At 44.9% G+C, this 122,861-nt stretch overlaps 1 protein-coding gene across 2 annotated transcripts; it reads right to left on the bottom strand.

The window, feature by feature from the left end:
- Window positions 1-11,660: 11,660 nt before the first annotated feature.
- LOC138824357 (lysine-specific demethylase 2A) lies at window positions 11,661-122,377 on the bottom strand. 2 transcript variants are annotated; one of them, XM_070018200.1, is made up of 22 exons: window positions 121,552-122,377; window positions 120,302-120,426; window positions 106,852-106,975; window positions 71,198-71,336; window positions 68,517-68,595; window positions 67,041-67,087; window positions 60,119-60,297; window positions 55,950-56,056; window positions 55,335-55,428; window positions 53,683-53,836; window positions 50,743-50,858; window positions 44,840-44,966; window positions 39,833-40,227; window positions 29,230-29,313; window positions 27,413-27,682; window positions 26,323-26,454; window positions 23,398-23,487; window positions 19,707-20,419; window positions 17,683-17,846; window positions 16,996-17,154; window positions 15,187-15,402; window positions 11,661-14,736 (listed from the first exon to the last, which is right to left on the bottom strand). In XM_070018200.1, exons 4-22 carry the CDS (start codon window positions 71,325-71,327, stop codon window positions 14,555-14,557), a joined length of 3,438 nt encoding a protein of 1,145 aa, XP_069874301.1. In that variant the 5' UTR covers window positions 71,328-71,336; window positions 106,852-106,975; window positions 120,302-120,426; window positions 121,552-122,377; the 3' UTR covers window positions 11,661-14,554. The 2 variants fall into 2 exon arrangements, with proteins under 2 accessions (XP_069874301.1, XP_069874300.1); XM_070018199.1 differs by lacking the exon at window positions 106,852-106,975.
- Window positions 122,378-122,861: the final 484 nt, after the last annotated feature.

The raw sequence follows: 122,861 nt of genomic DNA, 5'->3' as shown, positions 1-122,861 counted from the left end.
ACGCAGCCGCGCCCCCCGGCCCCGGCCCGGTCCCCCGCACTCGCCGCGGGCCCCCGGCTCAGGCTGTGACCGCGCCGGCACCCCGGCTCAGCACGCCGACCCCGACATCGCTCCCAGGCCTGGGTTACAATCCTGACCCACATCTCCGGACTCCGCATCTCCATGGACCCAAAGCTCCGGACTCGGCTTTCACCCATTCATTCCATAGTGATTCAAATCCCAGGCCCAGACCCCTGTTGGGACCCTGAACCCTGAACTTGGGATCAGGGATCCTAGACCCAGCACCCGGAATTTTGCATCCCCAACTCCAAACACAGAATGTTAACAGGTTACTAAAAAAAACCCTCATTCTGGCCACACTCAGGGGTACCCCAGCCCCAGCCCCAGCCCTCCTGTTCCTGCCCTTATCTTGGTCCCAGATCTGCAGGAACTCTTGTGAAGAGCCAGCCTAACTACTCAGGAGGCTGAGATCTGAGGATCACGGTTCAAAGCCAGCCTGGGCAAGAAAGTCCATGAGACTCTCCAATTAATTACCAGAAAACCAGAAGTGGGGCTGTGGCTCAAAGTGATAGAGCGCTCGCCTAGAGCAATGAAAGAGCTTAGGAACAGCACCCAGGCCCTGAGTTCAAGCCTCATGACCAACAAAAAACAACCTTGTAAAGCTGAGTAACTGGCTGGCACACCACCCACCATCCTTCCACAGCTCCACCAATCCAGCAGTGATCGTGAGGATTTCACAAAGCAGAGGTCAAACCCCTCCCGACCTCTGGCAGGAGGACATAGGGAACTCCATCTCGCCAGGCAAGGGGAACTCACCCTGCTGAGAGCCTACTCACACTGTGTATTTCCAGGCAGCTCCCCCATCTCACCAGATCCTTTCCAGTAACCAGGACCCTTTTTTTGTTGTTGTTGCTGTTATTGTTGGTTGTGGGGCTTGAACTCTGGGCCTGGGTGCTGTCCCTCAGCTCTTCAGATCAAGGTGAGCGCTCTACCACTTGAGCCACAGCGCCACATCCGGTTTTCTGGTGGTATTGGAGATAAAAGTTTCACAAACTTTCCTGCCCAGGCTGGCTTTGACCCAAGATCCTCAGATCTCAGCTTCCTGAGTAGCTAAGATGACAGGCATGAGCCACTGGCACTGGGCTAACCAGGACCCTTTTTCAAAGCAGGGATCCTAGAGCACCTCAGATAAGTAGAGACATGAAGACACTCCAGAAATGGCCAGGACTCTTCTCCGTGGATAATGCCCCTGACCAGATGCCCAGGCCACAACTTGACTTTCTTTCCTTTTTTCTGATGCCTCCCTACCTTATCACTACGAACGCCCCACAGCGCTTTGTTTTGTAGTACTGGTGTTTGTTTTGTAGTACTGGTGTTTGTTTTGTAGTACTGGTGTTTGACTCACGGCCTCTACTTGTCAAGCAAGTGCTGTCCCACTTGAGCCATACCTCCAACCCTAACTTTAGTTTTTGTTTTTTTTCAGATAAGGTCTCACTTTTTTGTCCCAGGATACACTCAGACCAAATTCTTTTACCTGTGCTTCAAGAATAGCTGATTACAGACTTAAACCACCATACCCCACTTGTTAGTTGAGATGGGGAATTTCATTTTTTTTTTTTTTTTTGTCGGTCGTGGGGCTTGAACTCCAGGCCTGGGCGCTGTCCCTCAGCTCTTCAGCTCAAGGCGAGCGCTCTACCACTTGAGCTACAGCGCCACTTCCGGTTTTCTGGTGGTTTATTGGAGATAGGAGTCTCACGGTCTCTCCTGCCCGGGCTGGCTTTGAACCGCGATCCTCAGATCTCAGCCTCCTGAGTAGCTAGGATTACAGGCGTGAGCCACCAGCGCCCGGCTGGGAATTTCATTTTTTGCCTCAGTTGATCTAAAAACACAATCTTTCTGATTTCTGCCTTCTGAGTAGCTGGGATTATAGATATGAGCCACCATTCCTTGCTAAGAAACTTCTTTCCTCTACCACCTTCTCTTCCTCCTCCTCCTCTTCTTCCTCCTTCCTGCTGCTGTTGCTGCTGCTTCTGCTTCTTCTTTTTCTTCTTCTTCTTCTTCTGCTTCTTCTTTTTCTTCTTCTTCTTCTTCTTCTTCTTCTTCTTCTTCTTCTTCTTCTTCTTCTTCTTCTTCTTCTTCTTCTTCTTCTTCTTCCTCTTCTCCTCTTCCTCCTCCTCCTTCTTCTTCCTCTCTCTCTGTCTCTCTGTCTGTCTGTCTGTCTGTCTGTCTGTCTCTCTGTGCCAATCCTGTGGCTTGAACTGGTTGCTTTCCCTGAGCTTTTCTGCTCAAGGCTAGTGTGTTACCACTTTGAGCCACAGGCTCCTCTTCTGGGTTTCTGGTGGGTAATTGGAGATATAAGTCTCATGAAAACTGCCTGGGCTGGCTTCAAACTGTGATCCTCAGGTCTCAGCCTCCTGAGTAGCTAGGATCACAGATGTGAGCCATCTGATCCTAGCCCAAGAAACTCTTTGACCTATCTACATTTCAGAACCCCCAGGGTTGCTGCCGTGATGCATGTTCTGGCCCAGAGATACTGTTCTCAAATCTAGATCTGATGGAGTTACTTAGCCCTTAGTAGAAGCTCCTTAGGCCTCCTGGGGCTTGTGAGAGTGGGGGATGCTGAGGGGGTTCCAGGCCCTCAGACCCTGCTGCTGAAGGCAGATTAGGAAAAGTCTCCTTAAACTGCAAGTCAGGATTTGAGCCCTGCTCCTCTCTCTAGCTTGCCTTGCTATCCTCCCCTGCCTCTGAAATCCCTTCACCTCTGCTAATCCCTGAGCCTGGAAGTTCTTCTCTGTGCCCTCTTTCCTGGCCAACTCCTGTTCATCCTTTCAGACCCATCTCCTCCCTGACCACACCTATGTATGCTCCCATTCTGTACCTACCACCAATGATTGCCCTGATTTGCAAACATCAATTGCAGGCTGGGAAGGTGGCTTAGTGGTAGAGTGCTTGCCTAGCATGCATGAAGCCCTGGGTTTGATTCCTCAGTACCACATACACAGAAAAAGCCAGAAGTGGTGCTGTGGCTCAAGTGGTAGAGTGCTAGCCTTGAGTAAAAGAAGCTCGGGGCTTGGTGCCTGTAATCCTAGCTACTTAGGAAGCTGATAGCTGAGGATTACAGTTCAAAGCCAGCTCAGACAGGAAAGACTGTGAAGACTCTTATCTCCAATAAACCACCAGAAAACCGGGAAGTGGTGCTGTGGCTTAGTGGTAGAGTACTAGCCTTGCTCAAAAGAGGCTCAGCGCCCAGACCCTGAGTTCAAGCCCCAGGACTGGCCAAAAAAACCCAACAACCACCATCAATTGCAACATGAATTGTTGTAAGTTGGTTTTTGTTTTTGAGACAAGGTCTTGTTATATATTCTAGGATGGCCTTGAACTCACATCCTCCTGACTCCCCCACCATGCCCAGACTCACACCCTCAGTGTCAGTGCCTTACCCCCTCCCCCTCCCCAAGTGACACTCCATTCCAATGCTTCAGCAATTAGAGAATTCATCCAGATGTCAGATGTGCTGATATATCAGAAAAAAAAGATACACCATGTCCTATTGTATCTGATGTTCCCTGGTTCAACTCCCTTCCTTCCTTCTTTCCTTCGTTCGTTCCTTCGTTCGTTCCTTCCTTCCTTCTTTCTTTTCATTTTTGGTATCATTTTTGGTTGGTCATGGGGCTTGAACTCTGGGCCAGAGTGTTGTCCCTCAGCTCTTTAGCTCAAGGCTAGCGCTCTATCACTTGAGCCCCAGCGCCACTTCCGGCTTTTTTTTCTTTTTTGCTTATATGGTGCTGAGGAATCAAACCCAGGGCCTCATGCATGCAAGGCAAGGGCTCTACCACTGAGACACCTTCCCAGCCCCTAGAGCATTTTGTATTTTTACTTTTTGCTCAAGGTTAGTGTTCTACCACTTGAACCACAGCTCTACTTCCAGCTTTTTTGTTTTTTGTTTTGTTCTGTGTGTGTGTGTGTGTGTGTGTGTGTGTGTGTGTGTGTGTGTGTGTGTGTGTGTGTGTGTGTGTGTGTGTGTGTGTGGTGTGATTTAAGGCTAATGCTCTACCACTTGAGCCACAGCTCCACTTCTAGCTTTTCAGTGGTTACCTGGAACTAAGAGTCTCGTGGATTTTCCTTCCTAAGCTGATATCAAACCATGATCCTCAGATCTTAGCCTCCTGAGTTGTTAGGATTATAGACATGAGTCACTAGCACCTGTGCTCTCCCCCCCCCCCCCCGTCCCCCCGGACTGTCTGTGTAGCTGGAAGTGTCCTTAAACTTGAGGTCCTTCTGCTTCCAGCACCCCTCTACCGGTGCAGGGAGGACTGGGCAGTGCACAAACTCTTGGCTCACTTGTAGGTTGGGTGGAGTAGGGCCAGATGCCACCGCAGGGCCAGGTACCTCTCACCCCTCATGTCTGCAGACTCTAAGAAACTTCTGAGTACTCCACACTGAGGCTCCACACTGGCCTGGGTTTTCCGAAACAGCCCATATTTTTAAAAAAATCATCTTCATGAAGAACTTGTCAGACCGGAGTCTGCTTGTGGGTTGGAAATGCCAGCCATCCTGTCCTGAGCCAGCGCTGCCATCCCGCTGGGAGCCCAACTCTGCCCCATCCAGGCCTCCTCCTCCCAGGAGCTGGTTTTTAGGTCACCTCCTCATGGATTCCTGGCATCAGGGAAAGCCACAAGGGGTTTAGAGAACTGTGCCTGGCCTTGGCCCCCCCCAACCCCCAGGCCAGTGGGGGGGGGGGAGATAGTGGCTGGTCTTGGGGATTGTGCTGCCCTCTGGTGGTTCTTGGAAGCTCTATTGTAAACTTGACCTTTCAAGCCAGTTTCAGTCATTTCCTTTTCTCAACAAACCTTTTTGTCTGGAGCCCAGACAGTGCTGCACTCTGGCCAGAATGCCACCAATGCAAGGAGCAGAGAGGCCCATCTCTGCCCAGCTGGGGCTCCTGTGCATTGCACTACTTGGCATCCTCACTCGGTGACTAATAGGTGCTGCTACGTCTCAGCACAGCCGGCACTGTGCTCCGGCTCCCACCACCCAGCTTTGGTCCAACCTGCTGCCCTCCCACCTCTCATTCCAGTCAGAGATCCTGCATTTCCTACCCCCCCTTCTTTTCCCCAGGTCATGGGGCCTGAACTCTGGCCCTGGGCGCTGTCCCTCAGCTCTTCAGCTCAAGGCTAGTGCTCTACCACTTGAGCGACAGCGCCATTTCTGGCTTTTTCTGCTTCTGTGGTGCTGAGGAATGGAGCCCAGGGCCTCATGCATGCAAGGCAAGCGCTCTACCACTGAACCACCTTCCTAGTGCCTCTCTTTTTTTCTTTTCTGGACCTGGGGCTTGACCTCAGGGCCTGGGAGCTGTCCTTGAGCTCTTCTGCTGGCGGCTAACAGTCTATCACTTGAGTCACAGCTCCACTTCGGGCTTTTTCGGTGATTAATTAGAGATGAGTCTCAGGACTTTCCTGTTGGGACTGGCTTGGAACCTCAATTCTCAGTTCTCAGTCTCCTGACTAGATAGGATTACAAGCATGAGCCACCAGCGCCCTGTAAAATCCTGGTTTTTTTAAATTATTATTTTTGTTATTATAAAATATTACTGTATTTGTGATTATTTTATTTTTGTTATTATACAGAGGCATTACAGTTCCTTAAGAAATCCTGTCTTTTTTGATTACTCTCTTCTTCCCCCTGTCCCTCCTGGTCTTCACATACCCTACTCCACCTGCTGGGCTTGTTGCAACTGCTGAGTCTAACTTAAATATGTCCTGTTTTGAGCCAGGTGCCGGTGGTTCACACCTATAATCCTAGCTACTCAGGAGGCTGAGATCTGAGGATCACGGTTCAAAGCCAGCCGGGGCAGGAAGTCCTTGAGACTCTTATCTCCAATAAACCACCAGAAAACTGGAAGTGGCTTTTTCTGTGTATGTGGTATTGAAGAAGCAAACCCAGGTCTTCATGTATGTCAGGCAAACACTCTACTACTAAGCCACTGTCCCAGCCCCATTTGAAGATTTTTTTTTTTTTTTTCGGTCTGGTCGTGGGACCTGAACTCTGGACCTGGGCGCTGTCCCTCAGCTCTTCAGCTCAAGGCTAGCGCTCTACCACGTGAACCACAACGCCACTGCTGGCTTTTTTCTTTTTGCTTATGTGGTGCTGAGGAATTGAACCCAGGGCCTCAGGCATGCAAGGCAAGCACTCTACCACTGAGCCACCTTCCCAGCCCCCATTTGAAGATTCTTATCTCCAGTTTGCTGTTAGTTAGCAAAAAGCTGGAAGTTGGGCTGATTCTCATATCTCTGCCTCTTGACTTTATAGTCAAAAGTCAATTTCCTTCCCATACGCAGACTATGGAAAGATCCTTCTGGGAGGGAGACCAGGCCCAGGTGTCTTTTTGTTGTGGTTACTGTTGAGTCTATCACTCCTAGCACAACGGCAGGACTGCATGGAGAAACAGGAGTCAACATCAGCCTGGTGTAGAAGAAAAGAAAAGCATCTTCTACTAACCCAGCAGGAGTTGTAATGAAGGAAGTAGGGCCACTTAGCTCACAGAAAAGGCAGGGAAGTGGAAGGCCAAGTCTTGAACATGATATGTATGGAAGATGGGGGAAGGGATTGGCCCTGGAAATGTACCAGGAGTTCGGGATCAGGAGTTCCCTCCTGATGAACCCTCCCCTCTTTCTTTTTGCCCTCTAGCCTGGGCTTGGAGAGCAGAAGGGTGGCTCAAAGCTTCCATAGATTGTTCTGGAGAAACTCCTACCTAGCATGGCCAGCACTTCTTCAATGTTGGTGTCCGATGGTGACAGGCTGTCAGTTTTTTTCCTTCCTTCATCCATTGAAGATAGTTGTTGAACTCTTGGCACATGCCAGGCACTGGTGCTCGGCCTCGGGGATGGAATGCAGGAAGGGATGAAAGGAGCACACTGCAGAATAATAACCAGTGACACTTAAATCCCGGTGTGTGCAGGGCGCTGTTCCCAGATGCAAGCTGGTCTCACTCAATGCTCCAAACATCCTTGAGGCCCAAGGCAAGCTGTTCCATCTAGGAACCTCCAGCAGGTGAGGTCAGGGGGTCCTGAGGAGGGGCTATTTTCCCCGGAGCCAAGAGGGAGGGGTGGGGGAAGCATTTGTTAGGGATAAAAGAGGTTTTCAGAGGCCCTGAGGAAGGAAAGGGGCTTGGTTCTTATGGACGCCCCAACACCAGACTCAGGGCCTTTCTTCCCCCTTTTTTTTTTCTTTTGGTCAGTGTGGAGCTTGAACTCTGGGCTTGGGCGCTGTCTTTTTTTTTGTCGGTCGTGGGGCTTGAACTCTGGGCCTGGGCGCTGTCCCTCAGCTCTTCAGCTCAAGGCGAGCGCTCTACCACTTGAGCTACAGCACCACTTCCGGTTTTCTAGTGGTTTATTGGAGATAGGAGTCTCACAGTCTCTCCTGCCCGGGCTGGCTTTGAACCACGATCCTCAGATCTCAGCCTCCTGAGTAGCTAGGATTACAGGCGTGAGCCACCAGCGCCCGGCTTTGGGCGCTGTCTTTGTGCTCTTCAGCTCAAGGCAAGCGCTCTACTCCTTGAGTCACGGTGCCACTTCTGGTTTTCTGGTGGTTTATTGGAGATAGGAGTCTCACGGACTTTCCTGCCTGGGCTGGCTTTGAACTGTGATCCTCAGCTCTCAGACTCCTGAGTAGCTAGGATGACAGGCCCAGCTGTTGCTGCTGCTTCTTTTTTCTTCTTCCTTTTTCTTCCTCCTCCTCCTCCTCCTCCTCTCCTCCTTTCCTCCTTCTTTCTTCTTTCTCTCTCTGTGTCTGTGTCCCCCTCTCCCCTTCCCTCTCCGCCCCCCCCACCCCTCATCAGTCCTGGGGCTTGAACTCGGAGATAAGAGTCTCAGGGACTTTTCTGTGCGGGCTTGTCTTTGAACCGCGATCCTCCTAAGTAGCTGGGCGTGAGCCACCAGAGCCAGCTTAGGGCCTTACTTAGAAGTCCGTAGTGGACCGTGCCAGGACCTTTGACTCCTTCCTCCGCGACCCTTCAGAAGGTCACTGTGTCCCGGCTCTGTCCCGGGTGGCTGCCTCTGCGTCACGTCACGAAGTCTTTGGCGAGACCAGAGACTCAAGTCCTTTCCCTTCCGGCCTCCGCTGAACTCCGCCCGCCCCGCCCCGCCCCGCCCCGCCCCGCCCCGCCCACTTCCCCCGCCTCCGCCTCCCCGCCCCGCCCCGGTCCCTCCTCCGCCTCCCCGCCCCGCCTCCTGCCCCTCCCCGAGCGTCTAGTCCCCGCCCCCGCCGAGCGTCAGCACCCTTAGCCCCGCCCACGCCCGGCCGCGCCCTCCGGAGCCTATCGCGCATGCGTCCCGGCCTCGCGCCCGGCCGCCGTGCTTGGGGCTTGGTTTACCCAGCCCGCCTGCGAGTTCGACCGCGAGCCCGTAGTCCTCACGCCGTGGCCGCTGGTATTTGCCGTGTCGGGTGGGGAGTGCGGTGGAAGAGATGGAGAGGACCTGGGGTTGGGTCCCAGCGCCATGTTCTCCTTTTTGTCGTTCCTGGGGCTCGAACCGCTGCTTTTAGAGCGGGTGCTCCCGGGACTGCGTGGGTTAAGGAGGTTGCCGCCGAGCTGGGCCGGCCTGCCGGGGGCCAGGGCCCCGGGGCGTCTTGGCCTTCCGCCCCCCACCTTTGCCTGTCCCTGCCCGGTTCTGGGTCCGGGCGTGGTTCCCACCACCCAGCCCTCGGCCCGCAGCCTCTGCAGGGGAGGAGGCCGGGGCCTGACCGCCGCCCTGGGCAAGCATCGCAGCCGGCCGCTCCCGCCTCTGCTCCTTCCTTCCGAGGGTCTCCCCCGGGCGAGGGGGCTGCACCCCTGTGGCCTGGAGAGAGGGTGGCGGGGGTCCCCGCAGCCAGGCAGCGCCGGGCCTGGGCTTGTTCGCTGGGCCGAGGCGGCCTGGAGGGGGCTGGGAGGCTGTCCCCACCCCAGACCTGCTCCATCATTCTCAGGACCTTCAGAAAATCAGAATGTTCTGTTCAGAAGGCATTAAGACCTTCAGAATAGCAAGAGCAGAGCTTAGGAATAAGCTCCAGGCCTTGGCATACACAGCTGTTTGTCCATGAAACCATGAAGCTGGTCCTGCTAATCCTCTCCCCCCTTTTCCTCACCCCCCATCTTTCCTCTTCTCCTCCCCACTCCTTTCTTCTCCTCCGCTTCCTCCTCGTTCTCCTGTTCTTCTCCTTTGGTTTTGCTCAAGGCTGGCACTCTACCACTCAACCCACACACCTCCACTTCTGGCTTTTTGCTGGTTTATTGGAATTGAGTCTGTTTTGTCTGCCAGATAGGGCTGGGTTCAGATCTCAGCCTTCTGAGTAACTAGGATAACGGGAGCGAGCCTCTGGTGCCCCGCTGTCATCTTTGATTACGTTCGTGATCTGAAAATTTCCTCATTTTCTCACTCCTGGGGCAGACCCAGGAGTAGAGCTGCTAAGGCTAGCACCAGCATCGAGGAATTAGAAGTGTCAGAAAGGCACAGTGTGGGCCAGCAAGCCTGTGGACCAGGATGCTCAGCAGAGTCCGTGAGATTGCAGTGTCCCGAATTTATCACTGGCTCTTAGCCCCAACACTTCGCCTCCTGTGGGTTCGTGCTCTATGGGACTTCTGCAGCCTCAATAGCGCAAATTCCAGAGCCAGTCTCTGGATTTGGTTTTGAGTTAAGTAGCCCATGGCTGTCTTCAAATTTGTGATCCTCTTGCGTCAGCCTCTAGTAGTTGGGATTAGCGGTGTGAACTGCTACACGCGGCTGTCTCTGGTTTGACTAACCAAGTCACTTTGGGAGAACTGTTCAGTGTGCAAAGTTGTTTCTCATCTTTAAACGTGACAGTAGAGCTGCTCGCAGGTGATGCAACTTGGTATGTGTCAGCTACTCAGAACAGTGGCCACCAGTTAGAAAGGCCCAGTGGATGTCAGCTCTTGACACCATGTTGTTGCCTTTGAAGCAGTAGCCCTTCCTGGTTGGAGAGAAACAAGACAGGCTTCTAAAGACATGTTTGAAGGAAGGACAGACTTTTAGTTGTGGTAGAGAGGTGCAGGCTAAACCCAGCAAGCCTGGGGACCACTGAGGCAGCCAGTGGTTTGCAGCCCTTCTTAGCACCTGTGTGTGCACACAAGGCAGGACTAAAGAAGGGGAGGCCAGGGTGCAGTGTGTACTGTGGTGGCGCTACTCAGGAAGCTGAGGCTAGCCTGAACACAAAAGGACCCCTCTCCTCTTCAAAAAAAAGGAAGGCAGGGAAATAAATATGAGGTAGTAGAAAAGCGATATTGGATATTGGAAGGTTGCAAGAGTGTGCAGGTAACCAAGTGAGCTACTTGCAGTACTCAGCAGTGTTTCCTGGGCACTTATGTCCTCAGTTCTGTACCAGCTGACAGGTGAGCAAGACTGATCTCTGTCCCATGAAGTTTACAAGTCAGGTGGGCAGGCTGACTACTTAGAGGTACCCTCAAGACCAGAAGGTTCCAGGAAATAGCTTTTTTTGTTGTTGTTGTTGCATTGGGGTTTGAACTCAGGGCCTCATTCTTGCTTGGCTTGCTTAGCTGGGACTCTACCACTTCAGCCATGCCTCTAGCCTAGCCTTTGGCTATGTTGTTGGAGTTGGAGTCCCCCGCCCCTGCCCAAGGCTAGCATTCTACCACTTGAGCTGCAGCTCCACTTCCATCTTTTTTGGTGTTTAATTGGGGAGAGTCTCATGGACTTTCCTATGCAGGCTAGCTTTCAACTGTGATTCTCAGTTCTCAGCTTCCTGAAGAGCCAGGATTTTAGGCATGTTCTGGTTGTCAACATGGAAATAGGGTTGGACTGCAGGCTGCCAGATTGCTTAGGACTGTGGCTTCCACGTAGGGTTGCAGGGATGAGGATACCAAGAGGCACAAGATACCCAAGAGGCAAAATTGATGCTTTCTGCCTTCTGTTAACCACATCCATCATGGAGATCAACATCCTATCAGGTCATCATGGACTCAATGTCTTGTCAGTTTCTAGGATGCACAGCAGAAGCCGAGAGGAACTCAAACAAGGCAGTGTGACCAATGCTTGCTCAGGCCCTTCCAGGTTTCCAGCTCAACTTTCCTGAGACACACAAAGGGGTGCCGGTGTCTGGTCTTTGTTTAGAGGTTGAAAGCTTGTTCTCCACCTGCCAGACAGGAAATGCCAGCCATAGGGATGAAGTGGAGAAAATGCCAATCACAGCTGCTCTGCTTGGCAACTTCAGGCACTGCCTGGGGGAGGGCTTCCTGCAGCTTCATCCTGTTGCCTGGCAGGGGTGGACATCAGGTACCTAGGCCTCTTCTAAGTACCATCCTTTTACTTCTTTTGCTTTGGGAGAGATTGAACATTTAAAAAAAAGTTCACCTTGATGAAGCAAGTATCTCTAGAAGTGTTGCTTTAAGCTTTTTTTTTGTTGTTGTTGTTGTCACTGAAACAACAAAAAGCTAGTAAGGAGCGAGTCGTAGACGTGGGCACAGCGCTGCCGCCCAGCGGTGGCACCCTGGCCACGGCCACCAGCACCAGCCTCAGCCTGTGCGACCAGACTCATTCTCACAGACACACACGCCAAAGCAGAAAAAGGTTAGTTTTTGTTTTTAAAGTCTTTTTATTTAAAAACAAAAACAAAACAAAAACCCAAATCAAAATATTTCCCATTGGAGGCTATTTCTTTTTTTGTCTTTTAAAAATTTTATTACACAAATATCTCCCATTCCTATGTGTCAGAGGAAAGACATTCTTACTCTTTCTAAATCCCAAAGTGGAGAACTTTTAGAAAACAAAACAAAGTCCAACTAGCTTCCCTCCATCCCCTGGCCCAAAATAACCGTAATGTGTTGAGATAGTAAGATTCATCCCCTTAATGCTTACATTTAATTTAAAAATTTTAGCACAACATTGGAGATTGACTCTAAATCAGCAACAAAAAAATATATATTTACAATATTTTTCCTGAAAAACAAAAAACACAACCAAACCCTTTAAACATAGTGACTTTAGGAGTTTTATTTATGGAGCAGTTTTTTTAATCACCAAGTGATTTTATATTATTTATATATATGTATATATATATATAAATTTTCTTCCTTTCCTTTGTGGTTTTTTGCCCCGGTACATGGAAAGATGGAGGCAGAGGTCAGGCCCTACAGTCTGAGGGCAGGCTCTTCGGCACGGCTGCAGCTAAGAGTAGATGCAGGAATACGACGGAACTCCCCAGCTCCCCTGTTCCCAGAGATGTCCTCTCTTCCCCACGGGCCCACCCTCACCTCTTAAAAGCATTCGTCCCTCACAGTCCCAAAGAAAGGGAAAAGCCAGCAAAGGTGTCGGTCCGTCTGCCACCATCCTGGGCTCCCTTACGGCTGACCAATTTACGTGCACGGTACAAATGCTTGTTTTTTGTTTTTTTCCAAACCAACCAATCAACAAACAAAAACAAAACCCAAAACAAACCATCAGTTTGGAAATTTCTGCGGGTGAAATGTCCCAAAGTCAGAGGCACTGTCCCGGCGCAATCCCTGCTCTGAAGGGGCCTCGCCTGCTCCCCTCCTTTATGAAAAGACAACAAAACTTAGTAATCTTTTTCAGTATTTTCCACAGGAGCAACCAAAAAGGGGAGGGCGAGGGGAGGAAGCGTCCGGTCATATAGGTCATTGACAATACTAAGGTTTCTGCTCAATACCCAGGGTTCTTTACAGAGAAGTTCCCCTAACTGAGGCACTCTGGAATAAGTCACTGGAATTTCCTCAAGGTTTTGGCCCCAGAATGCTAGGGCCTGGAGACCAATGGAAGGGGCGAAGGGTCACGGGAGCAAGCTGCTGCTGTTTTTAAGGTGCAGCCAAGAGAATCAGCAGATTGGAAGAAACAGACACAATGCTACCCCTACCAGACCCAGTTTTCCCTAAAATGGTGGCTTAATGCCAGGATCAAAGCTGGGCTAGGTGACAAAGAGGGAACCTCTCTGCTTCTATTGCTTTGGCAGTGGCAAGGGTGCAGTCGGCATCTCTCCTCAGGTGGCTCACACTTCAGACCCCTGGTGCTGGGGCTCTGTCCCCTCAGAATAGGGTTTGGGAGGAAAGCCCGTGCCTGGGCTACAGGAAAGAGGAGGGGAAGGGGTGGGGCAAGGTTGTGCTATCAATCTCCTACAGATGGGGAGCAGAGTGCAAATTTGCATCTATCATATACACTTGCCACTGGCTGCTGCTACTGAGCATCTCCTCACACATTTAAATATTGACCCAAAACAAATTCCGACCTTTCTTCTCCTTCTCTTTTTAAAGTGCAAAAAGCTCTCTGCTGCCCTAGAGAGAGGATCTTTGGACAGGCCGTTCAATGCAAAGTAAAAGAGGGCAGCTGATGGGGCTTGACGAAGGGTGGTGGAGTGGGAATTCCATGCTCCCCTCTCCTGTACACACACGCGCGCAGCACACTCAGCCACTCACTCACACACACACACACACACACACACAGAGGCACATGCACACCCCCTTTCCACATCTGCGGGCAGAGGGTGGGTGACTGGCTTCCAAGCAAGACCCCTCTCCTCCCCTCAAAAGGCATCAGGTCCGTGAGCCGCGAGGCAATGCACAGACCTGAGCTCAGGGCTACACTAAACCAGAGGCCCAGAAAAGCCTGGTCTAGAGGCAGAGGGAGACTCGGCCACTCGTCTGCTCCCCTCACCCGGGGAACAGGCTGCTCCCTCTGGGGACATGCATCCTGGGAAAACCCAATTCAGGTGGGGACGAGGACACGTGGAAAAGGGCAGTGAGTGGGAGGCAAGAGAGGGGGACGAAGAGATGGTGCCTGTCTCAGAATCTGTCTGGGTAGCAATGAGATGGGGGTGTCCCTCGGGGTACAGTTCCATGCTCCTCTGAAGAGCTTCAACCCCAATAAGTGCAACAAGGACCTCACAGAGACTGGTGGGAAAGCTGGGTGGGGCAGGTGGGTCGCAGGGAGCCACGTGTGAATGAGCACGGGTGCTACTAGTGCTAGACAGCATCAAGCTCAGGGACAGGAAATGAGGACGAGCGTATAGACATTGGTGCGAGGCTTCAGTTATCACAGCACCAGTGGGACCTGCCGGGCCTGGCATCCTGGGGCTGCTGGCCCCTCCTGCAGAAGCCGGGACAGTGAGATGGAGGAGACACGCACTGGACACCGCGAGGAGAACCTGGCCACGAGGACAGGGCACTTTCTTCCCTAGAGTTTGCACAGAACCAGGCACTGCTGGGGACCACAGGTGGGAAAGTGGGTCGTGGGCCTGGTACAAGTGAAAGTCGCACAAACATCCCAAACTGAAAGCCTGGCCTCCTGACGGCACTGCCCGTGCTTTCCTCTTGGATCAACTGCTGTTCCTTTTTCCTTGGGAGGGAGAGGAGCAGGCAGGCAAGCCTGGCATCCACCACTCTCTCTGCCCCGCCTATGCGAGCGAGCAGGGCTCAGGGCAGGAGAGCAGAGAGGGAGTGTGCCGCTGGCCTGGAGCCTATGCAGGATCAGGGAAAGACTCTCCTCAGTGGGAAGGCAGGGGAAGATTGGTTTCCTGATGAGTCCAGGCTGGGTGTGTCTTAGCTGATTTTCTGTATCAGCTTCTCGTCAGACAGGCAGTACAGGCTGTTGATGGACAAGTCTGAGATGAAGTGCTCGCAGGCTTTTCGAGTGATCTGCTTGCATCCTCGAAGGTCAATCAAGGTGACATTGGCTATGCGCCGTAGGTAGATCAGGGTCTGGTCTGTCAATTTATTGCAACCTGTGGGCAAAATGAGCAAGAGAATCAAGTCACAAACACACAGCCCCAGATTCCTTCTTGCCATTCAGTTCCCATATCCCTCTCTAATGTGATGAAGGCTTTGTCAGTCTTGAAAGATCCTCTTTCAAAGAGCAGAAGTGCTGGCAGCAAGCACTGCGGCCTCTGAAGGCCTCCTGCTGCCTTCTTTGCAGTCCCACCAGGGTTGGCAGGCTCGAGGGTGCAGGTTGATGGTGGCCCTGCACAGAGCACCTTACTTAACTCCTCCATACCTCAGTCTCCATCAGTTAAAAAAGAAGGAAAGCCTTTCTTGTGTTGATGTGAAGAAGTGAACTAACATGGTTCAGTCAACTGACTGCAAATCATTCTGTTTACTGGTCAAGTTCCAAGAACACCCAGCTGGGTCTCCAGGAAGCAGGGGCACACTTAGCATGAACAAAGGTAGCAGCCTACCTGCCATATTGAGCTCAGTGAGGGAGTAACGCGTGGAAGACCCGACAGCGGTGAGTAGGTTGGAGGACTGATCTGTAAGGTGGCTGCAATGACTAAGGTCGAGTCGAGACAGGAGGGGCATGTGGCGAATGATGAGCCGAAGTGTGGCATCCGTGATGTCAAGTCCTGCCAGCCGGAAGTCAGTCATGTTCCGAAGCTTGCTGCGATTGTCCTGACCTGCATGGGCAAGCAAAGAACTTACAATAAAATTTCCTTTTTGGTGACAGTTCTGGGACTTGAACTCAGGGCCTAGGCATTGTTCCTGAGCATTTTTGTACAAGGCTGGTGCTCTACCACTTTTGTCACAGCTCCACTTCTGGCTTTTTTGGTGCTTTATTGGAGGTAAGTCTCAAGGACTTTCCTGCCCAGGCTGGCTTCAAGCAGTGATCCTCAATTCTCAGTCTCCTGAGCAGCTAGGATTATAGGTATGAGCCACTGGCACCTGGCTCAAAACTTAAAATTTTTATTTATTGCTTTATTGTGCTAGCACTGGAGCTTGAACTCAAGGCATGGGTACTGTCCTTAGCTTTTCCACTTGAGGCTACTGCTCTACCACTTAAGCCACAGCTCCACTTCCCGGTTTGGGGTAGTTAATTGGAGATATGAGTCTCATGGAGGGGCTGGTAATGTGGCTTAGTGGTAGAGTGCTTGCCTAGCATGCATGATGCCCTGGGTTTGATTCCTTAAGTACCACATAACCAGAAAATTCCAGAAGTGGTAGTAGAGTGCTAGCCTTGAGCAAAAAGAAGCCCCTCAGGGACAGTGCCCAGGCCCTGGCCAAAAAAAAAAAAAAAAAAAAAAAAAAGTCTCATGGACTATCTTGCCCAGGCTGGCTTTGAACCGTGATTTTCAGATCTCAGCCTCTTGAACAGCTAGGATTACTGGGTGCCCAACCTTTTTTTTTTTTTTGCCAGTCCTGGGGCTTGAACTCAGGGCCTGGGCACTGTCCCTGAATTTCTTTTGCTTAAGGCTAGCACTCTACCACTTGAGACACAGCACCACTTCTATTTTTTTCTGTGTATGTGGTACTGAGGAATCAAACCCAGGGCTTCATGCATGCTAGGCAAGCACTCTACCACTAAGCCACCTTCCCAGCCCCCCAACTTTTTCTTTAAAGTGACAAAGCAAAGAAAAAGGAAACAGCAGGTTCCAGCTAGCTAGATGGCTCAAGAGCCAGGTTAAAGTAGAGAAAGAAGAGGAGAGAAACATTTCCAGCTCTCCAAGTAGGAAATGATAACTTTTAAAGATTCCAAAATTCTTCTATAATCCAGCTCCAAAGCCCCAGGCAGCACGTGTTGGCCCGGCCATCTTGATGAGATGAGGCTGAATTGCCCACACCCAACTCTGCTTCCGGGAGTGAGCAATGTCTAGGGACAGTTTCTAGAAAACAAGAGGAGTTTGCTTTCTTTGCAATGCCAGATTATGCCTCATTTACATGGCTATATGCAGAATGCTCCTTTCCTTCCCACACTCCCGATTTTCTAGGCAGTCATTCAGTGTTCCACCTGAACCAGCCTTGTGAGACTTCCTTAGGCTTAGATTCTCTGGGCTTCAAACTCCAGTGACCCACAGAAGGGGCTTCTTCCTTTGTAGCAATTATCTACTTGTAAATAAGTTACAGTTGTGCAAGGCCCTTTACTCTTATCTTCATCTTGCACTCTTCCCTCCTCCCGTAGCTTCATTCTAAGATTACCTTGGAGTCAAGGAGTTCTGTTGAAAGACAAAGGTACCTTTCAAGATAAGCACACAGAAGCCAGGCCCAGAGCATACCTGGTTTATCAGCTGGTGGAGCCAGCAAATCTCGAATTTGAGGGTCCTTAATTCCTACTGCCCACCGAAGATCAAGGGTCCTGAGAAGGGGGCAGCTGGAAGTGCTGAGGGCAGAGACAGCAGACCAAGAGCAGCCAGCTAGGAGGAGGTCTTTCAGTCCTGCAAGCAACAGAAAGAGACATGCAACACACTGCTTAAGAGCACATTGAGAGCCTCAATAACCAGCTGATCTGAGTAAAATGAACAGGTTTCCAGTCTAAGGAGAGATAGATTATGCCCTAGTCAAGTCTAAAGATTTCTATGGTACTCTATTACTTCTGCTCTGGTGGTAGACTGATTGCTTGGCTTTCTCTCTGAGACCTCAAAATGCACAAGGACTTACAAGGGAACACTCCAGGCAACATCTGACTCAAGTTATCTCTCCAGTGGCTATACTGATGATGGAAACCTACGAGAGCTGGCAGCAATACCCAATCCTATTTGTTATCTACTGACTCCTCAGAGATGGATAGTTAAGGTGGCCCTGGGTAAATCTCGTGCCAGGCAAAAGGTAACAATGACACAGGACCATAGCCACAAGCTGTCCTAAAGCAATGCTAAACGGTATTGCCAATGTTATCACCAACAGCAACATTCCCAGCTGGACCTTCTTGGGTTGTAGAAGGACAGGGCTGGCAGCTCACCTACCTGGCAATCTATTGACCAGCCACGTCAGTTGCTTTTTGGAGATGTTGGTCCAACTGAGGTCGAGACTAGCTGGCTGTCTCTTGATGATACCACTGAGAGCCTGGGGTACGATGGCCTTACACCTACTCAAGTCAATTTTCGTCCAAAGTCTCTTGTCGCAGCACCTGTGACAGAGGGAAGAGAACTAGCTCTTAATAACTCAATAGCCCTTGTCAGTGGAGCTCCCATCACAGGCTGCTGGAAGGCTTCTGGAAAAAGCAGTTCATCCGGAAGGTTATTCTAAGTTCCCCTACATGAATAGAAGGATCACACCCTTGCAGAATAGTAAAAAAACTGCCTTTATCAACTATTCTTTATAACAAGCGTACATTTCACAAACCCATATGTTAAATAGTACATAACGACCAATGAACTTGGGACACACAGCAACAATACATATAAACCCTTCATTTGTATTAAAATGGCATGGCTCCTACTGAAGGATGTATGAGAGAACATGTTAAAATTTCTGGACTTTTTTATTGCCTGAAGCTACTTGGCTTGCTCCATTCTCTCCACTGACAGTCACTCATAGCTGAGAGAAATGCAGGGTGCTATTCAGAATCTCCACAACGCACTCTGCCGTAGCCAATTACTGTCTCAGGCCAAAGGAGCCTTCTCTATCAGGCCTAGAAGAGTCCTCTTCCACCCTCAGGTTTCTGCTTCAGCAGTAGCTTCACATTTTCTAGTCAGTCCAGGCCAGAACTGAAAGGAGAGGCCTGCCTTTCCACTGCAGTCTACAAATCCACATGCTACAGACAGCATTGCACCAAGCAAACTTCCACTTAGAATTTTATAGTCCCTGCCCCCAAGCCTGGCTCAGTCTGCTTGGCAGGAGACAGTGAGACATGCACACAATGAAAGTCTTATGGATGGTGGCCTGAAAAACAAGGGGTAGAGGCAGACAGGGCCACAAACTGTATCAAAAAAGAATTGGGGTAATTACATATTAATTCTGATTTGGAACATAAACTCTTACTGACAAAAGAATAGGGTTATTTATTGTTTGAACAAAATTTTACCCATGGCACATCAAACTTCTATGGTAGAAGAGCTTCTCCAACTTGAGCACACAGCAGCATCCCTTAAAAGAGCGCGTGGGAGAGTATGCTCCAGGCCTGCCCCAGAGATGGATTCAGCAGGTCTGGGATGGACTCTGAAAACCTGCATTTCTGTTCTGTTCTGTCTGTGCTGGTCCTGGGGATTAAACTCAGGGCCTGGGCACTGTCCCTGGGCATTTTTTTTCCCTCAAGGCTAGCGCTTTATCACTTGAGCCACAGCACAGCTTCTGTATTTTTGCTGGTAAATTAAATTGGAGGTAAGAGTCTCACAGACTTTCCTGCCCAGGCTGGCTTTGAACCCCGATCCTTACATCCCAGCCTCTTCAGTAGCATTTCTTGTAAGTTACCCAAGAGAACATTCCCCAGGGATTTCCTTAACAAGCATCTGTTCAACTTGAGAAGAAAATGGTTGGATTCATCAAGGACAATTAAGTCCCCAGACGCTTCACAACTGGACCCCGCTGGACAAAGGAATTTGGATTCAGATTTTGGAGGATGAGAATTACAGTTGTGGAGAATTATGAACATCTTCAAATTCATTTGGAAAGCATGCCCACCATCTTGGGTGGGTGTCCTAGGCTCCCAATGAGTTTGTGAGATGTTGAGGTAAGGGGGAAGTTTCAGGCCGGCAAGAGCCTGAAATTTTAGCAGGAATTGCACAAACCCACCCTCCAAATCAGTTGCCCTCCTTCCAGCAGTGCTGGAGAAGCATACAGCAGGGAAAGGAGGCGAAGGCCCCAATTCCCCTAATGGCATCTTCAGCCATGATGGACTACATCTTTAATAAGACCCAGGCTGGGCCCCTTTGCTCCTTACAGGAGGAACCCACAAGCCTTCAGATGCCAAGGTACATGCCACTCTCATATGGAAGCCCTGAAACCTATTCCCATGCCCCTACATCTGACCCCGTGTATCCCTGCTCACCATTTATACCACGTCTTGCACACTCGCATACATTCACAAAGTTCTCTGCGGCTGAGGTAGCGGAAGACAGACATCCAGACCTCCCGCTGCATCCAGCTTTCGTCTCCATCCTGAGCCCAATTGCCCCGGCCATTCAGCCTGGCTGCACCCCCCTCCTCTGCACTGTCATCTTCCTCCTCCTCCTCCTCCTCCTCTTCCTCCTCTCCCCCCAGTCCCTCCTCATCCCCACGCTGGGGCGTTCGGGCTGGGCAGTGCTGCACTAGCACACGGGGGGAATGGCGAAGGTTGGCAGAGGAGGCCGTGATGGCCTGCAGCTTGGGCACAATGGATGTCCCGTGGAGCTCTTTGGTGGGCCTCTGTAGCGTGACAGTGAGGTACGATCCCCGGATCTTGGCCTTTTCAACTTCAGACAGCTCCTTTTTGCCGCTGGGATTGTTCTCCTTTTCCCGTACCATGGTGCGCTCTGTGGCCTGCAGCCGCAGCAACTGCCGCCGTTTGAAGCGCTCATCTCGGCTGGCACTGTGGTGGTCGCTGGGGCCAGCCCCAGGAGATGACCGAGTCACCATACCCCTGGGGGAAACGGGGTCGTGGATAAGCTGCAGCATGGAAGTGGGGGAGTGAGGGGGGGGAGTGAGAGGCTCCTCGCAGCTCCGCAGGGGCCGTAGGACTTTGGCTTGCACAGCTTCTTCGTCGGTTTCTTCCATTTTCCGCTTCTACAAAACACACCCAGAAAAGCTACATCAGTGCTTCCTTTTCCCCAAATGTTCTAAAGGGACAGGGTCAGCCTGAGAGAAGATAGGTTACTGTTGCCAGAAAGGACCATCTTCTCAGAGCTCGTGTCTGTGTCAAGAGAATCCTACTTATGGAGCAAAAATCAGAAATTAGAAACCTACCTGTGACAAAAAAGTTTGTGTCCACGTACAGAAGTGAATCCAAAATATGAGCTACTTGATTCTATACCCTGGAGCCAAGCTAAAAAACTAAACTCTGGTCCTCTCCGGGTGCCTGGGTGGCCTTAGCCAAGTCACCATCTGGAGAACACAGCACTACGTGGGCCCTAAAGGGTTTCATTTCTGAGATTCCCATTCCCAGACTTTAAAGAAGATCAACGCCTGGCTAAGTGCACACCTATAATCCCAGAACCCAAGAAGGCTGAGGCGAGTTCAAGTTGTTTTTTTTTTAAAAAGGGGGTGGGTAGGGGAGGTGGCTCAGTGGTAGAGTGCTTGCCTTGCATGCATGAGGCCCTGGGTTCAATTCCTCAGCACCACATAAACAGAAAAAGCTGGAAGTGCACTGTGGCTCAAGTGGTAGAGCGCTAGCCTTGAGCTGAAGAGCTGAGAGACAGCGCCCAGGCCCAGAGTTCAGCCTGGGCACTGTCCCTGAACTTTATCCTCTCAAGGCTAGCACTTTACCACTTCGGAGCCAGAGCATCACTTCCAGTTTTCTGGTGGTTAATTGGAGAAAGAGTCTCACCACAATCCTCAGATCTAACTCCTGAGTAGCTTAGGATTATGGGCAAGAGCCACCAGCACCTGGCTCTAGTCTCTTAATTTTGTGCCTCCCCCACCCCCATATTTTTGCTGGTCCTGGGGCTTGACCTTAGGACCTGGCACTATCCCTGAGCTCCTTTAGTCAAGGCTAGTGCTCTACCACTTGAGCTGCACTTCCAGCCTTTTGGTAGTTATTCAGAGATAAGAGTCTCACAGACTTTCCTGCCAGGGATGGCTTTGAACTGAGAGCCTCAGATCTCAGTAGCTAGGATTATGAGCTACCAGTGCCCAGCCTAATTTTGCTCTTTCACCCAAATGATATGTCTATGTCTAATGTTAGACGAACTCAGGGCCTAGACACTGTCCCTGAGCTTTTTTGTGCTCAAGGCTAGCATCTTTCATTTGAGCCACAGTTTCACTTCTGGTTTTTGAGTAGTTTATTGAAGATTAGAGTCTTAAAGCCTGCCTCAGCTGGTTTTGAACTGTGATCCTCAGATCTTAGCCTGCTGAGTAGCTAGGATTATAGTCATGAATTACCAGTACCCAACTTTTTTTTTTTTGTTTGGTCTTGGAGCTCTGGGCCTGGGCGCTGTCCCTCAGCTCTTCAGCTTAAGGCAAGCGTTCCACCATTAGAGCCACAGTGCTACTTCCAGTTTTCTGAGTGGTTTATTGGACATAAGAGTCTCACAGACTTTTCCTGCCCGGGCTGGCTTAGCTGGCTTTGAACCTCGATCCTCAGATCTCAGCCTCCTGAGTAGCTAGGGAGACTAAAACTTTTCACTAACTCAGTTCCTAAGTAGAAAAAATAAAATAAGTGCATTCGCAGGGCACCGGTGGCTCGTGCCTGTAATCCTAGCTACTCAGAAAGCTGAGATCTGAGGATTGAGGTTCAAAGCCAGCCTGGGCAGGAAAGTCCGTGAGACTCTTATCTCCAATAAACCACTCAGAAAACGGGAAGTGGTGCTGAGGCTCAAGTGGTAGAATGCTAGCCTAGAGCTGAAGAGCTGAGGGACAGCGCAAAGCCCAGAGTTAGAGAAGATAAGGATATTCTCCTATATCTATTTCCCCACTTGTACAGACACTAGAGTGGCCACCTCTTTTAAATGCTCTCAGCAGATCTTATCTAGCCTTTGTCAGCAACCCGTCATTTTGGCCCACTGTCATTACTGGACTTAGACCAACAAAATTAGTTTACCTTGACCAAGGTCACAGAGCCAGTCCCTACCTCCCCTGGGGGCGGGATTGTCTTTGTGTTGCACATTGGAGCCCATGGAATAGGCAGGTCTTTTGTGAAGCCAAAAAAGGTGAAGATGACAAAAATGTGAACTGGCTTAACTGGAATCTCTAGCACACATTCTGGAAAACACCAGCAGCCTGTTACAGCCTCTCCTCCAGTTACACTCCTCAAGAGAGAACTGCATATTACCTAATTTTCCTTCCCAACAGCCTAAAGGAGGTTCCGTCCTCTCTAGGGCCACAGAACATATAGCAAGGACTTCCAGCATTTGTGGACCCCAAGTTCAACATTTTGTTATATAAAAAGCAAAATCTAGAAACTCCCAGCCAGGTATCAGTGGCTCACGCCTGTAATCCTACTCAGGAGGCTGAGATCTGAGGATCACGGTTCAAAACCAGCCGGGGCAAAAAACTCTGTGAGACTCTTATCTCCAATAAATCACTCAGAAAACTGGAAGTGGCACTGTGGCTCAAGTGGTAGGGGGCTCTCCTTGAGCTGAAGAGCTGAGGGACAGTGCCCAGTCCGAATTCAGACCCACGACCGACAAAAAAATAAAAAACCCCAGGAACTCAGGCTGAGATCTGAGGATTGTGGTTTAAAGCTGGCTCTGGCAGAAAGTACCTATGAAGAGACTCTTATCTCCAATGAACCACTCAAAAACAGGAAGTGGTGCTGTGGCTCTAGTGGTAGAGCACTAGCCTTGAGCACAAAGAGGCTCTCTGAGGCTCTCTCAGGGAGAGAGCCCAGACCCTGAGTTCAAGCCCCACAGCAGACAATAAATATGTAAACAAACAAACATGCTCACAGACAACAAAAACAAAACCTCCCCAAACAACAACAATAAAACCAAGGGGGGAGGGAAATCAAACAAATAAAAAATAATTTGCCTGTATTACAGGCAGCAATTTCCCAGACCTGACATTTACTTTCCTGTCACAAAGGTAGTATGGATATAGTCCTTTACCTGGGATTTCTCTGAGCTGTCTTCCTGGTAACACTTTGGACACTCCCAGCAATTTGGCAATTCCTCGTTAAGCAACCCTTCTCCATCCATCTATAGGAAGACAGGGATTTTTTTTTTTAAACACACACACACACAAAATTCAGTCTCTTCTCTTCTGCCTTTACCACACAGCAACACAAGGTGGAAAAGAATTGGAATAGATACCATTTTGGTTCCCAAAGGAGGACAAAGTGAGAGCTAATTAGCTCCAAACAACCATTAAGACCCATTCCCAGACACTAAGTAACTGACCACTCTCGGCAATCTTCACTCCTGGCTATTTGACTAAAATTAGGCTCCATGGAGAGACTTCCACAGGTCTTTGTCAATCTGTGGTCTTCTCTCCTGACAGATTCTCCTGGGGGGTCTATACCAGTGGCTTCAGATCTGATCTTAATGGCCAGTCATATTTATGACTATTTGACATCAGTGACTAAGGATCCAGTCTCGTAACTCAATGTTCTCAACTGTACAACGGGGATACGTGTAACAATGTACCAGCTCAACTGTTTGGGATATGACACATACCATATTATAAGGTTGTGGTAAGAATCAAATCATGTATTATATAAAGTGTTTAGAAAGGTGGTTGGCATTTACTAAATGCTTTGTAATAAGTAGTCAGCACCTACATTCTCAGAAACCTATCTATCTATACATCTATCCTATGTGATTCTCTGTTTTAAACTACAGAGCCTTCTGCTTGCTACACTGATGCTATATTACTCTGAGCTATGGCTCCAGCCCTGCTTTTTGTTGGTTAAAAATGTTAAAAAAAAAGGGGCTGGGAAGGTGGCTTAGTGGTAGAGCACTTGCCTTGCATGCATGAGGCCCTGGGTTCGATTCCCCAGAACCACATAAGCAAAAAGAAAAAAAAGCCGGAAGTGGCGCTGTGGCTCAAGAGCTGAAGAGCTGAGGGACAGCGCCCAGGCCCAGAGTACAGGCCCCACGACCGGACCAAAAAAAAAAAAAGTAAAAAAAAAAAAAGGAGTCTAGTAAATTCTTCTGTTGGGGCTGGCCTCAAACTGCAGTCTTACAGATCTCAACCTCCTGGGATTTTATTTATGCAGTCCAGCTGAAAATATGTCATTAAAAAAATAAATTTTGAGCTGGGAATGTGGCTTAGTGGTAGAGTACTTGCTTAGCATGCATGAAGCTTTGGGTTTGACTCCTCAGTACACATACTCCACATAATAGAAAAAGCCAGTAGTGGTGTTGTGGCTCCAGCCTTGAACAAAAGAAGCTCAGAGACAGTGCCTACACCCTGAGTTCAAACCCCAGGACTGGCAATAAACAAACAAACAGCTCTACCACTTGAGCCACAGCACCACTTTCGGCTTTTTCTGTTTATGTGATACTGAGGAATTGAACCCAGGGCTTCATGCATGCATGCTAGGTAAGCACTCTACCACTAAGCCATATTCCCAGCCCACATTTTAATCTTTTGAAATTGGGCTGCTTCTCACAAATGACAGTCTAATACCACTGTCAGACAGGTGTTAGTCCTAACAGCTGATAGTTTCTGGCAAAGTAAAATATGTAACTAGTAACTACATACTTTTTTTGAGACTGGGGTCTCACTACATTGCCCAAAATGACCTCAAACTTATAGGCTAAAGTGATATCCCTTAGCCTCCCAAATAACTAGACTACAAAGGCAGATACCACCATGCAAGCCACCTCTATATTGCAGACCAATTTCACAGGATTGTCTTAAAGATTAAGAAGAAAAATGCATGTAAAATGGTTGGTTTTCAGTGGGGTGACAGTGGCTCACACCTGTAATCTTAGCTACCCAGAAGGCTGAGATCTGAGGATAACAGTTGGAAGCCAGCCTGGGTAGTAAAGTCCATGATAATCTTATCTCCAATTAACCAGCACAAAGCTAGAAGTAGAGCTGTGGCTCAAGTGGTAGAGCACTAGCCTTGAGTGAAAAAGCTAAGGGACAGTGCTGGACCCTGAACTCAAGCCCCAGTACCAATATATGTGTGTGTGTGTGTGCATTTACACACACACACACACACACACACACACACACACACACACACACACACACACACACACACACACACACAGCCTAGTGGTATTCTGTTCTGACTATACATCAGGATCATCTGGGAGCTTTAGGAACACAGGACCTATGCTAGATCAGTAGACTCAAGTCTGAAGGTGAGTTCTGTTGGGATTATAGATAGAAAGGTGTGTGCCATCATGCCTGCATCCTTACTTTTTTTTTTTTCTTTTCTTTTTTTTTATTTTTTTTGACAGCCTGGGCTCTGTCTCTGACCTCTTCAGCGCAAGGTGAGTGCTCAACCACTTGAGCCACAGCGCCACTTCCGGTTTTCTGAGTGGTTAATTGGAGATAAGGGTCTCACAAACTTTCCTTCCTAGGGTTTGGCTTTGAATTCAGATCTCAGCCTCCGAGTAGCTGGGATTACAGGCATGAGCTACTGGCACCCAGCTAACTACTTTTTAATAGCTCAGTTGTGTCCTAAGCCTGATATAGACAGTTAAAAATATTATTCTCACTTCCTATGGGAATCAGTGTCCAGAGAAACACTGAGACATATAGCAAAGACATCCTTAAATAAGAACCTGCAGTTTCACAATGGCCTAAGAATTCCAAACACAATATCCAGGGTAGACTATAAGTTCCACGAGGCTAGGAACAGATTTATTTTGTATTTCATATTGTTTTATCAACTTCAAGGTCTAGCACAGAGCCTGACAGTAGATATGTGAATTAAAGGGCTAATGTTAGATCACTCTGCTAAGTGACCTCAGAGACGAGGGCCCAAGTGGGGATGGTGGCAGCCTCTCATGGCAGTGTCCCATCCTCCTGTTACTACCAGCTGAGACTTCAGGAGCTTTTAGGCCTCTCCTCACCTGTAGGCAGCCGGGATGGACGATCTCATTGCAGATACAGCATTCCATAAGTTTTTTCTCAAAGTCCTGTGTCTCTTCATTTTGATCTACCTCTCCGCACAGGGAACATGTGACTGAGTGAGGCAATCTGGGCTATAAAAGGACAAAGAAACAAAAAAATCAGGATAGATCTTTCTTACTTCTGCTTCCCTTTAACTGAAGATGGGAAACTTGGTTGCTCTAACTCTATTACAAACATGTGAGGAGCATGGAGACAGTGTAGAGAGGAGAGGTTTTTTTTTTGTTTTTTTTTTTTGGGTCCGGTCATGGGGCCTGAACTCTGGGCCTGGGCGCTGTCCCTCAGCTCTTCAGCTCAAGGCTAGGGCTCTACCACTTGAGCCACAGCTCCACTTCCGGCTTTTTTCTTTTTGCTTATGTGGTGCTGAGGAATTGAACCCAGGGCCTCTGGCATGCAAGGCAAGCGCTCTACCACTGAGCCACCTTCCCAGCCTGAGAGGAGAGGTTTTGGTAGAAAACTAGGGAATAAGATAGAGGACTCACTAGAGACCAAAAGACCAATCAAATTATTTCACTTGGCTGGGAAGGTGGCTCAGTGGTAGAGTGCTTGCTTCGCATGCATGAGGCCCTGGGTTCAATTCCTCAGCACCACATAAGCAGAAAAAAGCCGGGCGTGGTGCTGTGGCTCAAGTGGTAGAGCGTTAGCCTTAAGCTGAAGAGCTGAGGGACAACGCCCAGGCCCAGGGTTCAGGCCCCATGACCAAGAAAAATAAATAAATAATTTCACTCGTTCTTGGACTATTTATTGGCTTGTCCTTAGTCTCACAAGCCTCTCCTGGTCCACTAGGGTACAGAAGGCAGTGACTTTCTCTTTAAATGCTGGTTTTTGTTTGAAAATTAGGTGAGGAAGCCCAAAATGCTAATTATTTTCACTACATGGTACCTTTCTGAACTCAGAAAGAGGGGGACAAAATGAAGAAAGCCAAAGCATAACTCCTTCTTAACTCTGCAATTGTACTCTCCCAACTGTATTCCAGTCCCCCAGTACCAGGGCACCCCCTCCCCGCAAGTCTTTAGCCAGAATATTACTTACTGCTAAGCACTGTCGAAGGACACAGGACTGCTTCATGCGTCCAGGCCCCCCAAACTTCTTCATGTCCCTGCAGTAGTGGCAAACCCCACATTCCCCCTGCACACAGGCTTTGCATTTCCGACAGCGCACTCTTCTCCGCCTGGCTCCTGACACAATGGGAGAGGCAGCTGCAGGTCTCACAGGTGTTAACCGTGGAGCTGGCTTCATGGTGTGAGGTTTAGTGATGGGGATGGTAGGAACCCGCACCTTTGGCCTAGTGGGGAATTTAAGCTGGAAAAAGAAAGCAGTGAGGTCAACCATATCAGGTTGCTTTAAGACTGGAGAGGACAGAAGATTACATGGTAGTGCACCTAACCCAGGATTCAGCAAACTCTGGCCTGTGAGCAAATCACTACTTGTATTCATAAATAAATTTTATTGGAACATGGCCATGCTTATTTGTTTATGTATTGTCTATGGCTGCTTTCCATGCTATGGTAGATCTGAGAAGTTGTGGCTGTATAGAGTCCAAACCTAGAATATTTACCAAGGCAACCTTCACAGAAAAATATGCCAGCCCTTGTCCTAGCCTATGGGCCTACCTACGTCTGCCATATCCTTTTCATTTTATAGAGTTGTAAGATCTGACCCTCCCTGAAGCTTGCTGGGGGTAATGTCAGATACTGAAGTTAGTCCAGGAGCTGGTGCTCCAATATTTCCTTATACTGACTATTTAGAATCCACTCCTAAAGTACTGGACAGTGAAACTGGTCTCTTCATTTCTTTATCACTCCAAATTGCGGCACAGGACCTGGTTGGTACACAGCAAATATCCAATAACTTTTTAATGTAGAATATACCTCTCAGATATATTTATTATAATGTAGTACTTGTATTTACCTTGCTAGTGACCTTTTCAAGGACAAGGACCATATCTTCTGCTTCTTTAATTTCCCACCATTCCTTAACACTTTCTGACACAAAATACTCAACAGCCAAAAATGACTGACTTGTTTTGAGGCAGTCCCACGTGGCCAAGTGGGACTCCTACACCTGGGAAGGGGGAGGAGGTTCTTTAAAAGACATCATTCAACTCCATTCTGCCTCAACACTCCTGGAATTAGATGGCTTTGCAAATTTCAACTAGGAAACTAAAATTAAGGAGAAGACTAATTTATCTACCAAAAGCATGGTTAAACTCAGAAAAGTACCATTGAGTGCACCAATCAGGACAACATGGAAAAATATGGTAAAATAGTATAGATGACATAAACTAAACAGGCAAGAAAATTCATAACCAACAATTTAGTAGCTGAAAACAGTTCTCAGTTCCACACAGAAAAGTCTCAATTAAGTGGAATCTTAAGAACAAGGTGACAACAATAAACTGGTCTCCTGCCTCCCAGTGTGATAGTCCTGTTAAGAAAGTCACCTCCAAGCCGGGCGCTGGTGGCTCACGCCTGTAATCCTAGTTACTCAGGAGGCTGAGGTCTGAGGATAGCGGTTCAAAGCCAGCCTGGGCAGGAGAGACCGTGAGACTCCTATCTCCAATAAACCACCAGAAAACCGGAAGTGGCGCTGTAGCTCAAGTGGTAGAGCACTCGCCTTGAGCTGAAGAGCTAAGGGACAGCGCCCAGGCCCAGAGTTCAAGCCCCACGACCAACAACAACAAAAAAAGAAAGTCACCTCCAAAGATAGCCAGTTGCTCTGACTTAAGAGTCAGGACGGAACTGAGTAATGATCTTCTGTTAGTATGTACTCTAGTTGTCCTTTTGTTCTGGGAATGGTAATGATAAGCTGGCAAAACAGTCTGGAGATCAAGCAGAAGAATTTCTTACCTTATCCCTTTTTGGCCACTGTACTATAGGAACTCCAGTCAGGGCTAACTTGGGGTCACTGTTGGCAAGCTCCTCCAGCAAAATCTATGGGTAGCACAGAAGAGAAAGAAAAAGCAGGACAGTGAAAGAGTCTATTCCTCCCAACAACATCCAGACTCAACCCCAATCCCCTCAAGTACCAAGGGGAACACCAGGCTGACAACTATCTGCAATTTCCTCCATAGATTCATTACAAAGCAAGTAAATCAAAGATAAAAGAAAAAAATGCAGGCTACTATAGTACAATCAAGACTTCAATTTTTTTTTTTTTTGGCAGTCCTGGGCCTTGAACTCAGGGCCTGGGCACTGTCCCTGAGCTTCTTTTGCTCAAGGCTAGCACTCTACCACTTGAGAGTCACAATGTCACTTCTGGCTTTTTCTGTAGGTGGTACTGAGGAATCGAACCCAGGGCTTCATGCATGCTTGGCAAGCACTCGCTACATTCCCAGCCCAAGATTTCAATTTTTATCCGTTCACCAATCCTGGGTGTTCCTTTTGCTCAAGGATGGCACTGTACCATTTGAGCATCACTTCTGACCTTTTCTGTGATTAACTGGAAATAAGAGTCTCAGGGACTTTCTTGCCTGGGCTGGCTTTGAACCATGATCCTCAGATCTCAGACCCCTGAGTAGCTAGGCCACTGGCACCCGGCTGATGGTGTTTTATTTTTTTGTTTTGTTGGTCACGGGGCTTGAACTCTGGGCCTGGCCGCTGTCCCTGAGCTCTTCAGTTCAAGACTAGCCACTACCACTTGAGCCACAGTGCCATTTCAGTTTTCTGGTTGTTAACTGGACGTAAGAGTCTCATGGACTTTCCTACCTGGGCTGGCTTTGAACCATGATCCTCAGATCTCAGCCTCCTGAGTAGCTAGGATCAGAGGTGTGAGAGCAACCAGTGCCTGGCCTTGTTTTGCTTTTTGTTTTTGTTTTGGTTGCTCATGAGGCTTGAACTCTGGGCCTGGCCACTGTCCCTCAGCTCTTTAGCTCAAGGTGAATGCTCTACCACTTGAGTGAGCCATGGAGCTACTTCCGGCTTTTTCTGCTTCTGTGGTGCTGAGGAATTGAACCTAGGGCCTCATACATACAAGGCAAGCACTCTACCACTAAGCCACCTTTCCAGGCACCTTCCCCCTGATTTTTTAAAAAGCAATATTGAGGAATGAACTCAAAGCCTTGCTACACAGACATTCTATCACTTGAGCCACAGTTCCAGCCCCAAGACTTCAACTCAATTTTGCTTCTAACATTATGTGCTTGTTCCCACTAACATATCAAAGCATCTAGCTATTGTGGCAAGTGTTGTTATGCAGTTCTGTACAGAACAGTAAAACTTTATATTGTTTCCTTGCTTTTCTATGCCAGCTAGTGATGTTGTCAATATTAGCAAAGGGACATCAAGATGACTAGCTTAAGGGTTGGAAGCATCACTTAAGTGGTAGAGTACTTGCCTTGTGATAGTACCACCAAAAATCAAAACAACAAAGCAACCAAACCAAGAAAGATTGGCTGATACTGCACTGTGTTAATAAGACAACAGCAGAACCTTAATATATTGATTCAACACTGATCTAAGGCTGATTACAGAAATAATTATACCCCCCTTTTAGTTAGAAACACATACATACACATTCAGCTATTTGCCTTTTTAATTATGCAGGAACAATCTTAGGCACAAGAGTTCTTAGGACTTTAATTGATCAATTGATGACTTAGAAAATACTACAATATGAAACTGCCATTTTAGTGAATTATATCTTCAACTTGGGACAAATCTTTTTGTTGTTGTTTGAATGCCAATACTGGGGTTTGAACTCAGACACTATCTCTTAGCATTTTTGCTCAAGGCTGGCATTCTACTGCTTGAGCCATAACTCCAATTCTGGCATTTTCGTCATTAATAGGAGATAAGAATCTCACAGACTGGGGCTGGGAAGGTGGCTCAGTGGTAGAGTGCTTGCCTTGCATGCCTGAGGCCCTGGGTTTGATTCCTCAGCACCACATAAGTAAAAAGAAAAAAGCCGGAAGTGGCAGTGTGGCTCAAGTGGTAGAGCACTAGCCTTGAGCTGAAGAGCTCAGGACCACAGTACAGGCCCCACGACTGGACCCAAAAAAAAAAAAAAAAAAAGGATCTCACAGACTTTTTTTGCCTGGGTTGGCTTCAAACCATGATCTTCAGCCATCAGCATCATAGGTAGCAAGAACTACAGGCAAGAATCACTTTTTTTTTTGTCGGTCGTGGGGCTTGAACTCTGGGCTTGGGCGCTGTCCCTCTGCTCTTCAGCTCAAGGCGAGCGCTCTACCATTTGAGCTACAGCGCCACTTCCGGTTTTCTGGTGGTTTATTGGAGATAGGAGTCTCACGGTCTCTCCTGCCCGGGCTGGCTTTGAACCGCGATCCTCAGATCTCAGCCTCCTGAGTAGCTAGGATTACAGGCGTGAGCCACCAGCGCCCGGCAAGAATCACTTCTTAAATGACTATATATTTTTGAAATTTTGTAATTTAAAATGTTAATTTACTTTTATTAAGTAGTTGTACAAAGGATTTTTCAATTCCAGGATTATTTTTATCTTTAACTAAAGAAACTTTAATATCCTGAGAAGTTCCTTAACAAGATCTTCTGCCAAATCTCCAGATATTCCCTTCTTCCCCCAAACCAATCCCATTTCAGCCGTTTTATTTACTTCAAGTTGCTATGGTATCCTACACTGGAGCCTCCGGTTAGCACCACATTGCACCACATTGCACGGGGGTAAAAAGGCAGGGTGTGGTAGCATGTGAGACATTGCTATAGTCTAGGCTCCTAATTTCCTTAAAGTGAAAAATTCAGGTTCATTCAAAATGTGTGCTGAGTGCATAGCTCCCCTCCCCCACTTCGCACTGCGTGGAGTAGGACTCTGCCCATTTCCTCTGCTGGAGAGAACTGAGCTCTGTCCACAAACAGGGACTTTCCACTTTCAGCAAAACAGATTACACAGAAAGATCTGTGATTGTTTGATAGAGCAGAAAAGGAACTTTACTGCTCACCAAAAGCTGTCTAATAATTCTACCTGTAAGGGGGGGGTGTTCAGGGAAGGGTAGGCGGAGAAACTGTTAGCAGCGTGGGGGGGGCAGCTGTTCACACATGCCCGGCTCAGTTACTGGGGTTATGTGTGGGAGTGGAGGGAAATGCAGATTTCCTTCCAAGCCTTATTTTACTGGGGCCATTTAACCAAGCACACACTGCTTTCATCAAAAAAGGCTGACTCTAGGCTGAGGCCCTATGAGAAACCATATAAAGAAGCCACCAACCTTCACCAGGGGAGGTTTGGGATGGGGGAGCAGGGGTGGAGTGTGGAAAAGCTGACGCCTAGTTAGGCTCCAGGCATTTGGGAGAAGATTCAAACACAGGCCCACACCCCATAGAACACAGAAAGGGAAAGAGGACCGAAGGCGTCAGGGCAGAAGGGAGAAGGATTCCCCGAAGCCAAGCGACCCAGTTCCAAAGCACATCCCACCAGCGAGGGAACAAGTGCAACGACAGCAGAGCAGCACAAGTAACACTAAGTCCTGGACTCGCCTAACCGCAGTTCTTCCGCCTCTGTGCAGAGACAAAGTCCCTACAGTTATACACACCCCAAACCAGAAAGGGTTTGCCGACCGCCCGACCGCCTGACCTTGTGTTTCTCGTTGCTCTGGAGCTGCGGAGGCTCTTGGGTGAAGTTTCCCCAGCGTCTTTGTTTTGTTTTCTATGTTGGAAGTTGTACGGAAGGAGTTGGGTTTTCTGCCTCTAGATAAATCCTGATTTACTTCAAAATCTTAGAATCTCCCAGAGCACCTAAGGCAGGGCAGTCCGGTTCTAACCCGTCAGGGTAGTGAGAGCAGCGTGCAGTGCTCTGAGCTCCTTCTCAAGCCCTTCAGCTCAGCCGCGGCTTCCTGTGCCTGTGAACAATGCTGCTGCGTCACCCACATGCAGCTCCCAGAAATGCTTTGCAACGGAAGATGGCAGGAGGGGGAGCTGAGCTTGAGTGAGCCAGCCCGGCAGAGGGCCCAGCCGTTCTGCTGCAGCACCCGGAGGGGGTGTGTCCAGTGGCTGCTCTCCTCACCATTGGAGGATGTGCTGCTGAGGGAGGGAGCTTTGCTACCCCGCCCAGGCTCCTTCCCTCCAACACCGCAATAGGAGAACCCACGGCCAGTCCCCTGAGGGCTCCCAGTAGCAGACTTAGAAGGCGCCAGCGGAAGGGAAGACTTTAACCCATTGTGCCAGCTGAGCTTAGGCACCCTAGCCCATATTTGTCCTTGTCTCAGCCCACACCCTACTCCTCAGGGTCAATTATTGTTTCAGCCCAAGCTCGCCCATTGAACAGCTGCCCCATACTCAGTCAACACAGTTTCTCCGCCTACCCTTCTCTGTACATGAACACTCATGAACTCTCTCTCCCCCCACCTCTCTTTCTCTCTCCTCTCTCTCAGCAAACTGGGATAGCTCCGTTAGATCTCTGAGGAGGAACCAGGCAGTAGGCTGGGCTCTTCTAGAGTTCTCTTCTCTTTTCCTGAATAGCACTGCTTCACCTGCCCATGATCAAGAACTAGCATATACATTTCTGGAAAAACCTTCAGAAACAGCACCATTAGGGCCAATGCTGAGATAATCGACAACAGATGCCTGTTTCAATTCCAGCAGTAAGGACCACCAGTATTCAAGATATGCCTACACAGCAATCTTTTTTCTTTTTGTTTTGTGTGTACCAGTGTTTAAACTCAAAAGCCTCAAACTGGCTCAGATGGTGCTCTGCCACTTAAGCCACACCTCCAAACTGGCTTTTTTTTGGTGGTTATTTTTGGAGATGGAGTCTCAACAGATCTTTCTGTCCATGTTGGCCTCAAACTGAGACCTTCCCCAACTCAGTTCCCTGAGTAACAAGGATTACTGGCATGAGATACTGGTGCTTGGCTATGCAACCAACCTGCACAGTGACCAAGTTAAATAGCAGAGGCACAACTTAAGGCCAAAATGCTTTACCCTAGACAATGGTACCAAGCCGACCTCTAGACAAGGTACAGCAAGCCATGGATTAAAACAAGTTTTCTCCCAACTCCAACAGATTCTGCCCATCAGAATGCTCCTTCTTCCTTTCCCCCTCCCCCCAATACTGTGGCTAGAACCTCCAGAACCTGGTGCATGTAAATATATCTGGCTCTCTTATGTTGTTTTGAGACATGGTCTCTTCTTGTAGCTCAGGCTGGTCTCAAACTAAAAATCCTCCAGCTTCAGTCTCCAAGTGCAGTAAGTACAAACGTGCTTGCCTCATTCTTGATTTTTCACTCCATGAAGCACCCAGCACTGGCTCCTGTCGAACACTTCAATGCCACTTTGATAGCCATTCAACTGGTATGAGTTCCCACCTCTAAGGATGAGTGAAGCTGACAGAATATATGCACTCTTGCTTTCTTTAGGCTTTAGGAGAAAAGGAAGGTGTGCCTACAAGTTGTTGTTCTTCAGAGATCTACAATGTCCTATACATAAACACAGGGCAGGAGTAGAAGCTTAAGCAGCAGCAGTTTCTACCCAAATTTATGTAACTGTTCACACCCTCACAAATGTAACTTGGTTTTTCTTGAAATTACATGCACTGCTTTGACATAAATATCTAGCTTTTATCACTGAAACAGCCCCCGCCCCCTCCCCCCATGCCATAGTTGTTTTAGTGAGTTTCTAGAACAGATTTAGTAGCTTAATACTTTCTGAGATCTGGGGCTTTGCTTCCAGAGACTGCATAAGAAACCTTTTGAGGGGCTGGGAAGGTGGCTCAGTGGTAGAGCGCTTGCCTTGCATGCATGAGGCCCTGGGTTCGATTCCTCAGCACCACATAAGCAAAAAGAAAAAAGCCAGAAGTGGTGCTGTGGCTTAAGTGGTAGAGTGCTAGCCTTGAGCTGAAAAGCTGAGGAACAGGGCCCAGGCCCAGAGTTCAGGCCCCACGACCAGACTCCCATAAAAACAAAAACCTTTTGAGACAAGGTCTCCTTGTCTTCCAGTCTAGTGTCCAATCCCTAGGGTTTAGTGATCTTCCTGCTTCAGCCTCCTAAGCAGTTTCAATTATAGGTGGGTAATATGTGCTACAAATGTTAAGTTTTACAATAGTTTACCTGAGATACTTTTGTGTTCTTGGTTGAGTTCTTCCTGGAAATAAGTATGTAGGCATCCTAATCCTAAATCTCTCCTTTGCACTTTAAGAATGAATGATCTAGGGCAATTTGCTTATTTCGTTTAAAAATCTTTCCTTCTTGGGTACTGGTAGGAGCTCATGCCTATAATCCTAGCTACTCAGGAGGGTGAGATGTAAAGATCATTCAATTAACTAGTAAAAAGCAGAAGTGAATGTATCAGTCAAGTGGTAGAGCACTATCCTTGAACAACAAAAAAAAAAAAACAGGACAGCGCCCAGGTCCTAAGTTCAAGCCACAGGACTAGCTGGTACACATGTACACACGTGCACGCATGAATACACTCACACACACATACACACAACCATTATGCCAGGTGTCAATGGTTCACACCTGCAATCCTAGCTACTCAGCAGTCTTTTTTTCTTTTTGGTCGGTCATAGGACTTGAACTCTGGGCCTGGGCACTGTCCCTGCGCTCTTCAGCTCAAGGCTAGCACTCTACCACTTGAGACACAGCGCCACTTTCGGTTTTCTAGTGGTTTATTGTAGATAAGAGTCTCAGAGTTTCCTGCCCGGGCTGGCTTTGAACTGAGATCCTCAGATCTCAGCCTCCTGAGTAGGTAGGATTACAGGCATGAGCCACTGGCACCCAGACTACTGCTCAGCAGTCTTAAGAACTTAGTATAAATATTCAAAGCCAGCTCAAAGTCTCCAATTAACTATAAAAATGCCTGTCTAAAGGCATGGCTCAAGGTAGCATGCATCCATGAGCAAGGAAGACAAGCAAGAGGACCAAAGCACCAAAATAGCTCCCCAACACTCTTGTTAATAAAAACTACCAAGTTTTATTTCTTTTTTATTTTAGTTTTTGTTGGTTCTAGGGCTTGAACTCAGGGCCCAGATGCTATCGCTGAGCTTTTTGCTCAAGATTAGTTCTACCACCACTAGAGACACAGCTTTTGGGTGGCTAATAGAAGATGAGAGTCTCAAGGACTTTCTTGCCTGGAGCTGGTTTCCAGTCTCCATCCTTAGAACTCAGTCTACTGAATAGCTAGGATACAGGTGTGAACCACCAGTACTTGGCTTAAAAGTTTGGTTTCTTTTATTTTCTTTTTTTTGGGGGGGCCTGAACTCTAGGCCTGGGCACTGCCCCTCAGCTCTTCAGCTCAAGGCTAGCGTTCTACCACTTGAGCCATAGTGTGGGCCACTTCCAGCTTTTTTTTTCTGCTTATGTGGTGCTGAGGAATCGAACCCAGGGCCTCATACATGCAAGGCAAGCGCCCTACCACTGAGCCACCTTCCCAGCCCCTAAAAGTTTGGTTTCTAAAAATTGGCTTAATGGCCAAGAATAGTGGCTAAAATCTATAATCCTAGCTACTTAGGAGGCCAGCCAGGCAGAAAAGTCCAAGAGATAAAATCTCCGAAACAACTACCAAAAAAACAGGGCTGGCATCGGTTAATTGGTAAAGCACCACCCTAGAAAGCTTGAGCCCCAAGTTCAAACCCCAATACCACTATGACAAAAAAAGGCTAAAAAGCAACCATCAGTTCTTCTGTCAGATGAAAATTCTTTATTATTTTTATAGTTACTTGTAACCATAACTCTTTGCTTTAATCCTGTCATACTATAAATATGTATAAATTTAGCATAAATTTTTAGTATTCATAGTATAAATTTTTAGATAATTACAAAAATGCTAGGATCTTAAGTGAGAGTAGCACAATGAACAGCTTTCTAATTTATAAATTGAGAATTATTATTTACATAAAATTATACTTCACAGTTTATCTTATCTACTAGGAAGTGAGAGGACTAATACCATCTCCTTCCCATAGGCTAGGCTCTGCACCCTTTCAAAGTATTTGCCTTGTGCCCTGTGTCATGCATAGCACCTGCAAACTCAGACTCACTCACTTCACAGCCCACTTACACACCTGCTCTACCAGTAGACTGTGAGGTCATGGAGTATCAGACTGATGTTACTAGCATAGTTTTCCCTATAATACTCAGTCTGGTCTCTAGCACAAAGGAGGCGGGCTTTACTCATAGTAGTGGAATAAATTAACTTCATACATTTGTAACTCATTATACTAATACTACTGGTTATTAAGTACTTTACTAATATTACTAGGTTTCTGTTGTTGTGGGCTGGAGGTAGGTGGTTGGCTAGTAAGTATAAGGCCCTGAGTTCAAACCTCAATACAGCCCAAAATTAAGTAAGTAAATGGCGCCTCCCACTTTCTTTTGATGCTGGGAACCCAAAACCTTGTACTTGGCTAAGCATATTTTACTCCATATCATTAATTTCAAGATATTATTATAAAGGAGAAAACAGGCTTTCATATATACAGCAATTTGCCACAATTTATGCTTGACAGACTTATCAGAAAACTTACTTTATAAACATGAATATATTCTAAGAATTCCTTTACTCCCAAATAGATGCAAAGACCAATTGAAGTGTAAGGCGCTAAATTCAAACCCCAACACCAACAAAATAAACACCTCATACTTATTCAAATAAATCCCAGCAAGACACCAGTAATCCTAGCAAGGCACCTGTAATCCTAGCTACTCAGGAGGCTGATATCTGAGCATCAAGGATCAAAGACAGCATGGGCAGGAAAATCCAGGAGACTCATCTCCAATTAACCACCAAAAAACCAGATCCGGAGCTGTGGCTCAACTAGTAGAGCATAGCCTTAAGCAAAAAAAGAAAGCTCAGGGACAGAGCCCAGGCTCTAAATTCAAGACCCAAGACCAGCATATAGGCGAGCACACACAAACACACACAAACTCAGGGACAGTGTATAGTCCTTGAGTTCAAGCCCTAGTACCTGAACAAATAGAAAAAAAAAAAATCCCTGTAGAAGAAGCCTGCTTCCCACCTTCAATACACTGTTTCAGAAGTTGAGGTTACACCTTTTCCAAACAGAATTTCATCTTTACTGATTCATTTTAGCAGTAAGTCAACAACTTTTACTGCATTATTTCTGTTAATCTTCTCCTAATTCTATATATTTTAAATGGTAAAATGTAACATTTTTAGGGGCTGGGAAGGTGGCTCAGTGGTAGAGCACCTTGCATGCCTGAGGTCCTGGGTTCGATTACTCAGCACCACATAAGCAAAAAGAAAAAGCCAGAAGTGGCGCTGTGGCTCAAGTGGCAGAGCCCTAGCCTTGAGCTGAAGAGCTGAGGGACAGCGCCCAGGCCCAGAGTTCAGGTCCCACGACCGGACCCAAAACAACAACAACAACAACAAATAACATTTTTTTTTGGGGGGGGTCCGGTCGTGGGGCCTGAACTCTGGGCCTGGGTGCTGTCCCTCAGCTCTTCAGCTCAAGGCTAGGGCTCTACCACTTGAGCCACAGCGCCACTTCCGGCTTTTTTCTTTTTGCTTATGTGGTGCTGAGGAATCAAACCCAGGGCCTTGAGCATGCAAGGCAAGCGCTCTACCACTGAGCCACCTTCCCAGCCCCCAAAATAACATTTTTAGATCTTCCAATGCTCTGGGGGGGTTCTTTGTACAACTCTTTTTTTTTTTTTTTTTTGGTCAGTCATGGGCCTTGAACTCTGGGCCTGAGTGCTGTCCCTCAGCAATTCGCTCTACCACTTGAGCTACAGCACCACTTCTGGTTTTCTGGTGGTATACTGGAGATAAGAGTTTCACGGACTTTCCTCCCAGGCTGGCTTTGAACTACAGTCCTCAGATCTCAGCCTCTTGAGTAGCTAGGATTACAGGCATGAGCCACTGTAGCCTGGGTAATTTTTATTTTTATTTTTGTCATGGGCTTGAACTCTGAGCCTAGGTGCTGTCCCTGAGCTTTTCAGCTCAAGGTAAACGCTCTACCACTTGAGCACAGGGCCACTTACAGTTTTCTGGTGGTTAATTGGACATAAGAGTCTCACGGACATTCCTGCCGAGGCTGACTTTGAATCGTGATCCTCAAATCTCAGTCTCCTGAGTAGCTAGGGTTACAGGTGTGAGCCACCAGCAGCCTGGCCTTATTTTTTATTTTTCAAAAGAACTTAAGTCCTGGGTTGGGAATGTGGCTTAGCGGTAGAGTGCTTGCCTAGCATGCATGAAGCCCTCAGTACCACATAAACAGAAAAAGCTGGAAGTGGCACTGTGGCTCAAGTGGTAGAGTAATAGTCTTGAGCAAAAGAACCTTAGGGACAGTGCCCAGGCCCTGAGTTCAAGGTCCAGGACTGGCAAAAAACCCCCAAAAAACCAACCAAACAAAAAAACTTAAGCCCTCATTAGAGACACAAATTTTAGTATTTTCATATGTTACTCTAAGAATAAAAATACTGAGCATTAGCAAGCACATACACAAATTAACTTCTCTGTAGTTAAACCGAAGACTATTCTCCCTCCAAATCCAGAAATCGACTACCCTAGCAAATCAATAGTAGCTTACCTTTACATCAGCAATAAGAGCATCTTCATCTTCTATTCCTGTGGGGACACACTTCTTGTGCAATGGAAGAGACTCCAATTTATCTACAAGGCAGCGAAGGCCTTCAAGCTCAAAATGGGTCAGATGCACTTGCCTGTCCTTTCGGGGACTACACTGGTGATCCCACACTTGGCCATTGTGGGAGCCCCGACCTGAGTCAGAGGAAGAGTCTCCAGACAAAGGTTTCTTCAGACTTGGAAGACTTCGGCAGGTTTTGCCTAGTCCATCATAATCCAGGTTGATTCCGTTTGGTACAGGGCTAGTGAGAACAGAGCGCCTACTGTTCAAGCGTCTGGATTCTCGGTCCAGTCCTTCCTCATCCCCATTTCCAGATTCCAATCCATTTAACTCCAAATCTACCAATGTAAGACAAAAGCAGTAAGAGCATGCCAGTTGGCTATGTGATAAGAGAAACAAGGAGTATAATAATAGCCTTGTAGGGCCAGATGTATGGCTCACGCCTGTAATCCTAGCTACTCAGGAGGCTGAGATCTGAGGATCACAGTTCAAAGCCAACCTGGGCAGGAAAGTCCATAAGACTCATCTCCAATTAACTACCAGGAAACCAGAGTAGTGCTGTGGCTCAAGTGGTAGAGCGCTAGCCTTGAACTGAAGAGCTGAGGGACAGCACTTAGGCCCAGAGTTCAAGCCCCACAACCGACAAACAAAACAAAACAAAAAAACAAAAGAATAGCCTTGAGGATATTTATGTCATTTATGACAAGGCTGACATACTAAAACACAGTCTCTTCTGCCAGGTATAGGTAGCTCATACCTATAATCCTAGCTACTCAAGATGCTGAGATCCAGAGGATCACTCTGAAGCCAGTATGGACAGAAAAATCTGACACTGTCTCTAAAATAACCAGCAAAAACTGGGCTGACTGGGCAGTGGGTGGCTCATGTCTATAATCCTAATCAGGAGGTTAAGAGCTCAGGATCATGGTTCAAAGCCAACACCAGCAGAATAGTTCATGAGATTATTGTTGTTGTTGTTGTTGTTGTTGGTCTTGAGCTCTGGGCCTAGGTGCTGTCCCTCAGCTCAAGGCTAGCACTTTACCTTGTGAGCCACAGTGCCACTTCCAGTTTTCTGGTGGTTAACTGGAGATAAGAGTCTCAAGGACATTCCTGCCTGGGCTGGCTTTGAACCATGATCCTCAGATCTTGGCCTCCTGAGTAGCTAGGATTACAGGTATAAGCAACCAGCACCAGCAAAAGGCTGGAAGTGCAGTTATGACTCAAGTGGTACAGTGCTGGCCTTTAACCAAACCAAATCACCCCAAAACTAAGAGCAAGAAGCCCTGAGTTCAAGTCCCAGTATTGGTAGTAGCTGGTGCACACACACGTGCATACACATGCTCATGCACAACCCCTCGACCCCACATACACATGGTATGGCTGAGGTGGTAAACTGCCAGCCAAGAAGGCAAGCCAAGCAAGTGTGAGTCCAGGTTCAAGCTCTAGTACTGGAAAAACAAAACAAAAATTCTCCTTATTTTAATCCATTTATCAATTATAGAAACTCAAGCATGGGGGGCTGGGAAGTTGGCTCAGTGGTAGAGGGCTTGCCTCGCAGGAATGAGGCCCTGGGTTCGAGTCCTCAGCACCACATAAGCAGAAAAAAGTCAGAAGTAGTGCTGTGTCTCAAGTGGTGGGGCACTAGCCTTGAGCTGAAGAGCTGAGGGACAGCGCCCAGGCCCAGCGTTCAGGCCCCACAACTGGCAAAAAAAAAAAAAAAAACAACTCAAGCACTGTTCTTAGTAGAAATATAATAATAAACTGTTTGCTAGTAGCTCATGTCTGTAATTCTAGCTACTCAGGAGGCTGAGATCTAAGGATTATAGTTCAAAGCCAGCCCAGGCAGAAAGTACATGAATCCTGTATCTCCAAATAACTATCAAAAAAGCCAAAAGCAGAGCTGTAACTCAAGTGGTAGCCTTGAGCAAAAATGCTGAGGGACAGTGCTCTGTCCCTGTGTTCAAGCGCCAGGACCAGTGCATACACATACACACAGACACACACAGACACACACACACATAGAAATATGTATGCATAAAATAGAAATAGGATCCTGTTCATTTTCTTTTTTTTTTTTTTTTTGGGGGGGGGGGGGTCCGGTCGTGGGGCCTGAACTCTGGGCCTGGGCGCTGTCCCTCAGCTCTTCAGCTCAAGGCTAGCGCTCTACCACTTGAGCCACAGTGCCACTTCTGGCTTTTTTCTTTTTGTTTATGTGGTACTGGGGAATCGAACCCAGGGCCTCAGGCATGCAAGGCAAGCGCTCTACCACTGAGCCACCTTCCCAGCCCTCACAGACCTTCTTGCCCAGGGTGACTTAGAACTGCGATCCTCGGGGCTGGGAAGATGGCTCAGTGGTAGAGTGCTTACCTCACATGCATGAGGCCCTGGGTTGTATTCCTCAGCACCACATAAGCAGAAAAAGCAGGAAGTGGCACTGTGGCTCAAGTGGTAGAGTGCTAGCCTTGAACTGAAGAGCTGAGGGACAGCACCCAGGCCCAGAGTTCAGGCCCCATGAGGGACCAAAAAAAAAGAAAAACAACAACAAAAAACAAAAAAGAACTGTGATCTTCAAATATCAGCCTCCTGAGTAACTAGGATTACAGGTGTGAATCATTGGTCTAGCTGGCCCTGAATTCTTGATTTTTCTAGGTACAACTGGCTTAACTGACAGTGTTTGTGGTAGTGGTGGTGATAGGAGGGCTTGAATTTTAGGCTTCAAGCTCTTGTTCAGTTTTTTCCCCTTACAATTGGTGCTCTACTTCTTGAGTAACACTGTCACTTCCAGCTTTTCGCTGGTTAACTGGAGATAAACTGGGTTTGTCTGCCCCAGCAGGCTCCAGACATTGATATTTTAGATTTCACCTAACCAAGTAATTAGGATTTTAGGTGTGACTAAGCAGCACCTGGCTTCAATTCATTTTTAAAATGTAGGTTAGGTTAAAAGAGAGTCTTTGAACTGCATATTAGAAATAAGTTACTTATAGAAGTATAGCTATCCTGATTATAAGTTTAAGCTTAAATTGAGAATTATGATTTTATAATATTCTAAAGGAGTAGACTATAAAGTTCATATACTTAAAAAGTAGTTTGAAGCCAGGTGCCGGTGGCTCCGCCTGTCATCCTAGCTACTCAGGAGGCTAGATCTGAGGATCATGATTCAAAGCCAGCCTGGGCAGGAAAGTCCATGAGACTCTTATCTCCAATAAACCACCAGAAAACCGGAAGTGGTGCTGTGGCTCAAGTGGTAGAGCACTAGCCTTGAGCTGAATTGCTGAGGGACAGCATCCAGGCCCAGAGTTTAAGCCCCACAATCTACAAAAAAAAAAAAAAAAAAAAAAGTAGTTTGGGGGCTGGGAGTGTGGCTTAGTGGAAGAGTACGGGCCTAGCATGCATGATGCCCTGGGATTGATTCCTCAGTACCACATAAACAGAAAAGGCTGGGAGTAGCACTGTGGCTCAAGTGGTACAGTGTTAGCCTTGAACAAAAGAAGTTCAGGAACAGTGCCCAGGTTCTGAGTTCAAGCCCCAGGACTGGGGGGAAAAAAAGGTAGATTTGTACAATGCTTGGAAATAGCAACACACATAATACAACAACAATAAAATTCCTAGCAAGTCAGAAAATGACTTTTTTGGTGTGCTTGCCCTGGAGCTTGAACTCAGGGCCTACACATTGTCCCCCAGAGCTTTTCTGCCCCAGGCCTGGCATTCTACCACTTGAGACAGAGCTCTACTTCTAGCCTTTTAGTGGTTAACTGAGATAAGCGTCTCAAAGACATTCCTGCCTGGGCTGGCTTTGAACCATGACCCTCAGATCTCAGCCTCTTGAGTAGCTAGAATTGCAGGTGTGAGCTGCTAATACCCAAGTACAGACAAGTTTTTAATCTCCTTGAATCTTAATGTTGCCATTGGTAAATTGAGGATAATTATACCTACACCTCATAATGAGATTTATAGATGAGAATTTGATGTATGTAAACTTTGTAGTACATTACCAGGGAGAGTTAATTTGATGGCACATTTTCAGTTTTTATTGTGCCAAGGACTATTTTTTACGTAATAATAAAACATATTAGGAAGTTATTAGCTTTCTTTTTTTCCCTTCCCTTCATCTTTCTATGTACCGGTACTGGGGCTTGAACTCTGAGCTTTTTTTGTTTAAGGCTAGCATGTGTTGTATCACCACTTGAGCTACATACAACTCTATTTCTGGCTTTTATTTTATTTTTGTACCAGTCCTAATGCTTAAACTCAGGGCATGGACGCTGTCCCTGAGCTTTTTTGCTCAATGTTAACTCTCTACCACTTAAACCACAGCTCTAGTTCTAGCTTTTTGATAGTTGGAGATCAGAGTCTCATGGACTTTCTAGCCCAGGCTGGCTTTGAACTGGGGTTCTCAGATCTCAGCCCCGAGTAGTTAGGATTATGGGTGTAGGCCTCAGGAGGCCTGCCAAACAAATTATTAGCTTTCTTGAGGAGCTAGGTACTAGCAACTCAGATAAAGATCAGATCTACAGTACTTCACATTTACCCTGGTAATCATACCTGGATGGGTATCTAGTATTCAATTCTAATGAATAAAACTGGTACTTCAAGTAGATAAGTAAAACCCCAAAATATAACTACTAAGCAACAACCTCCTAAATATTCCTGGATAAGTTTTTTTGTTTTGTTTTTTTTTTTTTTTAGTCGGACGTGGACTTGAACTTTGGGCCTGGGTGCTGTCCCTCAGCTCTTCAGATCACTCAAGGTGAGTGCTCTACCACTTGAGCCACAGCACCACTTCCAGTTTTCTGGTGGTTTATTGGAGATAAGAGTCTCATGGACTTTCCTGCCCAAGCTGGCTTTGAACAGTGATCTCAGCCTCCTCAGTAGCTAGGAATATAGGCATCAGCCACCAGCGCCTGGCTTGGATAAGGGTTTCTTGAAAGTGCATGTAGTCAGAACACTTACCCATACTGAGGGATTCTTTCTGAAATTCCTTAGTTAGGTGGGAGCGGTTGGTTATGCAGTATACATAGCGCTCCAACACGTACCAACACATCTCATAGTAGAATGGATAGCGGAATTTATTTGGAACCTGCACAGGAACAGAACAATGAAAGAAACAAGGAAAAATTATATTATTTTTCTTTTGTGTCAGTATTGAGGCTTCAACTCAGGATCTTAAGTTCTCATTCATTGTTCTTTTCTTCTCCTTTACTCTTTTTTTAGGCCCAAGATAGAGATGAGGGGCTGGGAAGGTGGCTCAGAGGCAGAGTGCTGCTTGCCTTGCATGCCTGAGGCCCTGGGCTCAATTCCTCAGCACCACAAAAGCAAAAAGAAAAAAAGCTGGAAGTGGCGCTGTGGCTCAAGTAGTAGAGTGCTAGCCTTGAGCTGAAGAGCTTAGGGACAGCGCCCAGACCCAGAGTTCAGGCCCCAAAACCCAATGTGCACCCCCCCCCAAAAAAAAAAAAAACCAAAAAAAAAACAAGATAGAGATGACCTTGGTACCTGTCACTTTTGCTCACTGGCTAGCATTCTATCAACTGAGCCATGCCTCGCCAACTCCTCAGTCAGTATTCTTGTTCATGGCTGGCATACAACTTGAGCCATGCCTCTAGTCTAGCATTTTTTTAATTTAATTTTTGATTTTTATTTATTTATTTTTGCTGGTGGTAGGGCCTGAACTATGGGCCTGGGTGCTGTCACTCAGCTCTTAAGCTCAAGGATAGTGCTTTACCACTTGAGCCACACCACCATTTCCAGCCTTTTCTGCTTCTGTGGTGCTGAGGAATCAAACCCAGGGCCTCATGCATGCAAGGCAAATGCTTTACCACTGAGCCACCTTCCCAGCCCCTAAAATTTATTTTTATTGTAAAGGTGATGTACAGAGGGGTTACAATTACATAGGTCAGGTAATGAGTATATTTCTTTTTGAACAGTGTCACCTCTTCCCTCCAGTATGGCATTTTGCTAGAGATGAGGTCTCACAGACTTTTTTTTTTTTTTTTTTTGGGGGGGGGGGTCCGGTCGTGGGGCCTGAACTCTGGGCCTGGGCGCTGTCCCTCAGCTCTTCAGCTCAAGGCTAGCACTCTACTACTTGAGCCACAGCACCACTTCCAGCTTTTTTTCTTTTTGCTTATGTGGTGCTGAGGAATTGAGCCCAGGGCGTCATGCATGCAAGGCAAGCGCTCTACCACTGAGCCACCTTCCCAGCCCCCACTCACAGACATTTCTGTCTGGACTGGCTTCAAACTGTGATCCTCCAAGTCTCAGCCTCCTGAATAGGTAAATTATAGGCATGACCCACCAGTACCCAAATGGCAACATACAATTTTCAAGGACAGAGAGTAAAACAAACTGAATCACTGAAATAAGGAAGCCAGGAAAAAACTTTTAAGTCAACATTCAAATTCAAGTTGGCATCTGAAGCAAGACTTTATCAATCCATCTACTTAAGAGAATGCTGGTCTTGAAAAATAAAAATAGAGAATACTCAAAAAGTCCTTGGCAGAAGTATTCAGAACCAAATTTTAAATAGGAAAGTTTATGGCTTTTGAGACAAGGGTAAAAAATGTTAAAATTAGATATAACAGCTAGGAGTGGTATTAACACACTCTCAGCTGTTGGAAGGCTGAGGCAGGGGGATTTTCAATTTAAGGCCAGGCTAGTTTGGACTACAGCAAAACTACGCCAGGCTGGGCACTAGTGGTTCATACCTGTAATCCCAGCTACCCAGGAGACTAAGATCTGAGGATGGAGATTCAAAGCTAGCACCAGCAGGAAGAATCTGTGAGACTCTTATCTCCAATTAACCCCAAAACAACTGCAAGTGAAGCTGTGGCTCAAGTTGATAGTATACTAGCCTTGAGCCCAAAAGCTCAGGGACAGTGCCCAGGCTCTGAATCCAAGACCCAGGGCAGGCACCAAAAATAAAAACAAAAACAAAACAAGAAAAACTAAGACTTTTCCTTACTACCCAATCCATCTTCCATTTCCCTGCTATTTATTTTGTAGTAAGGAAAGATAATATACCACACTTGTTAATGTGATTTATCAGCCATATATATGTTAGATGCTGGTGGTGGTGGTGGTGGTCATGGGGCTTTAACATTGGGGGACCCCGCTGGGCACTGTTCCTGAGCTCTTCAGCTCAAAGCTAGCACTCTACCATTTGAGCCACAGGGCCATTTCAGTTTTCTGGTGGTTTATTGAAGAGTCTCACCGGGGGCTGAGAAGGTGGCTCAGTGGTAGAGCGCTTGCCTTGCATGCATTAGGCCCTGGGTTCGACTCTTCAGCACCACATAAGCAAAAAAAGCTGGAAGTGGCGCTGTGGCTCAAGTGGTAGAGCGCTAGCCTTGAGCTGAAGAGCTGAGGGACAGCGCCCAGGCCCAGAGGTCAGGCCCCACGACCGGACCCCCCCCCCCAAAAAAAAAAAAGAGTCTCATGGACTTTTCTGCCTGGGCTGGCTTCAAATCATGATCCTCAGATCTTAGCCTCCTGATCACAGCGTGCGTGCGTGCATGCGTGTGTGTGTGTGTGTGTGTGTGTGTGTGTGTGGTATTTTTTTAATGTGGTGTTGAGGAATCGAATCGAACCCAGGACCTCATGTGAGGCAAGCACTCTACACTGAGCCACCTTCCCAGCCTCCTAGCTGTATATTTTTAAATGGTTGCAAAAATAGGAAAGATCTAAAGCCGGGGATGTGGCATAGTTGTGAAATGCTTTTTTTTTTTTTTTGTCAGTTGTAGGGCTTGAACTCTGGGCTTGGGTGCTATCCCTGCACTCTTCAGCTCAAGGTGGGCGCTCTACCGCTTGAACCACAGCACCACTTCCAGTTTTCTAATAAACCTAGAGATAAGAGTTTCACGGACTTTCCTGCCTGGACTGGCTTTGAACCGTGATCTCAGCCTCCTGAGTAGCTACGATTACAGATGTAAACCATCAGCACCCGGCATAGTTGTGAAATTTGCTAGGCATACGTTAACTTGAGTATTTCACATCACAAGGCAGGATTAAAAAGTTACAACAAGGGCTGGGAAGGTGGCTCAGTGGTAGAGCACTTGCCTTGCATGCATGAGGCCCTGGGTTCGATCCCTTAGTACCACATAAGCAAAAAGAAAAAAGCCAGAAGTGGTAGAGCGCTAGCCTTGAGCTGAAGAGCTGAGGGACAGCGCCTAGGCCCAGAGTTCAGGCCCCACGACTGGAAGAAAAAAAAAAAAAAAACTATTAAAAAAAAAAAAAAGGTTACAACAAACTAGGTACTAGTGGCTCAGGTCTGTAATCCTAGCTACTCGGGAGGCTGAAATTTGAGGATCAGGGTTCAATAAAACAAGGCAGTCAATGTCCGTGAGACTATTATCTCCAATTAACAAGAAAAGCAGAAGTGGTGATGTGGTTGAGAGTGGTAGCACTAGCCTTGAGCAAAACAGCCCAGAGACAACATGACCAAGAACAACAAATAATTACAACAAATACACTATAGTCCACAAAGCCCGGAATATTTACTATCTGGTTCTTTTTAGATGGTATTTAGGGTTAAAACCCAGGGCTTGTTAGTCTGGCACTCTACAATTTGAGGCACATGAACCAGCCATTTTTGCTTTGGTTATTTTTTGAATCTGCTATTTGCCTAGGCTGATCTAGGCAAATATTTTAGACCACAATCATTTACCCTTCTCTTCTAGCTGGGACAATAGTCACACACCAATGTATGTAGCTTTTTATTGGTTGAGATGTGGTCATGCAGACTTTCTGCCTGGGCTGGCCTTGGACTGCAATCTTTCTGAGTAGCTAGGATTACAGCCACTAGCCACCATGCCCAGCTGATGGTACATTTTTATGAAAGTATACATTAGTTGTGCAAAGGGAAGATGCACTGTCAGCTTTCCACACATACCCAATGTACCCAGATCACTCATCTTTTCATCTTTTGGCCTCATCCCCCCTTCCGGCCTTTTTCAAAACAACTTCAACAAGTTTCACTGTTTCATTTTCACACATACATATATATAGTATTTTGGCCAAATTACCCTCATTTTACCCACTCACTGTCCTTCACCCACCTGATAGTACCTGCTTTCCAACACTACTTTTTATGATTCTTTTTTAAATGTTTCAGTCTGGTAATTTATACATGAATATATTATGCTGTGTCAGATTAACCTGATCTGTTGTTCTCTTTCTCCATTCCTCAAACTGACATTGCATTTTCACTCCAAAAAAAGACTAGGAGTGGGGCTGGGAAGGTGGCTCAGTGGCTGAGTGCTTGCTTTGCATGCATGAGGTTCGATTCTTCAGCACCACATAAGCAGAAAAAGCCAGAAATGGCGCTGTAGCTCAAGTGGTAGAGCGCTATCCTTGAGCTGAAGAGCTGAGGAACAGTGCCCAGGCCCAGAGTTCAGGCCCACAACAGACCCCCCCCCCCAAAAAAAAAAAAAAGACTAGCAGCTGGGTGGGTGCTGGTGGCACTAGCTACTCAGAAGGCTGATCTGAGACACTTGAAGCCAGCTCAAGCAGGAAAGTCCGTGAGACTCTTATCTCCATTTAAGCACCAGAAAACCAGAAGAGGCACTGGTTTATAGTGGTAGAGAGCTAGACTTGGGCAAAAGAACACAGGAACAGAGCCCAGACCCTGAGTTTAAGCCCCATGACTGAACTCCCCCCACCCCCACCAAAAAAAAAAAAAAAAAAGACTAGGGTTTTGAGAAACTATCACGACCTTTTCTTCCCTTCTTCCCTCTTCCTTCCTCTTTTTTTTTTTTTTTGGCCAGTACTGAGGCTTGAACTCAGGGTCTGGGCACTGTCCCTGAGCTTCTTTTGCTCAAGGCTGGCACTCTACCACTTGAGCCACAGCGCCACTTCTGGCTTTTTCTGTTTATGTGGTACTGAGGAATCGAACCCAGGGCTTCATGCATGCTAGGTAAGCACTCACCACTAGGCCACATTCCCAGCCTCTCAAGAGTTTTTTTCTTGTCGGTCATGGGGCTTGAACTCTGGGCCTGGGCACTGTCCCTCAGTTCTTCAGCTCAAGGCTAGCACTCTACCACTTGAGCCACAATGCCACTTCTGGTTTTCTGAGTGGTTTATTGGAGATAAGAGTCTCATGGATATTCCTGCCCAGGTTGGCTTTGAACCAGGATCCTCAGATCTCAGCTAGGATTACAGGCGTAAGTCACTGGCACTCAGCTACATGAGTTTCTTTTTTTTTTTTTTTGGTTGGTCGTGGGGCTTGAACTCAAGGCTTGGGCGCTGTCCCTGTGCTCTTCAGCTCAAGGCAAGCACTCTGCCGCTTGAGCCACAGAGCCACTTCCAGTTTTTGAGTGGTTTATTGGAGATAAGAATCTCATGGACTTTCCTGCCTGGGCTGGCTTTGAACCAGGATCCTCAGATCTCAGCCTCCTGAGTAGCTGGGATTACAGGCGTGAGCCACCAGCTCCTGGCCTACATGAGTTTCTTGTACTACTTTTTGTTTATCAAGAAAGGACCCTGAAAAGTAAAAACTAAAACCTTAAGGTTGAAAGTATAGTGCAATAGTGGAACACTAGCCTAGAAAGCACAGGCCTGAGTTCAAACCCCAGTGCCACTAAAAGAGAGAGAGGAAAGAGGGGAGAGAGGGAGGAGAGAGAAGACAAGGGAAAGGGGGAAAAGAGGGAGATGAAGAGAGACAGCCGAGGAGAGAGGGATGGGGAGAGAAAAAGAGAAGCAGGTACTGGAGCTGGCTATGTAGCCTAAATTGTCCTCTCAATCTTTCTTTCCTAAGACTCCCAGAATACTAAGATTATAGGCATATCTCACATGCCCCTACTAATTTGTACTTCATTAAATGGGGTAACCCCCTTCATACTCAACTGCTGTTACATAAAATTACTTACCCGTGTCCGATCTTCAATGCTATATATCTTTAATTGCATGGGGATGTTAAAGCTATGTAAAAAATTGCCTCCAAACACTAATGTATCTGTAGGAGTATACACAGCATGAATCCAGCCTAGAAGAAATGGAAGGGAAACAGAAACTGAAATTACATATTGAAAATGCTTTTTTTTTTTCCCCAGTCGGTCCTGGGGCTTGAACTCTGGGCTTAGGTGCTGTCCCTAAGCTCTTCAGCTCAAGGCAAGTGCTCTACTGCTTGAGCCACAGTGCCACTTCCAGTTTTTGAGTGGTTTATTGGAGCTAAGAGTCTCAGGGATTTTCCTGCCCAGGCTGGCTTTGAAACATGATCCTCAGATCTCAGCCTCCTGAGTAGCTAGGATTACAGGCTTGAGCTACCGGCGCCCAGCTTCCTTTTTCTTTTTGTCTAAGACTAGGACTTATGCTTAGTACCTGATGCTTTCACTCATTGACTGATGTTTTACCACCTGAGCCATGCCTCCAATCTCTAAAGAATATATTTTCCCTTTTTTTTGGGGGGGGGGGCTTGAACTCAGGGTCTGGGCACTGTCCCTAAGCTTCTTTTGCTCAAGGCTAGCATCTACCACTTCAGCCACAGAGCCACTTCTGGCTCTTTCTGTGTATGAGGTGCTGAGGAATTGAACCCAGGGCTTCATGTGTGCTAGGCAAGCCCTCACCATTAAACCACATTCCCAGCCCCAAGGATGCTTTTTCAAAGCAACAGCACAATGCTACTGGATTATATCCTTTTTCTGAAATGTTTTTTTTTTTTGAGACGGAACTCATTATAAAGCTCAGGTTGGTCTCAGACTCTTGAGAGCTGGCTGGGATTACTGGTATGTACAAACATACTCATTCTATATTATATGGGGGGGGGGGGGTCTGGTCATGGGGCCTGAACTCTGGGCCTGGGCGCTGTCCCTCAGCTCTTCAGCTCAAGGCTAGCTCTCTACCACTTGAGCCACAGCACCACTTCTGGCTTTTTTCTTTTTGCTTATGTGTGCTGAGGAATTGAACCCAGGGCCTCAGGCATGCAAGGCAAGCACTCTACCACTGAGCCACCTTCCCAGCCCCTATATATTATATTCTTTACTGTTTGACTCTGCTCCTTAGTGACTGGCCAAGTTACATAATCTCTCAAAGCCTCAAATTTCTCTTTAAAGCCAGGATCAACAGTATTTCATATGTCAGTTGAGAAAACACATGTAAGAAACTTTTTTGGTGACAAGGTCTTGTTCTCTTACCCAAGCTGGTAATGAACTTGTAAACTCAAGACATCCTTCCCAGAAGATGGATGTACGACCACACTCAGCATAACTAACTTCTGGTGTCTAAACTCAGAGCCTTGTGCATGCAAAGAAGTGGCAAGTGCTCCAACTCAGCTATTCTCCCCCTCATTGCTGCCAAAGAAATTTTGTGTGTGTGTAGAGCAGTACTCGGGTCTGAACTAAGGGCTCATGCTTTCTAGGAGTTACTTTATTATCTGAATCATTCTGTCAATCCCACTCCAAGAAACTTTTATTTATTTATTTATTTTGGGTACGGTCATGGGGCCTGAACTCTGGGCCTGGGCGCTGTCCCTCAGCTCTTCAGCTCAAGGCTAGCGCTCTACCACTTGAGCCACAACGCCACTTCCGGCTTTTTTCTTTTTTCTTAAGTGGTGCTGAGGAATCGAACCCAGGGCCTAATGCATGCAAGGCAAGCGCTCTACCACTGAGCCACCTTCCCAGCCCATCCAAGAAACTTTTAATAAATATTGCTACCAATTATTGGAGTACCAATTATAAACCAGCTCTGTATAAAATAATTTACTTTTAAAATAAAATACAGAAATATTTGACTAAAGTAATATCTAGCAAGTAAATGCATAGTCAAAATTCTCAAACAGAGCCATGGGCATGCCTGTAATCCTAGCTACTCAGGAGGCTGAGATCTGAGGATCATGGTTCAAAGCCAGCCTGGGCAGGAAAATCTGTCAGACTCTTATCTCCAATAAGTCACCAGAAAACTGACTCAAGTGGTAGCACACAAGCCTTGAGCTGAAGAGCTGAGGGACAGTGCCCAGGCCCAGAGTTCAAACTCCAAAACCAAAAACAAAAAAAAAATCTCAAACAGGATGGCGACTCCAAAATCTGTGCTCTTTATAAGCACTTACTCTCCAACTAGAGACTGTCAAAGACAACGTCCTTCACCACTATAGCTTAACTGTCATTGCTAGAACAGCAGACAATTCTCCAGCAGAGATGGTGTCCTTTTTGTAGAGATTCTCAACTACTTAGGGTAATGTCAGGTCCCTAAACATTCTGAGTGAATCAGTTTCAGAAGAACATACAGCAGATCAAACTTACTAGCTATTCCTTGCTAGGGGACCCATGTGTTATCTTTTGAAAATCCTCCCCTGGCAATTCTGACACATTGTTAAGCGAAGTTTTTTTTCCCCTCTAGGTCCAAAAACTCAGCATCTGCAGCTACTTTCACTCATTGGCTAGGAATCTACCAACTGAGCCATACCACCAACCCCTTTTTAAAAATTTGTATTCAAAGCATCTACTCCATATCAATAAGAAAGGGGCTGGGAATGTGGCTTAGTAGTAGAGTGCTTGCCTGACATACATGAAGCCTTGGGTTGGCCTTTTTGGTACTATATAAACAGAAAAGGCTAGAAGTGGCACTGGCTCAGTGGTACAGTGCTAGCCATGAGCAAAAAGAAGCTCAGGGACAGTGCCCAGGCCCTGAGTTCAAGCCCCAGGACTGGTCAAAAAAAACAAGCAAGCAAGCAAACAAACAAAAAAACTATAAGAAAGGGTATCCTTGTTTGCTTCTCACCTTAGCATATAGCCAGTGTTACTGATGGATCCATTACTTTCCCTATCTTTAAGAAAATAAAATGGCAACAATCTACTTTTCCCTTCCTTGCTTACCTGAAGGAATGACGAAGGTATACCCCTGCTTGAGCTCAATGCGTTGACAATCTGATACCCGGTCACCCAGAAAGATGTCTCCCTGTTTCCCTGACAGCAGCCAATTCTCGTACAGCTCCAGGTTGTGGGCTGTAGGGGGGATGAGCCAGAAGACCTGTGAGTTAAAAAACTTCAGTCTGTTAACAGCCATTGACATGACCCAGTCGTCTCCCTCAACTGATAAACAGGTAAAGTTAAGATTACTAGGCAGAAGTAAGTCAGGCAAGCAATTCTCCCAGCCTACAGAATGTGACTATCTGGGTAACTATCAGGACTCAGGAAAGTAGATCTTTCTCATCAACCACTTTATCAAGACTTCCTTGAGGTGTAGAACTCAGAACCCATCCACACGACTCAGAGAAAAAGAGCCTAGGGCTCATTACCTGGATAATTTCTTTTTTTTTTTTTTTTTTTTTGTCGGTCGTGGGGCTTGAACTCTGGGCCTGGGCGCTGTCCCTCAGCTCTTCAGCTCAAGGCGAGCGCTCTACCACTTGAGCTACAGCGCCACTTCCGGTTTTCTGGTGGTTTATTGGAGATAGGAGTGTCACGGTCTCTCCTGCCCGGGCTGGCTTTGAACCGCGATCCTCAGATCTCAGCCTCCTGAGTAGCTAGGATTACAGGCGTGAGCCACCAGCGCCCGGCTCTGGATAATTTCTTATATGCTCTAGATATCTTGTTTCTGGAGTCCTAAGGAACACCCTTATTTAGGTTCACTACCTTCAAGAGACTGGCCTGAAGCTGCTTTGTTCCTAGGCAAAACTAGTAAGACAAAACTGAAGATTTTTTTGGGGGGGGATCCTGTCGTGGGGCCTGAACTCTGGGCCTGGACACTGTCCCTCAGCTCTTCAGCTCAAGGCTAGCGCTCTACCACCTGAGCCACAGCACCACTTCTGGCTTTTTGCTTATGGGGTGCTGAGGAATCGAACCCAGGGCCTCATGCATGCAAGGCAAGCTCTCTACCACTGAGCCACCTTCTCAGCCCCAAAACTGAAGATCTAAAGTAAACAAAATGATTTTGAATTTGGATATACTGTAATCATAGATTAAGGTTTCACAAAATGTTTTTCATTCTACTTCTACTTTTGTATTCACTTCTAGTAGGGGAAAAAGGCCTCTCATGATAAAATTCTGACACATACTAATTCCAGATTTCATCCTCACATAGATTGCAAAAACACTTTGAAAAGCTGTAAAGGCTTCCTGTGGCTACATTTCAGACTCAAAACCTCCATATAGCTAATTTGTACCCTAATTTGTTGATTGCATTTGTATTCCCTTCTACTACCTATTAAACTTCAAAGTACAGAAATTATGTTGTCTTCCTAATCATCTCCTTGGTTTTGTTTGGAGAATTCCACTTTGGAGCCTAAAAAAGAGGAATGTTAAGATGTCCTAAGTACTGGGCTAAGGCTGTCTTAACAGTGGACAAGATAAATACTACAACTCTACTGAACAATAGTCATGAAGGTAAACTAAATCCCTAAGCCTCTTCAGATATGTAGAGGGCCAATATCTAGCAGATTCATCACTAGGGTATAATAAGCATGCATTAATTGAAGCAAAGCTACATAGTCAACTTCAGATTTCAATCCCCACAACAAGTATGACCATACCTTTCCACCTTGGTGGATGTGATACCAAACAGAGGTACCACCAAAGTCCACATGGAAGTCAGTATAGCAGCCTCGAACACTCATTAGACAGTATCTGACCCAAAGAAAAACAGCAGCATTAGTGCTCAGATGGATAAAGAGAACCAAGCCACACTCCTCCCTATCTTCCATCTAATCAACTACTAGTAGATGGAAGGAATACAATTTTAAGTCATCACACTTTTCCCCTCCTTAACTCGGGGCATCATAAAAGCTAAGATATTCTTACACATATTCTTTTTTTTTTTTTTTGGTGGTCACGAGTTTAAACTCTGGGCCTGGGCCCTATCCCTCAGCTCTTCAGCTCAAGGCAAGAGCTCTACCAATTGAACCACAGCACCACTTCCAATTTTCTGGTGGTTAATTGGAGATAAGAGTCTCACATGCTTTCCTGCCCCTCCTGGCTTTGAATCTCGATCCTCAGATCTCAACCTGCTTAGTAGCTAGGATTACAGGCACAAGCCACCGGGGCCTGGCACATATTCCTCTTTTTAAACATCTACTGTAATCCATCTTTCTGATAATTTAGTATATAGCAAAACTTGAAAGAGAGGAAATATAGGGTAAGTCACTTACTTCTGCACTTTAGGGTACTGCATCTCTAAAATGGCATTTGTTGATTCAGTCTGGCTTTCCTTCAAATGCCTTGGCCACATGTTGTCTACCCAGTCGATGAAATCCACCTAGGAGGAAGAACAGGCAAATGGAAGAGTCAGTCAAGGGTCCAACAAAATATGAAAGGATAAAGAAAAACGTGTGAACTCATGTGCATGCACACAAGAACACAGAGTGGAACATTACACAGCCATAAAGGAAAGATGAAATCGTGTCCCTTGTAGGGAAACAGAAGCAATCGGAGGACAAACTCAAAAACCAATATATTACTGGCACCAGTGACTTATGCAAATAATCTTAGCCACTCAGGAGGCTGAGATATGAGGATTGTTGAAAACAAGGCCACCAGCAACAAAAGTCAGAACCAGCTGGTGGTTCATGCCTATAATCCTAGCTACTCAGGAGCTGAGATCTGAGAGTTGGGGCAGGCAAGCCCATGAGACTCTTATCTCCAATTAACTATCAGAAAAGGCTGGAAATGAAGCTGTGACTCAAGTGGTAGAGCTAGCCTTAAGCAAAATAATCACAAAGATAGCATCCAGGCCTGAGATCAAACTCCAGGGACGCGAATGCGGACACGGATACGGACATGGGGGGGGGGGGGAATGGGGGAGGGTAGAAATGGGAAGAGAAGAGAGAGGGCGAGGGCGGGGGGGGGGGGGAGCAAAGAGGGAGAGAAATCCAGGATGCCAATGTCTCACACCTGTAATCCTAGCTACTCCTGGGGCTAAAATCTGAGGATCAAGGTTCCAAACCTGTTTGAGCGTGCAAATCCAATTAACCATCAAAAAGTCGGAAGCAGAGGTATGGTTCAAGTAGTAAAGCACAAGCTTTGGATGAAAAGTTAAGCGCACACGTACAGGCACCAGCGGTACTGGGTCTTGTACTCAGGGCCTTCACCTTCATTTATAGCTGGTGTGCTACCACTTAAGCCACACCAAGGTGGTTAACTGGAGTATCTCAGATTTGTTGTCCTGGCCTGGCTTTAAACCTCAGTCCTCATATTTCAGCCTCCTGAATAGCTAGGATTATAGGAGTAAGTCAACAGAGCCCAGTGATGCTAACTGTTTTAACAATGACCCTGTGAATGCCTTTCTTCCCTCCATATAAACCTACTTTCTGGTAGTGGTTAGCAAATTGTAGCTCCTTATATTATCCTCTGAAAAGCCTTGGACAAAATAATGAAGCAATCTTCTTCAGTACACTATAAACTCTCATGTGGAGAGTTCTTCCTTTGGGTGACAGGAAAGGTTTGGAACATTTAATTTTTTTTTAATCAAGTATTCATTCAAGAAAAGAACTTATCAGAATAGCAACAAGTTAGTTGAATCTTGCCTCCCTTTCTTTGGTATTATTAGGTATCTACTGATTACAGAAGGGCTTTGTCGTAACATGGCTGTACTTTGTTTTTGTTTTTTTGGGTACAGTTGTGGGGCCTGAACTCTGGGCCTGGGCGCTGTCCCTCAGCTCTTCAGCTCAAGGCTAGCACTCTACCACTTGAGCCACAGCGCCACTTCCAGCTTGTTTTCTTTTTGCTTATGTGGTGCTGAGGAATCGAACCCAGGGCCTCAGGCATGCAAGGCAAGCGCTCTACCACTGAGCCACCTTTCCAGCCCCCATGTCTGTACTTTGGTATGGACATTTAATGCTTAGTTTCTGGATAGGCTGTTTGCAAAATACCTCAGTTCATAAGACACTGTTCTGTACCAAAACTAGGCCCAAACAGAGTCCGGTACCTAAGATCTGATCTAGTTATACTGCACATTACAAAACAAATGCACTCATGGCTGTAGCTTTTTTTGGGGTTGATGCCTGGGATAGAAAAGAACCTCACATGTACTTGACAAGCAAGCATTCTACAACACTAAGCTCACTACTGAGCTCACTGGTTCCCCAACCCATCTACTGTCATGTTTTACCCACCTGCTTTTGCTAATAGGACAGGAGCAAATGACCATTCTTCACAAGCAAGACATCCAAATTTATGCTTGCTGCTACAAAGGGCATGTAAAAGCTGTCCATCTTACTTCTTCACTATTATTTAACCTACGCTATTCCCTTCTGCCTACAATTCTAGTCTTTCTTTTGTCTCCTAGTCTTTCTTTTATATCAAACTTAGGGGTCATTTTCTATAAAGGGCTTGTACTTAACTTTGTTTTACTTTAGATTGTATGGTCCTTCCTAAATATTAGGTATCTAATTCATTCTTTTTTTTTTTTTGGGGGGGGGGGGTTGGTCGTGGGGCCTGAACTCGGCCTGGGCACTGTCCCTCAGCTCTTCAGCTCAAGGCTAGCACTCTACCACTTGAGCCACAGTGCCACTTCCGGCTTTTTTTCTTTTTTGCTTATGTGGTGCTGAGGAATCGAACCCAGGGCCTCTGGAATGCAAGGCAAGCGCTCTACCACTGAGCCACCTTCCCAGCCCCTATCTATTCATTCTTTTTCCCCTAGCACTTGGGATTGAACCTAGGACCTGTATTTATTCCCTTTTTTTAATTTTTTTGGTCGGTTGTGGGGCTTGAACTCTGGGCTTGGGCGCTGTCCCTGTGTTCTTCAGCTCAAGGCAAGCGCTCTACCTCTTGAGCCACAGCACCACTTCCAGTTTTCTAGTGGTTTATTGGAGATAAGAGTCTCACGGACTTTCCTGCCCAGACATTCCTGCCCAGGCTGGCTTTGAACCACAATCCTCAGATCTCAGCCTCCTGAGTAAGCTAGGATTACAGGCGTGAGCCACCGGCGCCTGGCTTATTTATTCATTTTTAAAATGTTCCCATACTGTAATTGCTTTTTTTGTGTGTGTGTGTGTGCCAGTCCTGGGGCTTAAACTCAGTTTGACTCAAGGCTAGTGTTCTACCGCTTGAGTCACAATCTCACTTCCAGCCTTTTCTGAGTAAGGCAATAAGTCTCATAGACTTTTTTGCCCAGACTGACTTCAAACCACAATCCATAGATATCAACCTCCAGAATAGCTAAGATTACAGGAGCTCGTGAGCCACCAGCACCCAGCCCATACTGCAATTTATATAAATGTATAGTTTTTTTGTCTTTCCTCTTTTGAGTATCTATGCTTTTTTTGTTGTTGTTGTTAGTCTTGGGTCTTGAACTCAAGGCCTTGGCACTGTCTCTGAGCTTTTGTGCTCAAGGCTAGCACTGCCACTTGGGCCACAGCTCTACTAGTTCCACTTAAACTTTCTGTGGTTAATAGGAGGTAACAGACTCATAGACTTTCCTGCCTGGGCTGGCTTTGAACTGTGTTCCTCAGATCTCAGCCATTTTTTTTGGTTCGGTCACGGGGCTTGAACTCTGGGCCTGGGCATTGTTCCTGAGCTCTCCAGCTCAAGGTGAGCACTCTACCACTTGAGCCACAGCGTCACTTCTGGTTTTATAATAGTTAACTGAAGATAAGTGTCTCAAGGACTTTCCTGCCCCGGCTGGCTTTGAACCATGATCCTCAAATCTCAGCCTTCTGAGTAGCTAGGATTACAGGCATGAGCCACTGGCGCCCGGCTGGTCATGATTTTTATAAATATACTAGAACATTCCAAGTTCTACTGTACCTGATAGGATATCTGACTCAAGTGAATTCATTTATTGCTTTTGATAGTAGTACCAGAACTTGAACTCAGGAGCTCCTGCTCCTGTTAAACTTTCCCATGCATGGCCGGTGCTCTACCCTTCTGAGACACATCTCTAGCCTAGTAAGAGTTCTTTTTGTTTTTGGTCAGGCTAGTCTTGAAGTCATGCACTCAAGTGATTCTTCTGTTACAGTCTTGAGTAGAAGGGATTACAAGGTTGTACCTGACCTCTAAGACAAAATAAATGAAGGGCCTTTCCCTCAGAAAAAAAAAGCAGCCTCAATATTATGTAGATGGCCACTACTATCCCAAAAGATGGGCTACGTTGATGTTTTCCTTCAGAAGAATTAAAAAATAAATTTAAAAAATACATGAAACTTACTTTGTATTAAATGGGTTGCCAATTTAATATTACTAATCAGAAGTGGAGCTGTGGCTCAAGTGGTAGAACTCAAGCCTTGAGTAGGCCCTGATTTCAAGCCCCAAGACCTGAACCAAAAAAAAAAAAAAATCATTTTGGTAACAATGACAATATGGAGTAAATGATCAGACTAACCGTGGAAGGCCTCTGTACCATGTTCTCCAGCCTGGTATGGCTAAATTCTAAGCTGATGACATTATAAAGTTTCTCTCGCTCCTCTTCTGGTGTCTCGTAGTAGCGTGTCCACTGAGCCATGGTCATTTCAATGCCTTTTTGTGTGTTCACATCCATAACGTCCACCATCCGACGACTCCCTGCCATGAGAGAAGCATTCATCATCTCCACTGAGCCACTAATACTCCTAAATATAGTAAGAATATAAAACACAAGTATAGAAGAAAATAAACCATCCATTCTTTTTTTTTTTTTTTTTTTTGTCTGTCCTGCGGCTTGAACTCTGGGCCTGGGCTCTGTCTCTCAGCTTTTCAGCTCAAGGCTAGCGCTCTACCACTTGAGCCACAGAGCCACTTCCAGTTTTCTGGTGGTTTATTGGAGATAAGAGTCTCACAGCTTTTCCTGCCCAGGCTGGCTTTGAACCATGATCCTCAGCTCTCAGCCTCCTGAGTAGCTAGGATTACAGGTGTGAGTCACCAGGGCCCGGCTCCATTCTTATTTAGATAAGGAGAAAGGTCCTTACTGGAGATGGGTAAGTATAACCAAAGTTCAGGAAATGAAAAAAGACAACAGGTACAGTTAAAAATGACAATCATTTCTTATGCTACATTTTAATACATTGTCAGGTAGTGAATTTTTTATTCAGTATCTAGCATTTAATTCTAATAATTTTAAATACTAAGTGTCAATCAATCTCTATTTTATTATAGGTGTCAGGTACCTTGCAAGACAAAGTAGGACAAGAACCTTGGCACTGACTCTAAACTTTAAAGTAAATGCTCTTACCCAGTGAGTTATATCCCTATGACAGCCTTGAAAACTGAGGTAATCTTTCCCATAATTTGAGAAAAGGACCTACTTCTTTGTGGATAGCGGGTATTAAAACTAAATGTATGGGGGGGTAGAAAGTTGGCTCAGTGGTAGAATGCTTGCCTCCTATGAATGAGGCCCTGGATTTGATTCCTCAACACCATGTAAGCAGAAAAAAGCCAGAAGTGGTACTGTGGCTCAAGTGGTAGGATGCTAGCCTTGAGCTGAAGAGCTAAGGGACAGCACCCAGGCCCAGAGTTCAGGCCCCACGACTGACAAAAATAATAATAATAATAAATAAAAAATCTGAATGTAGAGGCTGGGAATGTGGTTTAGTGGTAGAGTGCTTGCCTAACATGCATAAAGCCCTGGGTTTGATTCCTCAGCACCACATAAACAGAAAAGGCTGGAAGTGGTGCTGTGGCTCAAGTGGTAGAGTGCTAGCCTTAAGCAAAAGAAGCTCAAAGATAGTGCCAGGCCCTGAGTTCAAGCCCCATGACAACCCCCCCCAAAAAACCAAACACAAAACACTACACACACAAACAAACAAAAAAACCCTGAATGTAAATACACATGTATGCATATATATATATATATGCATACATGTGTATTTTTTTGCCCCTTAAGTGCCAATCCTGGAAGTTGAACTCAGGGACTGGGTACTGTCCCTAAGGTTTTGTGCTCAAGGCTAGCACTCTACCACTTGAGCTACAGCTCCATTTCTGGCTATTGGTTGGTTAAATGGAGATAAAAGTCTTGTGGACGAATGACTGGGCTGGCTTTGAACTGCAATCCTCAGAGTTCAGCCTCCTGAGTAAGATTTTAAGTGTGAACTACTGACACAGAGGAATTTATCTATTCTTAATTTTCAGCCCCTCCCCTATCCAAACCTGTCAATAATTACTTCTAATATAAACCATTAATTCCATGAAAATTTGCAATCTGATTAGGGCATCATGATACACACAAAGGCCTTTTTTTTTTTGTCACTCATGGGGCTTGAACTCTGGGCCTGGGCACTGTCCCTGCACTATTCAGCTCGAGGCTAGCACTCTACCACTTAAGCCACAGCGCCACTTCCGGTTTTCTAGTGGTTTATTGGAGATAAAAAGTCTCACAGATTTTCCTGCTCTGGCTGGCTTTGAAGCGTGATCCTCAGATCTCAGCCTCTTGAGTAGCTAGGATTACAGGCGTGAGCCACCGGTACCCGGCTACAAAGGCCTTTTCCATCAACTATAACAATAACAACAAAATGTAGAACGACATTCCTTACTATATGTTACATGATCAGGATGAGAAAACAATAGCTTTGTATCTAAAGATAATTAAGTATATATCTCAGCTCCAGTACTAGAGAAGACACGTGACTGATCCCAAATGATCCCAAATAAATTCTTTGCTGGTTTTTTTTTCTAACTATTTCTTTTGACTTTTCTTTTTTAATACTGGGGATCAAACCCAGGATGTTCTACTTGCTGGGCAAGTGCTTTGCCACTGAGCTACATCCTAGCCCCCAAATACATTCTTTTCTTTTCTTTTCTTTTTTTTTTTTTTTGGGGGGGGGGGTCTGGTCATGGGGCCTGAACTCTGGGCCTGAGTGCTGTCCCTCAGCTCTTCAGCTCAAGGCTAGTACTCTACCACATGAGCCACAGCGCCACTTCCGGCTTTTTTCTTTTTGCTTATGTGGTGCTGAGGAATCAAACCCAGGGCCTTGAGCATGCAAGGCAAGCGCTCTACCACTGAGCCACCTTCCCAGCCCCCCCAAATACATTCTTGAGGGTTACTGTTAATGAAGTAAAATGTTTAGTACAAAGTACAGAAGTAAAAATGAAAGGAAAATTCCCTATTTCTATCATGCTGAATAGATGAGGATTTAAGAAAAGAGGTTCACTTGGCGACAGTGGCTTACACTTGTAACCTAGCTACTCAGGAGGCTGGGATCTGAGGATCGCAGTTTGAAGCCCACCTGGGCAGAAAACTGGTCTGTGAGACTTATCTCCAATAAGCTACCCAGAAAAAGCCAGCAGTGGTGCTGTGGTTCAAGTGGTAGAGCACTAGTCTTGAGCACCAAAGCTCAGGGACAGTGTTCAGGACCTGAGTTCAAGCCCCAGGACCAGCAAAAAATAAAAAATAAAAAGAATAGGGCTGAGAATGTGGCTTAGTAGAGTGCTTGCCTCGCATGCATGAAAAACCCTAAGTTTGATTCCTCAGTACCACAAAAGCAGAAAAAGTTGGAAGTGGCACTGTGGATCAAGTTGTAGAGTGCTAGCCTTGAGCAAAAGAAGCTCAGGGACAGCACCCAGGGACTGAGTTCAAGCCAAGAAAAAGAAAAAGAAAAGCGAAAAGGTTAAAAGATAAATAGAACTCTAATAAGGGAAGATTTAAAAACAAATCTAAGCAGAGGCAACAGCGTAAGAGAAAATATGGAAAGGCAGGACAGTTATGATTCAGAATATGGTGATCGAGGAGAAAAAAAAAGACAGGAAAGACTTGTTAAATATAGCCCACCTTGTAAGAACTTTATGTATTTGACTTCTTAATTATTCAGGTAATATTAGAACACAGTGCCCTGCATTCAAAACGTAAGAGAGCTGGGCACCAGTGGCTCACACCTGTAATCCTAGCTACTCAGGAGACTGAGATCTGAGGACTATAGTTCAAAGCCAGCAGGGGCAGGAAAGTCCCAAGACTCTTATCTCCCCCACCAGAACACTGCCAGTGGCACTGTGGCTCAAAATGGTAGAGCACTAGCCTTGAGTGGAAAAGTTTAGGGACAGCACCCATGCCCTAGTTCAAGCCCCACAACCAACACCCCCCCACCAAAAAAAAAGGACAATGGATTAAATAACTCTACTCTTCACATTTTTCAAGAAAAGGCCAATATAGGGGAGAGAAGTGATGGTAGGGAAAAAAAACGAAGGAGGAGGTAACAATGCTGGATAGGAAATATACTTAATACCTTACTCATGTAACTGTAACAGTATTTTTACAATAAAAAATATATACAAAAAAAGCCAATGTCAAAACTACCATGAGATAGCACTTCATTCACTAGGTTGACATAATTTTGTTTACTTATTTTTTATTATTTTGTGCCAGTCCTAGGGGTTAAACTCAGGATCTGAGACTGTCTCTTAGCATTTTCACTCAATACTGGTGTAATATCTCTTAAGTCACAGCTTCATTTCCAGCTTTTTGTGGTTATCTGGATATAAGAGTCTCACAGCCTTTCCTGCCCCGGCTGGCTTCAAACTCTGATCATCACATCTCAGCGGCTTGAATACACAGGATTACAGACATGAACCACTGGTACCTGGCCATTAATATACTTTTTAGTTCCCAAACTTCTGTTTAAGTTGTGTGCTTCCTTATTGATGTTTCCATGCTGTCAATACATTGTTTCCTGACTTTCTATAGTTTCCTTTATTTCTCTGAACATCTTTATGATAAGTTATTTGAAGGTCTGTCCCTTGCAGATCAGCCATCAGCTTTTTTTTACCTTTTTTTTTTTTTTGGTTGGTTGTGGGGCTTGAACTCTGAATGGGCACTGTCCCTGTCAGCTCAAGGCGAGCGCTCTACCACTTGAAGCCACAGGACCACTTCCAGTTTTCTAGTGGTTTATTGGAGGTAAGAGTCTCATGGACTTTCCTGCCCAGGTTGGCTTTGAAGTGTGATCCTCAGATCTCAGCCTATTGAGTAGCTAGGATTACAGGCGTGAGCCACTGGTGCCGGGCTTCTTTTTTACTTTTGAATAAATCACTGTTTTCTTTCTTTTTTTGTTTGGCTGTGGGGCTTGAACTCTGGATTTGGGCACTGTCCCTCAGCTCTTCAGCTCAAGGCTAGCACTCTACCATTTGAGCCATAGTGCCACTTCCAGATTTCTGGTGGTTAAATGAAGACAAGAGTCTCACAGACTTTCCTGCCCTGGCCAGCTTTGAACCAAGATCCTCAGATCTCTGCCTCCTGAGTAGCTAGGATTACAGGCGTGAGCCACCGGTGCCCAGCACCACTTGCCTTTTATATCTCTTATCAAGAGCAACGATCAATGATCATAGCAAGAATTTCCAATATTTCTGTTTATCCTGACTTCTACAACTTAGGTACTAATGGTTCCAGGAAACATATGCACTGTTGTGGTTGTCAGGGGGCTGGGCGGGTGGCTATTACTGTGCTAAGATCTGAAACTGACTAGAATGAATTGTACTATACTGTCCAAGTCCTCTGAAAGAAGCAACCTTTCAATATACCAGAGACAGCTACAAAACAGTTATATTAGATAGATTTCTACCAATGTAACTATCATCTTGAAGAGAAAAAAAGCTTCTTCTTTAGGAATCTATATTTTCAACGAATTTACAATAATAAATACCAGTAAGGTCATCTATGGCCCACAAACTGGAACAATGTGTAGCTAACAGAAAAAAGCTATGGTTCTATCTAAAACTATCTCATGGATTCAGGGTCTTGCTGATCTAGAAGTCCATTAAGAAAGGACACAAAATGATAAGGGTAATTATTCAAGTAGGCCATCTATCTGAGCTCCTGAGGGAGCTCTGCTTGTGAAGAGTTAGAAAATATTTTTAATTATTCAGCATTTTACTAAGGGTTTACTACACTCCAAGAGCTGTGCTAGGTACTAGGAAATACATGTTGACAAACAGACGGCTAAAACCTAATCTAACCAAACCAAACCAAAAAAAAAGGGGGTGAGGGGTATGAATAACACAGGGATTAGAAAGAAATTGGGCTACCTGTGACTTTCACCTGATTTTTAAAAAGTATCCAGAAATTTAACCAGGGCCCTCAAGTGGCCAAAAGATGGTACTACAATGCCTAACTTACCTTTTTTTTCCTTCATACCTACCTTCCTTCCTTCCTTCCTTCCTTCTCTCCCTCCCTCCCTCCCTCTTTCCTTCCCTCCCTTTTTCTTTTGTTGGTCATGGAACTCAGGAATTGGAAGCTGTCCCTGAGCTCTTTCCCTCAAGGCTAACAGTCTACCACTGTGAGCCACAGCACCACTTCCAGGTTTGTGGTGGTTAATTAGAGATTAAGTCTCATGGACTCTCCTGCCACAGCTGGCTTTGAACCACAATACTCAGATATCAGCCTCTTGAATAGTTAGGATTATAGATGTAAGTCACCAGTGCATGGCTGCAATGCCTAATTTATTTTTTATTTATTTTTTGGGGGGGTCGGTTGTGGGGCCTGAACTTCGGGCCTGGGTGCTGTCCCTCGGCTCTTCAGTTCAAGGCTAGCGCTCTACCACTTGAGCCACAGCACCATTTCTGGCTTTTTCTGCTTATGTGGTGCTGAGGAATCGAACCCAGGGCATGCAAGGCAAGCACTCTACCACTGAGCCACCTTCCCAGCCCCGCAGTGCCTAATTTCTAAGGCAAAGAATAGCACTTGAGTTTCAATGTTAGGAGGGAATAATAAGAATAATAATAACAAAAAAAACCCACTCCTCTTGTTTAACATCTTGTTGGAAATTTTTCTAAAGATCTTACTACATTTAAATGACTAATCATGTAAGAAGAGTTAACTTTTATGCCTATTGAGCAGTAAAACAGGCAACTTCTGCCAGGCACGAGTAGGCTCATAATCTCAGGAGTCTGAAATCTGAGGATCTTGTTTTCTGATCCAAAGGGAGACAAATCTATGAGACTTTATCTCCAATTAATCATCAAAAAGCTACAACTGGAGGCATAACTCAAATAGTAGAGATCTAGCCCTGAGGAGAAAAATTCCCTAAGAGCAAGCTCTAAAACACACACACACACACACACAAACACACAAACACGCGCACGCACACACATGCACACACACACAGGCGGGTATGAATAACACAGGAATTAGAAAGAAATTGGGCTACCTGTGACTTTCACCATTTTTCCTCCCATCCCCATCAACAAGTTGTATAGTTCATTTTCAACAAGTGTCTAGTAAGTACCAACTATTACTGCATTTGTTCAGCCAAAATAGTACATTCTAATCAAGTGTATACTTCAAAGTTTCTACGCCTTAAATGTCAGTCTCAAAATTACAGAAGCCAAAAAAAAAGCTTCATACTTACCCACACACATTTTGACGTCATTCACAGTGAAGTCTGGATCAGGCATCCTATAAAACAAATACCAGTAAAACTAAATGGAAAGCACAACTTGTCTAGTTATTTTTTTTTTCTTATAGTACTGAGGACTTCCTAATTAGACACATCAATATTCACATTTAGTTTTTAAATTACTTTTTTTTTGGGGGGGGGGGTTATTGAACTCAAGGCCTGGGTACTATCCCTTAGGTTTTTATCTCAAAACTGAAGCTCTTATCACTTATGTCACTTATCTCCATCTTTTTTTTTTTTTGCTAATTAAGTGAAGATTCTTCCCAGGCTGGCTTCAAACTGTGATCTTGAGATCTCAACCTCCAGAGTAACTAGAATTACAGGCAAAAGCCACTAGTGGCCAGCTAAAATTTCTTCTTAAATACAAGAGAATATATATTTATCAGTATACTTAGGGGAAAAAAATTGTTAACTCAAAAACTTTCTGTAAAATGTTAACATGATGAATGAGAATCAAAAATGAAAAAAAAAAAAAAAGCCAGGCATGGTAGCTCACACTCTTAATCCTAGCTACTTAGGAGGCTGAGATCTGAGGATCACAGTTCAAAGGCACCCAGGCAGGAAAGTCTGTAAGACGTTTCTCTCCAATAAACCACTCAGAAAACCAGAAGTAGCACTGTGGTGCAAGTGATAGAGCGCTAGCTTTGAGCTGAAGAGCTGAGGGACAGTGTCCAGGCCCAGAGGTCAAGCCCCAAGACCAACCAAAAAACGAAACAAAACAAAACAAAAAAACAGATTAACTCATCTGGATGCTGTACCTGAGTCTTTTGTATACTCAAGGCTAACATACTATCACTTGAACTACAGCTCTACTTCCAGTTTTTTGTAGTTAATAGGAGATAAGAGTCTCATAGACGGGCTGGGAAGTTGGCTCAGTGGCAGAGCGCTTGCCTTGCATGCCTAAGGCCCTGGGTTCAATTCCTCAGCACCACATATGCAAAAAACGAAAAAGCTGGAAGTGGTGCTGTGGCTCAAGTGGTAGAGCACTAGCTTTGAGCTGAAGAGCTGAGGGACAGCGCTCAGGCCCAGAGTTCAGGCCCCACGACCAGATCCAAAAAAAAAAAAAAAGAGTCTCATAGACTTTCCTTTCCCAAACCACAATCCTCAGATCTCAGTCTCCTAAGTAGCTAGGATTATAGCTTTGATGCACTCACGCCCAGTTTGGTTCACTGCTTATTAATACAACAAATAAAATACTCAAAAATATATGAGCTTGGCTGGGAATGTGACTTAGTGGTAGAGTGCTTGCCTCGCCCTGAGTTCAAGCGCCAGGACTGGCAAAAAGAGAGAGAGAGAGAGAGAGAGAGAGAGAGAGAGAGAGAGAGAGAGAGAGAGAAATATGAGCCTATTTCATACAGGAAGCAATCTAGAAAAATACTTTAAAAAGTATCTAGGATTTCAATATCAAATCAGGCACACAACACTTACTTTATTCCAAGTCCATCAGAATTCTTGAAAATCAGAGGATCTCTTAAGCCTCCTCGTTGTATATATTCAACATTAAAATCTGTCAACATAAAAATCAATTATTACAAAGACTGGAGATATCCCTGGAAAAAATAAAAAGACCATAAAAAACATCTAAGTAATAAGAGTATAGACATCTGGTATTCTGTATATATGATTGTGTTCTGTTAGATGCTAATGTATGCTTCTTCACTAAGAAGCTTCTAAGAAAGAGGGAGAGCAAACTGAGAAACAGAGCTTGAGAGTTTAAGACTTAAGCAACAGAGGGAAGCAAAAAATTAATTCTGACCCTAAATTACATATATCGGGCCGGGAAAGTGGCTTAGTGGTAGAGTGCTTGCCTACCATGCATGAAGCCTAGGTTCTATTCCTCACTACCACATAAACAGAAAAGGTCAGAAGTGGTACTGTGTAGAGTGGTAGAGTGCTAGCCTTAAGCAAAAGAAGTACAGGGACACTGTCAGGCCCTGAGTTCAAGGCCAGGACTGGCAATAAATAAATAAATAAAATTAAATATACATATCATCTTTGTTAATTAGCTAAGGATCAAAACTTCATGATACATGAGCAATTCCACCTATATTTTAATAGGTGTATATGAATAAAATTTAGAGTCTTATGTAATTTGAAGGGGATATGTGGTACTGAGGTTAGAATTCAAGGGCCTCCTGCTTGCTAGACAGACAAAATGTCACTTGAGCTATTCCATCAGCCCTTTTGCAGTGGTTATTTTCTTCTACTGCTTCTTTTTTTTTTTTTTGGTAGGTCGTGGGGCTTGAACTCTGGGCCTGGGCACTGTCCCTGTACTCCAAAGGAGTGCTTAAGGCTAGCACTCTACCACTTGAGCCACAGCGCCACTTCCGGTTTTCTGGTGGCTAACTGGAGATAAGAGTCTCAAGAACTTTCCTGGCTTTGAACTGTGATCCTCAGATCTCAACCTCCTGAGTAGCTGAATTATGGGTATGAGCCACTGGCCCCTGATGCACTGGTTGTTTTTAAGTTAGGGTCCTGCTTTATTGCTCAGGATCCTTTATTGCAGGGGATTCTTCCTGATGCTGCTGGGGTTAACTGGCACCCAACACCATGTCCAGCCATTGTGTTTCTGTAGCTGTGATAACAGGTACATGCTCTATGCCTAGCTACTGGCTGAGACAAGTCTTTTGAACCTCTCTTTGCCCAACCTGACTTCAAACCCCTTATCTAGCTATACCTACAAAGTGGTTAGGATTACAGGCCTGAGTCATTGCACCAGGCTTACATTGGTTTTTTGTTTTTTTTTTTTGGTCGGTCATGGGGCTTGAACTCTGGGCCTGGGCGCTGTCCCTCAGCTCTTCAGCTCAAGGCGAGCGCTCTACCACTTGAGCTACAGCGCCACTTCCGGTTTTCTGGTGGTTTATTGGAGACAGGAGTCTCACGGTCTCTCCTGCCAGGGCTGGCTTTGAACCGAGATCCTCAGATCTCAGCCTCCTGAGTAGCTAGGATTACAGGCGTGAGCCACCAACGCCCGGCTACATTGGTTATTTTCTTGAACTAGGGTTTTGCCTTATGCCTGGGCCTTGCTCCTTCTGTTTGTGCTTCCCTGTGTAACTGGGAAGATATGAGTATTACATTAATCATTGGTTAAGATGCAATCTCATCAACTTTTTGGTCTTGAACTGTGATTTCCCCTATTTATACTTCCGAAGAGTTAGGAGTTATAGGCTTTATCCACCAATGTCCAACCTTGCACATTTCTTTGGGGGTATGGGGGGGGTAATCAGGGTTTGAACTCAAGAGTCTTACTTGGCTTGCTTGTTCAGCTGGCACTCTACCACCTGAGCCATGCCTCCAGTCTGAGTTCGTGCTGGTTATTCTGGAAATGGTGTCTAACTTTGCCTGGGCTGGGAGCAAATCTCAATCCTCTGGATTTCAGCCTCCTGAATAGCTAGAATTATAGACCTGCACAACTGGCACACAGCCTACTGAACTATTTTTTGTTTGGTTTGGTTTGGTTGTGAGGCTTAAACTAAGGGTGTGGGCATTGTCCCTGACTCTCTTTGTGCTCAAGGCTAGCATTCTACCACATGAGCCACCACTTGAGCCACAGCACCACTTCTGGTTTTCTGGTGGTTAACTGTTGATAAGAGTCTAACAGCCAGGCACCTGTGGCTAGTACAGTGGCTACTGTACTAGTTTTAATTAAAAAGAAACCAAGGGATGAAAGAAGGAAAAGGCCTTAGGGGAAAAAACTCCCAACAACATTCCTACCCTAATAAAATGCTACAGGGCTGGGAAGATGGCTCAGTGGTAGAGTTCTTGCCTTGCATGCATGAGGCCCTGGGTTCAATTCCTCAGCACCACATAAACAGAAAAAGCTGGAAGTGGCGCTGTGGCTCAAGTGGTAGAGTGCTAGCCTTGAGGTGAAGAACTAAGGGACAGCACCCAGGCCTAGAGTTCAAGCCTCACAATCGACCGGAAAAAAAGAAAAAAAAGGATACTACAAATAGAGAACGAGGCAAAGGTAGGAGAATGAGAGAATCATGTATAAGTGGCTTTCTGTAACAAAAGGAAATAAATGATATCAACAGGAAGTTTAGCTGCACAGATGCTAAACCCAACTCTTATATTAAGGGGCAGGAGGGATGAACCAAAATCATACTGACCTTTTCCCTCCATAAAAGTAACAAAATTAGCATTATATTTGTTGGTGTGGAGTTTCTCTTCTAAGTCAAAGGTTCTTTTTCCTTCAATTTCATCATCTGAAATGCCATCATCTTCATATCGTCGTCGCATGGTGCCACGCTGAGAAAAAAGGAACATCAAAATGAAATGATGTAGTTTCACGCTTCTTTAACAAGAAGTCAGTGTTCTCTACATGTATAGAGTGCTTCTTTCAATCCCAGATGCCATGTGAAACATTAATTTTCCTTGTCCTATGGATCTTTTGTTTTTCTCAATTCAAGACCAACTGATGTCTCAAAAGCATTGGTATAACCAAGTTTTAATGAGCCACTGTTTTTCCTACCTATGAATTTTACCCTTTGCCAGTAACTCTATCCTAGAGATATACATTCATAATGAAAGCATAATCAAATATGATCTATAATGTTTTGTCAAAGGACGATAAACTGCCTTAATCAATATTCAAGTGAAGATACAAAATATAATTGTTCCTGGAAAAAACAGTTCAAAGCCAGCCAGGGCAGGAAAGTCCATGAAATTTTTATCTCCCATTAACCACCAGCAAACCAGAAGTGGCGTGGCTCAAGTGGTAGAGCGCTAGCCTTGAGCTGAAGAGCTGAGGGACAGCACGTAGGCCCAGAGTGAGTTCAAGTTCCAGGACTGACCAATAATAATAATAATAATAATAATAATAATAATAATAATAATTGATATGGCTGCGATTGAAATCTACTCAAAGTTGTTTCTTTAATGTGCTACTTTTGTTTAATATTCTACCATTCCTTATTTCTGTATCTAGCTTCTACTTGACAAATTCCTTTGCTGATCACTTAGCTACTGTGGCTGAAAAAAAATTGCCATTCCTGACCAGAGACTTTTTTATATACTGAAATGTTTGAAAATCAGATATATGAAAATATTGTACTTTATATTTGTATTCAGTGACATTCATATAATACCTCTAAAATAATTGTATCATTAATAGTATTTTTTTTTTGGGGGGTCAGTTGAGGGGCTTGAACTCTGGGCCTAGGCGCTCTCCCTCAGCAATTCAGCTCAAGGCAAGTGCTCTACCACCTGAGCCACAGCACCACTTCAAATTTGCTGGGTAATTGGAGATAAGAGTGTCATCGACTTTCCTGCCCAGGCTGGCTTCGAACTATGATCCTCAGATCTCAGCCTCCTGAATAGCTAGGATTATAGGTGTTGAATTACTAGTGCCCAACTAGCATTTTCTTATAACCAAGATGTTTTCTCTATCTATATTCTGTTAGGAATTAAAGATTCTGCTCTAACTCTACTTCCAGAAAGCAGAGTTTTAGAGTAACTTGCTGGTAATGATATAAGAAATCAAGTAACAGCTGGGTGCTGATGGCTCAAACCTGTAATCCTAGCTACTCAGGAGGTTGATCTGAGATCACAGTTCAAAGGCAGCCCGGGCAGGAAACTCCGTGAGACTCTTCCCTCCCCCCCCCCCCCAGCTGAGGACCGAACCCAGGGCCTTGCGCTCGCCAGGTGGGCGCCCTTCTGCTGAGCTAAACTCCTAGCCCCAAAAATGTAATTTTTTTTTTTGTCAGTCGTGGGGCTTGAACTCTGGGCTTGGGCGCAGTTCAAGGTGAGTGCTCTACCACTTGAGCTACAACGCCACTTCCTCCGTGAGACTCTTATCTCCAGTAAACCACTAGAAAACTGGAAGTGGAGCTGTGGCTCAAGGGGTAGAGTGCTTGCCTTGAGCTAAAGAGTGCAGAGACAGCGCCCAAGCCCAGAGAGTTCAAGTCCCATGACAAAGAAAGAAAGAAAGAAAGAAAGAAAGAAAGAAAGAAAGAAAGAAAGAAAGAAAGAAAGAAAGAAAGAAAGAAAGAAAGAAAGAAAGAAAGAAATCAAATAACCATGGTAGCTTCATGTCTCACATTGTGAAAACACTTTTCAAAGTCCTCACAGCACAGCCTTAATATGTACTTCTACACTTTTTTTTTCCTTACACTGTCACACAAGTCTTGCTGAATATGGAACGTCAGATACTTGACATACAGAAATAGGCATAGATCTCAGTGCTTAAGAGACTTTTGGCTAACAGGGGGAGAAAACATGCGAATAAACTATTCTTTATTGACAAAGGGCTCCATATAAGGAAAAGCTCCACATAAAAAAAGATGTTTATTCATTTATTATAACTACTGAACATCTATGAAGTCCCTAGAGCTATGTGTATAATATACTCTTTTGTTCTTCTGTCAAGTGAAGCAAAATACTTCTTTGGGGTTTCTCTTTACTTACTGGATTTCTCACTACTTTCTCATTAATAATATATATTTTAGCCCTTCCCCCTAAAAAAGGTTATGAAGCCATTAAAAATTTAATCATTTATTAGTACAAACACAGTGAAAATCATGGCTTTACAGTGCTGAACCTTGGGCCCAGATTTTTACCATTTTTATCTAAATAAGAGACTTGAGCACAGGGAAAAAAATGTTAGCATAATTTAACATAATTGCTTTATTACAAAAAAGATGAACTTGCATAGAGGTCAGCAGTACATAGGATATGTTCCACATATGAAAAAATATTAGCAGATAACACCAAGTCCAACAACATAACATAAAAGCATCACCTATACATACCTATATATTTTGGCAATAGGCTTATATATACCTGTTTCTTCTGAACAGACACAGGGAGGGAAGGAGGGTAATAAAGCAGAATGTTCAAGGGAAGAGGAATATAGATAAAATGAAACTTTAACCTAAAAGACTTAGGTGGTAGGATAAAGATGTTCAAGGTCAGCCTGGGCTATGTAGCAAAAAAACAATCTCAAAAGAAAACACAAAACACTTATTCATCTTTTTTCATGTGTCCTGGTGTAAGGGCTTGAATCCAGGGTCTGGTGTCTGAAAACCACCATTCCAGAAAACCACAGGGACAGAGTCACATATAGCAAAGGGGTTTGTTGTCAGACAGGGCTGACAAGGCCACCTCCCTCATGGGAGAGAAATGGTGCCTGTCCTTGTTCAGAGGCATCCTTATACAGTCATGGGACTAGAGGGGGGAGGTATTCCGCATGTGCATCTGGTCCCTGAAGATAGCACCATAGGCAGGACAGAATTTAGGTCTGGGTGGAGAGCAGGAATGAGAGCAGGGAATACAGACTAAATCCTGGAGAAACTGGTAGGAGTCCCAGGGATTGTCTTTTCTTTGTGAAGGGCAGGGTTGAATTCAGTTCTAGGCGGAAGAAGATTGAAGCTGGGGGGAAAAAAGAGATGTCTCACTATAACCTAAGCTAGCTTTAACCTTCCCAATGCTGTGATTATAGGGGTTTTGTTTGTTTGGGGGGTGGGGAGGTCGGTCATGGGGCTTGAACTCAAGAGGCATTGCTGTCCCAGAGCTCTTTGTGCTTAAGGCTAGCGCCCTACCACTTGGAGCCACACTCCACTTCCAGTTTTTGAGTGGTTAATTAAGAGTCCCAAGGGGACTTTTCAGGCCAGGCTGGCTTCAAAACAAAATCCTCAGATCTCAGCCTCCTGAGTACCTAGGATTACAGGCATGAGCCTAAAGAGATTTTAAAAGGCCCAAACACTGAGAAATAATTATGTAGTTATACCTACACCAAAAAATGGAAACAGTAACATGTCAGAAATTTTGTTCTTTTTTCAAGTCAAACAATTTAACTTCATTTGCATTAGCCAATGAAATATCCAGAGATTCAAACACTCCTGAATATGTTTGTACTGACTGATTCCTATAGCACACTTCCAACACAGAAACAAAATAGTACTCAGATTTATTTATTTAGTGCTGGTCCTGAGGCTTGAACTCAGAGCCTGAGCTATTTTTTGCTCAAGGTTAGAAGTGCTCTATCACATGAACTATAGCTCCATTTCTGGCTTTTTGTGATTAACTGGAGATAAGTGTCTCAGGGACTTTACTGCCTGAGCTGGCTTTGAACCATAATCCTTAGATCTTTGCCTCCTGAGTAGCTAAGATTATTGGTATGAGCAAACAACCAGTGGGATTCCCCTCCCCACAATGTTTTTTAGTACTTTTTCTAGGATACATAGTGCAGGCTGTGCCAATTTAGTTCCTCAAAAGTCAGGATTGGCATTACTGTTACACAAGAAGAACTTATAGAAAAAGAAAAGCTGAAAACAGGTACGGATGGCTCAAGGGTAAAGTAAACATGAGGCCCTGACTTCAAATCTCAGTACCACCAAAAAAAGAAGACGACCAAAAAAAAAAAAAAAAAAGCCTGAAATTTATCTGAAAGCTAAACCTAGCTGCCCAGAGGCTGAGATCTGAGAATTGAGATTCAAAGCTAACCTGGGCAGATAAATCCTCAAGACTCTTATCTCTAATTTACTAGAAAAAAGCCAGAACTAAAGATAGGGTTCATTTGATTAGAGTATCAGTGTGAATGAAAAAAAACAAGTGAGCAGCACTGGGCCCTGAGTTCAAGCCCTAGTATCCACACACACACACAGCACTGGGCCCTGAGTTCAAGCCCTAGTACACACACACACACACACACACACACACACACACACACACACACACACACACACACACACACACACACACACACACACACACACACACACACACACACACACACACAACCAGTGTGAATGAAAAAAACAAGTGAGCAGCACTAGGCCCTGAGTTCAAGGGCCCTGAGTTCAAGCCATAGTAACACACACACACACACACACACACACACACACACACACACACACACACACACACACACACACACACACACCAGTATGAATGAAAAAAACAAGTGAGCAGCACTGGGCCCTGAGTTCAAGCCCTAGTACCAGCTAACACACACACACACACATCAGTGTGAATGAAAAAAACAAGTGAACAGCACTGGGCCCTGTCAAGCCCTAGTATCAGCTAACTAACACACACACACACACACACATGCGAAGAATTAATAAGGGTGACTTCTTTTTTGGCATCTACCAAGAACAGAACTACAAACTTGAAAGGACAGCTTGTCCTAAAAAGCATTAACTGTAGATATTTGCTTGGTAAATGATATTACCCATCAAGGTGTCACATACAGGCTGCTTCTCCTGCATCTTTAGGTGAGATCAGGGAAATAGCAAGCAGTCATTTGAGACTGGAAGATAGCATAACAATTCCCTTTCTCTGGAGCTGTGATTAATGTTTTGATTCACAGACAAAAGTTAATCTCTTAATCAACATTATGACCTCTTCTGAAACAGATTCATAAAATTTCACATCTAGGATCAAAGTAAAGCTTTAGAAGGAAGAAGCATAAGACCAAAAGCATGTTTTATATATGTCTTCACAAACATATACATTCCTCTCCCTTACCACCATATTAAAATTTCCTGCAAGATCTCTTCCCTTCTGAAAAGTCAAGTTCCCTCATTGTGACAACAAAAGGTAAAGTAGAGTCTAGTGCCAGTTGCTCTTGCCAGTAATCCTATCCTGGTCTGCCAGGAGACTGAGATCTTAAGACTGTGGTTCCAAGCCAGTCCAGGCAAGAAAGATTGCCTGACTTTGCATCTGGGTGCTGTCCTTGAGCCTTTGTGCTCAAGGCTAGCACTCTACTACTTGAACCATAGCTGCACTTCCAGCTTTTTTGGTAGCTGATTGGAGATAAGAATCTCATTGACTTTACAGCCCAGACTGGCTTTGAACCATGATCCTTAGTCTTCAGCCTCCTAAATTACTGGATTACAGGTGTGAGCCACTGTACCTAGCAACTGTGAGGTTTAAAAGAGAATGTATTTTCAGGTGTTTGCAAACCTGTCTTATAAATGAAGGCTAATGTAAAACACAAGGGCATGGTTGAGATGGGTTTCTGGGTTCAAATCCTGTCTCAAGCTGGGTGTCAGTGGTGTACGCCTATAATCCTTAACTACTTAGGAGACTAAGAAAATGATTTCAATTCAAAGCCACCAGAGCAAAATAGTCCCCACTCTTTAATTAGCAAAATACCAGATTGGAGGCATGACCCAAGTGGAAGAGTACCATCCAGCAATGAAAAAGTTGAATGACATGTGCACTCTTCATGTTGCTTTCATTGGAACTTGGAAAACTGAAGTAAAAATTCTGATACTTGGGAAATGCTAAATAATAAGCTCTTGCACATTTCTGATCCAGTAATAAAAAAGTCTTCCTCTGTAAATGGATTTTATAGGATGACTGTCTTTGTTTGGAAAGGGAAACTTTTATGGGAATAAACAATAAAATTTTAGATAAATAGAACTGATAAATAATACAAATGTAGCATAGCATTTTCATTATATATTCATAGTATGTAAAATTTAGGTTTTCATATAAAACCTATCAGTCTAATAATTTATATTTGTGAGTTTCTTGGCTTGTACAATGTTTTGTCCATTCTCTTAAAGACAAGTTTAAGAAGTCCTTTTATTTTTATCTAGTACTTGTCCATTATATTTTAATATAATATCTTGAATCCGCATTAACTCTGTTGTTTTTTTAAATATGTTCCCTCCAAATAGACTTAATTATCTCAAAACCATTTAAGCCCATCCTTACCTAATTTCTGAAAACATTCTTTTAAATAATAAAAGTATATAGGGATTATGGGGCTGGGAAGATGGCTCAGTGGTAGAGGGCTTGCCTTGCATGCCTGAGGCCCTGGGTTCCATTCCTCAGCACCACATAAGGAAAAAAAAAAAAAAGCCGGAAGTGGCGCTGTGGCTCAAGTGGTAGAGCACTAGCCTTGAGCTGAAGAGCTGAGGGACAGCGCCCAGGCCCAGAGTTCAGGCCCCACGACAGGACCCAAAAAAACAACAACAACAAAGTATATAGGGATTAAAAAAAAAAAAAAAGAAAAAGTTGAGTGAGAGTAAAAGACCCAGAGTTGAAGCCCTGGTAATCAGCATACAGGCACGTGACTCTCACTAAGCAATTATCCAGAGTAACAAAGATATAAAGCACAAAGATAAAAAGCAGTAACACAGCTAAAACTATATCCACAATTGTGGTTGTGAGCAAGAATTAAGATTGGAATAGCCGGGTGTGGTACCTCACACCTGTAATCCTAGCTACTCAGGAGGCTGAGATCTGAGGATCGCAGTTCACAGCCAGCCCAGGCAGGAAAGTCCATAAGACTCTTATCTCCAATAAACCACTCACAAAACCAGAAATGACACTGTGGCTCCAGAGGTAGAGCGCTAGCCTTGAGCTGAAGAGCTGAGGGACAGTGCACAGGCCCAGAGTTCAGCCCCCACAACTGACCAAAAAAGAAAAAAGAGAAATTATTAAGTTCTGGTCCTAGGGCTTGAACTCAGGGCCTGGGTACTGTCCTTGAGCTTCTTTTGCTCACAGCTAGAGCTCTACCAGAACCACGGCTCCACTTCTGGCTTTTTGGACAACTAGTTTATTGGAGATGAGACTATCAAGGACTTTCCTGCCCAGGCTGGCTTCAAACCGTGATCTTCAGAGCTCAGCCTCTGGAGTAGTTAGGATTACAGGCATGAACCACTGACACCTGGTTTAGGGATTAATTCCTCTGCAACTGCAAAGTGTTAGCAATTAAAGATGAGGTACTCATCTGTAACATAAAAGTGTTGCTTAAATAGAAATGCCTGTTCTAAGTGGTTGCTTTCTGTTGATCTATGCTGAGAACATGAAGGAGCGGTCAAACATAAACAGGGGATGTGTAAAGCAGTAAGATATAACCACCAGCACCGGGCTCTTTTTTTTTTAAAGTCTAGTCTGCAAGACTGATGTATATCTTATACTCACATCTCAAATCAGACTAGTTCCTTCTCCTGTTTCATATGTCCAAAAACCATAGGTGGCAGGTGACTGCCATACTGGACAGCACACGACTATTGAAAGCAGCAGCAAAACCAGGTGAGGACTGGTTAACCAAGCTACTCAGGAGGCTAAGATCTGAAGATCAAGATTTGAAGTTATCCTCAGCAGAAAAAAATGGCAGACTTCCACCTCCAAAAATAACCAACAAAATGCCAGACTGGAGGCATGGCTCAAGTGGACAGTGTTAGCCATGAGCAAGTAAGCCAAGAGTACAAAGCCTTGAGTTCAAGCCCTGAACTGGTGCATGTGTATATGCACATAAATGCACACACACAAATGCAGCAGAACCAATGCTGAGAATATCAGCCACTGGTAAGACAATTCGATATTGGGACGGCAACGTATACTGAAACTGCACTATATTTTTGGTAGGATAATCAGCCTTACAAGTATAATTTACAGTTAATACAACCTCTGCTTCTGGTATCCTCTAAGACATCATACCAGCAAAGGACAATTTCTATTTTGCTTTTGCTTTTTTTTTTTTTTTTGGGGGGGGGTCAAGTCATGGGCCTTCACTCTGGGGTCTGGGCGCTGTCCCTCAGCTCTTCAACTCAAGGCTAGCACTCTACCACTTGAGCCACAGCGCCATGTCCGGCTTTTTCCTTTTTGCTTATGTGGTGCTGAGGAATGGAACCCAGGTCCTCAGGCATGCAAGGCAAGTGCTCTACCACTGAGCCACCTTCCCAGCCCCACAATTTCTATTTTGAATAGTTACTACTACATATTCCCTCCACTCATGCTGAGTGGACAATAGCCAGGAGGTTTGCCCCTTGGCATCATCACTTAAGTTCAGTCTACAGTCCAGGATGAAAGAAGAGGGGCTGAATCTTAAACTCTACTGTCCAGCACCCCACCCTAATCCCCCAAATAGTTAGAATTAACATATTCTAACTGGACAATTTCTTTTGTCTGACTGTTCTCCCAGTTTTCTCAACTGACCTCTAATTCTCTGAAGAAGAGAGATCATGTCAAATCCACATTCTCCAGCTTTTTGTGTGTGTTGGCATTGTCTTTGAGCTTCCTTTACTTAAGACTAGTGCTTTACCACTTGAGCCACAGTTCTACTTCTGGCTTTTTTTTCCAGTAGTTTATTGGAGAGAAGTCTCACAACTTTTCTGACCAGGTTGGCTTCAAACTGCAATCCTCAGATCTCAGCCCCCTGAGCAGCTAGGATTACAGGATTACATAAATCACTAGGGCCTGCATCCAACTTTTAAATCTTGTTCCCAAAGTAACAATGGCCTCTTAACATTCCACTGGAAGCTAAGTCTGTCTCAACAAGTGGCTTTAGGATTAAGATCAATATCCAATTCTGGAGATATGACTCAAGTAGAAAACTTACCTAGAGCACTGAGTTCAAATTCATCTCCTCAAGGGTAAAAAAATAATCTTTTCTGAGTGCCCTGGGACCTATTCTCAATGTGTACATATTACAAATAAAATATAGGGCTGGGAATGTGGCTTAGTGGTAGAGTGCTTGCCTAGCATGCATGATGCCATAGGTTCCTTTCCTCAGTGCCACATACACAGAAAAAGCCAAAGTGGTGCTGTGGCTCAAGTGGTACAGTACCATCCTTGAGCAAAAGAAACTCAAAGACAGTACCTAGACCCTGAGTTCAAGCCCTAGGAGTGGCAAAAAATAAAATAAAATACCATAATTAACTACAAACACAATTTTTTTTTGGGGGGGGGGGTCCGGTCATGGGGCCTGAACTCTGGGCCTGGGCGCTATCCCTCAGCTCTTCAGCGCTCTATCACTTGAGCCACAGCGCCACTTCCAGCTTTTTTCTTTTTGCTTATGTGGTGCTGAGGAATCGAACCCAGGGCTTCATGCATGCAAGGCAAGCGCTCTACCACTGAGCCACCTTCCCAGCCCCTACAAACATAATTTAAATACACTAAAGAACCAATGAAATTCCTGTCCTTGCCTCATAATTTTTATTTGCTGGGCTAACAAACAAGTGTGACCCCTCTAGTTGTGGATTTTAAGGTAAACAAAGTAATGATGAACATTCTAAGTCTTATCTATTTACTGGCCAGAAAAGCAAATGTGTTGCTCAAAAGCTGAAGCTATGTTTCTTCTTCCAGTTTTTTTCCTTTAATTAAACCAATCTAGGCTTAAATATAGTGTAAGGTAAGTCAACACAAAATAAACTGCTGCATTTTACCATTCTTGGTTAGTCTAAAATACAGATTCCAATTCATAATATTAAATTATCTATTTTATTCCTGGTTGTATATGTGTGTATAATTAAAATATTTTAAAAAGACATGGAAGGAGGCCTGGTGCTGGCCCACACTTGTAATCCTAGGTACTCAAGAGGCTGAGATCTGGGCTGGGAATGTGGCTTAGTGGCAGTGCTAGCCTTGAGCAAAAGCAGCACAGGGATAGTGTCCAGGCCCTGAGTTCAAGCCCCAGGAATGGCAAAAAAAAAAAAAAAAAAAAAAAAGACTGAGATCTGAGGATCCTGGTTCAAAGCCAGATCAGACAGGAAAATCATGAGACTCTTATCTCCAATTAACCATCAAAAGGCTGGAAGTGGCTCAGTGGTAAAGCAAAAAAGTTCAAGAACAATAACCAGGCCCTGAGTTCAAACACCAGAACCAGAGATGGCAGGAGAGGGGCCAAATGGAAATATAAACTCATAAAATAGTTACTTACAATGAAGGCATTGTGATTGGTGAGGCCAAGGGTGCTTTTTAGTCATATTTATAATATTTTGATTTTGCACAATAATGAATCCATGTTATCTATATAGTTAAAAATCAGATTTGAAAGCTATAAAACCACTATGTGATTTAAGCTTTGAGAATTTTAACAGATTGTATTGTTGACTGTGTGCAAAACAGTCTACATTTATTAATCCATCAGCCCTCAGAAGATAATTGTTATTGCAATTTAAAATGAGAAGATGAGACCTGACTCAGAATTTAAGAGGTACCCTGGTTTTAAAGTTTTTGCAAAGATCTACTTATTTTAGTAAACAGGGTGAAAGTAAGGAGAAATGGAAAAGAGAAGAAAACATTTTTTTTTTTTTGGCGGTGGTGGGGTTTGAACTCTGGGTTTGGGCACTACCCCTCAGCTCTTCAGCTCAAGGCAAGCATTCTACTGCTTGAGCCACAGCACCACTCAGAGCTCAGCCTCCTGAGTAGCTAGGATTACAAGCGTGAGCCACCGGCACCCAGGGAGAGGAAAACATTTTTTCTCTCCATGCATGAAATGGAAGCTAAAGACTCCAAGGATACTGTTTTAAGGTCATACAAATATTAGGGCCTGGAATGTCGACTGTACTAAAAATCAGGTTAAAGCCCTATTAAGGAAATATTCAATTGTTTCAATAAGGGCATATTCAGTTAGTTCAGGAGTAAAAAGAAAATACTTTTAAACTTTTGCCATTGTTGAAGAGATGGGAGTAGAGATTCTGCTTATTTAACCAACCTCAGCAAAGAAATTAAAAATAAGCATTTTTGGTTATTTCTTGACTGGCTTACTAACCATGTTGAACATGTAACAGCCCAAACCTAGCGCTAGCCTTGAGCTGAAGAGCTGAGGGACAGCGCCTAGGCCCAGAGTTCAAGCCCCACAACCGGGCCAAAAAAAAAAAAAAAAAAATCAAGCTGGGCACTGTAATCTTAGCTATTCAGAAAACTAAGGATCTAAAGATCATGGTTTTAAGCCCCCTGAGCAAGGAAGTCCATGAAACTCTTCTTATCTCCAGTTAACCACCGAAAACAGCCACAAGTGGAACTGTGGCTCAAGTGGTGGAGTGCTAACCTTGAGCAAAAAACCTCAGGAACAGCACCTATGCCCTGAGTTCAAGCCCTAAGACCAGGGAGCTGGGGGGAAAGACTTTAAGAAGATTTGTAGAACTGAACAAGTACCTACCCCAGGGACTTAGTTAATTCTAGGGCAAAGACTAGTGGACAGGTGAACAGAACCTTAGGTAGGAACTAGTTGTTTCTGATAGAGGGTTCTATTAGACTTAAAATTATAGAGAATTGAGCATGTGGTTCAAATGGTAGAACACTTTTCAACCAAGCAAGTCTTCGAGTTCAATCCACTGTTCTGCCAAGGTGTTGGGTGGCTCAATTATGAGTGTTTTCCTACTGTGTGCAAGGTCTAGTACAAGAAAAGTGACACTAACACTCAATTTATCTTGTTTTAAATTATAAAATAAGCATCAGTATTACAGTAACAACCACACATAAAAGTTTTATATTAACCAATAGGAAAAACAATTTAATAATAAATAATAGCCAATATAAGTCAATAGGAAAACCAATTTTTCCTATTTTTAAGACCAGTCTGTGCAAGGAAGTCCATAACACTCTTATCCCCAATTAAGCACCAAATCAAACAGAAATGGAGCTATAGCTTAAGTAGCAGAACACTAGCCTGGAATAAAATAGCTCAGTACCAGCACCCATGCTCTAAGTTCAAGCCAAAGGAGAAGGGGAGAAAGGGGAGGAAGGGGAGGGGGAAGTGTGGGAGGGGGAGGGGGGGGTCTGGTGTCAGCCTGTAAGTATCGGGCATATATATGTGTATGTTTAGGTAGGCATATTTTCCCATGTACATGAAACCATCTGAAAGTAAGTTCAAAATACCATGGCCTTATACTTCTAACTTAAGTCTATTGTTTTCTAACAATAAGAACATATTCTTATCAAATAGCTCAAGTTGCCAACTTAATTTTATGTTACTTTTTAAGAAATCTGCCGGGGGGCTGGGAAGGTGGCTCAGTGGTACAGCGCATGGGTTTAATTCCTCAACACCACATAAGCAAAAAGAAAAAAGCCAGAAGTGGCACTGTGGCTCAAGTGGTAGAGCGCTAGCCTTGAGCTGAAGAGCTGAGGGACAGCCCTCAGGCCCAGAGTTCAGGCCCCATGACCGGACCCAAAAAAACAAACAAACAAAAAAAGAAATCTGCCGGGTGCTGGTGGCTCATGCCTATAATCTTAGCTACTCAGGAGGCTGAGATCTGAGGATCATGGTTCAAAGCCAGCCCAGGCAGGAAAGTCTGTGAGACTCTTATCTCCAATAAACCACTAGAAAACTGGAAGTGGCGCTGTGGCTCAAGCAGTAGTGCGCTTGCCTTGAGATGAAGAGCTGAGGGACAGCGCCCAAGCCCCCCGACCGACAAAAAAAAAAAGATTTCTAACTTTTTAAGAAATCATCTACTTTTAAGTGCTTCCAGTATCAGGTAGTGACCCTGTGGCCAAACAGGTTCTGTAGCTTGGCAATGGCTAGAGCTGGCGGGCCATACCCATCATTAACTAGAAAGAAAAGCTGCCTGCTTACTACACCAGACAGAGGGCCCACACTGGCTGACCACTAAGGGATCAGTCACTAAACTATGTACTTCAGGGGTAGGGACCATGTTGCAGTCATCTTTTCTCCTCCTGCTTCAAACAGTGTTGGGATTCAGTAGGTATTCAAGAAATACAGAGGGGGGCTGGGAAGGTGGCTCAGTGGTAGAGCGCTTGCTTACCTTGCATGCCTGAGGCCCTGGGTTCGATTCCCCAGCACCACATAAGCAAAAAGAAAAAAGGCAGAAGTGGTGCTATGGCTCCAGTGGTAGAGCGGTAGCCTTGAGCTGAAGAGCTGAGGGACAGCACCCAGGCCCAGAGTTCAGGCCCTATGACTGGACCCCCCCCCCAAAAAAAAAGAAAGACAGAGTGGCCAGCCACCAGTGGCTCATATCTGTAACTAGAAACTGGACTTTATTTCTTACAGACTCTTGCTCCTATGACATACATTTTCTGATTTCCATTGTTACCTCTGTAGCACAGAACTTTTCTGGGGGAACTTGCATGAAAAACAAGACGATCTTAGGGGAAGCAGAGTTGCACTTTGGTGATCTCAACAAGCTGTAGGTTTGGGACCTAGCAACTAGTCAGTAGACCACAGAGCTCAAGGAAGAGAACAAGGTCTTTGTAGACAAACTGGCCATCATTTCATAAAACAGTTGGTAGCCTAAACTGAGCTTTTTGAAAAGAAGCCAAAAGTGAAAAGATGAAGGCCATCAGTGTTTAAAACTTTCTCAAACCCACAGCAAAATAGAGAGTAGCCTAACAGCAATTTCAAGCACAAATAGTAGGAGCCAAAAAAAAAAAAAAAAAATCTGGGAGCCATAGCTCATGCTAGTAATACTAATTACTCAGGAGGCTGAAATCTGAGGATATCACTTTGAAGCCAGCTCTGGGAGAAAAGATCATGAAACTCTTACCTCCAATTAACAACCAAAAGCTGAAAAGTAGAAGTGTGGGTCAAGTGGTAGAGTGCTAGCCTTGAAGGAAAAAAAAAAGCTAAGTGAGAGCACAGGCACACAGTGCCAAAACTAAAGGAAAAAAGAAAATATAAGTATGCCTAGAAAAGTATCGAGTTGAATATAAATGTATGTAAACTAAGCCAGGAACTGGTGGCTCATGCCTATAATCCTACTCAGTAGGCTAAAATCTGAATATCGCAGAAAGCCAGCCAAGGCACGAAAATCTGTGAGACTCTTATCTCCAATAAATAACTCAGAAAAAGCCCAATGTGGCACTCTGGCTCAATGGTAGAGTGTTAACCTTGAGCACAAAGAGGCTCAGAGACAGCACCCAGGCCCTAAGTTCAAGCCCCTAAACTGGGGGGAAATTGTGTAAACTAGAAGCAGAACAAAATTACAAGAGTGCTAGTCTTGAGCTGAAGAGCTGGGGGACAGCGCCCAGGCCCAGAGTTCAGGCCCCAGGGCCAGATCCGGAAAAAAAAATTACAGATCATTTTACTTTTCAGAAATGAATCGAAAACTTCACATTTTTTGTACATACACATACATATGCTGGCACATATTTACACAATGGAATTTACCCAACACCAGAAAAAGAAAAAAACAGAACCACAAGGACAACTCTCAAAGCTTAATACTAAATGGAAAAGGCCTCTTACAGAAGAGCAAATGCTGTAATTAACTATATATGATAAAACAAGAAAACTCTTCTCTGATGATGTCAGATACAGAGATAATTAAGACATTAACTTGAAGGGGCATGAGAAAACTTTACATGGGGATACATCCCTCTAGTTTGTATCTATCTTGTTTTCAACAATGAATTATGCCGTCAAATTCACCAAACTGAACATGGGAGATTTATGCATGTTGTTAGTTCCATGCCCTGGGGGGTGGAGGGTATATTGGAGTTCAAGGCTACAAGTGCCTCACAGATGCTAAGCAAGCACTCTACCCCTGAGCTATGTACTCTACCACCATATTTTAATTTATTTTTATTTTTGTCAGTCATAGGGCTTGAACTCAGGGCCCGGCCCTAGCACTGTCCCTGAGGTTCTTTTGCTCAAGGCCTAACACTCTGCCATTTGAGCCACAGTACCAATTCTGGCCTTTTCTGTTTATGTGGTACTGAGGAATTGAACCCAGGGCTTCATGCATACCAGGCAAGCACTCAACCACTAAACCACATTCCCAGCCCTATATTTCAATTTTTTTAATCCCCTTTAAAAGAGAGAGAAGAGAGAGAGAGAGAGAGAGAGAGAGAGAGAGAGAGAGAGAGAGAGAGAGAGAGAGAGAGAGAGAGAGAGAGAGAGAGAGGCTGGGAAGGTGGCTCAGTGGTAGAGCGCTTGGCTGGCATGCATCCAGCCCTGGGTTCAATTCCTCAGCACCACATAAGCAAAAAGAAAAAAGCCGGAAGTGGGGTTGTGGCTCAAGTGGTAGAGTGCTAGCCTTGAGCTGAAGAGCTGAGAGATAGCACCCAGGCCCAGAGTTCAGGCCCCATGACCGGACCCCCCCCCAAATAAAAAAGAGGTACACTATAGGTCAACAAAGACTTCGTAGACATTTAGATATTTGTCACATACAGTGGATATTTATGGCTTCAGACCAACTAATCACTAGAAAAGGAGCAACAATTGAGAGGAATTTAAACAATGAAAGATAATACTGTAATAACAGTAATGTGTTTTTTTCTTTTTTGGGGTGTGTGTGCCAGTCTTAGGGCTTGATCTCAGGGCTTTGGCACTGGCCCTGAGCTTTGTGCTCAAGTCTACTGCTTTATTACTTGAACCACAGTGCCACTTCCATGTCTATTTTTAAACATCATGTGTGTGTGTGAATGTGCATATATATATACATGCACACACCCATGATATTGGAGTTTGAACTTAGGGCCTTGTGCTTAGCTAGGCGGGTTCTCTACAATTTATGCCATCAAGAATGCTTTTATTTTCACCCCTCTAATAGGGTCTCACTTTTTTCCCACGCTGGCCTAGAAATGTTTCCTAAATATCTGGAATGAGAGGTGCCCACTACTCTACCCAACTCTTACTTGTTGAGATGAAAACTCTCAAATATTTTGCTCAGGCTCTCTTTGAACAGCAATTCTCACACTCCTGAGTAGCCAGCCATATAGGTATGAACTACGGAGCATAGCTTAAGAGTATATGAAGCACCAGTAGCTCATGATTGTAATCTTAGTTACTCAAAGGCTAAGATCTGAGGATTGCAATTTAAAGCAAGCCCAGGCAGGCAATTCCATGAGACTTGTATCTTCAATTAACTACCAAAAAATACAAAAGTGGTTATATTACAAAGTTAATATTACAGAGCAACATAGATGAATATTGCAATGCTGACTTAAAGGGAAAGTAGACACAAGGAATACATGGTATTCCTTTTTTTGGGGGAGGTACAGGCACAGGAACTGAACTCACACTTGCTAGGCAGGTGCTTTTACTGCTGAGCCATGCCACTAGTCATGATTTTTGCCAGTGCTTTTTTTTTTTTTTGGGGGGGGGGTCCGGTCGTGAGGCCTGAACTCTGGGCCTGGGTGCTATCCCTCAGCTCTTCAGCTCAAGGCTAACACTCTACCACTTGAGCCACAGCGCCACTTCCGGCTTTTTTGCTTTATGCTTATGTGGTGCTGAGGAATCGAACCCAGGGCCTCTGGCTTGCAAGGCAAGCCCTCTACCACTGAGCCACCTTCCCAGCCCCTTGCCAGTGCTTTTGAAACAGGGCCTTACTTCCTGTCCACACACTCTTGGAAGCAACTTGCTTGTTAGGTTTCCTATGTGGCCAAGAAAACAAGAACATGCCACCTTGACTAGCTCTGTTGAGAAGAGGTCTTCTAAACTTTTTTGTTCATGCTGGCCTTGAACTAGTTGTTCCAATCTCAGCCCTCCAAGTATCTAGGATTATAGGCCACCAGCACCCAACTATTTTTAAAACAAAATTATAAATAAATTATAAATTATACAAAATTATAAATAAAAGTTTAAAACAAAATTATAATGCTAGAAGTCACTGAGGGGAAAAAATAGGAACTCATGAGACATGAATAAGTTTCTGTGATAGTTGCAATTTCAAATCTTTAATATCAGTGCTGCTAGTGGAGTTTGATCTCAGTGCCCAGACACTATTCCTTAGATAACAAGGATTATAGGCATAGGCATTTCTGCTTAGCCCAGGCTAGCCTCAAACTCGCTATCCTTCTGCTTCAGCTTCCCAAATTCTAGGATTACATGTATGCACTTCCACACCCATCTTGCATTTTTGCTGGGCACCAGTGGCTCTTGGTTGTAATCCTAGCTACTCAGGAGGCTGAGATCTGAGAATCAAAGCTCAAAGCTCAAAGTCAGCCTGAGACTCTTATCTCCAATTAAATCAACTACCAAAAAGCCAGAGGAGCTGTGGCTTAAGCAGTAAAGTGACAGTGCCCATGCATAAAGTTCACACACACACACACACACACACACACACACACACACACACACACACACAAGTGCACACAAGAGTAAAATGGGGCTAAAGGTACAACTCAAGCAGTAGAGCACTTTTTCAGCAAATGTAAAGATCTGAATCAGTCAAATACAACCAAAAAAAAAAAAGGGCTGGGAAGGTGGCTCAGTGACAGAGTGCTTCCTTGCATGCATAAGGCCCTGGGTTCAATTCCTCAGCATCACATGAACAGAAAAAGCTGGAATTGGCGCTGTGGCTCAAGTGGTAGAGTGCTAACCTTGAGCTGAAGAGCTGAGGAACAGCGCCCAGGCCCAGATTTCAGGCCCATGACCAACAACAACAACAAAAAAGTGTGTGTGTGGGGGGGGGGGGGGGGGGGGAGGAATGTTATACAAGTCATCAGTATTACATTTAAAAGATTGATTAGCATGAAAAAACTAATTTTACCAATGAAAGTAACTATTTCAATTTCTTACATTTTCTTTTCCCTTTTTTTTTTTTTTTTGGGGGGGGGGGGTCAGTCATGGGGCTTGAACTCTGGGCTTGGGCCCTGTCCTTGCGCTCTTCAGCTCAAGGAGAATGCTCTACAGCTTGAGCCACAGAGCCACTTCCGGTTTTCTGGTGGTTAATTGGAGATAAGAGCCTCCCAGAGTTTCCAGCCCAGGCTGTCTTTGAACCGCAATCCTCAGATTTCGGCCTCCTGAGTAGCTAGGATTACAGGCATAAGCCATCGGTGCCCGGCTATTTTGATTTATTTCAATTCCCTTCCATTATCATATTTAATTACAAATTCAATAGGAGTCTTTTGTGGGTTTTGTTTTGTCGGTTGTGGGGCCTGAACTCTGGGCCTGGGCGCTGTCCCTCAGCTCTTCAGCTCAAGTCTAACAGACTTTCCTGCTTGGGCTGGCTTCAAACTAGGATTTTCAGAATTTAGCCTCCTGAGTAGCTAGGATACAGGCATGAACCAATGATGCCTTACTAAAACTAAAAATTTCTAGACAATAATGCTGCTTTAAGACAGGTTTTAAAAGTCTATTCTTGAAAGTTAGAATGAACTTGTGACTTTAAATGAGCATCATTATTCCACAATACTGTGAATTTCCAGAAATTATGTAATCACTTGATCACAATCAAAAAAAGGACCTCGGGGAAGGGAGGGAGGGAGGGGATGGTAGGGGGAAAACAAAGGAGGGGGTAACAATGTTCAAGAGGAAGTGTACTCATTACCTCACTCATGTAACTGTAACCCTCTGTATAGTATCTTTACAATAAAAAAAATAAAAAAAAATAAAAAGTATATATGATACATAAATGAAAAAATAAATAAAAATTCAAAAAAAGTCTATTCTCGATTTAAAGAAATGTAAAGCAATTTAAAAAATTCTGAATCTATGAAAAATTAGGTTTTATTTTTATCAAGGTAGAGAAATTGGGGCTGGGAAGGTGGCTCAGTGGTACAGTGCTTGCCTCACATGCATGAGGCCCTGGGTTGGATTGCTCAGCGCTACATAAACAGAAAGGGCTGGAAGTGGAGCTGTGGCTCAAGTGGTAGAGCACTAATCTTAAGCTGAAAAGCCCAAGGACAGCGCCCAAGCCTAGAGTTCAAGCCCCACAACTGACCAAAAAGAGAGAGAGAGATCTAGAGATTCAATGCTTCCCCTGATCTACAACTATAAATGACTTTAGACTACAATGCTTGAAAGTCTACTTTTTAATTCTACGTTTATCCAGCAAAGTTCTTTGGTTCATGGCTGATAACTGACAATGGCACAAATATCAACAGCAACTATCCTGAGTGTTCTTACAATGTCTAATTTCTTCAGAAAGGAAGAAAGTTTTAAATTTTAACTTGTGTTTCCATAAGTAATATAAAAGATATAATGTTAGCTCATGGATAGTGCCCAAGCCCTGAGTTCAAGCCCAAAAACCAATACAAAAACAGATCGACAATCAAATATAGTATCTTTCCAAATACAGAGATTAACTAAGAAAGAACCTGCAGGATAAAGAATAGTAGCATATAACTAACCCTTTAGTAGGCAAGAATGAGGTAACAAGCCTGAAGAAAACAAAGTAATTGGTGTTATTAAAATATAATGATTGGGGGGTTGGGAGGTGGCTCAATGGTAGAGCGCTTACCTTGCATGCATGAGGCCCTGGGTTCGATTCCTCAGCACTACATAAGCAAAAAGCAAAAGGCCAGGAGTGGCGCTGTGGCTCAAGTGGAAGAATGGTAGCCTTGAGCTGAAGAGCTGAGGGACAGCGCCCAAGCCCAGAGTTCAGGCCCCACGACCGGGCCCCCCCCCAAAAAAAGAAAATATAATGATTGGGCCGAGATGTAGCTCAGTGGCAAAGCGCTTGCCTAGCAAGTGCAATGTCCTGGGTTCGATCCCCAGTACCAAAAAAGAAAAGACAAAAATAAATAAATAAATAAATAAAATATAATGATTTCTGCCAGCATGGTGGTTTACATCTGTAATTCTAATGCTCAGGGTGCTGAGGCAGAAATATTGACTTACATACTAGCCAGTACTATATAGCCTGCCTGTCTCAAAAAAAAAGGGCTGGGATGGGCTGGGAAGGTGGCTCAGTGGTAGAGCGCTTGCCTTGCATGCATGAGGCCCTGGGTTTAATTCCTCAGTACCACATAAACAGAAAAAGCTTATTGCAAAATGCCTTAAGTAACTGCTCTAGGTCCATGCTTAGTGGCAAGACTTAAAACTCATATCTGGTCTCTGCAATCCTTTCCTCACTACATTTTCCTCCCTAATACCCTCTAAGGATTTTTTTTTTAAACAGAAATGATTATGAGAAAGGTTTGCTGAAAGGTCTGAGATAAAATAGAGATAAGGTTTACTAAATCCTGGAAGTGCTCAATCAGAGAACAATGCTCCATCTTAACAGTTCTTTTTTAGAAACTCCAATTTTATAAGGTTTCCTCTATTTTACAGAATAAACTTAAAAACACTGTTAAGCCAAAATAGTAGTGGAAATAAAGCTCTAAACCTATTGCCAAGCACAAAATATACATTTGATAAAACTTACTATTGTTTCCAAGTTGTGTGCAACTCCCTTTATAGAGAGTGAGTGAATATCAACAATAATCAGCCCTTTTCAGTCTACAAACAACTTGTATGTACCACAATGAAGTAAATATTGTTATTGTTGGTGGTGATAAGGGCCTCAGGGCCTGGGTGCTGTCCCTGAGCTCCTTTGCTCAAGGCTAACACTCTACCACTTTGAGCCCTGGTGCCACTTCCCATTTTCTGGTGGTCAATTGGAAATAAGAGTTGCAAAGGAGGGGGGGGGAGGATGGGAAGGGATGGAAAGGGGAAACAAAAGAGGAGGCTACAATGCTTGGTAAGAAATGTACTCATTATCTTGCCCACGTAATTGTAACCCCTCTGTACAGTATTTTCACAATTAAAAAAAAAAAAAAAAGAGTTGCAAAGGACTTTCCTGTGGAGGCTGGCTCTGTGGCTTTGAACCTCTACCCTCCTATTTCAGACTCTTGAGTAGCTAAGATTATAGGCATAAGTCTCCAGCATTCTTGCTTTCTGGGATAGAGATGTGGGTAGACAGGGCTAGAGCCCCAGGCTAACAATACTTGGCTAAGAGTTCAAATCTCTCCAATCAAATGTCTATCTGCTGCTACCAAAAAAAAAAAAAAAGGCAACCTTTACTTTTGATACTTTTTACTCCAGTCTGTCAACAAAAGGCCTGTCCTTTACGTTTATCTTCTCTTCTCATTATGGAGAAAACATACAGTGATAAAACGCATCCATATAGGCTGTGAATGTACTAGGTAATGCTTGCCTAGTATGCATGAAGCCCTGGGTTCAATTCCTAAGTACCACACAAACATAAAAGGCTAGAAGTGGCATAGTGGCTAAAGTAGTATAATTATAGCTTTGAAAAAAAAGCAGCTCAGGGGCTGGGAAGGTGGCTCAGTGGTACAGCGCTTGCCTTGCATGCATGAGGCCCTGGGTTCAATTCCTCAGTACCACATAAGCAAAAAGAAAAAAGCCAGAAGTGGTGCTGTGGCTCAAGTGTAGAGCACTAGCCTTGAGCTGAAGAGCTTAGGAACAGCGTTCAGGCCCAGATTTCAGGCCCCACGACCGGACCCCCCCCCAAAAAAAAAAAAAAAAAAAAAAAAAAAAAAAGAAGCTCAGCCTAGGTCCTGAGTTCAAGTTCCAGGACTGGCAAAAAAAAAAACCCAAAAAACAAAAAACTACTAAATATACTGTCTCTGATTCTACTCTGATACTAACTATAGCTACCTATATAACTATTTTCAGACTTTTTATTCCTGTCCTTCGGCTTGAACTCAGGGTCTAAGTATTGTTTATCGAGTTTTTTTTTTTTTTTTCTCAAGGCTAGTGCTCTCTTTTTTTTTTTTGGGTCCGGTCATGGGGCCTGAACTCTGGGCGCTGTCCCTCAGCTCTTCAGCTCAAGGCTAGCGCTCTACCACTTGAGCCACAGCGCCACTTCCGGCTTTTTTCTCTTTGCTTATGTGGTGCTGAGGAATTGAACCCAGGGCCTCAGGCATGCAAAGCAAGCACTCTACCACTGAGCCACCTTCCCAGCCCTAGTTCCCTAACTCTTTAACCATCTACTTCCAGCTTTTTGGTGATTAGAAAAAAAAAAGTCTCATGGACTTTTCTGCCACAGCCAGCTTTAAATGGTAATCCTCAGTTCTCAGCTTCCTGAGTAGCTAGGGTTAAACGGCATGATCCACTGGCATCTGGCAGTAATTTCTTGGGTAAGCAAAGAAGAATCCTAACAATATATATGAAGAAGTCTGGTTTGTTGCTGGTTTGGTTTTATTTTTGACCTGAGATGGGTTCTTGTTATATTGCCCAGGCTGGTCTCCTATTTGTAGGCTCAAGTGATCTTCCTGCTTCAGCCTCCTAAGTAGCTGGGAATATGTGGACACCACTATACTAGAAAAAAAAAGGTTTTTAGATAATTTTAAGTCAAAAAGTTTGAGGTTAAAAGTTATTTGTAGCTATTATTTCTAAAACAGAAAAACAGACTAACAATTTCCAGTGGTTATCAAGCTTTGTTATCTATCAGAATCATCTAGGGCTAGAGATATGTACCTCAGTGGTAGAGGGGTGGCCTATCATGTCTGAAGACCCTTAGAACCCTTAGATTCAAACCCCAGAACCCACAGATGGATGGATAGATGGAAGGAAGGGAGGGAGAGAAGGAGGGGGGGGAAGGGAAAGGAAGAGAGGGAGGAGAGACAGAGATAGAGACCGGGGCACTGGTGGCTCATGCCTGTAGTCCTAGCTGCTCAGGATCTGAGGATCTCGGTTCAAAGACAGCCTGGGCAGGAAAGTCCAAGAGACCCTTTATTTATTTATTTATTTATTTTGTGTCGGCCATGGGGCTTGAACTCTGGGCCTGGGTGCTGTCCCTCAGCTCTTCAGCTCAAGGCGAGCGCTCTACCACTTGAGCTACAGCACCACTTCCGGTTTTCTGGTGGTTTATCGGTCTCTCCTGCCCGGGCTGGCTTTGAACCGCGATCCTCAGACCTCAGCCTCCTAAGTAGCTAGGATTACAGGCGTGAGCCACCATCGCCTGGCACCAAGAGACCCTTTATTGCCAATTAACCACCAGAAATCCAGACTAGGAACTGTGACTCGAAGTGCTGGAGTACTAGCCTTGAGCAAAAGGAGTTCAAGTATGGAGTTCAAGTCCCACAACTAACGAAAAAGAAGGGAGGGAAGGAAGGAAGGAAGGAAGGAAGGAGGGAGGGAAGGAGGGAGGGAGGGAGGGAGGGAGGGGAGCCCAAAGCATAGCTTAGGTGGGTGGAAGAGTGCTAGCCAATGAGTGGAGAGTCAGTTATGGAGTTCTCAATCCCAGGGAAGAGGGGAAGGGAAAAGGAAAAGATAAAAGGAAAAGGAAGAGAGGAGAAGAGAAGCACAAGAGGAGCTTAGCTCTAGTGGAACCAATGCTATGTCCCCCACTCTCGGTTTCTTAGTTTTTTCTTTTTGTTCTGGTACTGAAGTGTGATTCAACTCAGGGTCTCACATTGTCACTTTGTTTTTCACTCAAGAATGGAGTCTTTCACCTGAGCAACAACTTTACTCCCAGCTTTTTTGCTGGTTAATTGGAGGTAAGAATTTCTTTTTTTTGGGGGGGGGGGGGTCCGGTTGTGGGGCCTGAACTCTGGGCCTGGGCGCTGTCCCTCAGCTCTTCAGCTCAAGGCTAGCGCTCTACCACTTGAGCCACAGCGCCACTTCCGGCTTTTTTCTTTTTGCTTATATGGTGCTGAGGAATCGAACCCAGGGCCTCAAGCTTGCAAGGCAAGCGCTCTACCACTGAGCCACCTTCCCAGCCCAATTTCTTGAACTTGTCTGCCTGGGATGGCTTTAAACCTCAAGCCTCAGATGTCAGCCTTCTGAGTAGCTGGGATTATAGAAATGAGCCACTGGTACCCAGCTACTCACAGAGTTTCTGACTTCATCATTCTCCTTTTTGATTTGTTTTTGAGGAGGGGTCCGGTCGTGGGGGCTGAACTCTGGGCCTGGACCCTGTTCCTCAGCTCTTCAGCTCAAGGCTAGCGCTCTACCACTTGAGCCACAGCGCCACTTCCGGCTTTTTTCTTTTTGCTTATGTGGTGCTGAGGAATCCAACCCAGGGCCTCATGCATGCAAGGCAAGCACTCTACCACTGAGCCAACTTCCCAGCCCTTTTTGATTTTTTGTGGGTTTTTTTTTTTGCCAGTCCTGGGGCTTGAACTAAGGGCCTCAACACTGTCCCTGAGCCTCTTTTGCATAAGGCTAATAACACTCTGCCACAGCACCACTTCTGGCTTTTTCTGTTTATGTAGTACTGAGGAATAGAATTCAGGGCTTTATCATGCTACTAGGCAAGCACTCTACCACTAAACCACATTCCCAGCCCCCTGATCATTCTATTTCTAACTATTTTCCAGTAAATGCAGTTGGCACTTGGAAAACAACTGATTTAAACTATTACAACTGAGAAGGACTTTGCGAATAAATAAAATAAAGCTAAGTAAATCAACCCAGGCTTCCTAATTAGCAATCTTGGGTTCTTTCCATTTATAGAACTCAGGTACAACACTTTTTTTCAGTCGTGGTCTTGAATGCCTGGCTCAGATACTAGCTACTCAGGAGGCTGAGATCTGAGGATCACGGTTCAAAGCCAGCCTGGGCAGGAAAGTCCCTGAGACTCTTATCTCCAATTAACGACCAGAAAACCAGAAGTGGTGCTGTGGCTCAAGTGGCAGAGTGCTGACCTTGAGCTGAAGAGCTCAGGGACAGCAGCCAGGTCCAGAGTTCAAGACCCATGACGGACAAAAAAAAAATCTATTTTTTAATATACTTTTATATAAAGTACTAAACCCATATTTGAACAGACATTTTGGAGCACTTTAATAAGACACAGGCTTGCCTTTAAAAAGTAAACTTTTTCTGCGTAAAGAAAGGATTAGTTATGCCTGCAATCCTAGCTACTCAAGAGACTGAGACTTGTAGGACTACAGTTTGAAGCCTGAACAGAGACCTCGTAACTCCATTTCCATTTAACCAGTAAAAAGCCAGGCTGAAGGTAAGGCTCTAGGGACTCAAGAGTACCAGTTGTGGGCTGGGAATGTGGCTCAGTGGTCGAAGTGCTTGCCTTGCATGTATGAGGCCCTGGGTTCAATTCCTCAGCACCACATAAGCAGAAAAGGCCAGAAGTAGCGCTGTGGCTCAAGTGGTACAGCACTCGCCTTTGAGCTGAAGAGTTTACGGACAGTGCTCAGACCCAGAGTTCAGGCCCCACGACCAACAAAAATTAAATAAATAAATTAAATTAAATAACTTAAAAAAAACTGCTTAAAAAAAAAAAAGAGTACCAGTTGTAGCCGGGCACCAGTGGCTCACACCTGTAATCCTAGCTACTCAGGAGGCTGAGATCTGAGGATCATGGTTCAAAGCCAGCCCAGACAGGAAAGTCTGTGAGACTCTTATCTCCAATAAACCACTAGAAACCGGAAGTGGAGCTGTGGCTCAAGTAGTAGAACACTTGCCCTGAAGAGTGCAGGGACAGCGCCCAAGCCCAGAGTTAAAAAAAAAAAAAAAAAAAGTACCAGTTGTGAGCAAGAAAGACAAGTGAAACCCGCCTGTGTCTCACACCTGTAATCCTGAAATCAAGATCTGAGGATCACGGTTTAAAGCCAGCCAGGATGGAAAGCTTTTTTTTTTTTTTGAGGGGGGGGTGGGGAGGGGATCAGCCCTGCACTTGAATTCAGGGCCTGGGCCCTGTCTTTTGAGCTCTTTTTGCTCAAGTCTAGTGCTCTACCACTTTGAGCCAAAGCTCCACTTCCAGTTTTCTGGTGGTCAATTAAGAATCTCATGGACTTTCCTGCCCAGGCTGGCTTTGAACTGTAATCCTCAGATCTAAGTCTCCTGAGTAGCTAGGATTACAAGTGTGAGCCACAAGCACCCAACAACCCAGGAAACTCTTATCTCCAAAAGCTGGAAGTAGAGCTGTGGCTTAAGTGGTAGAGCACTGGAGCAAAAAGGAGCTTGGGGACAGTGCCTAGGCCAAGTTCAAGCCCCAAAACCTACAAGGGGAGAACACTTCAGGGATATCACCCAGACCTTGAGGTTCAAGCCCCAGGACCTGCATCAAAACAAAATTTAAAAAACAGCCTCGGTGGGGCTGGGAAGTTGGCTCAGTGGTAGAGCACTTGCCTTGCATGCATGAGGCCCTGGGTTCCATTCCTCAGCACCACATAAGCAAAAAGAAAAAAGCCAGAAGTGGCGCTGTGGCTCAAGTGGTAGAGAGCTAGCCTTGAGCTGAAGAGCTGAGGGACAGCACCCAGGCCCAGAGTTCAGGCCCCACAACCGGACCCCCCCACACACACACCAAAAAAAAGAAAAACCAGCCTGGGCTACCTGACACTTTCTGTCAAAAGGAAACAAAAAATTCTGGCCAGGCGCCAGTGGCTCACGCCTATAATCCTAGCTACTCAGGAGGCTGAGATCTGATGATCTCGGTTCAAAGCCAGCCTGGGCAGGAAAGACTGTGAGACTCTTATCTCCAATAAACCACTCAGAAAACTGGAAGTGGCACTGTGGCTTAAGTGGTAGAGTGCTAGCCTTGTGCTGAATTGCACAGGGACAGCACCCAGGTCCAGAGCTCACACCCCACGACTGACCCCCCCCCAAAAAAAAAACGGAAACAAAAAATTCTGAAAATGCAGGCTATTACTAGGGTCCAGACAAAGGAAAGGTTAGAACTAAGTGACAGCAGGAACTACAAGAGGATAGTATTAGAAACCAACTGGTCTCAGCAACAACTTAAGCCTAGAAGGCTAACAGAATCATCAGAGCAGTATATATTAATAATATCATTAACACCCCCCCCAAAAAGTATTCTCTCTCACCTTAAAACAAAAACTCTAGGATAGCCTCTTCTGGACCTTATAATTTGTCATACTTAACATTTTAGCTATAACTTGCTCCTCCTCTTCCTCTTCCTTCCCCCTTCATGCAACCCAAATTTACTTGCACTTACTTTTTGGTATCACATTTATTTTGAAGAATGTTTTTTGCCCAAAATGGCACTGTCCCAAAGTTACCAATAACCTCTATGCTGCCAAATCCAATGGAAATTTCTTAATAGTGTATTAAACCTGAGCAGCATCAACCTCAATGAACCACTCCTTCCTCTTTGAGAGACTAGCAGGAGGCTGGGAATACAGCTCAGTGATACAGCACTTGGATGCATGAGGCCTTCGTTTTGATCTAAGACAGAAGGGAAAGGAAGGGTGAGAAAAGAGAAAATAAAAGGTAGTTGACATAAGCTGGTAGCTGGGCCAGGTGGCATACACTTGTAATCCCAGCCTTCAAGAGGCCTAGGCAGAGGTATAGCAAGTTTCAGACATAGACTGATTACACAGTGAGTCTCAAAAAAAAAAAAAAAAAGGAAGAGAAGAAAAGCAAAGCGAAGCAAAGACAGGCGTAGGTGGCTCAGGCCTGTAATCCTAACTACTCAGGAGGCTGAGATCTGAGGATCGGCATTTCAAAGCCAGCCCAGGCTGGCCAGTCCTGGAGACTCATCTCCAATTAACCACCAGAAAACTGGAAGAGTGCTCCCCTTGAGCTGAATAGCTGAGGGACAGTGCCCGGGCCCAGAGTTCAAGCCCCAGGACAAAAAAAAAAAAAAAAAGAGAGGAAAAGGACAGGGAGGACAAGGAAGGAGAATACAAACTAGAACCAAATGTCCCAAAATACAACTTCTCATCAAGTGCCAATGGCTCACATCTACAATCATAGATACTCAGAAGATTGAGATAGAGAAATTACTTGATTAGGAAGATCTTGATTTGGAACTAGAGGTGTTACTCAAGTGATAAAGAGTACCAGCTTTGAGTATAAAAGCTGTGAGAGTTCAAAGTCCCAGTACCCTCACAAAACCCAAACAAACTTAGTGAGTGATAGATACCCACGACAAACTTTTCTATCTGGTAATCTTAGACAAGTGGAATAGTGATGTCTTATGGCATTTTCTTTGTTTTGAAAATATTTATTTCAAGGCTTATGAGCATTAAATAAATAAAAACATACACACTTAGAACAGTTTTGTTGTAGCTTCCGGGGGCTTGAACTCAGGGCTTAAGCACTGTCCTTGAGCTCTTTTGCTCCAGGCTACTGATCTACCACTTGAACTAGGGAGCTACTTCTGGTTTTCTAGTACTTAATTGGAGATAAGAGTCTCAGGACCTTCCTGCCTGGGCTGGCTTCAAACTGCACTCCCCAGATCTCAGCCTCCTGAGTAGCTAGGATTATAGGCAGGAACAACCAGCACCCAGCACAGACCAGTTTTTTTTTTTCCCCTAATGTAAGAACTAAGTAATCATTCAAATTTTTATTTTAATGTAGTTCTTGATGTGTACTGTAAGTGCTACATACAATCTCTTGACTTCCATAGCTAAATCCTCTCATTGTCTTCTCATTGTCCTTCTCCTTACACTCTTTGCAGAGCATCAGTGCTACCCTACTTCAATTATATTTATATGCTTCTGAGGCCCAGAAGCACATCTAATCACAAACTCCAAAGTTATACTACAATGTTTCACAGGTATTTCATAGTCAACCAATTCAAACTTACTCAACACTAAATTTATGGCTGGGGATGTAGCTCAATGGTAGACAACATGCCAATATGTGTAAGCATAAGGGAGGGGGGAAAAAGTCACACAAGGGTCTAGGAAGGTGGCTCAGTGGTAGAGCACTTGCCTTGCATGCCTGAGGCCCTGGGTTCGATTCCTCAGCACCACATAAGCAAAAAGAAAAAAGCCAGAAGTGGCGCTGTGGCTCAAGTGGTAGAGCGCTAGCCTTGAGCTGAAGAGCTGAGGGACAGCACCCAGGCCCAGAGCAGGCTTCACGACCGGACCCAAAAAAAAAAAAAGTCACACAAGAGGAAACTTGAGAATCACACTTATATATATATACCTTTTTACACTTACTAACCTTAATACATTTGATAAGCCAAAGTCTATGATACTATTTTGTAAATATTCTTTTCAGATTATTTCCTCTTTTGTGTCCCATCAGGGCTTGAACTCAAGGCCTTGCACTCTTGCTCTGCTTTTTTGTCCACAGCTGACATTCTACCACTTGAACCACACCTCCAGTGTTTTAGCTGAAAAGTCTAAAGGATTTTTCTGCTCAGGCTGAGTTTGAATGGTGATCCTTAGATCTGTCTCCCAGGTAGCTAGAATTACAAGTTTGGCTTTACCTCCTGTTATCAGTTCTTTTTTTTTTTTTGGGGGGGGGGGGTCCGGTCATGGGGCCTGAACTCTGGGCCTGGGCACTGTCCCTCAGCTCTTCAGCTCAAGGCTAGCACTCTACCACTTAAGCCACAGCATCACTTCCGGCTTTTTTCTTTTTGCTTATGTGGTGCTGAGGAATGGAACCCAGGGCCTCATGCATGCAAGGCAAGTGCTCTACCACTGAGCCACCTTTCCAGCCCCTGTTATCAGTTCTTTAATCCATACTAGATATTACAACTTACCTGAACCATTGTAGGCCTCCCCAGAGCTATTCTTGTACTCTCCCTGATCCTTTCTCTACAATTCAGCTACTGATCCCAAACATACTACTCACTCCTCAGCTAAACTACATTCTCACTGTGTATATGGTAACACCTTATTTAACATGACTCTGACTACCAATCAAGATTGTCTTCCACTCATATCTCTGTAGTGTTTCAGTTTTTTGTCTTTTTTTGTGTGTGGGCTTTTTTTATTTTTGGTCAGACCTGGGGCCTGAACTCAGGGGCCTGGGCACAGTCCCTGAGCTTCATGTGCTAGCACTCTACCACTTGAGTCACAGAACTTCTGGCTTTTTCTATTTATGTGGTACTGAGGAATCAAACCCAGGGCTTCATCTATGCTAGGCAAGCACTATATCACATTCCCCAGCCGTCTGCAATGATTTCCTGGGTTTTGTTTTGGTTGGCTTGTAGGTGTCTCAAACATGTCAAATTCATTCCAACTTGGATTTTTTGCATTAAATAAAAACTCTTGCTGGGTATCAAAGGCTCATGCCTATAATCCTAGCTATTTAGGACACAGAGATCTGGAGATCTCTGCTCAAAGCCAGCCCCCGCTTTATCCCCAATTAACCATCAAAAGGCTGTAAGTGGAGCTGTAGCTCAAGTAGCAGAGTGCCAGACTAGAGTACAAATGTCAGGGACAGGAGCCAAGCCCTGAGTTCAAGTCCCAGGACCAGCACCAAAAAAGAAAAACTTCTTCCACTTTGCCTAGATACCTCTTATCTCACACTTCAGGAATTACCCTTAAAACCTTTTTTAGGGAAAGTGTCCAATGATGTCTCAGCCCACTACTAAAGTTTAAATTAGGGTACCCTATTATATATATGCTTTTTACTACATTACATTTACCACTGTAACCCTTTGTATAGCCTACCAAAAAAAAGAACATTTTCCCAGTCTAATAATCAGAAATGTCTCCAAAATTATTCAGTGTCTCCAGAGAAGCAAAATTAGGTCCAGTTTAAATAAATCTCCAACAAGACTCTTGGCATTTATACACAAATAGTAAGACTAAAGGAAGATATTCTTAGGGGAGGAATCCAAAGAAGTAATACCTCTCTCTGAACATTTAAAATACAATTTACAAAACAAATTCCTGGAAATGAAAATAGTTTTTTTGTTTTTGGTAATGGTGGTGGTAATGTTTTTGCCTTTTTTAAAATGTATTTTATTCTGCCTTTTGGGGAAGGGGAGTCACAGAAATGGAGGGAGGATTGAGGAACAAATGCAGTCACTCAGTAGACACTATATGGAAAATGAACTATGTAATTTGTAACTGGGGAAAAGTAAAGGAAGGGATGACATCGTCCAAAAAGAAATGTACTCATTACCTCATGTATGGAACGGTAAACCCTCTGCATAACACCTTAATGATAATACAATAAAAATAAATAATCTCCTAATCTCCAACTTCCAAAACATCCACCATCATTCTCTATCCCTTTCAAAAAGTCCTACCTGCCAGGTGCCCATGGCTCATGGCTGTAATCCTAACTACTGAGGGATCAGGGTTCAAAGCCAGTCTGGTCAGGAAAGCCTATGAGACTCTGTTCTTTCTGTTGATCATGGGCCTCAACTCTGGGCCTGGGTGCTGTTCCTCAGCTCTTAAGCTCAAGGCTAGCACTCTAATACTTGAGCTATAACACCATTTCTGGCTTTTTCTGCATATGTGGTGCTGAGGAATCAAAGCTAGGGTCTCATACATGCAAGGCAAGCACTCTACCACTGAGCCACCTTCCCAAGGCCCCCCCCCACCCCCCACCCCCACCCCCCCCCCCCGATGAAACTCTTATCTCCAATTAACTGCCAGAAAATTGGAAATGGTACTGTGGCTCAAATAGTAGAGCACTAGCCTTGAGCTCAGGGACAGGGCCCAGGCCACAAGTTCAAACTCCCCCACCTCCTCCGGCAAAAAAAAACACAAAAATTACTAGGTATGGTCTTTATGGTAACCCATGAGTACCTGGAATACTTAAATTCATTTGCCTTTGCCTCCAATATTAGTAGGAGTTGATGCTAGGAACTCAGGACTTATTATCCCTGATTAAGTACTCTCCATTTAATTCTGTCAGTCCTCCACTATCAATATATTTTGCTTCTAACTCTTCCTTGTCATATTTCCACTACTTATGTCCAGAATAGTGGCTCTCAAACCTTACCAACCATGCATCAATCATTTATCTCATTAAAATACAGCTTACAATACCTGGTGGCTGACACCTATATCCCTAGCTACTCAGGAGGCTAAGAACGAGAAGATCTTGGTTTGAAGCCAGTCCACACAGAAAAGTTCACAAGACTTCATATCCAATAAACCAGCAAAAAGTCAAGCTAGAGGCATAGCTCAAGTGGTAGTTGTGATCAAAATTTCAAACCTGAAAACAGCTGAATGAATGAATAAACAAATATATTAATAATAAAATACCCTGCTCAGCAAGGTACAGTGACACACAGCTGTAATTCCAGCACTCAGGTAGCAAAAGCTGGAAGTTTAGGAATTCAAGGTCACTTTGGACTACACAGAAAATATGAGATTGGACTGGTCTATACAACCATACACTGTCTCTGGCTGGAAAGGTGGCTTAGTGGCAGAGTGCTTGCCTAGCATACATGAAGCACTGGGTTCCATTCCTCAACACCACATAAACAGAAAAAGCCAGAAGTGGCGCTGTGGCTCAAGTGGTAGAGTTCTGGCCTCAAGCAAAAGCAGCTCAGGGACAGTGCCCAGGCCCTGAGTTCAAGCCCCAGGATTGCCCCTCCCACCCCCCACCAAAAAAAAAAAAAATACACTCTCAAAAAATAAAAATAAAAAAGCCAACAACAACAAGCTGTGTACTAGTGGCTTACATAGTAATGTTAGCTACTCAGGAGGCTAAGACCTAGAGGACTAAGGTTCAAAGCCAGCCTGGACAGAAAAATCTTAAGAGACTCTATCTCTAATTAACCATCAAAATGATGGCTGAGAACTAAGAGGTGTGGCTCAGCTATACAACACTTGCTTAGCAAAATTATGAACCAAGTAAAACCCTTACTACTGCCAAAAACAAAAACAGGGAGATGTTAGAAGATTTATTTATGTTTAATTATTATTAAGGTACTGTACAGATAGGTTACCGGTTCATAAGTCAGGTAATGAGTACATTTCTTTTTGGGCAATGTCATCCCTTCCTTCACTTTTCCCCAGTTATCCCTTTCCATCCCTGTCTACAAATCGCATAGTTCATTTTCCACATAGTATAGAATGTAGCTGAATGGTACAGCACAGTTAGCAGGCTCAAGATGCAAAATTAACTAATCAACGTGAGAAAAAGAAGGGGGAAAAAAAATTTTGGCAGGCGCTGGTGGTTTGTACCTGTAATCCTAGCTACTCAGGTGCTTGAGATCTGAGCATCAGGGTTCAAAGCCTGTCCAGATAAGAAAGTCCTGAGATTATGTCTAATTAAAAAAGCTGGAAGGGGCTGGGAAGGTGGCTCAGTGGTAGAGCGCTTACCTTGCATGCATGAGGCCCTGGGTTCCATTCCTCAGCACCAAATAAGCAAAAAGAAAAAAAGCCGGAAGTGGCGCTGTGGCTCAAATGGTAGAGCGCTAGCCTTGAGCTGAAGAGCTGAGGGACAGTGCTCAGGCCCAGAGTTCAGGCCTCACAACCAGACCCAAAAAAAAAAAAAAAAAAAAAAGCTGGAAGTAGCTCAAGTGGTAGGCTAGAGTGTTAGCCTTGAGTGAAAAAACTGAGGGACAGTGCCCAGACCCTGAATTTCAAGCCCTAGTGCTGGTACCAAAAGACAAACACAAAAGCTGGACTGAAGGCATGGCACAAGTGTAGAGTCAGCTGTGGAGGGGAGGAAAAAAGCCCATCAAGGCAGGAGGCCCTAAGTACTAGCAGTCTCCTTTGATGCACACACAAAAAAAGAAAAAACATCAAATAAACAACTACATATTTGTAGGCCCAACACCAGGCTTTCTGATTCCATAAGTTTGAGGTAAGACCCAAGTATATATACTTCCAACATGTCTCAGATACACAGAAAATGGATGCTGATGATGATACCTTTGAGAATCACTGCCTTAAGAGTTCAAGAAGTTTCAAATGTTACCTTAAACTATAGCTGGGTGTGATGGTGTATGTGTATCTGTAATTCCAGCTTGCAGGAGGTGGAAACAAGAGAATAGCTTCATCTAGTTCAGCCTTGGTTACATAGAGAGTCTATCTCAGAAAGAAAGAAAGAAAGAAAGAAAGAAAGAAAGAAAGAAAGAAAGAAAGAAAGAAAGAAAGAAAGAAAGAAAGAAAGAAAGAAAGAAAGAAAGAAAGAAAGAAAGAAAGAAAGAGAAAGGAAGGAAGGAAGGAAGGAAGGAAGGAAGGAAGGAAGGAAGGAAGGAAGGAAGGAAGGAAGGAAAGAAAGCCCACCCCACCCTTTTTTTGTCAGTCATGGGCCTAAACTCAACCTTGGCGCTGTCCTTCAGCTCAAGGCTAGCACTCTATCTACCACTTGAGCCACAGCACTACGGGCTTTTTCTGCTTATGTGGTACTGAGGACTTAAACTCAGGGCCTCATGCATGCAAGGCAGCACTCTACCACTGAGCCATCTTCCCAGCCCCAAAAAGCCCTTTTTTTGTGTACCAGTGCTGGGCCTTGAACTTAGGGCTTAGACACTGTCCTTTGTTTTTTTTTGTTCAAAGCTAGCAATCTGCTACTTGAGCCACTTCTCTACTTCTGGGTTTTTGGTGTTTAATTGGAGATGAGAGTCACACTGTCCTACGTGGCTTTGAACTGTGAGATAAGAGTCCCACTGTCAGGATGGGAATGTGGCTTATTGGTAGAGTGCTTGCCTAGCATGCATGAAGCCCTGGGTTCAATTCCCAAGTACCACATACATAGAAAAAGCCGAAGTAACACTGTGGCTCAGGTGGTAGAGTATTAGCCTTGAGCAAAAGAAACTCAGGGCCAGTGCCCAGGCCCTGAGTTCAAGCCCCAAGACTGGCCATTAAAAAAAAAAGTCTCAACTGGGTGCCAGTAGCTCACACCTGTAACCCCAGCTACTCAGGAGGCTGAGATCTGTGGATCATGTTTCAAAGCCAGCCCAGGCAGGAAAGTCTGTGAGACTCTTATCTCCAATAAACCACCAGAAGAAAATTGAAAGTGGCTCAAGTGGTAGAGTCATGAGATGAACAGCTAAGGGACAGCACCCAGGACCACAGTTCAAGCCCCATGACTGACCAAAAAAACAGCCCCACTGTCCCATGTGGCTTTGAACTGTGATCCTCAGATCTCAACCTCCTGAGTAGCTTGAGCCACCAGCTCCTGGCTTGGAAATAACATTTTAACCTTCAAAAGACTCTTCTAGGTAGAGCTGGTGTCTCAAGCTTACAATCCTAGCTGCTCAGGAGGCTGAGATCTGAAGATCATAGTTCAAAGCCAACCTGGGCAGGAAAATATATGAGACTCTTATCTCCAATGAATCACCATAAAACTCGAAGTGATGCTATGGCTCAAAGTGATTGAGCACTATCTTTGAGCAAAAGAGCTTAGGGACAATGCCCAAGCCAAGAGTTTAAACTCCATAACCTACAAAAAAAAAAAAAAAAGTTATTTCCAGAGGTGGAAGCTGGTGGCTCACATCTGTAATTCTAGCAACTACTTAGGAAGCTAAAATTTAAGGATTTCATTTCAAAGCTAGTCAAAGCAGGAAAGTCTGTGAGAATCTTGTCTCCAATTAACCTCCAAAAACCCAGAAATGGAGTTATGGCTCAAGTGGTAGAGAGCTAGCCTTGAATTCAGATCTGTGCCCAGGGCTTCTGTTCTAGCCCCAGTACCAGCACATGCATACATAAAGTGTATTCTGACATCATTATCAGTGCCTCCCAAAATACACCTCCTATTTTAGTCCTACCATTCTAATACCCATATGATGCAGACTTTATACAAACCATAGTAATGCTTATACTGTTGTCTTTACAACTTGAAAGGAAACCCACTTCCCTCCTCCTCTCTACCTACCTGCAGGAGGCCTTCACCACTGTATTTGCCAAAACCATTCGTTTGGTCACTATTTGCTGCCTTTTATCTTTAGGAAGTTTAAGTTTTTACCAAATACTCATAGACAGAGAAAACCCCCAAGAACCTAAAATTTAAAACAGAAAACAAGGATATGAGTGTCATGCATAAGTTAAAAACATACACACAAACTGTGCAACACTATAATTTTAATAGGTTAAGTATAGTAAGCTCAAAGTTATTTTTTAATGTGCCAGTTTATTTTAAACAAAGTCTAACACTGGCTATCAAATATTTATAACTAGATTTATATGTTTAGATGTTTATAACACAGTTGTTAAGGAAGAAATTTTAGATGTAGCCTCAAACCACAAGTTCAAGACTTGCTTGAACTCATAGTGATACTGTATCTCAAAGACAGTGGTTCACACCTGCAATCCTATCTATTCAGGAGGCTGAAACCTGAGGATCTGCAGCTTCAAAACCAGCCTGGGCCAGGCGTCAGTGGCTCACACCTGTAATCCTAGGTACTCAGGAGGCTGAGATCTGAGGGTCGAGGTTCAAAGCCAGCCAGGGCAGGAAAGTCCGTGAAACTCTTATCTCCAATAAACTACCAGAAAACCGAAAGTGTCTCTGTAGCTCAAGTGGTAGAGCGCTAGCCTTGAGCCGAAGAGCTGAGGGACAGCCCACAGGCCCAGAGTTCAAGCCACAGAGTTCAACCGACCAAAAAAAAAAAAAAAAGCCAGCCTGAAAAAAAGCCAGCCTGGGTAAGAAAGTCCTTGGGACTCATCTCCAATTAATCACCAGAAAACTGGAAGTGGATCTTCGGCTCAAAGTGGTAGAGCACTGGCCTTGAGCAAAAAAGTGCTTGGAAGGGGGCTGGGAAGGTGGCTCAGTGGTAGAGCGCTTGCCTTGCACTCATGAGGCCCTGGGTTCCATTCCTCAGCACCACATAAGCAAAAAGAAAAAAGCCAGAAGTGGCGCTGTGGCTCAAGTGGTAGAGCACTAGCCTTGAGCTGAAGGGCTGAGGGACAGCGCCCAGGCCCAGAGTTCAGGCCCCATTACCGGACCCAAAGAAAAAAAAAAAAAAAAAAGAGCTTGGGAACATCACCAAGGCCATGAGTTCAAGCCCCACAACCAATCAATAAAAAAAAAAAAGGGAATATGAGCCGTGTACTGGTAGCTCACACCTGTAATCCTAGCTACTCAGGAGGCTAAAGATGTGACGCTCACAGTTTGAAACCAGCCCAGGCAGGAAAGTCCATGAGTCTCCTATCTCCAACAAATTAACTCAGAAAAAGTCAAGAGTATTGCTATGGCTCAAGTGGTACAGCACTTGTCTTGAGCTCAAAAATGCTCAGGAACAGGGCTGGGAAGGTGGCTCAGTGGTAGAGGGCTTGCCTTGCATGCCTGAGGCCCTGGGTTCAATTCCTCAGCACCACATAAGCAAAAAAAAAAAAAAAAAAAAAAATTGCAAAAAAAATGCTCAGGAACAGTGCCTAGGCCCTGAGATCAAGCCCCAGGACTGGCAAAAATAAAAAGGACATGTATGTGCCCCCTGCATGACATACTGTAAACATATCAAATACTAACTACTGGCCAGAACTAAGAATTTTATTGTTGTTTTTGTTTTTGGTTGGTAGTGAAGCCTAGGCGCTGACCCTCAGCTCTTTAACACAAGGCTAGTGCTCTACCGCTTGAGCCATGACGCCACTTCTGGCTTTTTCTGCTTATGTGGTGCTGAGGAATGGAGCCACCTTCCCAGTCCCTAAGAATTTCTAATACAAACACAATCCATTATGTTACAGATTTAAGGCTGTCTAAAGATCAGCAAAAACCTTGATGTAGAAGGTTTATCTCAGGAGAACTTAAAATTCAGGCGCTCCATTTTTTTTCTTTTTGGTCAGTCCTGGGGCCTAAACTCCGGCCCTGGGCCCTGTTCCTGAGCTCTGTTGCTCAAAGCGAGTTCTTTTAGACTTTGAGCCACAGCTCCACTTCCCATTTTTGAGTGCTTAATTAGAGATGAGCATCTCAAGAGGACTTTTCTGCCCAGACTGGGGCTGGCTTCGAACCATGATCCTGAGATCTTAGCCTCCAGAGCAGCTAGGATTACAGGCATGAACCACTGGTGCCCCGTTTCAGGCTCTACATGTATGTATGTATGTATGTGTGTGTGTGTGTATGCCAGTCCTGTGGCTTAAACTCAGGGCGTGGGAATTGTCCTAAGCTTCTTCTTTTTTTTTTTTCTTCTTTTTGGGTCTGGTCGTGGGCCCTGAACTCTACCACTTCCAGCTTTTTTCTTTTTGCTTATATGGTGCTGAGGAATCGAACCCAGGGCCTCAGGCATGCAAGGCAAGCGCTCTACCACTGAGCCACCTTTCCAGCCCCTGTCCTAAGTTTCTTTAGCTCAAAGCTAACCTTCTACCACTTGAGCCACAGAGCCACTTCCTGCGTTTTCTGTTTATGTGGTACTCAGGAATCGAACCCAGGGATTCGTGAATTCAAGGCAAGCATTCTACCACTAAGCCTCATTCCTAGCCCCAGGCTCTACTTTTAAACTCAACCAAATATTCTCTTATTTGTGCTAATGGCCCAAATACCATAAAGGTGTTTATCTGACACATTTGTTAAACATTACATTTTTGTTATACCTTATGCCTTCTAGTTCTTACCTAGTCTACAAAACTCAGTACTTAGATATCTTGCTTACCCATGTATACTAACCTCTCCTGCATTTTTGTGGCCTAGCACTCAAGAAAATTTGTACATGGGCAGGGTGGTATTCATCTGTAATACCAGCACTTGGTAGGTTAAGACAGGAAGAATATGAGCTTGAGGCCAGTCTGTATTAAATAACAAGATCCTAAGTATTTTAAATGTCTTTTAAAAAGAAAAATATAGCCAAGCATCAGTGGCTCATACCTGTAATCCTAGCTACTCAGGAGGCTGAGATCTGAGGATCTTGGTTCAAAGCCAGCCCTGGCAGGAAACTGTGAGACTCTTGTCTCCAGTAAACCACTCAGAAAACTGGAAGTGGCCCTGTGGCTCAAGTGGTGGAGTGCTCACCTTGAGCCGAAGAGCTGAGATAGTGCCCAGGCCCAGAATTCAAGCCCCACAACCAATAAAAATAAAACTAAAAGAAAAAGAAAATTATATGTATCACAGATTTCAATGATTTCTACAAGTACTTACAGACCCCATTTGCTGTTGGAGGTACTCAGTATGTATGTAGCATGTACAAAACATCCTCTCACAAAGTTTACGCTAATGGAAGGCTATACCAAACAAGCATAAATGCAGTAGCAATTAGCACTCAGAAAAATAAAACAAGAGAAAGTGATAGGGCTTAAATATAGTCCTTTTGCTGGGTGCCCAAAATATAGCTTAATGTATAAGAATAATTAGTTCTCTCCACTGCATTTGGAGCCACACAAAAATGAGCAACAAGTGGAGCACCGGTGGCTCACGCCTGTAATCCTAGCTACTCAGGAGGTTGAGATCTGAGGATCATGGTTCAAAACCAGCCCGGGCAGGAAAGTCCATGAAACTCTTATCTCCAATAAACCACCAGAAAACCGGAAGTGGCGCTGTAGCTCAAGTGGTAGAGCGCTCGCCTTGAGCTGAAGAGCTCAGGGACAGCACCCAAGCCGAGTTCAAGCCCCATGACCAAAAAAAAAAAAAAAAAGAGCAACAAGCTGGGTGCCCGGTGGCTCACACCTATAATCCTAGCTAGTCAGAAGGCTAAGATTTGAGGATCACAATTCAAAGCCAGCCTAGGTAGGAAAGTCCATGAGACTCTTGATCTCCAATTAACCACCAGATAAGGCTGGGAAGGTGGCTCAGTGGTAGAGTGCTTGCCTCACATGCATGAGGCCCTGGGTTTGATTCCTCAGCGCCACATAAGCAGAAAAGGGTGGAAGTGGTGCTATGGCTCAAGTGGTAGAACGCTGGCCTTGAGCTGAAGAGCTGAGAGAGACAGCACCCAGGCCCAGAGTTCAAGCCTCTTGACCACCCAGGCCCAGATATCAAGCCCCATGACTGACCAAAAAAGTAAAAATAAATTTTAAAAACCACCAGAAAACCAAAAGTGGCGCTGTGGCTCAAAGTGGTGGAGCACCAGCCTTGAGCTCAGGAATGGTACCCAGGCCCAGAAGTTTAAGCCCCATGACTGGCAAAAAAAAAGAAAAGAAAAAAGAATGAGCAACAAGTTTCTCCTGTATCAGGAAGGAAGCTGTAACAATCACAATAGTGTACTCCTCTAACAGACAAAATCCATGAAATAATTATGAATAAGCAAGTGAATTTTTTTCTAATTGTTAAGATACTCTCATTTTAAAGAAAAAGACTTCAGTACTCCATTTTGTCTAGCCTATTCTCAGTGACAAAGATATCAGACAAGAGCAAAGTGAAAGCATTTATAAGAAAGGATAATCTGTGGGGTGCCAGTGGCTCACACCTGTAATCCTAGCTACTCAGGTGGTTGAGATCTGAGGATCACGGTTCAAAGCCAGCACAGGCAGGAAAGTTCGTGAGACTTTTATCTCCAATAAACCACAAAAAAACCAGAAGTGGCACTGTGGCTCAAGTGATAGAGCACTGGCCTTGAGCTGAAGAGCATAGGAACAGTGCCCAGAGCTCACGCCCCATGATTGTCAAAAAAGAAAAAGAAAAAAAAAGGATAATCTGAAAGCTGCTGAATCTGAAAACAACAATTTTAAGGATAACCCAAGGAGAGATGGGAATATCACTATGACTGCATTCAACTAGCCCCTAATGAAGATTAACAGTGCTGAGATAGTTTTACAGAGAATCATATGCAACTCCTATTAGCAGAATTGGACATCCAATAGGGTGTTAAGAAAAAATTCTTAATCTCATCAAGATTGATAAGCAAAATGAATTCTCAAGTATATCAACACTTTACCACTACCACTGCCCAGATAATAGATGAAATTTAGGTAAAATCAAGAAAAAGCACTCAGGCTACATAATTTTACTCTTAAGTATATTGTATTTACTTTCACACTGATTTGCATTTTCATTTGTTTCTACAATTACCATTGGCAGGAGCTAAATTCACTAGAAGGAGCTAGGGAATCTTTTTCCATACTAAACATAAATATATATGTGCAACTTGCTACACAGGTTAGAGACGGATACTATAGTTGATATTCACATATGTAACAAAGGTCATCTTTCCAATAAAAACAAAAATAGTTCCAAGTAAAACCTGAAGGTCAGGGGCTGGGAAGGTGGCTCAGTGGTAGAACGCTTGCCTTGTATGCATGAGAACCTGGGTTCGATTCCTCAGCACCACATAAGCAAAAAGAAAAAGCCGGAAGTCTTGCTGTGGCTCAAGTGGTAGAGCACTAGCCTTGAGCTGAAGAGCTGAGGGACATCGCCCAGGCCCAGAGTACAGGCCCCACGACCGGACTCAAAAAAAAAAAAACCTGAAGGTCATTCAGGCATTGGTAGCTCATGCCTGTAACCCTAGCTTCTCAGAGGAGGCTAAGATCTGAGGATTGTGATTTGAAGCTATCCTGGGCAGGAAAGTACACAAGACTCTTATCTCCAATTAACCACCAGAAACTGGAAGTGGTGCTGTGATTCAAAGTGGTAGAGAACTAGCCTTGAGCAAAGAAGTTTAGAGATAGCACCAGGCTGAGTTCAAGCCCCAAAACCAACAACAACAACAACAACAAAAATATTTGACAACCTAGACAGAAAAGTCTATGAACTTCTTTTTGTTTTGTTTTGTTTTGCTTTGTCAGCTGTGGGGCCTGAACTCTGGGCCTGGGCGCTGTCCCTCAGCTCTTCAGCCCAAGGCTAGTGCTCTACCACTTGAGTGTCAGCCCCGCTTCTGGCTTTTTCAGCTTATGTGGTGCTGAGGAATTGAACCCAGGGCCTCATGCATGCAAGGCAAGCAAGCACTCTACCACTAAGCCACCTTCCTAGCCCCATCTATGAACTTCTTATCTCCAATTAACTACCAAAGGACAGCACCCAGGCCTTGAGGTTCAAATCTCAATAATGGTAGGTACACATGTGCGCACGCACGCACGCAGGCACGCGCGCGCACACACACACACACACACACACACTTCAAGGGTCACTGCACTGCATCACTATAAATCTCATGTATTAACTTTTTTTTTGGTGGTGGTGGTCTATGGGTTTGAACTCAGGACCTAATGTTTGCTAGACAGATGCTCTTACCTCTTAACCTATGCCTTCAGCTCATTCTTACTTTTTTTAGTAATCTCTTATAAAAGGTCCACCTATTTACACTTTCCATGTAGCTACGATGAAAGGCTATACCACCTTAACCAGCAACTAATTGAGATAGGGTATCAAACTTATGCTTAGACTGGCCTGGAACTCTGAACTTCCTGATCTCAGTCTCATGTAGCTAGGATGTCAAGTGTATATCACTATACCCCACTATTAATTGATGAGTCTCATGTACATGCCAGGGCTGGGTTAGAACTTCAATCCTCCTAATAGCCATCTGCCTCCCAAGTAGCTAGGATTATATGCATGAGCCAAAGGCGGCTAGTCTACACACTGACTTTTGACTCATGTTATTTAATTTTTGGCTTTTCTAGACAATTAAAAAAATTATATGGGCTGGGAAGGTGGCTCAGTGGTAGAGCACTTGCCTTGCATGCCTGAGGCCCTGGGTTCGATTCCCCAGCAACACATAAGCAAAAAGACAAAAGCCAGAAGTGGTGCTATGGCTCAAGTGGTAGAGTGCTAGCCTTGAGCTGAAGAGCTGAGGAACAGCGCCCAGGCCCAGAGTTCAGGCCCCACGACCGGACCCCCCCAAAAAAAAATATATATATATATATAAGGATAATTCTCTTATCCCTAAGGAAAGTTGGAAGAGAAGATATGGCTCAAGTGACAAAGTGCCAACCTTGAATGAAAAAGCCAAAGGATAACACCCAAGCTCTGAGTTCAAGCCCTACTACGAGCAGAAAACAAAACAAAAAACTCTAAGTGTTCATTTAAGCAAATCGAAGAGTATACTCACTTTGTTATCTCCTAGCTGTTCAACTCCAACAGTACAAAATAATCATTCTAGTTCAAGAAAGTAGAGTTTATGCCCTAAATATATCCATCTATCCATCCAACCATCCATCTACCCATCCATACATCCACACCCCCTTCAAAGGTAAAAAAAAATAAAATAAAATTGGTCCAGTACAGGTGGCTCACACCTGTAATTCTAGCTACTCAGGAGGATCTGAGGATCTGAGGATCATGGTTCAGAGCCAGTCTAGACAGAAAAAACCGTGAGATGGGGCTGGGAAGGTGGCTCAGTGGTAGAGCGCTTGCCTTGCATGCATGAGGCCCTGGTTTCGATTCCTCAGCACCACATAAATAAAAAGAAAAAAGCCGGAAGTGGCGCTTTGGCTCAAGTGGTAGAGTGCTAGCCTTGAGCTGAAGAGCTGAGGGACAGCGCCCAGACCCAAGGTTCAGGGCCCATGACCGGACCCAAAAAAAAAAGAAAAAAGAAAAAACTGTTGAGAACCTTCTCTCCAATTAACCACCCGAAAACCAGAAGTGGAGCTGTGGCTCAAAGTGGTAGAGTGCTAGCCTTGAACAAAAGTGCCTAGCCCCTGAGTTCAAGCCCCACAACAACACAACAAAAAAAATAACCACAAGATTATTTCTATACATTGCAGACACACACAATGGGGCTAACCATTCAACTCAGTGGTAAACCATTTGTCTAGCATGCATAAGCGTGTATTTGAACCTAGCACGAAGGAAGGGGAAAAAAAAATCACACGATGTTAAATATGTACACATACATATACAGAGTTAACTAATATAAAAATGAGCCTATAAGCCAAGCGTCAGTGGATCATGCCTGTAATCCTAGCTACTCAAGAGGCTGAGATCTGAGGATCAAGATGGCCATGGAACCCTTATCTCCAATTAACTACTAAATAGCCAGAAATGAAAGCCAGAAGTGGCGCTGTGGCTCAAGTGGTAGAGCGCTAGCCTTGAGCTGAAAAGCTGAGGGACAGCACCCAGGCCCAGAGTTAAGGTCCATGGCCGGACCCAAAAAAAAAAGGCAAGTCAGGGGAGAAGGTAAAGGAAATGAACAGAAGAGGAAAAGTCAGACTGAAGTACATTGTATAGTTGTGTGGAAATGTTACAACATACCCTGTGTACCAGAAATGTATGCTAATAAAAACCTGCAACAACTAAAAAAATAAATAAATAAATAAATAAATAAATAAATAGCCAGAAATGGAGCTGCAACTCAAAGTGGTAGAGCACTAGCCTTGAACACGAAAGCTCAGGAACAATGCCCAGGACCTAAAGTCAAATCCTAGGACTGTCACCAAAAAGAATAAGAAAAAGAAAAGTTGCTCAGTATTTTCATTTAATGGAAGTTCTTCACCTACCTTTGTGTATTTTTTTTTAATTTACTTTTGTGTTGGTACCGTTGCTTGAAATCAGGGCCTGGGTACTATCCATGAGCTTTTTTTGCTCAAGTCTATTCTACCACTTGAACCACCATAGCTCCACTTACAGTGTTTTAGTGATTAGTTGGAGATAAAGGTCTCAGGATTTTCCTGCCTATGCTGGCTTCAAACCATGATCTTCAGACTTCAGCCTCCTGAGTAGTTAGGATTACAGTTGTGAGCTACTGATGCTCAGCCCAGACTGTGTGACTTTTAAAACTCCACAAATAAAACCTAAATTAAGCTGGGCGCTGGTGGCTCATGCCTGTAATCCTAGCTACTCAGGAGGCTGAGATCCGAGGACAGGTTCAAAGCCAGCCAGTCCAGGCAGGAAAGTGAGACTCCAATCTCCAATAAACCACTCAGAAAACCAGAAGTGGCGCTGTGGCTCAAGCAGTAGAGCACTTGCCTTGAGCTGAAGAGCTGAGGGACAGGGCCTAGGCCCAGAGTTCAGGCCCCACGACCGGACCCCCCAGAAAAAAGAAGGAAAAAAAAAAGCTCAGGGACAGCACCCAGGCCCTGAGTCCAAGCCCTACAACCAACAACAAAAAATTCTGTAATATAAGCACTCACTACACAGAGACTATATAGAGACACTGGCAGTCAAATAAGCTGTAACACACTCTCCTACCAAAAGTTTTGTTATAGAAGGAATTTACACTTAAAATACAGCTTTAAATGCAATCTTAGAAGACACAAATCACCAAAAACTTCAAAATTATTACTCAAAATTCTAAGAAAGCTCCACCAAAATATTTGATGTACCCTTTTCCACAACAGTCCAACAACAGCACATTAACCAAAAGAACAAAATATGCTAGATAAGGAAAAGGTGAATGTGTGCAACAGGTAGAAATTACTTTAAATAAAAGAAAGGCCAAGCACTGGAGATTCAGAAGTGTGATCTTAGTTACTTGAGAATCTGAGATGGGGGGAAATCAAGGTTGGAGGCCCACTAGGGCATACACTCCAGATCCCCTTCTCAATCAATACCTAATTGCAATGCAACCTGTCATTCCAACTATGCAGAAGGCTGATATAGGGAGGATCCTGGCTCCAGACCAGCTAAAGCAGAAAAGTCTGAGACTCCATCTCACTATTAAAAGCAGAGTATGTAAGCATATAAAAAAGTGAATTACAGAGCTGGGAAGGTGGCTCAGTGGTAGAGCACTTGCCTTGTATGCCTGAGGCTCTGGGTTCGATTCCTCAGCACCACATAATCAAAAAGAAAAAAGCCAGAAGTGGCGCTGTGGCTCAAGTGGTAGAGCGCTAGCCCTGAGCTGAAGAGCTGAGGGACAGCACTCAGGATCACAGTTCAGGCCCCACGACCAGACCCCCCCCCCCAAAAAAAAAAGTGAATTACAAGCTGGGTGCTGGTGGCTCCCGTCTATAATCCTACCTACTCAGGAGGCTGAGATCTGAGGACCACGATTCAAAGCCAGCTCAGGCAGGAAAGTCCACGAGACTCTTATCTCCAATTAACCACCAGAAAACCGGAAGTGGCACCATGGCTCAAAGTGGTAGAGCACTAGCCTAGAACTGAAGAGTTCAGGGACAGCGTCCAGGCCCAGTTCAAGCTCCAGGACTGGCAAAAAAAAAAAAAAAAAAGTGAACTTTGGGCTGGGAATGTGGCTTAGTGATAGAGTGCTTGCCTAGCACACATAAAGCCCTGGGTTCAATTCCTCAGCACCACATAAGCAGAAAAAGCCAGAAGTGGCACTGTGGTTCAAGTGGTAGGTTCAGTGCTAGCTTTGAGCAAAAGCAGCTCGGAGACAGTGTCCAAACCCTAAGTTCAAGCCCCAGGTCTGGCAAAAAAAAAAAAAAGGAAGATTTGGACAATACACAATACACAAAAGATGAGCATTACCCCTCAGCAAGGATGACATGCAAATTCATAAAGTGACCCCTATTAAAAACAAAAGATGCTTGCTGAAAGGCTCTTCCTTTAAAGACTGTATTTTGGGGCTGGGAAGGTGGCTCAGTGGTAGAGCGCTTGCCTTGCATGCATGAGGCCCTGGGTTCAATTCCTCAGCACCACATAAGCAAAAAGAAAAAAGCCGGAAGTGGCACTGTGGCTCAAGTGGTAGAGTGCTAGCCTTGAGCTGAAGAGCTGAGGGACAGCGCCCAGGCCCAGAGTTCAGGCCCCATGACGGGACCCCCCCCCCCCCGCAAAAAAAAAAAAAAGGCTATTTCAAGTTTCTTCAAATATCTATCAAACAGTTCAACGATTCTAAGTCTATACACTTGACATGATAAAAATGAATTTCATGTAGCAAAAACTACCTCAGAAGGGAGTTCTGCAGCACTGTCTCTTTTCTGTTACCAAATAAAAGTTTAATTCAAGAAATGTCAAGCCAGGCATCAATAGCTCACACTTACAATCCTAGATACTTAGAAGACCAAAATTGAGACTCCAAGTTCAAAGTCATCCTGGGCAGACAAATCTACAAGGCTGTTATCTCCAATGAACCAGCAGAAAGACAAGACCTAGAGATGTGGCTCAAGTGATAGATGTGCCAGCCTTGAGTGAAAAAGCTGAGTGAAAGTTCAAGGGCCAGCCGGGCAACAGTGGCTCAAGCCTGTATTCCTAGCTGAGATCTGAGGATCAAAGTTCAAAGCCAGCCTGAGAAGAAAAGTTCCACAGGAGACTCTAATCTCCAATTAACCACCTGAAAACCGCAAGTGGATCTGTGGCTCAAAGTGATAGAGATCCAGCCTTAAGCAAAAAAAGCTCAGGGACAATGTCCAGGCCCTGAGTTCAAGCACAAGGACTGACAAAAAGAAAAAGAAGAAGAAAAGAGGCAGGCACTGGTGGCTCACACCTGTAATCCTAATATGGAAACTAAGGACTGAGGATCACAGCTCAAAGCCAATCCTAGCAGGAAAGTCTGTGAGATTCTTATTTCCAATTAACCATCAAAAAGCTGGAAGCAAAGCTGTGGCTCAAGTGGAAGTGTCCCAGCCTTGAGTGAAAAAGCTAACATTTAAAAAAGAATTACAAAAACAACACATAGGGGCTGAGAATGTAGCCAAGCCCAGTGGTACAGTGCTTGCCTAGTGTTCATGAAGCCCTGGGTTCAATTCCTCAGAACCACATAAACAGAAAAAGCTGGAAGTGGTGCTGTGGCTCAAGTGGTAGAGTGCTAGCCTTGAGCAAAAGAAGCTCAGGGACATTGCCCAGGCCTTGAGTTCAAGCCCCAGGACTGGCAAAAAAAAAAAAAAAAATTAACACATAGATAAGGAACAAAAGGCAATCTCTGAATAAGGCCCACCAAACTATATACTTGCTGTATGCACATGCTAATATATGCCAAACCTTTTTAACAATCACATCAAAAAAGAAAAGCTGCCTGGTGCCAGTGGCTCACGTCTGCAATATTTGGTACTCAGTAGGCTGAGATCTGAAGATCATGAATTGCAGTTCAAGGTTCAAAGCTAGCCAGGGCAAGAACGTCCATGGGAGTCTTATCTCCAATAAACTACCAAAAAAGCTGGAAGTAGAGCTGTGGTTCAAGTTGTAGAGCACTAGCCTTTAGAAAAAGCTTAGGGACAGCACCAGGCCAAGTTCAAACCCAGAGACCAGGGCCCCCCCCCAAAAAAAATTTTGTTTGTAATAAAAAAAATTTAAAAAGACAGTGAACCTTTTCTCTAAAAGAAGGAAGATCATCAGAAAAATGTATTCAAAACCAAGTTTTTTCCAAATTCAGTGTAAAACAGAACAAAATAAAACCACCATAAATTTCTATAGTTATATAGACCTTTTAGTTCATCAAATTCCACATACTACTACAATTCAGTGACTTTCCTAATATCCCACTCTAAAAACATGAATTAAAATTAATTTATTAATAAATAATTTATTAATAAATTTATTTTTGTGCTGGTACTTGGGCTTAAACTCAGAGCCAAAATGCTTTCCCTTAGTTCCCTCCCCCCCCTCAAGGCTAACACTCTACCACTAGAGCCACAGTCCTACTTCTGGCTTTTTGCTGATTAACTGGAGATAAAAGAGTTTCAGGGACTTCTCTGCTTGAGCTGGTTTTAAACTGCAATCCTCTTATCTCAGCCTCCTGAATAGCTAGGATTACAAGCATCAGCCACTGGTGCCCCAGCACAAATATTTGAAATGAATACAGGATAAAATGATTAATAAAGGGGCTGGAGGGTGGCTCAGCGGTACAGTGCTTCTGTTGCATGCACCATGCACCAGGCCCTGGGTTCGATTCCTCAGTACCACATAAGCAGAGAAGGCCAGAAGTGGTGTTGTGGCTCAAATGGTAGAGCGCTAGCCTTGAGCTGAAGAGCTGAGGGACAAGCGCCCAGGCCCCACAACCAACCCCCAAAAAAAAAAAAAAAAAAGATTAATAAAGTTCTCTGATTACAGAAAACAAAATAGGTTCTAAAAGTCTGGGAATTAAAAGTATTTACATACACACAGTTACCCCTCCCAATAAGTAAAATATCTTTCAACAAAATATATCTCATATATTCTTTCCAAAATACAGAACCTTAGCAGCATCTAGTACTCTGTATGTCCTCAATCAATACCCTCTACAATCCTCCAAACATACCAAAAGTGCTAACTTGTTAAAATAATCCAGTTTCTCCCAGCTCAAAAATTACTAATTCTGATACCACATTATCTTGAAAAACTATATACAACTATCCCTACCCAGTTGTATCCTTATTATTACTATTCTAATATAACTTATCCAACTAAGTTTATTATAACATCAATATGGTAAATTCGGAATCATTATCATTTTAAATGCACAAAACCATTTGATCTGCATTGGTTTCTACCCAACACAAGAAATATTAAGGCTCTAATTACTTGACCAAACCCTTACCTCCCCATTCCTCTGGTACACAGAAAGCCACCTGAAAAGTTTAGCAACACTAAGTTCACAAGAGGAAACAAAATAACTACTTTAAAACTAAGAGTAGAGAAAAGGGAAGGGGGGAATACTAACCAGTCTCTGGCTGTAACGAATCCTTTCTTCTTCGGGTTCCATCTCTTACTCTTCTGTGCAAAGTAGTGTAATGAAACCACTCCAGGGCTGCCTTCCTCTTTCTCCTTAGGAACCAGATTGCAACACTAGAGAATAATGATATGAGCAGACATGAGAACATTTCTCAAACTTAGGCTTTCTTCTCATAGAAAGGAGTATTTAAGATGTGTATTAAATTAGAGGCTAGAAAAAAATCACGTTCCTATTTTACAAGTTTGGGATCTTTCTGCTCTTAGGCAAGTAGTTCCTTGTCATGTTCAACATTAACCACATTACACCACTGGAGGCCTAGGCAAAAGGAAATGTTGGGGTTTCTGTTCCTTATGACAGGCCATACCACTTATTTCTGCCCACGAAATTAGCAAAGCTCCCCTTCATTAGCCAAACATAAATAAATTAAAATAAATAAATTGAATTCTAAGTTAAATTTCCAAAAGAAGACTCTAGGACTTGTATCTCCAGAGAGCTAGCTGACCAGATGAGCTGAACTAATCCGGATCTTAAGCAAATTGGTTCTCACACCATCGATTAGAAACTAAGTTGGAAAGAAGGGCAGACTTAACTATACCAAAAAAACAAACAAACAAAAAAGACTCGGAAACAATTACCCATACCCCTCCCTGAGACTGTACACAATCATCACCTTCCTCTCCTAGACTTACCCTCCAGCCCAACACTAGATGTGTACAACTCTGAAACAAATTTGAGTTGCAAATCAAGAGACCAAAATATGGTCTGTGCTTGATAAAGTAGAAAATGAAATGATTCGATCTATGAATACGAGTAAACGGCACTCTTTCCAAAAACTAAAGTGTCACAGTCGAGCCACATCACCAAGTACGGATTTTCATTTTTTATAAATATTCTCAGATAATGGCTTCCATTGGGAATGCAGTTTTTTTTTTCTTTTTGTAACTACATTACAGCCACGTTAACGGCATCCTTTCAAAACTGCTAGGAGACCTGAGGACCTGATGACACAGTTTGCAGTTCGTGGCACTGCCCTCCCGGAGGAAGCCAGTCCTCACCCACGGTCGCGAGGGAGCCTGTGTCTGCACCCCCTGAGCAAGGGCCACACGGGCCGGACGGGGAAAACAAGCGATCTACGGTTCCCCCATCGCAAAGAAGAAATAGAAACTTTACATTGTCTTCAGGTAACACAGAGCACCAAACTTCCCAAGGCGGGGGGGGGGGGGGGGGGGGAATCTCACCGGGGATTTTGCTCTTGACTTCTTGTCCAAGTGAGAAGTAAAAGATTCCAAAACCAGAGGAAATTTTTGTTTAATCCCACACGTCGTCTTCTGTTTTTTCCGTGGGTTAATCCAGTATCCAGAAAGGGTCAGAGAGACCCAGAAAAGAGAGGAAACAGTTGCAGGATCAAACCTCCCCTTCTGGCTTCGGAGATCCGGCGTCGGAGGCGTCAGGCGCGGGGAGCGCGACCCCTCTGCGCCGAGCCCGGGGCGCCCCCGCCTCCCCCGGGCCGGCGGTCGGCAGTCCGGGCACGAGCCGGGGCCGGGGCCCGAGCCCCGGGTCACACAGTCGCGGGAGCGCCTTCCTCGCGGAGCCCTGGGCCGGCCGCCTCCGGAGCCCGGGAGCGGCGGCCGATCAGCTGAGACCGGCTGGGCCGAGGCTCCCCGCGCCGCCCGGCCCCCCGGAACGCGGGCCCCCGCCCCGGGGGGCGGAGAGGGCGGGAGCGGTGCGGCGCGCCGGCCGGGGGCCCGGGCTGCCCTCGCGTCTCCCCTTCAGCCCGGGCTCCGCGCTGCGGGACGAGCCCCCGTCTACTCCCCAGTCGCAGAGGGAAGACTCCGGGATGTGGGCCCCCTGGCCTTGTCCCTCCTCCCGGGGCGCCCCCTTCCCAGGGGAGGCAGAGTGGCGACAAGCCCGGGAGCTGGGAAGGTGCTCTGCGAGCCGCAGCCGCCGCCGCCGCCGCCGCCGCCGGGGAGGGGTGTTGTTTCCCTCACACAGGAGGAGCCGCCGAAACAGCCGCCGCCATTTTGAACCCGTCAGACTCTCACATACACACAGCTCTCCGCCGCGCACTGCGCAGGCGCCGCCCTCCACCCCTCCTCCCGTCGCCTCTCCACTTTCCCCCGCCCCCACCTCCTTCCAGCCTCCCTTTGCTGCTTACCGCTCTCCCGGGCGCACGTGAACGCGCACGCGTCACTCCCCTCTAAGGCGGACACACCGCCGGCGCGCGCACGCGCGGATGCGTCGGCCTCGAATCGCCCGCGACGCCGACGCGGCTCCCGGCTCCCCCACCCCTCGAGTCAGCCCGCACGCCCTCCCGCCCCCGCTCCCCGCCGGCCTCCTTCCAGGGCCCGGGCCTGGCCCACTGCTCGCGCCTGCGCACCGAGCGCTGTCCTCCTCCGCGCGCTCCCTCCCCCCACACAGCCTCGCCTGAACACACACTTCGCCTCTGTGACCCCGCCCATCGCCGGCCAGCTGCGCCGGCCGCCCTCCCCCCACCTCTCCCCGGAGGGCGGTGACCCCCGACCCCCACAAAGCACAACACCCCTCCAAG

The sequence above is a fragment of the Dipodomys merriami genome, unplaced genomic scaffold (genome assembly GCF_024711535.1).
Source record: "Dipodomys merriami isolate MVZ:Mamm:240054 unplaced genomic scaffold, mDipMer1.0.p SCAF_128, whole genome shotgun sequence".
NCBI classification, from domain to species: domain Eukaryota; kingdom Metazoa; phylum Chordata; class Mammalia; order Rodentia; family Heteromyidae; genus Dipodomys; species Dipodomys merriami.
This window is presented reverse-complemented; position numbering and strand designations above follow the sequence as displayed.

Excerpts from the sequence above, each read along its gene's own strand:
- LOC138824357 (XM_070018199.1), bottom strand. The coding sequence starts at position 120,343 with ATGGAACCCGAAGAAGAAAGGATTCGTTACAGCCAGAGACTG. Across the intron at positions 29,314-39,832 it reads CTCTTATTGCTGATGTAAAG|ATTTTGCTGGAGGAGCTTGC; the intron begins GTAAGCTACTAT and ends TGCTACCCATAG. Across the intron at positions 23,488-26,322 it reads TCCATCCCGGCTGCCTACAG|ATGGATGGAGAAGGGTTGCT; the intron begins GTGAGGAGAGGC and ends GTCTTCCTATAG.